Consider the following 117,032-nt stretch of genomic DNA (forward strand, 5'->3'; position numbering starts at 1 on the left):
TATTAGCAAAGTAGAACTAGTGTCAGTTACGTTGAGATACTATTACAGTTTGGACCTCCCAAAACCGGGACTCTCTGGTCCAGCAACATCTGTGGTCTGGCAGGACAATGGATATTGCTGGACCAGGGAGTCCTGGCTAGGAGCCCTAGTGACAAAGGTCTGGCAGTGTTCTTAAGAGAGCGGTTGGGTTTATATCCATGCGTCAAATATTGCCAAATGAAATCTATGGCAAAGGATGCCAGATTCTGACAGCATGAAAACAGACTCAGAATCACAGGAACTGTCAAGAATTGTGGGCTTTAGTCACAGCTATTCAGTCAAAAGGAATTGGTCTTTCAGTCCGGTAATAAATTATGGATGCATATTTTGCTTTTGGGCATGAAAACCGCATGAATAGCCAGAGAACAGTGGGGCTGAGGCTGAAGACCAGGGCAGCAGCCCCAGTAGAGGAGCTGAGGCCAGAAATGCAGCAGCGATAGCAGTCCTGGTAGTAGAGCTGGGGCCAGGAGCTGGTGATGAGGCCAGGGACACAGAAACCCTAGGATCAGAGCCAGGCCAGGGACATGGTAGCCCCAACAGTGGGGTTGGGGTCGGGGTCAGGGCCAGGGCATTCTGGGCTGCCAGGCCTGCAGCAGCACGGCAGCCTGGCAGGTGGGGCGGCTAGGACTGGCCGCAGGGAGGGCAGGTGGTAGCAGGGGACTGCCCCATGTCCGGCAAATTCCCTCATTCAGATCGCTCATGTCCCCAGGGTACCGGACCAGAGAGGTCCAGCTTATAGCATGAAATTAGTATATGAAATATTTCTTGGTTTACATTCTGCTGAGCCAATTAACACAAAACCCAGTGCAGTCTTTTATAGACGGAACTGTATTGTCCAGATAATGATGGTGCCAGTAGTTATGAGTGAAAATCTTAATAGTGATCAAGCCCTCTTACGGAAAGAAGTACCTCAAGCATTGTATGTTTGCTATTTTAACCACAGGCTGAATGTAGTTAATATTGATGTAGGTAAAAGGGGGAAAAAACCATTAACTGATTTTTTTTTGTTATTCTGGAAAAACTGTAGTTTTCTCTCTGAATCAGCAATACACTCTAACCTGAGAGGCCTGTGTATATTACAATAACCTTTCTAGTATGTGCTGTGTGCTGCAGCACAGTCCAAAATTTTCAGAACTGCCTGCTTGCAGCCCTGCCTGTGACACTTCTACTCTTGCACATCCCCTACATCAGGATTTGCAAGGGGCTCCTTGAAAGCCAACCTTACGTATATCTTCAAACAGTGCACGCACCAGTTCCTCCCTCGGCCAGAACTGGGATTTATAGGGCCTCTTTTTGCAGCTCTGCCCCCCTTCCCTGTTTTAAAAGGACTGGAGCAAGTGGAAAGGAGTTAGGGAATTTCATCGTTAGCTCCTGTAATAAGGACAGCTCCATGACCATACCACTTCATAGGGATGGCTGGTCAATCAATATTGCTATTGTTCAAAATAAATGATCTGTCCACAATAACCACTAAGGTATTTACCACCATAGTGCTCCATCTCAGCACTTACCAACTGTTAAAGAAGGAACAAAACAATCAGCTTGTCTTCCTTTCCCAGCCAGTGGAATTAAAATGAACAATAATTAGATTTTAAAAAAATGTTTTTGAATTATGTAAAGCAATGGTTCTCGACATTTCCAGACTGCTATGCCCTTTTCAGAAGTCTGTTTTGTCTTGTGTACCCTCAAGTTTCATATCACCTAAAAACTGCTTGTTTATAAAATCAAATGTAAAAATACCATAATGTCACAGCAACAGGCTTCTTTCAGAAGAAGCTTCTCCGGAAGAGATCTTTCGAAAAAACTTCTTCCGAAAGAGAGCGTCCACACTGAACGGACGCTATCTCGCATTTAAGCTGTGATTACTATGGACAGAGTGGTCACCAGGGCACCTGTGCTTTTTTCTTTTTCCTCTTCTTTCGAAAGAACTCCCTCTTCCCCGTCCACACACGCCTTTTTCTGAAGAGCTCTTTTGCAAAAAGGCTTCTTCCTTGTAGAAAGGGGTTTACCAATGCAAGAAAAACCGCTCTGTTGTTTCGATCCCCACCCCAAAAAAAGAACGCGATAGTAGTGTGGATGTAAGTGAAGTTGTTTAGGAAAAACAGCCGTTTTTCTGAAAAAACTCTGTAGTGTAGACATAGCCTTACTGAAAAATTGTTGACTTTCTCATTTTGTCTGTATGAAATTTTAGTTTGCACTGACTTTGTTAGTGCTTTTTATGTAACCTGTTGTAAAACTAGACCTCTGCATATCATTGAGAACCACTGACGTAAAGAAATTCCCAAAGATAAAGCTACTAGCAAGAAAAAGAACAAAGCTCACACAAGCTTGATCAGTGATGCTACCATCCCTCACATAGTTGTCTCTCCCTGTTCCCTCCATCCTGCACTGAGTGGTATTTTCAAAATACTCCAAAAAGTTGTCTTCACAAACCATCAAAGAAATAAAGGGGCAATTGTCCACTCCAACCATTTTAACTCTTTTTGACCCAAACCAACTGAAACGTTCCCTTGAGAAGAAAGCAGAATCTCAAGAAGAAAGCATCAGAGAGCCAGAGACATCCATTTTGGAAACAAATAAAACCTTCTAACAACTAAAGGTGAATGATAAGGGGAGTGTGTAGAAATCAATACAATTTCTGCTGCTTTTACTTTGCTTGTCTTAGAAACAAACAAAACCCTTTCACTTCCCTGGCTGTCCAACCTGCACACACTACATTCATTTTACTCGGAGATTTTCTGAAAAGTGGCTGTCTGGACATGACATATTTGCATTCTCTCAGGGTATGTCTAGACTACATGGCTCCGTCGACAGAGCCATGTAAAATAGTTTACTTGGCATAGTCAAAGAAGCAGGGATTTAAATAATCCCCACTTCATTAAAATAAAAATGGCTGCCGTGTTGTGCTGACTATCAGCTGATCCGGCACAGCGCAGCAGTCTAGATACAGCGCGGTCGACAAGGGAAGCCTTTGTCGACCGCTCCGGTATGCCTCGTGAAACTATGAGTTTGACTATGCTGAGTAAACTATTTTACATGGCTCAGTCGACGGAGTCATGTAGTCTAGACGTACCCTCAGTGACTGCACATCAGGTTTGTTCAGTTTATAAGACAAAAGGTGATTTTCTCCCCCTCCACAACTCCCAGGGATCCAAACTCCAACTAAGATCAGAAAAATCCAGCAGAGTTCTCTCTGCCTTTTACTCCATCACAGGTAGCAAAGATTCTGTAATCAAGACTTAAGCTGGCATGTTTTGTTCATGATGCACAAGGCAGAGATTAATCCAGTTCTCTTTTATAGGCTGTATTGACTCTCCAGTGCTAATAGTCGTGCACTTTTATAGTTCCCTCAATAAAAATAGCTTCATTTTGCAGAGCATGTTCATGCAAACAGTATTCCAGAATGTGCTTAATAAAGCTAATAAATAATGTGATTACATGCCTGAAATAACAAATTATAGCAGAGCAGTAGAGATAAATTAAGAGGCACAGGCTCAGAAAATAAAATGTGCTAGTTGATGTTCAAGATGAAATGAACTGCAGAGGAGATAGCATTTGCAAGAAAAGTAGGAGAGTTGAGGAGTTAAAAAGTGTCATTTTTAGACCTGTTTCTTTCTGGCTAAAGCTGGACATCATAATTTTTTTAAAAAAAGGAAAGTTCCCAAGTATAATAGTTGTATTCTATACAGGTTTTAATCACAACTGTATCACCATGGTGACTGAGTGCAACCTTCTCCAGAGTGGAGTGGTTTGGTAGGGGCTAGGGGTTTTTTGGCGTGTGGGGGGAAGGAAGCAGATGGGAAGCATTTTTTTTAAATGTATATACTCTTTTGTGTTAGAGAAGGCAGGTCAAAGACATACGCCTTGCATTTGGAAAGGAAAGTGGTGAAGTTTGTTAATTATACAGAGAAAGTCAACATTACAAGGCATGTACTACTTCTATTGTGCAGCAATATGAAAGGAAGTTCAATCCATGATGTCAGGAGGGCTCAGTGCTGCTGCTTTTCTTCACTGTCCAATGATTTCATTGAGGGGCAGAACTGGGTGGATTCAAAATCTGCTGGCAATAGAGTACTTCTATTTGTTTCCATCCATGGGCAGGATAAATTTTGTTATGTGCACAGAGGCATGTTCAGATGTGCACCACCAGTAGAGGGCACTAGCTGAGTGGCATCTGAATCTCTCCTGGAAGGCCTCCCAAGCACTCAGTTTGCAGGGAACACTGCCTGCTGGTGCATGGCTTAGTGAAGCAAAGGAGAGCTGTGATGGGACATGCAGGGCCAAAATATCATAGCAACCTTTAAACCCGGGCAGGAACATTCATTAGAAGGCAATAGCTTACATGAGCAAATAAAACGTAGCCAACATGAGCATATTTTTGGAGGCAGTTTTTCTAATGGTTAGAGCACATAACTGGCAGACAGAGTCTATTGCCAGTTTGGCCTCTAGGCAAGTCATTTAACCCCTCTGTGATTGAGTTTCCCATCTGTAAAACAGAGATAATAGCAACAATTACCCACCTTTGCAAAACAGTTGAAATCTTCACATTAAAACACCACAATGACAGACCTTCGAGGACCTTTCCCAAACTAGGTGTCTGCAGCAGGGGTGTGAGGTATTATTAATAATTCCAAGGTCACTTGTGAGATGTTTGTGGGCTATGCTCAACACTGTACAAAGCATGCTCACACCATTTACCCAAAGAGCTTATAGTCTGAGATATGCATGTGGCCCCATTACAAGTGTGTGAACACCTCCAAATTTCCATTATAGTTAACCTTACCAAACCCCTGAGAGGTAAAGCAGTCCATAATCTCCATTACAGATGGAGATCTGAGGCACGGAGAAGGGACTTGCCAAAGATCACGCAGAAAATCAAGGGCAAAGCAGGGCTTAAACCCTGGTCTTCCAAGCCTGAGACTAGCATACTAACCAGTGGACTACCCGTTTACCAATGAGGATAGCTGCTGTCTTCCTTTTGCCATATAATCAATTTAAGTTTCCAAAAGGATATTGTGAGTCTTTGATTACAAAGTGCTTTAAGATCCTTGACGGGAAGGTGCTAGAGTTATATAATAATTATAATAAACAGAGATTGCTGTGGATGTACCAAGACATCAGAGTGTAAATTAATATGGGAAAGTGCAGGGAATGCAACACATGGCCTGGGCTAAGGCAGTACAGACTTTGGTGATACACATCATCTCCCATGAGAATCACAATGGACTTTTCTGCTCACTACCTCCACAGTGCCTCTGCCCTCTTGGGCGTTTTCCTAGTCTAAGTGAAGTGTCTAGCAGGAAGCTCTGGGTGAATGGTGCTCGGCCGAGCTGGGAAGCTACTGAGGAAGTGCAGGGGTACCAGCAGTGGGGGCCAACAGACTTGCCAGACCCATTGGCAAGGTCGGGGAGGAGCAGCTCCGGGCTCATGGAAGGGGCAGGGCCTTGGGCAGAAGAAGAGGGGGCTGAGCAGCCAGCCAGTGCTCAGTGTCACCTATAGCATGTCACACTGCGCCCTCTCCCCTCTCAGCTAGCCCATAAGTGCTGGCCAGATTGTACCACACAGCACTCCAGCAGTGATTTAAAGGCCTGGGGCTCTGGCTGCCACCGCCATAGCAGTAGCAGTTGAGAGTCCAAAGCCCTTTTGAATTATCAAGGCTGGAGCCAAGTGTCCCCTTTGCCAGCCCCACCCCTCGCCCCCGGTCAACAGGCCCGGGCACAAGGCCCCAATGCAAATAGTTCTGACCCCTGGGTGAGTCTCATGTTTTGGGGCTGAACAGACCAAAGCAAAACAACAGATTGATATGCTCTGGGTCAGGACCAGCATCACTTGAACTATGAATGCACCATGGTGGAGACTTGGGAGGCAAGAGAAACACAAGGGATGCCAGACTGTTATATAGTTAAAGCCAAAGGACTGCAACTCCCCACCCCCACCCCGTCTTTTTGGTGTTCAACAGCACACACAGGAGCTGCCTTCACTTTGGCTCTACCCATCACTTTGGGTTGGGATCTTTTAATTCGTGGCATCCATGAACCCCTTTAGTGTCTATCCAGCTTCCAGAGCATTTGAGCCAATTTCCAGGAGTCACACCTGCTTGATAAAGCAGCAGCTGCCACTTCTGCTCCCATAATACACTGTCAGGTTAAGCACAGGGCTCACACTCCCTGAGCTGCAACAGCCCTGTCTTATATTTGATTAACCAACTGCAGGTCCCTCTGAAGTCTCCAGGATCAGTCTGAGTGCCTCAGCTGCCTAGTTCAGGACTCAGAAGCCTGTATATACACACACACACACACACACATTTATATACACAAAGCTCTTGCCTGATGTGTGGCCATGGGCTTCCTTTAGCAATAAGAAAGACTCCCTCTGAAGATAATTGTTCTTTCAGCAGTTCTGTTGCCACTAGAAGGTCTGCTTAAATGTCAGCCCCATAGGGCCATCATTTAACTACCATATTATTCACACTCCACATAACTGAACAAAAGCACCAGTTAATAGTCTAAAGTCATCAAAGGGAAAATGGCATATTTTTTCCATTCATAGAATTTTAATAACTCTCTGACATTGCTATTCCTCTCATTTATTATCCATTTATCAAGTTAGGAAAGAAAATCCTGAAGAGTGTCTAGCAATTTCTTCATTTTACCTGACTAGAAAAAAAACAAACATGAAGGAGTGTTGAAATGTTTAAAGGTGGGGGGGAACACATACATATTGTTACGAACATTTATGCCCCAGACAGTGGATACACTAATTACTTGTTTAACACGTACCCGCTTAACATGTTTTCACGATAGCACAATTTTTTTTTATATGGAATATTTTTTGAATAACACGACCGTCCCCGAAATAACAGGAAAAAAATCAAGTGGCAGACTACTTCGTGTGGCGGTATAAGTTGTGAAAACAGCGGTAATACGATACTGTACTCATGAGCAGATGAATACTGAACCTATGGGCATAGCGCTCCTCTGCTCACTTGCGTGTTTATCCTGTGTTAAACTGCGGTGACTTGCATTGCTAGATACTGTATCTTGCTGTGTATTACTGTATCCCTTATGAGTGGAAAGCGTAAGGAAAGTGATACATCTGCTTCTGCAAGGAAGAAGCATAGAAAATCATTTACATTAGAAGAGAAATTTGAAGTGATTATGCAAATTGAAAAAGGTGAACACAATTGTGATATCTCCCACGCTTTGAATATGGATGAGTCTAGTGTGTGCACAAATCCATGCCCAAGCTGAGAAAATTAAGGAAAGTTGCAAAAATGCAACACCAGTGAGTGTGAAGAAGGTTGTTCGTACACGATCTAACCTAATGGAAAATATGGAGAGGCGAATGTCTATGTAAATTGAAGACCAAACAACGAAAGATGCCAGTGAGTTTGGCTGTTATTCAGGAAACAGCCAAAGCTTTATATGATGCTGTTAAACTAGAATTGAATGAAACTGATGCCAAGCCATTTAATGCAAGTCATGGTTGGTTCGAACGCTTTAAAAAGCATTAAAACTTACATAATATAAAAATAACTGGAGAGGCTGCTGCTGCTGACATGGAGGCTACTGAATCATTCCCAGCAATATTTGAAGCTATTATAAAGGAAGGTGGCTATTCATCTAAACAGGTGTTTAACCTGGACAAGACAGGACTCTAATGGAAGCGCATACCAGCACGCACATATATCTCTCGTGATGAGGCTTATGCACCTGGTTTTAAGGCTGCAAAGGATCATATGACTGTGATGCTATGCACCAATGCCAACGGGGATTGCAAGCGCAAACCAGTAGGGCTACATCTACACTGGCCCCTTTTCCGAAAGGGGCATGCTAATTTGACAGGTCGTAATAGGGAAATCCGCGGGGGATTTAAATATCCCCCGCGGCATTTAAATAAAAATGTCCGCCGCTTTTTTCCGGCTTTTAGAAAAGCCGGAAAAGAGCGTCTACACTGGCCCCGATCCTCCGGAAAAAAGCCCTTTTCCGGAGGATCTCTTATTCCTACTTTGAAAGTAGGAATAAAGAGATCCTCCGGAAAAGGGCTTTTTTCCGGAGGATCGGGGCCAGTGTAGACGCTCTTTTCCGGCTTTTCTAAAAGCCGGAAAAAAGCGGCGGACATTTTTATTTAAATGCCGAGGGGGATTTTTAAATCCCCCGCGGATTTCCCTATTACGACCTGTCAAATTAGCATGCCCCTTTCGGAAAAGGGGCCAGTGTAAACATAGCCTAGTAGTGTACCGTTCTGCCAAACCTAGAGCTTTAGCTGGATATTCAAAGGATCGTCTTCCTGTTGTTTGGAGATCTAATGCGAAACCATGGGTAACGGCAAGCATCTTCACAGACTACTTCTGCAATCAAGTAACTGCTGAGTTGAAAGACTACTGTTTGCAAGAAAATCTTGCTTTCAAAATGTTACTTCTTCGAGATAATGCACCAGGGCATCCTCCTTGCCTTACTGATCTGTCAGAAAACATTTGAGTGTTTTTACCCCCCAATACAACCTCGTTAATTCAACCTCTTGATCAAGGCGCAATAGCTGCTTTCAAGGCATATTACTTGTGCCGTACGTTTGCTAGGCTTATAAGGGAGACAGATGGTGAGAATAAGCCTACAATCAAGGAGTTCTGGAGAAAATTTAACATTAAAGATGCTATAGATATTATAGCAGAGGCTTGGGCAGCAATTTGCCTTAACGCAGTTTGGAGCCGTATATGGCCTGCATGTGTTCACGAGTTCAGGGAGTTGGACACTGAAATTGCTGAAGCTAAAAAACAGATTGTAGCCCTAGCCCATGAAGCAGGATTAGAGGAGGTGGATGCAACTGATGTGCAAGACTTGCTCAACTCTCATGGGGAGGAGTGGTCTACTGATGAGTTGAAGCTGCTGGATGAGCAGTGGCTGGAAAATGAGCCTGAACATGCTAAGCCAGTTATTCGAACATTATCAATGAAAGTTATGGCTGAAGCATTTAAGCTTATAAGTGATGCAATAAACACTTTTGATGAGAATGATCCTGATCATGAACAGAGCTCAAAAGTAGCAAAAAACTTAAGTACCATATCTTGCTACCAGCAACTTTACAGTGAAAAACAAAGAGCAGCAAAGCAGCTCTCTATCAAAAGTTTTTTTCATGTTCAACCTAAAAAAAAGGATCATCTGATGAACAAGATAGCCTGTTCCATCTACATCGTCTAATGTTGATGTTGACAACTCAGCACCAACAGAAAATTGACTTCGACAGCACCACTTGAAATGGAACCCCCACCTTTTCCATTATTTTCAATGGGAAAATTGACCCCGCATAGCATGTTTTTGCTTAGCACAATCATTTTCTAAAACACATCTACTGTGTTAAATGAGGAATTCCTGTCCTTTGCAACCCCTGCCTGCTAGGGTTGCAAGGTGTCCAGTATTGAACCAGACAGCCCAGTATTTACACCTTCTGTCCGGTAAAAAAAATTCAGAAAATACCGGACATCTAAATTGTTCAGTATTTTTTGTTGTTTCCGAGGCTTGGCTAAGGCACCTGACAGAAGGCCGCTTGTGACATGAGGCGCAGCTTTCGCTGGCTGGCGTGGGGGGAGCAGCCCAAGAATGAAAGAGGCCGCGACAGCATTTCAGCCCTGATACTTTTTTTTTTTTTGGCTCAACTTTTTCTGTCCTTATCCCCCCCCCCCCCAGAATTTTTTCCCGTTTTTTTTGGGGGGGGGGGAATAGTTTCGGTTCAGTATTTTTTGTGAAACCATCTGGCAACCCTACTGCCTGCTCTGGAAGCTTGGCTCACATGCTAAACTCTAACCTACCAGAGGCTGTGTGCTCATTAGGTGCAAGAGTATTTGTGTTGTTGCAATAATGATGCTGTCATGCAACACGCAAACATTTTTACTGCAATATTTTCCAATTTACAGGAACTTGAAAATCCAATTGGTGCTGCCTGGAGGGCTTATGTGGATGGGTGGTGTAGAACAGAGGCAAAAGGTTGAAGCAGTGCAACCTAGTGGATAGATTAGTATTGAATTGGGATTCAGGAGAGGTAGGTTCTATTTCCAGTCTGGCCACTGGGTGAACATGAGTCATTTCACGGCTCCATGCCTCAAGTTCCCAGTGTGTGAATTGGAGCTAATACTGCTGACCTCCTTTGTAAAATGTTTTGAGCTCTACTGGTAAAAAGTGTTGTAAGAGCTCAGCTGTGTTCACTGTAAGCTGTACACATGGGCAGCCATCCAGGAGAGATTCAGGGGCTGCCCTGCTGATTAGCAGAGTACTCACAGACACCAGCATATGTTTCTACTGGTAGTGCACATCCACACATGCCTCGATAGAGATGACATTTTTTTCCCCACACATGAATGGAAAAAATTGAGAGGATATTGGAAGTAGATATGGTTAATTGTGATTTTATTTGATGGCCAACTGAATCCTGAATGCTTCTCAAAAGTGTTGAGAGTCCCTCGTCCCAGAGCACCAACAAAACCAGGCCACATTTCCCCATATTGTAGTCTGTACATGCCATTTATTGTAGAGAGTGTCTATTTTTAGGATTGTTTAAGGATTGTTTAAATATTGAAAATATTTTTACTGGGACTATTTTTGAATGCCTCCATCTGAAAAGCCAGTTATCATAGATGCTATCATAGAATAATAGGACTGGAAGGGACCTCGAGAGGTCATCGAGTCCAGCCCCCCGCCCTCAAGGCAGGACCAAGCTCCGTCTACACCATCCCTGACAGATGTCTATCTAACCTGTTCTTAAATATCCCCAGAGAGGGAGATTCCACCACCTCCCTTGGCAATTTATTCCAATATTTGACCACCCTGACAGTTAGGAATTTTTTCCTAATGTCCAATCTAAACCTCCCCTGCTGCACTTTAAGCCCATTACTCCTTGTCCTGTCCTCAGAAACCAAGAGGAACAAATTTTCTCCTTCCTCCTTGTGACACCCTTTTAGATATTTGAAAACCGCTATCATGTCCCCCCTTAATCTTCTTTTTTCCAAACTAAACAAGCCCAGTTCATGAAGCCTGGCTTCATAGGTCATGTTCTCTAAACCTTTAATCATTCTTGTCGCTCTTCTCTGTACCCTTTCCAATTTCTCCACATCTTTCTTGAAATGTGGCGCCCAGAACTGGACACAGTACTCCAGCTGAGGCCTAACTAGTGCAGAGTAGAGCGGCAGAATGACTTCACGAGTTTTGCTTACAACACATCTGTTGATACAACCTAGAATCATATTTGCTTTTTTTGCAACAGCATCACACTGTTGACTCATATTCAACTTGTGGTCCACTATGACCCCTAGATCCCTTTCCGCCATGCTCCTTCCTAGACAGTCGCTTCCCATCTTGTATGTATGGAACTGATTGTTCCTTCCTAAGTGGAGCACTTTGCATTTCTCTTTATTAAACCTCATCCTGTTTACCTCTGACCATTTCTCTAACTTGCTAAGGTCATTTTGAATTATGTCCCTATCCTCCAAAGAAGTCGCAACCCCATCCAGTTTGGTATCATCTGCAAACTTAGTTGTTGTTTTATTTCATTAACACAAGTCTAGAGCTGCTTAAAGTTTAACACATTCTACAAAGCAGATAAATAGGAGCTATGCCAGCTTGTTGTAACAAACTTTAAAATCAAGTCTCAGTATCCAAATATGATGCTAGTCAATAATGGGAGTAGAGAAGAGTTTACTCCTTAAACTCATTACCCCAAAATTACTCAAAGGGAAAAAAGGAGCAGAGCAAGTGAAAGAAAACCATACTAGAGCAGGAGAAACTAAACATAGGACAATAAATATATTTCCAACTTGCAACAGGCTCAGCATTATTTAATTATTTAACATAAAAAGCCTTATTAAGATCACCGTCGTTTCCCGGGGGTGGGGGGAATATTTAAATTGCTTAAGCAGCTTACCCTTTGCAGCAACAGCTATAATCCAAACAAGTTCTGTCCCAGGCACCAAGATCAACTGAGAGTAATGATAGGATTAATATTTCTGAATGATACTCCTCCCATGAAACCAGCTTATGGGGTCACCGAGCAATCTAGACAACACGCAGCTTTTAATTATCCTAGCAGGTTGAACAATTTCACAGTCTATAGCCTATTTACTCAGACATGTTTAAATAACTAGCTCCAGCAATATATTTACTGGGTGGGAGGGGGAAGAGAGCATTAAGTATTACATACTGCAAATCTAGAAAATTGAGTTAGCAAATTATAAAAAATCAATTTGATTTTAATTATGTCTGATGCTATGAAATGCTAGAATGAAAATATAAATTTTGATTGTATATATGTGGCTAAATTTAATATCTATCTTTGTTTTTTAAAGATTCATGGGACACAAGGGAATGAGTTTATAAAAGCTATGAAGACAAGGTAACTGCTCAAGTTTGAATTTAAAACCCCATTGCTTTTCTCTTCTGTTCATTTCATAACCTATATTTGTTACCTGATTTTAAAGAAAGGAAATGCCATCTATTGCATAGCATAGAAATGGCTGAAGTTGTCTTGGATTGAAGTTGTCTGGAGAGATGTGTGCTTACCTGTAATTGGAACAGATAGTCTGGTGGACTGAGCTCGGAGTCAGTAGACCTGTCTTTTCACAACTCTGCCAGTGATTCACTGTGACACCACAGAAAAGTCATTCAGCCTTGCTATGCTTTACTCTGTCTGTACAATGGAGACAATGCATATCAACTTTGACTTGCACTTTGAAGTCTATGAATAAAGGCTCCATAAGAATGCAAATTATTACTACTCATTTGCAAAACGTGATACTTATGGGGGATCCACATCTTTAGTTTGCTTTGAAATTCACAGATTCCAAGTACAGAAGTCATAGAATTTCCCCAAAATAATTCTGAGTAGATCTTTTAGAAAAACATCAATCTTGATTTAAATCATGGCAAAGATGGAGAATCTGCCATGGTGGTCCTTGGAAAGTTATTCCAATGATTACTTACTCTCACTGTTAAAAATGCATGCCTTATTTCCAGTATGATGTTATCTAGGGATGTTAAGTATCAGTTAACTGAACAGGCAAGTAACCCCATGAATTCTTATCCGTTTGTCGACTATTCTATAGTCCCTGGGGGCCGGACCGGCAGCCACTGTATCAGAAGCAGCAGTGCAGGGCGTTAGGCAAGGGGTGATCCACGAGGGGAGCCAGTTTAAACACCAGCTCTCCTTGTGGACTAGCTGCGTATTGCCCAGTGCTGCTGCCACTGATAAAGAGGCAGAACAGGATGACAGCAGCCCCTAAGGTGGGTCTGAGCTCCTGGACCCAGCATGAGTTGGAACTGAGCCTGCCTGCCAGGTTCCTAACACTTTAAACGCAGAGCTGTAGCAGAAGTAGGTTATGGACCCAGTGCGAGCCAGAACTGAGCTGGGCTGAGGGCCAGCCTGATAAAAAATGTACTGGCAAGGGTGGGAGGAGGGAAGTATGTGTAGTCTATAGAATTAACCTACAAGCTTTTGCTTACCAGTTAATCGGTTAATCAACTATACTATTATATCCCTAATTTTATGTAGCTTCATCTTCCAGTCTTTGGACGATGTTACAGCTTTTTCTGCTAGGTTAAAGAGTCCATTATTAAATATTTGTTCCCTCTTTGGATACACAGACTATGATCGAGTCACTTCTAAGCTTTGGGATAAATGGCATGTAACTGGGATGAATTTCAAAGGGATTTTGAATGAGATGCATTAACAATAATTCTCCCCTCTTGTTTTTTGATCTTACCTTACAATATAAAATTCTGGTGGAAGAGAACTGGAATTTTCCTCTCAGTAAATACCCAGGATGCAGGAACTGAAACAATGTGTTGTAGATAGTTTGATCTGCACTTACCCAGTCTTTCTCCAGGCTAATCCCTTCATCCTACCTCAACACTGACCCAGAGTGATCTTCAGTTTCAAGTGTCCCTTCCATTCAGTCCTGGTCGCTAAGGCTGCCAGCAATTATTCCAGTTAAAAGTGGTGATCTTAAAATCCTGTTAACTAGAAATTGAACTGAGTTGACAATCTCAGCAGTAGTCTGCCCACCAAAACAAAAGCTGAGGCTACCGGACAGTGTAGATTGACTACCAGCCTTCCAGCCTTATCATGACCATACTTGGCTGGATCTGAAAGGCATCTGATGAAAATGACTGAAAAGAAAGAGACATAGTTGAGGACTTATATTCCAAGCCTCAGTCCCAAGCTCTACTCAGATAGCTGGGGAAGAGAGAGAGAGAAAGGGAAGGGAAAAATAATACCCAGCTCTTCTACAGTGCTTTTTATTCATAGATCTCAAAGTCAGGATCATCATCCCCTTTTACAAATGAGGAAACTGAGGCAAAGAGCAAGAGGTGACTTGCCTAAGGTCACTCAGCAGGTCAGTGGCAGAGCTTGGAACAGAACCAAGGTCTTCTGAGCGTCACTTCTTGCTCTATTCACAAGGCAACACTGCCTAAAGGCAACACAAAGACTGCAGAAACCAATCCTGGATTGTCATCACTTAGGATGTGTATGCTTAGTTCAGGTCTAAATGGAGCTTAAAGGGCTTCAGATCCACCACAACCACACACACAAAATTATTCAACAGCCACCGTTGTTGTTCAAAATGACCTAATAATGGCAACAGACTCTAATGAGCCTGCCCCAGCTCTGGCAGACAGAGAACAACTATGTTCAACCAACCTGCTTCATTTAAATAAAGGCCTTTGATAACAAGAGGGAGGAAGTGAAATGAACAACCCAAGAGCGATCCCAGCCGCCTCAGGAAAGGCTGTGAGGTGTTATTAACCCAAGCTAATCTACTTTCTCTGTATATATCTTTCCCTTCTCCTTTTATTCCCCTTCTATCGTTTGAAGGGGGTTTGGACTTGGAGGTGAATATTTAAATAATGCTTCCTGAAAGGCTCTCCCTAAATCAAGTTCTGGCTGTTGATACTAGACTGTGTAACTCTGGCAGTCAAAACACCATTCATCTGCTGCCAATCACACACCATGGGCCCTTGATACAAACGAAATGTGTAAGCAAGCATCCCCTCCAGCCATGAATTTCCAACACTGGATATATGCAACTTGCACTGGGCTTTTTTACTCACCCCATTTCATTTACCAATAAGACACTGCAGCTGCTACAACTCAAAAGACCATCTGCAAACCAAGAAAGCAGACTTGAATTAAACGCAAGACACTAATGAGCTTTGTTGGCTCAGTATTCTGAAAAACTTGCACATGGTGCCATACCATCTAGTTAGGGATGTAAGCAAATAGTTGAGATGAGTACTCAACTACTCGTCCCCACAGCCTTGCTGCCACTATATGAGAGGCAGCAAGAGGGTGGGGGGACAAGAGCCAGTGCTGGGGGGAACCAGCTTAAAAGGCAGCAGCAGGTGGATGGCAGTGTGGGAGGTTGCCATGAAGCAGCCTCTGCCCACGGTCCACCAAGGCTGCTGTGAACAGGGTCTGTTGGACAAGCCAGAAACAAGCAGTCCTGGCTTGCACCGGTCTGGGACTGCTGCGCCTCTGCATTTAAATGTAGTAAGAGCCAGGTCCGTGAGCTACCCCTCCTGTGCCTGGCTCTTACTATATTTAAAAGGCAGAGGTCCCAGGTGACTCTTATTACATTTAAAATGCAGAGCTGCAACGGTCCCAGCTCTGTCCCAGCTTGTGCAGGTCTGGGACCTACCCACTACCTGTGCACCCAGCTCCTACTACAATTCAAGTGCAGAGCTGCAGTGGGGATAGCTCCTGGACCAACGTGAGCTGGTACAAGCCACCTTCCCTTATCAACTAATGGTGTAGTCGCTACAATTTGTATTGACTACACGATTAGTCAATTACCCTTCTCTTAACATCCTTATATAGTCATACCCAGTACAACCCAGTGTTTTATCTTGGTGTGTCTCATACAAACTGTATTCCTGAACTCCTTATGGAATTAAATAGTGTACATTACAATGTTCATAGGAAAAACTTAAAAAGCAACAAATAGCCTAGCAGCACCTTAAAGACTAACAAAACATGTATGGTATCATGAGCTTTCATAGGCACAATCCACTTCTCCAGATGGAGTTATTAAAGGTCCAATTCCAAAATAAATGGGGGGGAGGGGCGGAAAAAAAAAGGGGGAAAAAGTCAATTAGAGTGTTCATGCTATATGAAGCTGATAGAGACGGTGCAAATTGTTCTTAAGTAATGTGTTAGCTAGGTAAAGACATTACATATCATCTACATGTTTTGTTAGTCTTTAAGGTGCTGCTAGACTCATTTGTTGTTTAAGTTTTTCCAATCACAGACTAACTTGGCTACCCCCTAAAGCTTTTGAAAATGTTAATAGGGACAGAGAAAGAGGGAGACATTATTTCAGAGCAATAAGCAAAGGAGAAATACATCCCCAGTTAAATAAATGAAAGATGGAGCATCAATGAGATACAAGGTTGTCCCACTTGGCAGGGGGTGCAAAAGAGAAGGGTCTTACATCAACAGTACTTAGGAAACATGGGAGAAGGAAGATCAGGGCCTCATTGTGCTAGGCAGTGTGCACACAGAGCAGGATATAACCTGTGCCCCATGCAGCTTACAATTAGAAAAGACAACCAAAGTTTAGAAAGGTGAAGTGACTTGCCCATTCGAAAGACAAGGTCAGTGGCAGAGTCTGGAATTGAAGCCAGGTATCTTGAGTGCTAATTCAGTGCCCTTTCCACCAACTTCAAGGGAAAAGAGACAAATCTATGGCCTTATTCTTGCACCAATGCAGTTAATGAGGTTTATCAGTGATTTCAGTGGTGCAAGATTGGGCCCCAGGAGACGAAGGCATACTTAGTCCAGAAGGGCTTTGAAAGGAGGCTATGGGTACACTACAATGCTTACAGTGGTGCTGGTGTAGTGCTACTAGTGTAATAGTCTACTAGGGAGGCCAGCAACTTCTACCATTACTTGAATAATATTTATCTATCACCTTCTGGTGACCTGTCTTAAATACCTTAAGAACATAGTTTTAGTATAAATACATAACTCCTTCATTATCATCTGTACATACACCTTGCACTGATTGGGACAGCCAATGGATGTTAGTAGACACCTCATATCACCCTTAAGTGCACTGTTACATAGACATAACATCCATGTGGGGATGTAAAAACTTGTTTAATTGGTTAACTGGTTAAACAAAGGGAGGGATAAGGGGGCCTTCTCCAGCCCCCTTCCACTGCAAGACACCAGAGCAGTCCCTGCCTGTGGGGTGCCCGGGCCTGCCACAGGCAAGGGCTGCTCTGACCAACCATTTAACTGTTCACATCCCTGAACCCAGGGGATCACTCTCAATCCCTCTGCACTCCACAGGTAGGCGGGGTCTCTGAGGTCAGGTCCACACTATGGGGAAAGGTCGGCTTAAAGTACACAATTCCAGCTACATAAAAATCATAGCTGGTGTCAACATACCCTCAAGCTGAGTTTCAGCACTGTCCTCACAGTGGGAGGTTGACAGGAGAAATATTCCCATCGACTTCCTTTACTTCTCGCGAGGAGTAGGAGCACCGGAGCTGACGGGGGCACCCTCAGTGTTCAATTTAGGTCTTTACTGGACCCACTAAATTGAACGCTGGAAGATTGACCACCAAAATGTCAATCTTCATGCAAGTGAAGACATGGCTTCAGTCACAGACACAGAAACAAAACTCCCCTTTCATGCCTAACAGTAATCTCTCCAGGTCTCGTGGTACTCTGGCTAAATTGCAAACAGCCTATCCGGCTCTGAACATTCCCCCTTAAGTGTTTGGAACCCAAACACTGCACCATTGTGCTGGTGCAGGAGAGCCAGAAAATGAAACTAACTTATTTCTGTTGTCTAGAAATGAATTTTTACTCTCTGCTTTCTATTCTGCATTGGTAGTGAAAAGTAAATTTGATTTTTAAAATTGCGCTAAACAACCTGAGACAGTTGTTAATGCAGTTAAGGAAACTGGTTTTAAAATCATGCTTAAACATGATAGTGTCTTTAAAGTACCACCTAACAGGTCTGTTTCACTAGTCCCAACATCTTAGTGTCATTTCACTCCTTTGTAACTAGAAGTTTTGCAGGATAAAAACATCAGTGCATTTCCAAAGGTTAATCTCATTTGCAGAGCCTCCACTGCACTATTAATGATTAGCACTGTGGTTTCTATTATGGAAATGCACAGCTAGCAACTGCTATGCCAACAAATCTTTTAAACTGGAACAGCTCATGTTTACAAAGCAGCCCATCTGACACCTACGTGTTCTGCTTAGACCACAGGGAAATTTAATTATTTAGGTGTCTCAGTTGCTGCAAAGATACCAAATATAAAATATTAGTCTGCAATTGTAATGCAGCTGTTCAGCACATAGTGAGAGACACTTTCACCAGCAATGATGAGTCAGTCTGAGATAGCCAGTGTAAACTATGTAGCACTTTAAAGACTAACAAGATGGTTTATTAGGTGATGAGCTTTCGAGGGCCAGACCCACTTCCTCAGATCAAATAGTGGAAGAAAATTGTCACAACCCTATATACCAAAGGATACAGTTAAAAAAATGAACACATATGAAAAGGACAAATCACATTTCAGAACAGAAGGGGGATGGGGGGGAGGTAAATGTCTGTGAGCTAATGATATTAGAGGTGATAATTGGGGAAGCTATCTTTGTAATTATCACCTCTAATATCATTACCTCACATACATTTACCTCCCCCCCATCTCCCTTCTGTTCTGAAATTTGATTTGTCCTTTTCATGTGTGTTCATTTTTTTAACTGTATCCTTTGGTATATAGGGTTGTGACAATTTTCTTCCACTATTTGATCTGAGGAAGTGGGTCTGGCCCACGAAAGCTCATCATCTAATAAACCATCTTGTTAGTCTTTAAAGTGCTACATAGTCCTGTTTTTTGTTTCAGCTACACCAAACTAACACGGCTACATTTCTATCACATTATATCAGTGTAAACTATGTAATCATGACGTTGCCTTCATTTTTCGGGTTCTTAGAGGACTGTCACTACAGAACAAATTTCAACTCTTATACTGATCAGTTCACAAGAAGGTCTATTGAACACAAAATAGGTTTCTTCAAGGATTAGCAGTGCAGGGTAGTCTCAGTGACCTAAACCCATTTCAGCTTTAAGAGACAAAATGGGCCAATCTCCCAACCCTTACTCAAAGGTTATAGTGACGAGGAGTCCTGTGGCACCTTATAGACTAACAGATTTATTGGTCTATAAGGTTCCACAAGACTCCTAGTCGCTTTTGCAGATCCAGACTAACATGGCTACCCCTCTGATACTCAAAAGTTATAGTTGTAGGTCTTCCCTCTTCTCTACAACCCAGAGGATAATTATGTCAGCTCTCTCAGAATTGCATACTGAGTCACAGGAGTGACTAAAGCATCAGTGGAAAGGGCCAAATTCTATTTTAATTATGTTTCATGGGCTGCAACACTAATTTAGGACTCGATATCCTCCCCCATCCCCAAGCTATAGCACAACTCCCACAGATATCAAGGAGGGGATTTGCAGAAAGATCAAGAGTAGAATCCGATTTTTATGTAATTATAGCAATGCACAAGCAAAATAGGGAGCTATGGCTCCCAAGAGCTTACAGGAGACAAAGTAGGCACAAGCAAGATGGGACACGTTGAAAAACAGGAAGGCTTTTTTGTGTTCCTACAATTAACAGACGTTCCAGTCTCTGATATTCAGTCCGCAGTGCCAGTGACCAGGACATGGGCAATCTTTCCCAGGGGTTGGAGCAGAAGTACGTAGCCAGGGGTTGGAGCTGAAGGTCAGGTCTGAGTTACCTGGAATGAGGCAAAGCAAGGGTAGGATAGGGCAAAGGCAAGAACAGGGGTAGGAACAAGCAGACTGAAGAGCTCTCACAATGGTGGGTGAATGCTTTGAGGAACCAGTGAACTGTTGCAGGCTTAAAAACTGCTCTGCTGACTCTTCCAGCCAATCAAGCAGACTATTACAAACCAACTGTGCTCATTAACCCAGAGACTGACTCTGGTGTAGGCCCAGCTTCCTGACTGGTTTTATTGCTAGCCGATTACTGACAGTCTCTCAAGAATATCAGCAATACTGTCTGTGTGTTTTAGTGGAACCTTTTGTGCTGTAGATGCTTGTCCCCTGGGTACTGAGCTGAGATTATCAAACTTGTTTCACATAGTCCACCAACCAGTAACAAATTTTTGTCACCACTGACTTAAAATGGATTTTAACTAGAAAGCTAGAGTTAAAAAGGCTTTACATACCATTATCACTCCAAGAACCACGCAATCCTCTGTTGATTGAACAGTGTATTTCTAAAAAGTAAGAGCCTGAAGAAAAATCCACAGCTTCTAGCGTTGACATCCCTTGTGAAGTTACAAAGGTGATGGGAATTTAAGAAAAAAGTCTACAGTAAATCAAGCAAAAAGGTCAGTAGTTGGGGAAACCTGGAGATTTTTGAAAGTTAGCATGAATGCTACCAACTGGGAGTGGTCCTCCTGGCAGGATTTATCTTTATATGCCTGAACAGTTTTGTGATTTGGTTTAAAAAGTAAATAAAAGAATGGTAGAGAGAATAAAGGGAAAAAACTTTTTGGAAAAATTGTAGTTTCTCCCCTATATTCATCTCTGACCACCTGATCCTGCAAATACTTACACTTAATATCCAGTGTGAGTAGTCGCATGTGAGATGTTAAATGTATGGCCAATCTTGCGGCGAGCTGTATAACATGAAGCCCTCTGCATCGTTCAAAACTCTACTTCATGTGTTTACTTGCTTGTTAAAAATTAGAGCAAAAATCTTTACTCTTAGCCCAGAAAAGGTGGGGATTTTCATTTTTCAAGGTCTCTCATAGGTTTCTGTATTTATCTATTGGTATGAATGATGAGGGATTTATGATATCCAGTGTTAATGCAAATTAAATACTCACTTTATTTCCTCCCACTGTCCCCACAAAAAGACAAAGCAAAAACTAAAACCCACTGGGGACATTCCTAGATACTCAAGGAGCTGACTGAGGAGATATCTGAACCATTCATTATCTATCATCTTTGAAAGGTCATGGAAGATGGGAGAGAGTCCAGAAGACTAGAAAAGGGCAAATATAGTGCCTATGTATAAAAAAGGAAATAAGAACTGTGTAGATGATTAGTTTTTTTATGTACAGCAGTTGAGAGAAGTCACTCTTCAGCTTTTGAAAGATTATAATCCTGAATTTGTCTATTTATGAAATACTACTGTAAAGAAACCATTTAAGGTAGACCATCATAAATCTCATACAGGCAGTGGGATTAGGTTTTTTTGCTTTCTGAGCACCTGAAATGTTAATTAGGTACAGGTTGGACCTCCCTGGTCCAGCACCCTCAGGACCTGACTAGTTCCAGATGAGGGATTTTTCTAAACCAGGGGTGGTCATTTCAGGCCCCCTTCTGCTTCCTGGCTCCCCTCGCAGCCCAGCTGAGCTGTGCACCAGCTCCCAGGCCCTCCCTAGCTCAGTTGAGCCATATGCTGGCTCCCTGGCCCCCCCCTGCAGCCCAGATGAGCCACGCATCAGCTCCTGTCTCCCCTCACAGCCCAGATGAGCTACATGCCAGCTCCCTCTCCCCCCCCAGTCCAAATGAGCCACATGCCAGCTCCCACCGCCTAACTGAGCTGCATGCCGGCTCCTGGGTCTCCACCCCCTTGTAGCGCATCGGGACTCTCTGATCCTGGAACATCTATGGTTACGTTGGATCATAGATGTTGCCAGACCAAAGAATCCCAGATTTTAGAGGTGCAACCTGTACCTTAATCTGAATGGGTCAGACACAGGAGAGCAATATTCCTATAACAGAATCGGGTGTTTTAACCTTTGTTCTCTCCACATAGTGCTCCGTGTGATATAAAAGTGCTATTAAGTATGTCAGGGTGGGCTGGATGTCACTCAAAAGGGAGAAAGGTAAGTTAGTGTGGTTGGGCTGATGTGTATTGTAACTCTGTTTCCCAGTACAGGGATTTAAGTTCTTGTTACCTCAACTGTGTTGTTTCCTGATTTTCAGATGTCTAAGGGCAAGTCTACACTACAAGGACAGGTCAATCTAAGCTAAGCAGTTTGAGTAATGTTAGTAACACAACTCAACTCAATGTAGCTCAGACCTATTTACTGTGGGGTCCACACTGCAAGGGATCAACAGAAAAGCGTAACAGTTACGTTAGTGGGTCTTTACTAGATTTCCTAATTTGACTGCTGGTGGATCGACTGCTGAAAGGTGGATCCACCCCATAGTGAGACGAGCCCATAGTATCAAAGAACTTGACATTATGGAAAAACACAAGTTAGCAACAGGTAACATTAACTCTGCATTAAATAAAGTTTTTGGAAGATCTAACCCATCTGCTAGCATTACTATACAGTGATTCTCACTGTAACATTTAATGTTGCTTCCAAATGGAAGGAAATAAGAGGAAAGATATAGTGAGTGCTAGTCAACAAAGAAAGGGGTAAATACATATAAACTGGCAGCTCAACTTCAGGACAACAGATTTTAAAATAATGAGGAAATGTTAGAATTAGCTTAGGGGAAAATAACATAAGAAATTAAAAACCTAAAGTAATAGAATGAAGGCTTCTCACTAATATCCTGTTAATTACAGAAGGCATGCATTCACCAAAATAAGAGTGTTAAAAGGATTAGAGGCAAGAAAAAAAGCTAGTGTGGTAAGGTAACTAGGCTTACTCCGTTCAAAACAAATACCTATTAAAAGGTAATGCAGCCAAAGTGATGATGACTGAACAGAACAAACTTTGTATGCAGTGTTGGGATAGCCATGCTGGTCAGGATATTAGTGCCCACCTGAGCTAGCCATATAATGTCACAATGACTACAAATTCTCAAGTGTAGAGACTGTTTATAAAAAATTCAGAAGATCCTAGAAATTCAGAGAAAAAAAATCATTAAAGCTTTTGAAAACTGGTAAGAATTAAACCAATGCTCCACCAAGCCAGATCTCCCGGGTCTCTTCACATACTCCGTACTTTTCAGAAGATAAAAGATGGATCCAATTTACAGCTCCTCAAACTGAAGTTCAGATTGTGCACTCTTTCCACGTATAGAATTTGTGCTGAATGACACAACATTATGCAGAATGGAGACTACAGCTGGCTTGCATCACATGTTAGTATCAGCGCCTCAGACAGTGAAAGACAAACAAATCCAACCATTTACCTAGCCTTCTTTATTGGCTTTTCAATAGTTCAAGTTTCAGTCAATCTTCCGCTCATTCAACTGTCATAGTATTACTGGGAAAATACAAAAAAAGCTACTTTAGACTACTTGGTTAAGTGCAGGCCTTCAAGGAGGGAAAATAACCTGTGTCAAAACTTTTGTCAACCAAAAACATCTTTAACAGCCTGCAACATTGGAATTTATTGCAAAAAAAATAATTCTATTCTAAGATGGATTATATAGCAGGCAGCAGATAAGTGTTCTATAAGAGCTGCCAGTCCTTAAATATTTTCAAAAATGAAAGTCAAAATAGAAGCATGATAATGTGTTTTGATAAAATGGGTTGGATTGAAGAATAAATCTGACCAATGAAATGTGAAAAACAGAACCATCATCATCAAGTTTGGAAGTTTTTATCCCCCTCAGAGCTGCATACCTGTCTCATTCTGGAAAACCAAAAAACAACTTCAACAACTAAACTGTTGTTTAGAAAATCAATTAGCTGAGCAGGAAATTTCAGTGTATAGTGTCTTTGACTTTCTGAAAGCAACCAAATCTTTATGCCTAACAAAAAATATTTGTGCTCTTCACCCTGGGCAAAATCAAGTCCAAAACCATATTAGCAGATAACATAACGGACAAGTCGTGAGCCACGGACTTCCCGCACTCTCTGGCAATGCCGAAGGACGTTCAGAATGCAGTGAAAGCGCTTATCCACCTTCAGTTGTGTGAACTCTTTTATATCAGCCTCGACGATAAAAAATTCGCCTGGAGGATAAAAACATACCACTGTGAGATGGAAACAATTATTTATCAGGATTCATTTAACATTTCAAAATATAATCTTTTTCCACCATCACTTCACTTTGGTGATGAAATATACATTCAGGCCACTCCCAAGTGGTGAGATGGCATCACACTTTGTCACAAGAATTTCGTTCCTGGCCTTTTTCTAATATTAAATGTTATAGGTAAATATGATCACTGACACTGTTCGGCTGCTGCATTTTGAAATTATTTATCAATCAGAAAAGATGAATAAGGCCTCACATTTTGAAAAATCTGTGGCTACAGTTAAGACCATAGTATAAACTATGTAGAGATTTTGCTTCATTTTAGTTCTATACTGAACTCAATAGAATAGAAGGATGTATTTTATAAGGTTCACACGACAGCTCAATCTCTTCCATAAAGCCATTAGATTCTTAATACTGACTTTCCCCAACTGAAGACCCAGATCTCTGTTTTGTGGTTCAAACTCACTTCTACCTTAAATCTACTTTTTATAGATTGAGGACAGAATTTAAATAAAGTTACTTCAGCTGCAAAAGCTATTAATAATTACAAACAAATTCAGTTTATATATCAAATTCTAAATTAAACTGTGGTATGAAGCAAGATGAATATCTGCTGCTGTAACTATTTGCACTCGAAGCTAGTTATAGGGAAACTGAAATGTGAAACTATCCACTTAGACCACACATCCTTTATCCTAAAGTATACTTCTGGATAAAGTAGTCCACCAGGCAGTGCAAATGCAAATAGGATCCAAAAGAGTTTACAGTCTAAGGACTTGATTCTGCAAATACATCCACATGGGTTTTTGCCAGATTGGGCTACATTTATATGATGATCCAACCAAGGGGAAAGGCAGGTAAAGGCAATGAGATTACATTCTTACTCAGCAAAGTATACTGCACAGCATGCTGGGACAAAAGGCCTATGGTTTGGTTGGGTATTTTTAGAAAAACAAAACCACACAAACTGTACAAGTGTCTGAATCCTGCTAGCACTAAGGATGTTAAATATCAACTGACTAACTGAATAGTTCATGCATTTGCAACGACTATTTGATTAGTCGATAGTGTGCCTCCGCCTCTGAAGTGTAGCCCTACGGCTGTTGCTACACTTCAAAGGCGAAAGCATTGTGTGGAGCCTGGGGTCAGTGGGGGGAGTCCCCAGCTGATCCTGGACTCCACACAGCGCTGCCACTTTGAAACGCTGCATGCAGCCTGGGGACACCCCAGGCTTCAAGTGGTGATGCCATTTTGAAGTATTCCTTCCTCTTTCCTCCTCACCTGTTGCTGCCTCTTTCTGATACAGGCAGTAAAGGGGAGGAAGCAACTAGTCAACTAGTACTTCACATCCCTAGCTGGCACGCACTGAAGCAAACATTTAGTCCTTATCCAAGTCTAGATGCCCAGATACTCTATCTGCAGCAACTAGTAAGGCCTGTTTTCATTTAAGATTATCCAATGAAAGAATTCCTGTCTTCTCAGAAGCAGACCTCACCATGGCCTTTGTCAACTCCAGGTCAACTGAGGACTCTGGCAATTCTGCTGGTAAAGACTGAAGGGGGGCTACTAGGACAATGGGTGACTACCCTGGGCTGCAACAACCTCACTACCACTTCCACTTAGTGGAACTAAGCCCTATTCTGGACTAGGGTCTGCTCTTTAACTTCACTGGCTACAGACAACACAAGCACTCCCCCTCAAGGCCTCGCAGGGAGTATGGAAAGGCTGCGCACCATGAGCAGAAATTAACAACAGAAATTAACGACTTTTCAGCTTGGAAAGGAGGTGTCTAAGGGGGGGGACATGATAGAGATCTATAAAATCATGATTGATGTGAAGAAAGTAAAGAAGAACTAGGGGGACACCAAATGAAATTAATAGGCAACAGTTTTAAAACAAACGAACTAAAGTATTCCTTCACACAACACAATGTCAACCTGTAGAACTCCTTGCCAGAGGATGTTGTGAAGGCCAGTACTGTACCAGGATTCAAAAAGAACTAGATACATTGATGGAAAATAGATCCATCCTACTGGCTATTAGCCAGGATAAGCAGGGACAGTATCCCTAACCTCTGTTTGCTGGAAGCTGAAAGTGGGTGACAGGATGGATCACTGGATGATTACCTGTTCTGTTCATTCCCCCTGGGGCACCTAGCATTAGCCACTGCTGGATGACAGGATTTTGGGCTAGATGGACCTTTCGTCTGAACCAATATGGCCATTCTTATGTTCTTGCTCACGTTCATTCCATGCTAGGTGATTGACAAGCACTATCATTAAGATAAACTTGGAATTTAAAGACATGCTGATTACTATACCAGCCTTCTGAAAGAGGCATTGTCATAGGATTGATGAGTGATAGCATAATGAGACTTAAAGGTATAAACCAGAAGTGGGGAACCTCAGGTGCAGAGGCCAGATGCAGCCCCCAGCTTGCCTGGATCCAGCTCCCAAGGCTCAGGACTCCTCCAGCACTGGGGAGCCTGTACTAATGCTCCAGCCTTTCCACTGCCCCACTGTGGGGCTTGAGCACACAAGATTTACTAGGCTGGGCCCCCACTAGGCTCTGGTGTGCAACAGGAATGTGGAGAGCGTCTGTCTCCTCAGGGTACATCTACAGAGCAGGGCTTAACACAAAATAACCTATACAAATTGAGTTATGTCAACTGCGTAGCTTATTTCAAAATAGCTGATTTTGAAATTGGGAGCATCTACACAGCACTTATTTTGAAATAGATCACTCTTCCTCCGACTTCCCTTACTCCTCGTACAATGAGGGTTACAGGAGTCGGATTAAGAAGTCCTCCAACTTGACAGTATTTCAACATTATTTTGAAATAACTGCCTGCTGTGTAGACATGGACTAAGTTATTCTGAAATAACAGTAGTATTTCAAAATAATATTGCTGTGTAGATGTACCCTCACAGACCACATCAGCAAGGGTGGGGTTTTTTGTGGACCCAACCGATTTTTCTTTGGGTCAATGGCCCCTGACTCAAAAATGGTTTCCCATCCCAAATATAAACCAATTACCATGTTTCAGCTCTGCAGATGTCCTGGATTGATATTTGTGCAAGAAATACTACTGATTAAGCCTGGGCTCTCATGGAATCAGCAGTCACAATGGCTAGAGGCAGAATCTTTGCTTACTTGTAGCTAGCCTCGATAGAAGCAGTTGTACAAGATGAGATTCTTTGAAATGACACCGTCAACCCCCTGATCCTCTCTGCTATTTCCATAAAGAGCTGTGCAGACTTTCAGAAGGGCTTAGTCCTTTCAATATAGAAAGCCAGAGTCTACCTAATGTATGGAGCCAACATCCCGCAGCAGTCTGCGAGGTTTTGGAAAGAATACAGGCAGAAAAAGGTCCTAGTTGTGTAACTGCAACACAACCTTTAGTAGGAAGGCTGGTTGGGGGCACACAGTTGGACCTGGTCCTTCAAGAACACCATATAAAAGGATTCTAATGACAGGACTTTGGTCCCACAAAGCAACCATCACAGGGCAGTAAGAAGGAACAGAGGGTATGGAGCAAGCAGCAACCCTTATGCTAGTAGAGCCAGTACTATGAATAAAACTAAGAGAAAAATCTTCAGCAACCATGCATACCTAGCATACAATGGATATGAACAAGTGAAGAAGAATAAAGTTTCACAAATACATATATACATTTAAAAAGAGTACCTTTAGTATCCTTGGTTTCTTCTTCCAAGAATCTGTGGTACAGATTTCTGACAGCAAAGCTCATAGATTTCATTGGCTGATGTAAGATCTTATACTTGCTAACCACTGCCTTGTTCAAATCTTGAACAACTCCATTAATTTGATCATATGTTAAACGACCCCGCATGTACCTACAAAAAATAAAAGTTAAGAACTGGTAACAAGGAAATCACAGATTTGGAGTACCAAAAGTCTATCTGCCTTTCTTTCTCTCTAATGAGTCCTAATTCCTAAAAGTTACACCCAATAAAGAATTTCCTCCTGCTTTTGTATTTATAAATACATACAGTAGTTCATTTTGATCAATTTCTTTGATCCCTTTAATAGCTATGATGAAAAAACTTGGCATACACCAAAAGAGAAAGTCCAAACAAGATTTAAAAATTGTTACATTGAGAACTGAAAATATTCAGTGCCTAAAGACTTCAAGCAAAATGCAGGACAATGTAGCACTTTAAAGACTAACAAGATGGTTTATTAGATGATGAGCTTTCGTGGGCCAGACCCACTTCCTCAGATCAAATAGTGGAAGAAAATAGTCACAACCATATATACCAAAGGATACAATTAAAAAAAATGAACACATATGAAAAGGACAAATCACATTTCAGAACAGGAGGAGGATGCGGGGGGGGGGGGGGGAAGGAAGGTAAGTGTCTGTGAATTGATGATATTAGAGGTGGGGAGAGTGGGATGTTTGTGAGTTAATGGTATTAGAGGTGATAATTGGGGAAGCTATCTTGGTAATGGGTAAGATAGCCTGAGTGTTTGTTCATTCCTTTTTGGAGAGTGTCGAATTTTAACATGAATGACAGTTCAGAGGATTAAAGACTTCAAGACATCACACTTGAAAAGTGACAGCCAACGTTAAAGTTAACAGAAAATAAGTCAAAATTATTCTGTTAATGGGATTTAGCTATATTAGATGACAAGTTTCCAGAATTAGGACAGATATTCTAATTCCAAATTACAAGTACCTTGTTCCTAAATTACCTGTAGCCAGTTATGCATCAATCAGTGACATTGTATTTATAGAAAAATGAAAACAGATGCATATCAAAATTCTATGGTGATAAGATAATATGCAAATAAATAATGAAATACATAAAGCAATTGTGTTCTATAAAAATTACACACAGGTTGTATAACTAAAACCATCTATTTTACTATCATACAATTATTTTCCATTAAAAAAACATAGCACATCACTTGGAACTATATGTTCATACACTCCACTGAAATGCAACCACATTTGATGTGGAGAGGTGTAAATAACAGTTAACACAGAGGACAGTTGTGGAAGGATTATGTACTCTATATTTTCTATTATGTGATTGTAAACAATACTTTCCTTATGTTCACTGATTGTATACTTATTACTATACATCCAATTTGCTATTTTCTTTACTTGTGAGGGAGAATTTCTCAAGTTGCTAGAGTAACTCTGAGTTTTTCTCTGCCTTACCCTCCGAACTGCATGTAGGAACAAGCTATCCCCTAATCCTACATGTTCCCATCTGACCACTGCTAAAATCCAGACACAGCAGGAACCTAAATGAATCAAGGTAACTATTATACTTTTAAGAACAGATTAACTGAAATTCTTCCATTGACTTTAATCAAGTTAAACCTACTAGAATCCAACAAAAGTAGTTATGTATACTGTATTACATTATACCTAATTAGTTCCCTTTTAACATCAAGAAAGCATCAGGCTTAACAGTCTCATTTAAAAACAAAACCACCGTTTATAACTAGGAGATTTACCCAGAGTTGCTTGGGTCCTTAACTCAATTTTGTTTTATTTCATTTAAATCACTGCTCTGGGATGGGGATTAGGGGTTCAGTATGCAGGCTGCCCCTGGGAGACAGGACTTCCCCAGGAGTTTGGGGCCAAGTGAGAAGCACATCTCAATGGCCATGGCAATTCCAGCAGCACAGCCAAAAGAGGGGTTCATGTCCCCCACCTAGGGCAGGTCCATGTTCCTATACAAATGGAAGGGGGAAGCTTCAGCTCCCCCTCCCCCGCCCAAAAGGCTCCTATGGGTGAGAGCTTTGGGTCTGGGGTAGTCCCAGACAGGGGAAGAGGGTAAAAGTGCTTCCACCCAGTCCCTTTCACCTGCCTGGTGATTCTGTCTTTTCTGTATGGTTTTATGAGACGCAATCCCATGCTACACATATCCCATTTTCCTGGAACAACTAAACCCTTACCTTGCTTTAAGTTATGATGAGAGGAAACTATATATTGAATTTGGTAGTCCTAGATCTTACCATTTAGGAAGAGTTCTTGAACAGACTGACTGACTCAGAAAAACTCTCTCCAATATATAATAGACAACTCCATTTTTCCTTTAAAGCACAATTTATCATGAACAGCAGTAAACTCCACATAACTACTTTTCTCAAAGGAAAGCAACTAATCTATCATTTATATCAGAGGAGCAAATTCTTCCAACAGAAAGTTATCAAAAACAAAGTTTGAGAGTGGAAAATAGTTTTCTTTGGTTACCAAGCTCTGAAAATTAGGACTTACAATACAAGAACCTAAAAATGTTTAAGAAGCTTGAGAAAGAAACCAAGGAACCACTTAATCCACATTGAATTTAAAAGTATATAGAAACAATTTCGCTGAAAAAGTGCCAGGACCTAGCTTTCAAGTCTATTCTAGAATTTTTAGTATTACACATACATTTCTCATTGAAAGTAGGGATATTAGCGAGTAGTCGACTAGTCAACTACCTGATAAGCCTAGGCTCATCGGGTAGTCGAGTCAACTACTTCAATCCCCACCCCCTTGCTGCCTCTGTATCAGCAAAGGATGGGGGGTAGGAGCCAGTGTTGCAGGGAGCCTACTTAAAAGCTGGTTCTCCCCAGCACTGTCTCTGTGGTGCCACCTGCTCCCCCACTCGCTACTGCCGTGGGGCAGAGGAATCAGAGCAGTGGGCCCAGGCTCGCCACAGGCAGAAGCTGCTCCAGCAGCAGCCCCTGTCTGCAGGAGGTCCCAACTCTCTGCTGGGACCCTCCATGGACATGGGCTGCTGCTGGCTGGGCAGGCAGTCCGGCTCAAGCGAGGGGACCCCTGTCCCCCAGCTCCTACTACATTTTAAATTGCAGAGCTGCAGGAGGGTTTGGTCCTGGACTCAGTGCGAGCCGGGACTGATCCAGGCTGCCTTCCCCTGTCAACTAATTGAGTAGTAGTAAATTAACCTCATTTTAACATTTCTAATTGAAAGAAGATATTCTTAACTGATCCATGTACTTTTATATGTGTGCCCAAATGCATCCCATATCTTCAATATATGCTATTCCAAAAATATCATGGCGGTTCAATTTATAGTAAGACAATTAGTTTCCCGAAAAATATCTCCTGCATAACAGCACATAACAGGACTGGAAAGGAGTTGGATCTTGTCAGCAGGATAATTCCCACAGCCTGCACGAGTTCTCAGCGGTCACAGAACCAGAAATCCTCTACTGGCTTAGTTTCTGAGGTCCATTCTAGTTGGTGTATATTAGAGCAGATAATAAATTACTCAATTATATATTAGAACTGAGGCAGATTGACTCAGAATCAGTAATCTCAGATTGCTAGTCTATAGGAGTACTCAAGCCACCTCTCCAGTTGCTGTGCTGGAGATCAACCTTCTGATGTTCACTATTGCAGGTCTAGTTAAGACCCACTAAATTGAACAATGATGGTGGCTCTGGTCAGCACCGGTACTCCTCATAGTCATGAGGAGTAAGGGAAGCCGATAGAAGTGTTTGATCCCATCATCCTCCAATGTGAAGAGGATGCCAAGCTCGACTTAAGGTAAGTCAACTCCACCTACGTATTTTACATAGCTGGCGTTGTGTACTTTAACCCAATCTTCCAGGTCTAATGTAGAGCCTGCCTTAGTTTGCAGCAACTGTAGATGTAACCCTACCTTGCATTAGCCAAACACTAGGGCTATGTCTACACTGCCCCACAGTTAGGACTATGAGGATGCAAATAGCAATATGCATAATGTTGCGCTATATGTGGATGCTATGGGAACAAACTAAAAGGTTTTTAATGCACACTAATTTAGACCAATTTGACAAAGACTTATGTGAACTAGACACTTCAGTTTTGTACCTGCAGTGTCTACATAGTGGAGCTACTGCACTTTGGCATATGAATAATCAGTGAGCACCATAGTCAGAACTACAGAGCACAGACAAGCCTGAAGTGTCTGTATGGATCCTGTTAATGTGTACCAAAGTTTCATTAATGTGGTTTGATCTATCCTGCTATGAAATGGAAGTAGATCAATACACACTAGGGAACTTTTAGCATGTAGCCGCAGAGCCCATGTAGACAGTTGGGAGCATGGCATGCTAATGCAATGTAGACTTTCACCCAGCTTGCTCCAAAATAAGTGTTCATGTAAATATACCACATCCTCTCACCTCTGTGTTGAGTATGTCCCAAGTGCAAGAAAGCATTTGGGCTTTAATTTATTAATTAGAATACATTTCTAAACCTATAAAGTTAGGATATACAGAGTCCCAAAACTAATTCACAGAATTTCATTGTAACAATTTGAGAGTTCAGTTTAAATGGCATTGTGGCTAAGGTGCCTGCCACGTTTTTAATAATGATGGTTTTCTTCTGAGAGGCCTAAATTAAAAGCAATTAAAGAGTTTTAGAGGAAAAGCATATATTCATACAAGCATATATTCATTTTATGCTCTTATCTGCAATATAAAGGCTGACATTTTAATTGCAGAGGAAGCATAAACCTGAAGTTTGTCCTCTGTACATATAACTAGATCTTTCAGACCATGATCTCAAAACATACACAGCCATGCAGAATTTTACATGTTTATTTCAGACTGTAAAAAATTTACAATTTAAAAACACCAGTCCAAAATTCTATTTACTTATGCTGTCTTGCTGTAGAAGTGGTACAGTAAAAAGTCAGCTTCATTCTAGTAGAGGTGAAACTTGTACCAAGATTTGCCTGCAACATGCAATCCTCTGAGCAGTGGCTTCAAACAAGTTTCATAGTATTTTGTTATTTACTTCCCATGTCATGTGATCTTGTAATGAATGAATGCTATAGTGCCCACACAGAGAAGAACAAAGGTTGGTTAAGCCTACCTTACACATTGAAATATCCCGAATCATGTCTGTGTATATATACTTAAAGTAAGTGGATAAAAATGCTGTATACTAAGACTGAGCCAACATCCACAGAGAACACCCAAATATGGGCCCAAATTTCAAGTATACTGAACACACACAGTGCCCCGATCTCATATAACCACAAATGAAGGAATGAAGTCACTTCAGAATGTGACCATGGAAACATCATATCTTCCTCTCAGGAGAGGAAGAGAAGACTATAAGGCTTCAGCACAGTGTGAAGTGATAGCAAGTATACTGATGTCAGCAAGATTCAATAAATATTATATTCTCCCACAAAATTTGTTATATAATGTAACAGCAGTCACTCGCATGAAAAACTATTATATTATAACTGGACAACTCTACAGAGCTGGCCTCTTGAATCTGGCACAGTTAAAGATTCCTTATTCGAGGAGTTGATGTATTTATACGTCATGTGTTCATTCTTGGCAATTCTATACAATAGTCAGAAACACGCCCTCTCCCTGATAAATGAATGGCCTGGTTTAGCTATAATAGATATTGACACAGAATTAAAGTTACGTCTCCTCTCTCTCCCTCCTACCTTGAAAGTACTGTTAATAGAGAGATTACTAGCTATTTTTATCTGGAAATGAAACATATACCTACCTTTATACAAGTCTCTCATCCTAACACATCAGCCACAAATAAACACATATCCACATATGCATCCCTCTGAGCTGAGACCAAGCACAATACATTACAGTCCCCTGAAAGTTACAATGATCAAACCATAACGACTGCATCATTCCCGTAACACAGAATCATAGGGCTGGAAGAGACCTTCAGAGGTCATCAAGTCCAGCCCCCTGTCCAAAGTATGATCAACCACAACTAAATCATCCCAGCCAGAACTGTGTCAAGCTGGGACTTAAAAACCTCTACGCATGGAGATTCTACCACCTCTCTAGATAACCCATTTCAGTGCTTCATCACCCTGCTAGTGAAATAGTTTTTCCTAATATCCAATCTAGACCTCCCGCACTGTAACTAGAGACCATTGCTCCTTGTTCTGCCATCTGTCACTACTGAGAACAGCCTCTCTCCACCCTCTTTGGAACCTCCCTTCAGGAAGTTGAAGGCTGCTATCAAATCCCCCCTCACTCTTCTCTTCTGCAGACTAAATAAGCCCAAATCCCTCAGCCTCTCTTCGTAGGTCAAGTGCTTCAGCCCCCTAATCATTTTGGTTGCCCTCTGCTGGACCATCTCCAACGAGTCCACATCCTTTCTGTAGTGGAGGGCCCAGAATCGGATGCAATATTCCAGATGTGGCCTCCTAGTGCTGAATAAAGGGGAATAATCACTTCTCTAGATCTGCTGGAAATGCTCTTCCTAATTCATCCTAATATGCCAGTAACCTTCTTGGCTACAACGGCACACTCTTGACTCGTATCCAGCTTCTCATCCACTGTAATCCAGCTGAACTGCTGCTTAGCCAGTTGGTCCCCAGCCTGTAACAGTGCTAGGGATTCTGTCGTCCCAAATGCAGGACTCTGCATTTGTCATTGTTGAACCTCATCAGATTTCTTTTGGCTCAAACCTCCAATTTGTCAAGTCACTCTGGACCCTATCCCTATCCTCCAATGTATCTCTCTCTCCCCCTAGCTTAGTGTCATCCACAAATTTACTGAGGGTTCAATCCATCCCATCATCCAGGTCATTAATAAATATGTTGAACAAAACCAGCCCTATAACCAATCCTTGGAGCATTCGCTTGAAACCGACCACCAACCAGACATTGAGCCATTGATCACTACCCATTGAGCCCGACGATCCAGCCAGCTTTCTCTCCACCTTACAAGTCCATTTATCTAATCCATACTTCCTTAACTTGATGGCAAGAATATTGTGAAAGACCGTATCAAAAGCTTTGCTAAAGTCAAGGTATATCATATCGTCTGGACCTCCCCATGTCCGCAAAGCCAGTTACCTTGTCATAGAAGGCAATCAAGTTGGTTAGGCATGACTTGTCCTTGGTGAATCTATATTGACTATTCCAGATCACTTTCCTCTCTTCTAAGTGTTTTAAAATGGATTCCTTGAGAATCCCCCTCCGTGATTTTTCCAGGGACTGAAGTGAGGCTAACCAGTCTGTAGTTCCCTGAATTGTCCTCCTTCCTTTTTTAAAGATAGGTACTACAATTTTCCAATTGTTCAGGTCCCCGCCCCCAAATCTCCATGAGTTTTCAAAGATACTGGCCAAAGGCCCTGCAATGACATCTGCCAATTCTCTCAGCACCCTCAGATGCATTAAATCCGGACCCATGGATTTGTGTATGTCTAACTTTTCTAAATAGTTCTTACCCTGTTCTTTCTCTACCAAGAGCTGTCTACCTCCTTTCCATACTGTGTTGCCTAATGCAGTAGTCTGGGAGTTGACCTTGTCTGTGAATACAGAGGCAAATAAAAGCATTGAGTACTTCAGCTTTTCCCACATCATCTGTCACTAGGTGACCTCCCTCATATAGTAAGGGTCTCATGCCCTCCCTAATTACCCTCTTATTGCTAACATGCCTATAGAAATCTTTCTTGTTACCCTTCACATCCCTTGCTAGCTGCAATTCCAATTGCGCTTTGGCCTTCCTGATTACACACCTGCATTCTTGAGCAATATATTTATACTCCTCCCTAGACCTCATCCACTTCTTGTAAGCTTCCTTTTTGTGTTTAAGCTTGCCAAGGATTTCACTGCCGAACCAAGCTGGTCGCCTACCATATTTGCTTTTCTTTTGCCTTCAAGAGGGCTTCTTTAAAACACTGCCAGCTCTCCTGGACTCCTTTCCCCTTCATGGTAGCATCCCAGGAGATCCTACCCATTAGTTCCCTGAGAGAGTCAAAGTCTGCTTTTCTGAAGTCCAGGGTGTGTATTTTACTGCTCCCCTTTCTTCCTTTCATCAGGATTCTGAAATCGACCATTTCATGGTCACTGCTTCCATGTTACCACCCTCATCTACTTCACCTACTAGTTCCTCCCTATTTGTGAGCAGCAGGTCAAGCTGTGCATGGCCCCTGGTTGGTTCCTTCATCACTTGTATCAATAAGTTATCCCCAACATTCTCCAAAAACTTCCTGGACTGTCTGTCTACTGCTGTATTGGACTTCCAACAGATGTCAGGGTGATTAAAGTCTGCCATGAGAACTAGGGCCTATGATCTGGAAGCTTCTCTTAATTGTCTGAAGAAAGCCTAGGCTACCTCAACCATCCCATCTGGTGGTCTATAGCAGACAACAACCACAACATCACCGCTCTTGTTCCCGACTTTAAGCTTAATCCAAAGACTCTCAACAGGCTTTTCTCCCTCTATATACTGGAGCTTTGAGCAATCATACTGCTTTCTTAATACAGTGCAACTCCTCCTCCTCTTCTCCCATGCCTGTTCTTCTCGAACAGTTTATACCTTTCTATGACAGTGCTCCAATCATGTTAGTCATCCCACCAAGTTTCCGTTATTCAAATCAAATCATAGCTCTTCCCTCTCTTTATTAGGTGTATCCCATCTCTTCCTAACAATCCTTGTGTCTGAAACAGCATCCCATGGTCAAAGAAACGAAAGCCTTCTCTCTGACACCACCTGCACAACCACGCATGTACTTCCAAAGTTGGTTGATCCCTACCTGGTCCTTTTCCTTCAACAGGGAGGATGGATGAGAACACCACTTGTGCCTCAAACTCTTTGATCCTTCTTCCCAGTTCTACATAATCTGCAGTGATCCAATCAAGGTTATTTTTGGTAGTACACATCCTAAATTCTAGCTCCAGGTAAGCAGTACACTTATCAAGATTCCTGATCCGGATGGCATATGGATGTCTCTGTCCCGCTTAGAAGTAACACCATTTTATTCTTTCCAGATCACTAATTTTCAATAGAGATGGTGGAAACTTTACTGTAAGTGAAAGATGTGATGTGACTTTGAACCCTGAATCACTTTTATATCTACTATTATTTGATCAAGACATCATAATTAAAACTCTATAAAGTTGCAGAATAGATTAGCTTCTATAAGTTCTTACAACCACCACATGCACAGACTTAACCTAAATTCTGCTTAAATTTGTCTGAGACATTTAATTTGGTCTATGACCCTTTGAAGTACTTTTTGATCACAATAGGGCTTGACACAGGAAAGCCTGATATGCATGCTGATATTTCAAAGTGCTAAGACAAACCAGGAACTTCCAATTCAATGGTGATCATGTGCTTTTAAGTTATGTGGGTAGGGAAATGCTCAGTGTGTATAGCTCTCATCTGAGATGCCAGTCCAAATCATTAGTTACCAAATGAAATAGTGAGTTTGGTGGTTTCGGCAGCTTCACATTGTAAACGTATTGAACAGAGAATGTTTTTGTATTAATAGGAACTGTTCACAGTGATCCAAATCACCGCTCATGAACTGCCGCACATCCATTGTGCTATATAAATAGCCTTGGAAAGGTTAGATTTTAATTGGTAAACATCAGTTTCACCATACAAACTATCCTAAAAATATTTCCATTAATAATAATAAAAATTTACAGATAGGCAAAAAGAGAAAAATGCTGCTTGAGAACTTATTTAATTTAATTTGATTTAAAGATATTTATATATTTTGACATGATGTTGAAAATCTGTGTTTTAACTTTTATAAGCCAGTGATCACCAACCAGTAGATCAGGATCTACTGGTAGATTTTTGGAGCCTTTGACAGATTTGGCCAAGAGGCTATCACATGCTGGCACTTCAGCGACGCCTCTCCCCTCTGCTGCACACTTTGCCTTGGAGCTGCCCCATGTTCAGAGCCTCCTGCTTGCTATGCAAAGCAGGGAAGGGGGGGCATTGATGTCAGGGTGCCCTGTATTCTATCTCCACAAAATGGGGGGGTGCACAACAGGGCTTGGAGAGAGTTTGCTGGCTGCTTTGGGAGTGATGCAGGGCCAGGGAAAGGATGAGTTTGCCTTAGCCCCACTGCACCACTAACCAGAGGTAAGCAATGCCCAGCTGGAGCCAGCTCCAAACCCCTGCCCCAGTCATGAACCCCCTCCTAAGACCCAAGCCCCTACCCCAACCCTGAGCCCAAACTCCCTTACAGAGACTATACCCTCAACCCCATCCTGCACCCCAACTCCCTGCCCCAGGCTCAGCTCAGAGCCCTGCTATCACTCCAAATCCCTTAGCTCAAGACCAGAGTCTGTGTCCCAACCCTCCTTCCCCTCCCTGGTAAAAGGGAGAGAGAAAGGAGGACAGAGGATTAAGTGAGCAGGAGCGGGGCCTGGGAGAAGAGGCATGAAGGAGGCAGGGGCAAGGGTATCTGGGTTTGCGATAGATCCTGGATTGCACTTACATTTGAAAAGTGATCTTGTGCTTTACAAGGTTGGAGACCACTATTATAAGTTTTAACTTTTTGAATCTATGTTTACAATCATTAAATAATTATCTGACCCCCATAATTTTTCACAAATCTGAAAATTAAAAACAAAACATTTCTTAAAACCCATAATTTTGTACAACTGAAAACTGTAATTGATAAAAATAGAAACATTTCTATTAATATCAAACATTTATATTGTACTGCATACAGTACTTTAGATACGTGCACAAACACTCTCTGCCCTGACCAATGGTGCATTTATTCTGCTCTTTCTATTTTCAAAACAGTTTACAATCATCTTCATCTAATCCAATGAGGTGAAGATTTATTATCCCCATTTTATAGAGTGGATAATATGAGCAAGCACTTGAAGAAGAAAAGACAGTCACCTGTTTCCAAAATTGGTATTCAAGATATGTTGCTCATGTCCATTCAATTTAGCTGTGTGTACTCACTATGTGCACTGGTGCCAGAAGTTTTCTCTCTCCACAGTACCGGCAGGGGATTGGCTCTAGTGTCATGTGAAGTAGCATACACAAGCCACAGTTATACAGCAATATTAGCCCTCATCACATTTTCAGTTCCTTCTTGCCAGAAACTCTGACAGTGGGGAAGCCGAGTGAAATGTTGAATGGACATGAGCAACACATCTCAAAGAACACCAGTTAGAGAAAAAAGTAATTTTTTCTTCTTCAAATATGTTTATGTCCCCTGAAGGCAGGTAGGAGTTTATGGACATGCAGATGACAAAACAGCTCTGCCAAACTCAGCACCTTCCCAGGCCTACTGAGTGACAGTATAGTGGGCTGTGAACATGTGCTGATGACCATGCAGCACCCTTACAGATGTCCTGGCTTGGAATGTAAGTCAGGCGGCCGCCAAAGATGCCTGAGCTCTGCTTGAGCATACCCTCATGTCGGTGACAATGGGACCCCTGCCAGTTCATAACAAGTCCATATGTTAAGAGATTATCCAGGTCAAAATCCTCTGCTTGAACACCAGGAGGCACCTCGTCATGTCAGCCAACGAGATGAAGAACTGGGATGACTTGCAAAAGGCTGTGTCCAGTCCAAATAAAACACCAGGGTCCTCCTCACACCGAGGGCATGTAAGCACTTGTCTTTCTGGTCTTTTGAGGCTTACAACAGAAGACCAATAGGAAGATATCCTGGCTCACTTTGGGCTGGAAGGCTGGGAGGGGTCAATGCTGTACTTGATGCTTATGGAAGACTATATGAGTCAGTTCTGACATTAAGGCACACAACTCTGAGACCTACCATGACGAAGTTACCACCACCAGGAAAGCTACCTTCCACAACTGGCCTTGTGCTCTTTGTTGCTATGTCTGGGTCGAGGGCTTCTGACTTTTGAGAAGGACTTTTCACTTCCCTTCCGAGCAGGACCGCTCCTCCATCTTAAATCATGCAGCACCCATGCTGTGAGACAAAGCAACAGGAGCTCACAGTGTAACAGCAGCTTGTAACCCTGAAATAGCAGGTCTGGACTATAAGGCAAGGTCCATGGAGGAGGCAAGGGGTTGGGGAATGCTAGGGCAATCAGGATGACCTGAGCTTCATCTTTTTTGATCTTGAGCAGGGCCTTGTGGATGAGAGGGACTGGCAAGAATGCACACAGAAGGCCCTCGTTCAGGGCAGGAGGAAAGTATTGGAAGAGGAATCTTTGCCCAAGCCCCTCTTGGAACAGAACTTACAACAATTCCTGTTCAGTCTGGTGGCAAACAGATCCACTTGGGCAGTTTCTTACTTCCAGAAGATAGCAGAAGCCACCTCCAGGAGGAGTGTCCACTTGTGGTGAGATGAAAAGTCTCTGCTTGATCCATCAGCTGTTCCTAGCCCACAGAATCTATTCTCCATTAATTTAGTTAGCCTTTTTTGAACCCTGTTATAGTACTGGCCTTCACAATATCCTCTGGAAAGGAGATCCACAGGTTGACGGTGCATTGTGTGAAGAAATATTTGTTTTTGATGGTTTTAAATTTGCTGCCTATTAATTTCATTTAGTGAAGGAGTAAATAATATTGCATTACTTACTTTTTCCACATCAGTCATGATTTTACAGACCTCTAACTTCATTCCAAGCTGAAAAGTCCCAGTATTATTAATCTCTTTATAAAGCAGCCATTCTGTGCCCCAATCATGTTTCTTGCCTTTCTGAACCTTTTCCAATTCCAATATTTTTTTTTTTTGTAGATGAGGTGACAACATCTGCACGCTGTATTGAAGATGCATCTGTACCACGGATTTCTAAAGAGGCAACAGGATATTTTCTGTCTTATTATGTATCCCTTTCTTAATGGTTGCCAACATTCCATTTGCATTTTTGACTGCCGCTGCACATTGTGTGGATGTTTTCAGAAAACTATCCACAATGACTCCATGATCTCTCTCTTCAGAGATAATAGCTAATTTAGACACAATCATTCTGAATACATAGTTGATGCTGACTAATCAACGACTGGTGTCAAGACAGCAAACAAGACTGGGAGGAGTGGGAGGCTTGGTGCCGGAGACTCTCAGAGCAGCTTAGTCAATTTGGGAAATTGACACTGGTCCAGGAAACAGTACTAGTGTCCACTTGATTTGTCCCGTGACAGTTAGCAGGGTCACAGAAAATCTCTACGTTGATTCTGGTACTCTTGCCGGAGGATATGCCTCACAAGGTCTGCATTCAGAAACCAGAAAATCTCACTTAGAGCTTCTCCGCCCTGTTCCCAGGTCCAGGGACTCCACCAGGCTGAAGAACTTCTGCCTGTCCTGAGAAGTGCACCTGCTATGAGGGGGTCGATCATTGGCGTAAGGTTGATGTGGAATGCTGCCTTGGCAGGGATCATAGTGATCGAAGAGTGGGTTTATCCCGGGACGGGGAATCTACAGAGACCAGTGTGGATAGTATCAATAGGGACATATGTCCTATGCTGCTTGCAGGGCCTCCCATGTGGAAAGCACATGAAGCTGACGAGAACACTCACCACTGTCTGGTGTGGGGTAAGCTGGGCTGCTCTGCTTGGCTTGCGCTCGGGCTCTCAAGCCCAGCTCAAATAAAGAACTGCCTGGTACAGGGCCTTGGTCTATCATAGGTTTGTCCTTTCCCTTTTGGGAAATAGGAGATCTTTCTCTCCCCATCTTCTTAGGCTTCTTCATTGGAGCCACAGAAGGAGACAGGTGTCATTGGTAGATGGCATTGGTGGGGCGCTGTGCACCGCCAAATCGGAACACTTCTCCAGCATCAGCGCGAGGGCAGACTCCATAAGGAGGGCTTTGAGCAGAACATCTCTCTCCCTCTTTGCCCTGAAGAACTTGCAAATTCCACATTAATTAGCCATGTGTTTTTTGCCCAAGCACCGTAAACTATTATTATGTGGATTGCTAATGGGCACTGGCCTCCTGGGGACCAGGACATTCCCTGCCCCAAGGCAAAGTCCCACCAAAGCCAAAGTCCCACCAGAGGACCTAACAAATCTAAGTACTATGGGGATTTATAACACTGGGGAAATTAACTACAAACTAAAAGAACAAGTGCAACAAGAAGCAACAGCATAGTTCTAAGCACCATCACTAGTGACAAGAAGGAATGGTAGAGATGGGGGTTTGGCAGGGCTCTATATACCACAGTATGCACACACCACTCCAGAAAGCACCAGAGCCTATCTCCTATGGATACTAAGGATGTTAAGTAATGGCTAATTGATTAGTCGAGTAGGTTGATGGAATTTCCATTGACTACTTGACTAGTCAATAGGCACTTCTGCATTCCTCCTTGAAACGTACAAGAGGCCCTGCTGGGGCTCTTGTACATTTCAAAGGAGGAATGCGGAACTCTGTGTGCAGCCCGGGGCCAATAGGAAGTCCCGCTGACTCCGAGCTGCACATGGCGTGCCAGTTTTGAAATTCACAAGAGTCCCCAGTGGGGGCTCTTATGCATTTCAAAGTGGCAGTGCAGCATGGAACCCAGGGTCAGTGGGGGACTCAGAGTCCCCCACTGACCCTGGGCTCCATGCTATGCTGCCAATTTGAAATGCTAAGGCGGTGTTCAAAGGGGCAGCGTCGCACAGCTAAGCCGGGGATCAGCTGAGCAGCGCTGCCACATATGGAGCCCAGGATCAGCTGGGGACTCCCCAGCTGATCCCAGGCTCCAGTGCAGCGTTTCCGCAGAACCTAGGATCAGCTGGGGTGTCCCCAGCTGACCCCGGGTTCTGAGTAACTGCCACATGGAACCCACTGTCAGCTTGGGAGTCTTTGAAGTACCCCTGCCGCTTTGAAGTACCTCTTTCCCCCCCACTTTTCTGCCTCTATCTGATAGAGGCAACAAGAGGGAGAAATTGACTAGTTGACTGACTATTCAATAAGCATTTGCTTATCAGATAGTCGACTAATCCTTAACATCCCTAATGGATACTGCAGAGAGAAAAAACTTCTGGTAACAGTGCACACACAACTAAGTTGAAGGGACATGAGCAAGCACTCGAAGAACTATTGAATCTGTGCCTTTTTAAAAAATAATGTTTAGAAAAAGCTACTGCTTAATAATTCAAAACCTGAAATTTCAACCTAGTGGGGAAGGGAGAGAAGGAAATAAACACAGTGTTTTTCCTCTCAGCATACTCATTACCTTTAGTTTTTTTGTCTCGGGCGTGTGTGCGTGCACGTGCATGCTTAGGAGATGCTGAGTCCAGTCCTATGCTCAGGTCACATTTCAAGTAATCAAGTATCTCATTACCAAGACCAAAAATCAGAAACAAGAGAACAAAGCACCATAAGAAACTACAGAAACCACATGGCAATCAAATTAATATCTGAAGATGAAGAAAAACAGCAGTCAGCCTTCGGAACACCAGAGGGTGCTATTGTATAGTTAGTGAATAGGGGGAAATATCAGCAATAACACTCCATGAATAAAAAGTCTCACAGGGGTAGCCATGTTAGTTGTGTTAGTCTGTAACTGTAAAAACAAGCAGTCCTTTCTTGCATTTAACAGAACAATGGTTCCAAGTTCAGGACAGATGTAGATGAGTGGAAAAAGGTTTCCACAAATTGTTCAGTATGTGGACTGGGCTCCATTTCAGACCTCGGATGTGAAAATAACACTGCAGTTCCCCAGCAGAATCCCTCTATGACAGGAAAAGTTGTGTCTTTTTGAAATATGCTTTAGCAAAATCATGTGGTCTCAGGGAAGCTTTGCAATCCTTGGAAGAGAGCCTTGTGACCTAGGCTGAAGCGCAGTGGGGGGTACCTAGCATGAACTGAGAATCAGCTGGCCCAGCTTGCGCTGAATCCCGCCCCCTGCTGCACTTCTGATTTTTAAATGTATTAGGAGCTGGCAGGCTTGCACCTGATCCCCGCTGATTCCTGGCTTGCACCTGATCTCTGCTACCCCCTGCCTCCCATGGAGATGGTGCTGGGGGGAACCAGCTTTTAATTCAAAGTTGTCTGTTTTGCAGTTTGAAATGGACCCTTTTCTACAAAACTTTTTATGTAGCTTTTAAATTGAAAAAAATCATTTTCGTAATCATTATTTTAAAATGATTTACCAAGGACATTTTGTGTCATTTATACCAACACCACAGAACCACTTTAGCAGGTGGTTCTGAAAAGTTATAGGACTGTGATACAGGAATCCAGAAACCACTGAGATGCTTATATTAAGTAGAGTAAATGATGCCAAGTTCTCAGCACTGGACTTGGTCAAGTCAGATGGATCTAAAGACCTCCCAGCCATTTTGGCTGATATGGCACTCAGGCACTAGTCTTGATTGAACTGGTAGATCCAGGAATTTTCATCTACATATGGTGGTCACAGAGCCAAGTTGGGTGTCTAAAGATGATAGTGCTGGATCCTTGCTATCAAATTCAGCTGACCCAGATGGATCTAGAGACCTCCATGCATACCAGAGTGAACACAGAACCACTTCTGGCAAGCAGTTCTCCAGAGTCCTTGGTGCTTGGGCCACAATATTGGACTTGGATCAATCCAAATAGACCTGGTAGCTAGGACCACTTTCGCCAGTGGGTCTCTGAAGTCAAGAAGTGCCTCTCTGGCACAAACCTACTCAATCAGGACAGATACAGGGACTTCATTGCCACTGAAACCAAGAAGAATCTGAATTTACAGTGTTAGATTCACTTTATCAGGTCTCAAGAGCTTCCCTTGAAAGCTGAAACTTGAAGTGATTTTCCTGCCTTCCCACCACCAGATTACTCTCATGGTATACGGGCATCTCCTTTTTATCTGTCTTGAGAAAAGCTGATTGTCAATTAATCGAATAATAAAACAAAAATTGCCTTCAATGAACTAAAGGAGAAATCATCACATAAGAGTTGAGGATACCTAGTTAGAGCTATACTCACTATTCTTTGATGCCTAGAAGAAACTGAAAGGCATTTGGAGCTACCCCCCATTTTAAACTTTTGGAATCATCTATAAAGGATCAGTAAGGAGTGAGTGGCCCCAATGCATGCAGCTCACCAGGGGTGGGTCTACACTGCACCCATAGCTTGAAATAAGCTATGCAATTTGAGCTACGCAAATTGCGTAGCTTATTTAGCGTGTATTTCAAAATAGATTATTTTGAAATTTGGCACTGTCTATATAGTTCCAGATTTCAAAATTGAGCGCTATTTCAAAACATCCCTTAATCCTCATGAAACAAGATTTACTGGGACGTCAGAATAGCGCACCCGTTACTTTGAAAGCTATTTTGAAATAATGGGCACACTGCCAAGATATGGAAAATGTTATTTTGGGATACAAGAAGTATCCTGAAATAGCACCACTGTCTAGAGATACCCCTTGAAGATTCTGAAAACTCACAGTGCCAGCAACCTGAACCCCAAAAAATATGACACTCAAAAATTAACTGAGTTTTCTTATTGAATCCCATCATTTTTAAGAAACTAAGGGCTTGTCTAATCAAACAATTAGTGCACAGCAAGCTGTGCTGCAAATCTACAGTGCACTACCACGCCATATGCTAGCTGTCCAAGTGGACCCTGGACCTGTGCACAATAGTGCCCGTAGTATTCCACTGACTTACTTCAATTTCAAAGCAAAGATCAAAGCACGCTAAGAAACTCTTAGTGTATGGTAGTAGGTTCATGTGGATAGTGAGTACATGGCCTATGAATGCACTGTAGATTTACATCCCAAGCTTGTCATGCACTAAGTGCTTGTTTAAACAAGTCCAAATAGTTTCTATAATGAATTGAAACACTATTTTAATAAAATGTTAATTAAAGTGTGATGGAATATTTCACAAAAACAAAATTATTAATCAACATATTTATGATTCTCAAATACTTCAGGATTGTGCTAATTAGAATGAACACCATTTCCACTGCAACCATAAACATTTCATAAAACATTCCTGTCAGTCATTGATTATGAAAAGCTAATTTTTCCAAAATCTAAATTTGGCCCCCATTTATACCTAACATCAACTAGGAAAACGCTCATTTACTTACGCTGGAACATCTTCAAATTCCTGTGTCGTTATTAAGGGTGCTTCTTTAATAAACTTTGGCTCTCTTGTGGGTTTCTTTGCATGTTCAGTAACTTTACTTTGTTCTTCAGATTTCACAGTTAGTCCCACAGTGCTGTAAAATGAATGAGAGTTAAGTATAAAAATAGTGGATAATTGGTAGTTATGAACATACCAGTAAGTTACCAGATTTCTGTTCACATAAATCTACAATTCCTTTTCTTCCACTGATTTTCAGGACAAAATGACTATAATTTGCAATAATATATATATTAATTGACTGTTCATTATACCTCTACATTTTTTAGGTTGGAGAGGTTGCTATCAGTTTCAGTTAAAAGTTCAATATACCACTGTATTTCACAGAATGTGAGAAGCTTACTTTTCATCCTTTGCTTGTGGCTCAGAAACATGAGCCAGATTTTATGCTTATTGGTCTCATCATGAGATTTGAAATACCTCAGACTCCTTTAAAACACAGGTTCAAATCTTCGTAAGGCTGACTCTCCATCAGTTTATCCTATCCTACAAATAAAATGAACCTCATGCAGCCTGATGTGTAGTTCTTTTGAAACAGCCAGTCTTTTCTACTCTGAATGAACATTACAAATCCCATGGCACTTTTTAAAAAATCTGTGCCACCAAGCTCCACAGATCAATATCCTTAGGCAAAATCTGTTTCCTTTCTCCCCAGGGTTGTACTACTTGCCAGTTGTCCACTTGACTGTCTCCGTTCTACACATTCTAGGCAGCAATATGAGGAGAAGGCTATATTTCACTGATTTGTGTATCATTTGCTAAGTGCTATGGTATTCTGTGGAATGAACGTTGTCATGTAAACATAAAAAAAAAATTAAACTAAAGTTGAAATGCTATCTAATCAAAGACTGTTTTGCAACTTTGGCCCAAATTTAAGCATGAATGACAGTTCTGGGGCTTCTCTTTGAAGTCTGGGGTTAAAATCTCTTTGAAGCAATATGCATGTTTTAAGGCAGTGGTACCCAGCGCGGTGTCTGCGGGCACCATGGCGCCCGCGGAGTGATCTGGGCCAGCCCCGCCCCCGGACAGGTGGTGCATGGGCGCTGCCGGCCCCTGGGTGCGCAGCGTATGGGTGGCCCCGCCCCCGGGAGCATGGTGCAAGGGCTATGCCAGCCCTGGGAATGCAGCGTATGGGCAGTGATGGCGCTTGGGCGCGCGGCACAGGCATGGTGCTGGCCCCAGGTGCACAGCACAGGGGCAGCGCCATCCCCGGACGCAAAGCACATGGGCGGCCCCGCCCCTGGGTGCGCGGTACATGCGCTGTGCCGGCCCTGGGCTCATGGTGTATAAGCGTCCTTGCCCCTGGGCACGTGGAATAGGAGTGGCACCAGCCCCAGACGCACAGTACATGGGCGACCCTGCCCCCGGGCGCGTAGTGCATGGGCTGTGCTGTACCCGAGCGTGCGGCATATGGGCGTCCCCGCCCCGAGCACACAGCACAGGAGCAGCGCCGGCCCTGGGAGTGCGGCGCATGGGTGGCGCTGGCACTGCACACGAGGCGCATGGGTGGCCCCGCCCCCGGTGCGTGCGCAGCCCCGTCTCCGGTCACGTGTGCGGCCCCGCCCCCGGGTGCCTGGTGCATGAGTGGCCCCGCTCCGGGCGCCCGGCAGCCCCAAAAGGTTGGGGACCACTTGTTTTAAGGTCATTGAGAGACCACACTAATACCAACCCTGGAACTTTCCCTTGCAACAAACCCCGGTGCCAGCTTTGTCTACATATTTACTTGGACCTTACCATGCCAGTTACAACATCAAGAACACATATTCCTGTTCATCCAGAAATATAATTTATTCCATCATGTGCCTGAAGTGTCAGTCTGCTATGTACATTGGACAAACTTCTCAGACACTTCGCCAAAGAATCAATGCACATAAAACAGACATCAGGCTCTCTCGCAGAGAGAAAACTGTTGCATGCCATTTTAACCAGACTGACCATTCTCTCAATGACCTTAAAACATGCATACTGCTTCAAAGAGATTTTAACTCCAGACTTCAAAGAGAAGCCTCAGAACTGTCATTCCTGCTTAAATTTGACACTTTATGTATGGGCCTTAACAAAGATGCTAATTATCTCACCCATTACAAAGATAGCTTCCCCAGTTATCATCCCTAATATCATGATCTCACAGACACTAACTTCCCCCCCTCACCCCATCCTCTGTTCTAATGATTTGTCAATTTTATATGTGTTTACTTTTTTTTTTTAATTGTATCACTTTGGTATATATGGTCGTGCCAATTTTCTTCCACAAATTGATTTGAGGAAGTGGGTCTGGCCCAAGAAAGCTTATCATCTAATAAACCATCTTGTTAGTCTTTAAAGTGCTGAATAGTCCTGTATTTTGTTTCAGCTACACCAGACTAACACGGCTACATCTCTATCACTATTCTAGAAGTGAAAAAGCCTTCCAGACCTATTAGCAGAACATCAAACAGGTGAAAAAGCCATTCAAATGATAATGAAGCCATGTAACATGCCTTTGCCAATCCCCGGGTTATAAGGTCAGTTTCTGAATTTACCATGTTAGTCAACAGAACCTTAGTTTAAAATTTGCTTTAAAAATATTCGTGTGTTGCTGAAAATTATAAAATCACATCTCTAAAAAAATCACTGTCATCCCCTCCCCTGGGCTACTATTGGGCATAAGGACACCAGTGTAATAGTACTATGTAGAGCCCCATAAATCCAAAGAACATCACTGCCTTATCTAGGCAGGTAAGCTTTTGTTTTGTATGTGTGAATATTTCTAACACTGTACAGTACTTGTCTGAATCCCAAAGATTTGCAGCTAATATCTAATACTAGGAGCTAAGATTTTTACACTGCAAATGGAACCAGAACATCTGCCTAGGAGAGTAATACATACCACTTTGGGACTGCTTTGGGCAGATGAGGAGGAATATTTTCACGAAGGTGCTGTGCTTCATTATAGTCCCTCTCAATACACTTCTGCATCTCCTGAAATGAATGATATTGGACTCTATCAGTAGTCTGAAGTTACTGAAAATGGTGCTATCAAGACTGTTCCCTACTCTGGCATGACGATTGCAGGAGTTGGGGGCCTGCAAGAGCACTCCAAAACCTTGCTTCTACAGGCTCTGGTACAACAACTTCCCCACACAAAATCCTAATACCCAGATTTTGGGGGACCCGCTGCCACCACCCAAGTAATTCCAAGAAAATCAGTGAAGAGATCACTTGGGAAATCCCCTCCCTAAGGTAAAACAATCCTCCCTGCCCCAACCTCCGTTTTGCTTGGAGTTGGGAAAAACAGAGGGAATCCACAGACAACAATGGACTCTGCCCTTCTAACTAGGCTCTTAGTCCTACAGACACAACAATCAACCAATACCAGTTAATGAGAAAAAAAAACAATTTTTTATTATAAAAACAAAACTACAGTTGCAAGCATAGTAAATTGGCTAGATGGAAAGAGACACCATTTGATACAGATAGTCAGGGAAAACACCTGGCTGTAAGGCTTAGTTACAAAAGAGAAAAAAATTAACAAGCTCAGACATGGTTTCCAAACCCCAATAAGGAAAACAATAAACCCTGACGGTCTAGCTAAACTTTTCCCTACTTACACATTTTAAGAAGTCCGTTGTTGGAGAGAGAAGCATCTCCCATCTCTCTCAACACCTGGGAGAAATTGCTCTGATCTCAAACAAAGAAGAGAGAGAGAAAAAAACCCTCTATTCCGGTTTGAAATTCCTACCTGCATTGTTATTGGCTGACTGCCCGACACCTTGATTATGACAGGTACAATGGAGATGGTTCCATTTACTGCATAGATGTGAAGAATGACCCTTTACAAATATGTCCTATTGTGATTAATGAACTTTATTATTTCTTCAATAGAGATCCTCTTTCCTTATTCCTCAGAAACAATCAGTGGAACTTAGAGATTCAACTGCTTTTCATTCTAAATAACCTGAGCCAGTGAAGCTAACAGTGAGCCAGTTATAGTGGGAATAAAATCTAAAAAGAAGGTGGCCACTATAGAGAATAAAATTCTGCTTGCTACTAGCCAGAGGGAGAAAACAGGAAGAATAAAACTGCCTGCAATTAAGAGTTAACAAAGGAGTGCCAAGTACTTCCCATTAGCATGCAAAAGAAGCCAAACTTCTGAGGGGAAGGGACCAATGAGGTTATACTCCAATCTAACAGCTGTGAAATTTAAGATAAATTCTGCTTGTATGTCATAATTTCATTATTGTTTCTAACTTTTTATTACTAAGGACAGTTTTATGAAAACAGGAACTTTGTTTCTGAAGCTTTGCCTCTTCCTGTTTTTCTCTTAACCTGATGTTATAATTGTGTGTGACATGATTATTTCCACAGCAACTAATTGCTTTTAGAGAATCATTTTCCTACCAACACTGCCAGAAACCATCTTGTAATAAGATTTCAGTTTCAATAACTTGATTGACATGACAAGATACTCAAGTTGCCAGACTTACTAAACCAATCTCAAGGCATGGGGAAGAATGACAGTAAGTACAGAAGTTTTATACAATGGATCTATTTTACATTACAATCTAGTTCTGATCAGGTGGCAGGATGCCTTGTCTCTGCATCATAAAGCTTTTTTTCCTTGCATGATTTTACCATTTCCTTGTAATAGTCCTGTAATTAAGTTTGACTATAACTGCAATTTAAGAAAAACAGAATGTGACAGTATTTTCATAATAGAACTATATTCATTAGAGAAGATAAATAATAAGAGCAAAACCTTGAAAAGGTCACATATAGGCGACTATTCCTGTATGAACTGTGGGACCCAAAGTATGTACAAATCATTTTATTGTCAGAACCCAGATGAGAATGCTAGAAAATAGCGGTAAAATAAAAAAATATTCTAGGCAGTGACATACAAACAAGCACATAGCTTGCTTCACTGCCTTAAAAAATCCTGACTTCAGTAATGATTTGAGCAGATAAAGTAGACAATTATAGACATACATTTCAACTTGGGTGCAGAATAAGACTACGTGGGGCTAGCTCCACCAGGGCGAAAGATGAGTCCATTCATAGGCAATTTTCCTAGTCTGAAGAGGGAAGACTTGATCCAAATCTCATTTGCTTGGTCCCAAAATGCACGAACGAGTGATGAATATTTTGTTGATGCAACAAATGCATTATACTTCTCTACTGAACTCACTTGCTATAACATTCTCATACTTCAAAGACATACCACTTAAGGACCAAGAAAGGGATCATTACAGTGATCACAGGGTTCATGATTCTAAAGAATGGTAAATGAGAAAACAGCAAAATAAAAATGTATTTCAAGAAGGCAGACTTGAGTAACTCAGAGCTGGTAGGTAAGGTCCCAAAACTAAGAGGTAAAACAATTGAAGACAGCAGTTTTTCAAAAGGACTGTGACGGGCCCGCTGGGACCCGCACTGCCCTGGGGGGACCTCACCCGCTCGCCCTGCAGAGGAGCAGAGCAGGGCAGGGAGGAGCAGCGGCACGCCCAGCTCCCAGCCCGCCGCATCCGGGGTTGGGCACGGTGAGATACTGAGAGCCCGGCCAGGGAGAAGGCAGGGTGGAACAACGCCAGTCCGCTCCAGCGACCGCCGTGTCACCAGGTGGCCCCGAAAGGCCCTCAGGGCAGAGTCCCGTAATCACCGACAGACATCCCAGGGCGTGAGGATGCCCAGGGGGCAAGCTAACGCGGCGTCTCAGCCGCGTCCGGGACATTCGAAAAGCAGAGACAGAGGGGGGGCTCCGGGACATTCGAAAAGCAGATACAGAGGGGGGGCTACGGAGACAGGAGCCGCGGGCCAGCATAACAGAGGGGGACCGTCCCCCCTCAGGGGAGAAGCGTGCAGGGGAACGCCTGTACAAGGCGGAACCCAGCCGAGCCGGAGGAGGAGGACGGCGGACGGATAAGTCCCTGGGACCAACCGGCGGGGCTTTTAGCCAGAGAGGGGGTTAGGAAGCAGCCCAGGGCAGAGCGTTTCTGGTGCCTGTGGGCTGACAAGCTTCAGGATGGAACCCCGTCAGCTGGAGAAGGGATTTACCTCTCCAACCCTTAGGGCCCCAGGCTGGGACCCGGTGGAGAGGGCGGGCCTGGGTCCCCCTACCCAGCCCACACACACACACACACTCCGCCTTCACCCATGTGACTCTAGGCGAGGAGCCTCGGTGAACACAGGATCTCAGGTCACTCGAACCCGGACCCCGGGGAGGAGCCAGGGAGAAGAGGCAAGGGACCCCGTAACATTTACAAAGACCAGACGGGTCCGCTGGGCCCCTCTCTCGTGGTTGGGAGAGGATGCTTGTACCCTTAAAATCCATTACAAATTTAGACCCCTAACAAAGACTAGACGGTGGGTCTGCTGGGTCTTACCCCTTCCCCTCGCCCCAGACAGGGGAGGAGGGTGGTGCTCTCACCCTTAAAATCCATCACAAGGACATTATTAAAAGTGCAAGACTAAACAATTCCACTGCATAGAAAAGATAGGAAGTATGGCAAGAAACCACACTGGCTTCAACGGGAGATGTTGAATTATCTAAAAATCAAAAACACTTAACATCTATGCCAGGAAAGATAATGGAGCAAATAATTAAGGAGTTCATCTGCAAACATCTGCACGATAATATGGCAATAAATAACAGTCAGCATGGATTTGTCAAGAACAAATCATGTCAAACTAATCTGACAGCTTTCTTTGATAGGATAACAAGTCTTATGAATAAGGGGGAAGCAGCAGATATGGTATACCTAGACTTTAGTAAAGCATTTGATACAGTCTCACATGACCATCTTATGAATAGATTAAGAAAACACAACCTAGATGGAGCTACTATAAGGAAGGTGCATAACTGATTGGATAACTGCTCTCAGAGAGTAGTTATTAATGGCTCATAGTTATGCTAGAAGGGGATAACAAACGGGTTCCACAGTGGTCTGTTTCGGGATTTGTTTCTGTTCAGTATCCTCATTGACGATTTAGATATTGGCATAGAAAGTATGCTTATAAAGTTTGCAGATGATACCAAGCTGGGAAGGATTGCAAGTGCTTTGAAAGATAGGGTCATAATTCAAAATGATCTGAACAAACTGGAGAAATGGTCTGAGGTAAATAGGATGAAGTTTAATAAGGACAAATGCAAAGTACTCCACTTACGAAGGAATAATCAGTTTCATACATACAGAAAGGGAAATGACTATCTAGGAAGGAGTACTATAGAAAGGGATCTAGGGGTTATAGCGGCCCACTAATTAAATACGAGTCAACAGTGTGACCTGTTACAAAAAAGCAAACATGATTCTGGAATGCATTAACAGGAGTATTGTGAGCAAGACACAAGTCGTCATTCTTCTACTCTACACTGCGCTGATTAGGCCTCAGTTGGAGTATTGTGTCCAATTCTGGGCACCACATTTCAGGAGAAATTGGAGACGGTCCAGAGAACAAAAAAATGATTAAAGGTCTAGAAAACATGACCCCTGAGGAAAGACTGAAAGAACTGGGTTTGTTTAGTTTGGAAAAGAGAAGACTGAAAGGGGACATGATAGCAACTTTTAAGTACCTAAAAGGTTGTCACAAAGAGGAGGGAGAAAAAATATTCTTAACCTCTGATGATCGGACAAGAAGCAATGGGCTCAAATTGGAGTAAGGGAGAATTAGGTTGCACATTAGGAAAAACTTCCTAACTGTCAGGGTGGTTAAACACTAGAATACATGGTCTAGGGATGTCGTGGAATCTCCACACAGGAGATATTTAAAACCAGGTTTGATAGACATCTATCAGGGACTATCTAGATCAGGGCTACTCAACACATGGCCTATTTGTTTGCAGCCTGCGGTGCAGTTTGGTTTTATGCAGGGCTCAACACATGGCCTGTGGGTGGGAGCCAAAACAAGAGTAGTCAATATAATGGTCTTTTGCTTATATGCATTTTAGTAGTTAAATTTTATCTCGTGTTAGTACTCTTCCTCTCTAATTGCCTACTAATGGTTCTTATCTGCCTTTTCTGACTATCCAGTCTTTCGGTGTTGTTTTTCCTGTTACATTCCAGCTCGGCTTCCCCTTGATATTTTTTAATACTCACTGCCTCTTGTTTCCCCCCACTCCCATTTTTTTTCCTTCTTCCTCCATCCCTTGTCCTCTGTGTGAAATAAGCTATTCACATATATATTTGCATGTATATGCAACCACACTTAAATTGCAGTCCTCGGCATGTGCTGAATATCACTGGGGACCCTGGGGCTTCCAAAATTGAGTAGCCCTGATCTAGATGGTCCTTGGTCCTACTGTAAGAGCAGGGGACTAGACTCGATAATTTCTTGAGGTCCCTTCCAGTTCTAGTACTCTGTGATTCTGGACTGGTCTGAGGGATTCCTTTAAAGCAGTGGTTCTCAAAGTGCGGTCCACAACTGACTTGCAGGTGGGCCGAGGGCTCATGGCTCGCCCCTGCTCCTGCAGCCGGGAACCTACATTGGTGCTCCCAGGCACTGCCCCCCACTGCTATTTCTATTGGCCATATTTCCAGCAAATGGGAGCAGCGGGGAAAGCCTCCCAGCAAGCCATTTCCTGTATTACCACTGCCCTTGCCCCCAGCTGAGGGAGCCACTTCCTTCCCCCACAGCCTGCAAGGCTTCTTCCACAATGAGAAGCTGGTGATGGTGCTCCCACCTGGGAGGGGAAGAAAGTGGTTCCCCCAAAAGGGGGAAGGGGGAGCAGCAGCACAAGAAATCACTTGGAGGCTTTCCCCGCTGCTCCCATTGACTGGAATCATGTCAAATGGGAGCAGCAGGAGGCGGTACTTGGGAGTAGTGGGAGGCACGAAGGAAAGGAAGTGCTCCCCCTCCTCCTCCTACCAAGATCCCAAACCCCCAGCCTGCACCAACACCCTATCTCCCTGCCAGACCTCCTCATACTCTGCCTGTTCCTGCACCCAATCTCCACCCCCAGTCCGCTCCTCCACCCTACCTCTCAGCCAGATGCCCCCTCTACTCTCTCCAGCAGCCACTTTGTCATCATGGGTGGTTGGCTGGTGGTCCATGGAAAGGTCTGCGTTGAGCAGGATGGATCACAGGCCAGAATGTTTGAGAACCACTGCTTTAAAGCTTTCCAGTTTTATATTAAGATGCTACAAACAAAACAAAATAAGATTACCTTAAGTGAATTCTTTAGTCTTTCTTGTTTCTCAACTTCTATTTCCATTTTATTTAGGAGTTCATTTGCGAGAAACATCTCATGCCCTATTTTGCAGAGCACAGATTTCAAGGATGGCTCCTGACCTGTCAAAGAGACAGAGATAGAGAGAGAGATAGAGAGAATGAGAATGCAAAATAAAAGAAAAAACAAAACACAAGTTCAATACCATCTTAGCAAGGAGATAAGAGCTGGAAATAAAACATTAATCTACAGTTAGATCTTAGCAAAACAGTAAAATATTAATCAAACTAAATCTATCTTACACATATATAAAAGTCTGGGTTAAAAAAAATACTATTAAAATTGCAAAGTCAAGCACTCAGAAGTTATGAAATACCAGAATTAGGGCTGCCTGAAACAACCTGAATGTTGCCGGGTCACTGAGCACAGCTGGCCCTCCTTACTCCTGCCTCTGCTAGGCTAAGATAAAATTGGAGACCCTGGGGTTCAGCAACCACTGTGTACAACTACTACCTTAAATTCCTCTCCTCCAACTCTATCCTCAGCCCTTTTGCATCTGGCTTCCGATGTCTCCCTCCAGTGAAAGTGCCTTCACTAAAGTTTCTAATGATCACTTCATGGCTATATTTCAACTCACCCCTAATATCGTATGGTGGAAAAACCAGTTCGACAGAGAGGGGTCAGATTTCTATCCATCTACCCATAGTGTTAAAGGAGATTAGGCTTTTTTCTTTTTTGCTTGCCATAACCATATGCGGTATTAACATTATTAAACGCTCTCCCTCCTGCCCAGCAGCAGAACTAACCCTTTTGTTAGAAGTTCGACACACACACCAAGAACTTATCATAATAGACACTAATCTACTCTCTTATGTTTACAAGTGATCCACTGGGCGTTAGAGTAGATACATTTTAGGTGGGGTAAGGGAGAACCTAGTGTACTGCTGGCCATGATGTATCTGTTCTGTAGATAAACCATCAGTCTAAGAGGCTATCAGAGAAGAACCATTCAGTTGCCCAGATCCTCTGATATCTCCTCTAACTCATTGTTACTGTTTCTTTAATCCCAAATCCTTGTCCCTACTTTTTTCAGGTTGTCCTCCATATTTTGTTGTCTTCTGTGTCTATTAAGCTCTCCTCTACTCAAGAAAGCCCCAGCTACTTCTGGTAGTTAAAATAGACTGGCATGTGACACAAACACCAAATCCATGGTCGGTGGTCTCAGATAAACACAGTACCTTTCCAAAAAAAAATAAATAAAAATAAAAGGATACAGCTATTCAAGAAGATCAGCATCAACAAAAATGATCCCAAAGCTGTACGTAAGTAAGAGGAAAATAGCATCTTGAAATGATCATCAGATGGTCAATTCTTGCAGGAAAGTCTTTTGCTGGTATAATTTATCTACCCAAACATACTATGGATGTTAGATAGTAATTAATTGAATAATTGTGTAACCACTTCAAATTTTAAAAGTTACACAATTATTCTATAGTCTCTGGGGCTAGGGGCTGGCAGCCAGTGCACTCTCATCTCCACTAACAGGGAGCCCCCTGCCATCCTGCACTGTATTAGAGGCAACAGCGCAGGGTTGTAGGCAGAGCTGGCCCACGAGGACAGCCAGTTTAAAAACTGGCTCCCCACGCAGACCAGCTCCCACCTGCTGCCCCACACCACTGCCTCTGATACAGAGGCAGCAGTGTGAGGCAGCAGCCTCTGTTCATGGGGAGTACACCAGCATCCCATAGAAAAGCCTCTGTCTGCAGCAAGTCTGGGACTACCACAGACAGAGGCAGTTCCACAGCAGCTTCCCCTGCCTCCTGTCCCATGCTGCTGCCTCTAATAGAAGCAGCAACATGGGGGGGGGGGGAGGGACCTGCTCCTGCCTCCCACCATTGCTACCTCTGATACAAAAGCAGCAAGGGTGACAGCAGGTATAGTTGATAGGATTAACCACTAAGCCTAGGCTTTCAGTTAATCGTGTAATCAATAACACATTAACTTCCCTAAAACACACTCCCCTGAATACGAAAACACCTACAGAACTCTCTTACCCATGTTTCTTAACTGAAGAGTCTTTTTGATTGTTAAAATCTTTGTGTTGATGTGAGAGCATAAATCTTCCAAATCTGAAGAGGCCATATTCCCACTACTGCCCTAGAAACAGAAAAATACATTGATACCTTTAAGATATCCACATTGTAAGCACAAGGTTTTTGCTACACTTTGTGCTGTGTATGGCCCCAAGTGCAATTGGATGACCCCGGTATGCACGATGACAATGGACAGCAATTGGCTCTTAAATGACAAAAAGTACATACTTCACCAGTGGATAGAACATTCCAGTAACTTCCTAATCACCTCCAATATTTCTGAAGAAGCAACTAATGCTCTTCCAGAATACCCACTTACAGAACTTGCACTAGCTCCTACCTTGTATGAGACCATAACAGCAGATGTCACAAGGAAAAACACCTGTCTTTTGATCCTTCCATGATGGGATGGCTAGAGATGTGGAAAATGGTGAGATATCAAATCCTTTCCCAACTCCAATGACACCAGACAAGGCTGAATGCTGACCCCACATTCTTTCTGAACCCTTTTTCCCCCACTGTATCTATGGATGTATTTCATGACTTTGACAGAGCATTTATATACTTCTACACCAATGGGAAGCTGTTCAATTTGCATTTTAGTTTCACAATCAGTTTCAGTTGAGAAAACTAAAGTACCATACCAATATATGCTAGGGTAGTGTTTCCCAATTTTATTTATCGAGGGGGGGAAAAAAACCCCACTACCGGGGAAAATTTGTCAAAAAAAGGAGACCTGTGGGCCAAAATGCGGTCACGCATGTCCCAAGCGGACTTTGGAAACGCAGAGTGGCAGCAGGGAAGGGGAGGTGAGATGTCTGAAAGCTGGCGGGAAACCAGAGAAGGGGCCGGCTCCTCTCTGTCTCTTTAAGGGGGGGCAGGGGGAGAGAAGTGATCAAGTTCGCATGAAACCCTTACTTTCACTTTGCGGAACCCTGGGGTTCTGCGAAGCACTATTTGGGAAACACTGTGCTAGGGGAATGCTCATACCTACCTTAGTATTAAATCAACTGAGCTCCTCAAGATCATGGAGAAGTTTTGCTACCAAGGGGAAACGGCATCACAGAAAGCCACAACTGAGGAGATTGCCCATCACTTATCCAAGGCCTGCTTCTCATCTGAAATGAATCACTCCCCCCACCTATGGAATGATAGGGGTGTCAAAATAAGCAATAAGCTAAATTTCTATTATTCTTCCAACCCTTCTATGTGGTTGTTTAATGTGGACAACATATCACAGGTTCATAGATGCTTTCTTTAGTCTGTTTGCAGGGTCAATTTGTGGGACATAATGAAATTCTTAATTGTTGTTGGATATCTAACATTCAAAGAAAGCTCATAAAAGTTCTGCTGTATTGGTCCGGGCATCTTGTTCATATGGTCAATTGATACAGATTCAAGGCCATACTTATGGTCAGCTAAAGCAAAGCACCCAGTTTCATGGTGGCCAATACAAAACAATAGTCAAACTTGAAAGCATGTCAGACTGACCCCAAGAACTAGGAAGCAACAGTCCATGACAGGGAAAGCTAGCAGAAGATACGTTATGTTGCCATTAACTGCTTTGAACAAAAACAAATTAACGCCATATATGAAAAATTTGAACAGCACAAAATAAAGTTGCTACATACTGCACTTATTATGGACAGACTTGTGTGCCCACATATAGCTGCATTCGTATGAATTCCCCTATATATATTCATCCATGGCATCTGCTGAATTCTTATACATTAACATCAATATGAACGCCATCATCACAGTCCTTTGTTTTGCAAAGAGAATTTAAAATATACATTACTTAGACAAAAAAGGAATTTCATCTAGCTTTTCCTGAAACAGCAGACATAGTAAACGCTATACAGGTAGTCCCCGACTTACGTCGGATCCGCACTTACAAACGGGACTTCTCTCGCCCCGGAGCTCACGGGCAGCGGATCGCCACCCGTGTCCTCCGGGGCGAGAAAAGCTTCTCCCGGTCTCCCTAGTCTGCTGGGGGGGTCCAGCAAAGCCGCTGGACCCGCCCCAGCAGACCAGAGACACCCGAGCAAAGCTGCCCAGGCGGCGGGAGTCCCGCTGCCTGGGCGGCTTTGCTTGTTTGCCCCGGAGCAAAGCCGCCCAGGCAGCGGGACTCCCCCCGCCGAGGCAGCTTTGCTCCTGTCCCCCTGGTCTACTGGGGGGAGTCCAGCAAAGCCGCTGGACCCCCCCAGCAGACCAGGGACACCCGAGCAAAGCCGCCCAGGCGGGGGGAGTCCCGCTGCCTGGGCGGCTTTGCTCGTTTGCCCCAGAGCAAAGCCGCCCAGGCAGCGGCTTTGCTTGGGTGTCCCTGGTCTGGGCTGTCCCGCTGCGGCGTGCTCAGCAGCTTTGCTCCCCGTCTCCCTGGTCTGCAGGGAGACAGGGAGCAAAGCCTTGGAGCACGCCCGCAGCGGGACAGCCCGGGTGCGCTTGGGCTGTCCCGTTGCGGGCGTGCTCCGCAGCTTTGCTCCTGTCCCCCTGGTCTGCTGGTGCCCCCCCCCCCCAGCAGACCAGGCTTTTCTTGCCTACCCCTGGGGTAGAGCAGCTGGGGGCTGCCGGGTTGGTCCCGCAGCACTGCTCTGGAGCAACCCAGCAGCACCCCAGCTGCTCTGCCCCAGGCGTCCTGATTCAGCTGCTGCTGGTCAGTTTCAGCAGCGGCTGAATCAGGACGCCTGGGGCAGAGCAGCTGGGGTGCTGCTGGGTTGCTCCAGTAGAGCCGAGGAGCCGCCTACTGGAGCAACCCAGCAGCACCCCACCTGCTCTGTCCCAGGCGTCCCCAAGTCAGCCACTGCTGAAACTGACCAGCGGCTGACTACAGGAAGCCCCTGCCCCAGGCTTCCTGGAATCAGCCGCTGATCAGTTTCAGCAGCAGCTGACTTGGGGACGCCTGGGTTTCTTAAGTTGAATGTGTATGTAAGTCAGAACTGGCATCCAGATTCAGCCGCGGTTGAAACTGATCAGTTTCAGCAGTGGCTGACGCCAGTTCCGACTTACATACAGATTCAACTTAAGAACAAACCTACAGTCCCTATCTTGTACGTAACCCGGGGACTGCCTGTATAGGATAGCAAAATTAAAACAGGGCAGAGAGCATAATGGAATAGACGGTAAACTAGAGAAGTGTGCTTGAACTCTAGACACAAAATGTTAATATTAGTCCTTGGATTTATGGGACTGTACTGGCTCCCTCTGGTGGTTTAGCGGTACCTGAAAACGAAGGGATTTGTTGTGTTTGTTTTTATAATGCAAATACTAACCCATGGTATAGCCAAATATGCCTGATAAAGCTCATACATTTGAGAAGTCTTTCACACATTGCCACAGAATTGGTAAAATGTCAGACTCATATAAGACACACTTATTTAAGAAAATTCAGAACAGAAAAATCTAGACTCTAAATATAGATTCCTAGTCAAAATACTAAAAAGAAATTTAACTTGGAAATACATATAGGGAAAAAATTAATAAAATGCTCTGAGGTTTAAGAAACAAATGCTTGAGACCCATGATTCATTGCATGAGGCTGGGGGCATTCTTAAAGCATAATGGATAGTATGAACACATTGAAACTCTATATTTTGAAGTATACATGACATAATTCTCCTACTTACCCTACAACTAGCCAAAGGCACTACTCCTCACCAACACGTGCACAAATTCAGAGTTTCTAAACTAAATTATTTTGTATATTACAAGTCAAAAATAATTTCTCCACAAATATTCATGTTTATAATCCCACGTCTCTCAAACGTATTTTTTTTTTTTTTTTGCTAATCATAACCAGAGAAAGAGAACTGTTAAAAGTGGCGGATAATTTGTACTGTAGATACAGCCTTTGGATTTATTGGCTCATAATTTTATGGTCAGTCTATTCAATCACAGTGACCTATTCTGACACAACAGTACCCTATTTAAAAGGACAAAAACAGCTGCCAGAGTATTTACAACCAGGGGCCCTGAACTTTGGATATCACATCTCCCCCTTTTTTGAAGCAGCACAATTCTGTTACTCGTCAGGGCAGACTACTATGCTCACTGTCTCCTCAAGGTGTTTAGGCCTGTGATACATTTCAAAAGCTGGCATTGTGGTTGGAGTGCTTTTTGTTTTCTCTCCTGGTGTTGAAGAACATCCTGGGATATATTTTCATTTGTGTTAGTATTTACACTTTTATTTTATGGTGGTCACCTAAAGTCATAGGGAATTTTTTAGGAAATAAAAGTCCATAGAATGCTAAAGGATAAAAACTCTGTAAATACAATGGTAAGTCAAAAAGTATCTGCAATGTATTTATTAAAATTAACACAACAGCAATACAGAACTCAGAAGTGTGTCATTTTTCAACATAGTTCCCCTGCTTTTCAACACACTTGGTCTAGCGTCGCACAAGTTTTTGTATGCCTTCAGAAAAATATGTTTCTGGCTGGGTGGCAAGCCATGTATGCACCACCTCCTGCAAATCATGGTCACTGGCAAAATGACAGCCTCTTAAAGCATCTTTGAGGGGGTCTCTCTGATGTTTGCTCTCCGGCTCATAGTGGTAGATCCATGTTTCATCACCAGTGACAATGAGACTCAAAAAAGCGTTACCTTCCTCGTGATACCGGTTCAAAAGGCAGTTACAGATGTCCAAACGATTACGTCTGTGCTGTTCCGTGAAGTGTTTGGGAACCCACCTTGCACAAACTTTACTGAAGCAAAGTTTGTGGTGGATGATTTCATAGGCAGAACCGTGACTAATCTGCAGTTGGTTTGCCACTTCATCGACAGTCACCCTGTTTGCGAGAATCTGCGAGCAGACGTGTTCAATGTTCCTTTCAGTAGTCGATGTTGAGGGGTGCCCTGATCGTTCTTTGTCAGTGACACCTGTTCGGCCATTTTTGAACATATCAATCCATTCGTACATGCTTCGCTGCGGCAAAACACTGTCACCGTATTTTGCTGATAGTCTTCAATGAATTTCCGCATTTTACACCTTCAGCCCACAAAAATCGAATCACTGCATGCTACTCTTCTTTGGTCCATGTGGTAAGTGGAGCGGCCATGTTGACCCCACTAGTGGTGAAGAACATCTGAACAGTCAAGGCCAAATATTTCACTACAATATAGGGAGGTTCCGTGCTTACGGTTGCGCACAAATTCAGCAGTTGGGATAATTGCAAAAAAAAGATATGAACACTTTGTGGATACTTTTTGACTTACCCTCATATATTCAGAAAAGAATTATAAGAGAGACCAAATGATTTACTACCAATATACAGACATTATGCAAGATATACAATAGTTTACTACTATGCAACTAAATCTTTCCCTATGATCTCTTTGCCAGAGGATGTGGTGAAGACTAGGACTTTAACAGGGTTCAAAAAAGATTCATGGAGGTTAGGTCCATCAATGGCTATTAGCCAGGATGGGTAGGAATGGTGTCCCTAGCCTCTGTTTTGTCTGGAGATGGATGACAGTAGAGGGATCACGTGATGATTACTGGCTGTGTTCCCTCCCTCTGGGGCATCTGGTATTGGCCACTGTCAGCAGACAGGATACTGGGCTAGATGGACCTTTGGTATAACCCAGTATGGCCATTCTTATGAGTATCTGGAGTGTACTTTACTGCTAATTACACCTAAGATGTTTATTCCTATCAAATTTGCTTCCTGTTTTCTTACAAAATCTTTTACTGTATATTCATTCTTGCTCACACTGAATAATCAATCACTTCTAGAAAATATATCTATTTGTAATTAATGCTGATATATTCTACTTCAAACCCCATATGCTCTCGCTAGCCTTTCAAATTCCACAGGTCAGAAGAGCTAACTTTTCACACACTGAAATGGTAAGTGGTGTTTGTGAATTAAGATTAGGGCCAATCAAACCATATTTGTTCAGGCTGAGCTTCTACTGAAGGCCCACCACAGCTCTTTCGAAGCAATCAAAGGTTGATTTTGCATACCTATATATTTACTATGGATGATGATAATCCTAATACCATTCAGAATGCACCTGGCTGCTCTGTCAATATTCCACATTTGCTCCCAGTTCTAGCAGCATTAAGCCCATTGATGTCACACTGTGCTAAGTCATATTTTTTTAAAAGGCTGTCAAAACAGTTAGGGCGCTCTCTCATCTTCTCAACCTAGTACAGAGCTCCCGAGTTAAGTCAGCCAAGTAACTCTGAAGTGGACATTCTTATTTAAATAGCAGAATACTTTCCTAAGTTAGTACATATACTTTGCCAACATACTACTTGTAGGAAAGTAGCATGACTATTTAGATTTAAGTTTTTTATTTTTCTGATGTATATAATGAGCTTTAGTTAAGTTTATCTGCCTGTCTGATACAAATAAAGTGTTTTCTTAACATTCAGGGTACATCAAAGTTTTGATGTGACATATTAGATAACTTGGATTACAAGAATAATTTTAACACAGATCATTCAGAACAGGAGAAAAACAGTCTAGATTAGATTTAGATTACAATCTAAAATATAATTGTACACAAAAAAAATCTAGGTAAAGTATTATCTGTTAACAGCTGCCTGGTGCATAAGAGGAGATGTATAAAACCAGTAAAGCCACCAGGCTCTTATTACATTTAAAATGCAGAGGTGCAGCAATCCCATATCAGCATAAGCTGGGAATGCTTGGCCCCAACTCGAGTCAGCTCCAGCAGCCCCTATTCACAATAGCCCAGGCTGGCCACTTCCCAAAACTACCACAGCCACAGGGTGGCCACCTGTCCACAGCAGCGTCCCCTAACACCCACCTGCTGCCTCGGATAGAGGCAGTGTGGGGGAGAAGAGAGGTGGCAACAAGGGAGGGGGGAAGGAAACAAGTAGTCAGGTACTCAACTCAACTGATAAGCTTAACCTTACATCCCTTACTTGCTTACATCTCTAGTTTGTACAATAATGAAAAGAAATTGGGGTAGGAGTAAGAAGGAACTGTGAACATCCCATTCCCCCTCTTTACATTATACCACCTACCTCTTAGCACGTGGATGCACACACGGATGTTGATACCAGTGTGTGACAGAACCTTTCTGGTCTTGTATTGCAGCTGCTCCTAGCCAGGCCTATCCCCTTCTCCTCAGCCTATCAAAAGAAAGGGTAGCACAGAGCCCAAAGGAAGGACCCTCCCTGGGACTGCAGAACAGGAAGGGACACAGCAGGGCAAGGGGCAGGGAGAAAAGTGCACAGAGCTACGCAGTGGCACAGTGTGTGCCTGGCAGAGGGGAGGGATCAGTTGTCCTATGCCCCTCCCCAAGCCAGATGGAGAAGAGAGGTAGGCTCCTCCATCCATAGCCATGTGGGGACCAGCCCCTTCCCGGCCTCCTTGCCAGTCCCTCTCACACACACATATGCCCAAGGCGCCCCCAAAGTCAAGTGGGGACCAAGCCCTCCCCCGCCTCCGCGCCAGCCCCTCACCCCCCCAGGCACCTCCATAGCCATGTGGGGACCGAGCCCTCCCCCGCCTCTTCGCCAGCCCCTCTCATCCCCCCAGGCACCTCCATAGCCATGTGGGGACCGAGCCCTCCCCCGCCTCCTCGCCAGCCCCTCACCCCCCCCCAGGCACCTCCATAGCCATGTGGGGACCGAGCCCTCCCCCGCCTCTTCGCCAGCCCCTCTCATCCCCCCAGGCACCTCCATAGCCATGTGGGGACCAAGCCCTCCCCCGCCTCCTCACCAGCCCCTCACCCCCCCAGGCACCTCCATAGCCATGTGGGGACCGAGCCCTCCCCCGCCTCCTCACCAGCCCCTCACCCCCCCCCAGGCACCTCCATAGCCATGTGGGGACCGAGCCCTCCCCCGCCTCTTCGCCAGCCCCTCTCATCCCCCCAGGCACCTCCATAGCCATGTGGGGACCGAGCCCTCCCCCGCCTCCTCACCAGCCCCTCACCCCCCCAGGCACCTCCATAGCCATGTGGGGACCGAGCCCTCCCCCGCCTCCTCACCAGCCCCTCACCCCCCCCAGGCACCTCCATAGCCATGTGGGGACCGAGCCCTCCCCCGCCTCCTCACCAGCCCCTCACCCCCCCCAGGCACCTCCATAGCCATGTGGGGACCGAGCCCTCCCCCGCCTCCTCACCAGCCCCTCACCCCCCCAGGCACCTCCATAGCCATGTGGGGACCGAGCCCTCCCCCGCCTCCTCACCAGCCCCTCACCCCCCCAGGCACCTCCATAGCCATGTGGGGACCGAGCCCTCCCCCGCCTCCTCACCAGCCCCTCACCCCCCCCAGGCACCTCCATAGCCATGTGGGGACCGAGCCCTCCCCCGCCTCCTCACCAGCCCCTCACCCCCCCAGGCACCTCCATAGCCATGTGGGGACCGAGCCCTCCCCCGCCTCCTCACCAGCCCCTCACCCCCCCCCAGGCACCTCCATAGCCATGTGGGGACCGAGCCCTCCCCCGCCTCCTCGCCAGCCCCTCTCACCCCCCCCCAGGCACCCCCATAGCCATGTGGGGACCGAGCCCTCCCCCGCCTCCTCGCCAGCCCCTCTCACCCCCCCCCAGGCACCCCCATAGCCATGTGGGGACCGAGCCCTCCCCCGCCTCCTCGCCAGCCCCTCTCACCCCCCCCCAGGCACCTCCATAGCCATGTGGGGACCGAGCCCTCCCCCGCCTCCTCGCCAGCCCCTCACCCCCCCCCCCAGGCACCTCCATAGCCATGTGGGGACCGAGCCCTCCCCCGCCTCCTCGCCAGCCCCTCACCCCCCCCCAGGCACCTCCATAGCCATGTGGGGACCGAGCCCTCCCCCTCCATGTCTAAGGGCCCCTCCCCTCAGACTCACCGCTGGAGTCTGGGCTCCGTCGGGGGCGGGGTCAGGCGCGCGCGCGCTGTACCCGTTCAAACCACCCGCGCCCGGCCCGGCCAGTAACAGCTAGCGCGAGAAGTCACGGGTACGCGCACCTCAGGCAGGCGCAGCCTCACGGGCATGCGCGAGGAGCTCGAGCACGCGCACTTCCAGCAGCAGTAGCGCTCCCCTCCCCTCTGCAGCTCTGCGCCGGGCGGGGCTGAGAGCTCGGGGCGGGCAGGTCGGAGCCCGGGTGGGGGCGAGGGCAGGAGGAGCCTGTTCGGACAGGGAGCGGCCCTGGAGCGGGGCTGAGCGGAAGGAAATTGAAGGGAAGCATCCTGTTGTTGGGGGAGGGGGGTACTGGATATTCCTGGAGCTGAGTTTGGGGCAAAGAACAGGAAGGGTCCTCAGAGCTGGGGGGGGGGGGGATGTGCAGATGCCCCCCCAGGGCAAGAACTGGGGCCTTGAGGCTGGGCTGTGGGGGAGGAGGGACCTATGCAAAGAACCGTGGGTCTTCCAAGGGCTGAATCCATCTGGAAATGAGTGGTTTCTATGAGATTTTTTAATGCGGGGGAGGGAGGGCAATAATTTTTGAAGGGAAGCCACTTGGGTAATTTATAAAGTGGTTGCAGGCTGGCCAGCAGGCGCAAGCCCTTTAAGTAACATGAATTGAAAGGGCTTCTGCCTGTCTCCCAGACAATGTGTTAGCAGCAGAACCAGGAGCTGTGAGCCATTTCATTTATTTCTATTTCAAAGGCTTGCACCTTAGCAGCTGTGAGGAAGGAACAAGCCCTTGGACTAGAAGCATTTGAAAGGGTTCAGCTTGTCGGGGACTTGAACCCAGATGGCTTAATTGTCTGACGGCAAAGAGACAGGCAACACCAGCAAGGTCCAATCACAAGCTCTTTATTGAAGAGTGCACATAACAATAGAGAGCTGCCTATCTCCAAAGAGAACCAGCCCCAATTTCAATAACAGGTACTGTATATTCCGGCGTACAAGACGACCTCTGATGTTAAAAAACATCCCCCAAAAATCGGGGGTCGTCTTGTACGCCGGGTATACATCCCAGGCGCGCCTGGGATGCCCCCCCGCCGGAGCCCCTCTGCGGCTTTGAAAGCCTCGGGGGAAGCCGGCGGCGGGGCATCCCAGGCGCGCCTGGGCTGCCCCCCCGCCGGAGCCCCTCCGCAGCTTTGAAAGCCTCGGGGGAAGCCGGCGGGGGGGCAGCCCAGTCTGGGATGCCCCGCCGCCGGCTTCCCCCGAGGCTTTCAAAGCTGCTGCAGCTTTGCTCCCTGTGCCTCTGGTCTGCTGGGGACCATCTCCAGCAGACCAGGGACACCGGGAGCAAAGGAGGCGGAGGGGTGCTGGGGTATAAGATGAAACCCTATCTTTGCTTTGCCAACCTCTAGCTCCTAGCTTTGCTCCTCTGACCCCATTGGCTCTGGTCACTGTAGGTCTGCCTCTCAGCACAGCTTGCACTCCTTGGGCAGTGTGTGTCTGGCTCTGTCACTGCAGGTCTGCTTCTTAGCACAGGGTCTGCGCTCTGTGGGTGTATGGGCCTCTGGCTCTGTCACTGCAGGTCTGCCCCTCGGTACAGCCTGGACCCCTTGCTACTCTTCTTAGCTCTCCCGCTTTGACTCAGACCCAGAAAATCCCAGCACACACAGAGGATGGGACCTGGCCTCCTAATTCCCCCATTGGCCTGTCCAACCTGTCAATCAGGGTGACCTGGAGTGTTGGCTTCTTCCCATTGTCCCTGGGGTCTGTCAATCTCAGGGCCCTGATTTCTCGTAGACCCTTCCCCTTTTGGTACTGGGAGCTGGCCAACCAAAAACTCCCATTGAGTTTTAGTAAGGGGCTAACAATCCCCTTACTTCAGCTTAGGAATGCTGTTGGGTGCTACCTAAAGTTCCCCTTGTGTTTGGGGACAAATACCAGCAAACACGCTCTGGCTGTGCCTACATTGGCGCGATCTTGCGCAAAAGCGAATGCCTACACTGGCCACGAGTTCTTGCGCAAGTACACTGACGTTCTAATGTATGAAATCAGGGCTTCTTGCGCAAGGACTCTGATGCTCCCGCTCAGGAATAAGCCCTCTTGCGCAAGTGTTCTTGCACAAGAGGCCAGTGTAGACAGGCAACATGAATTTCTTGTGCAAGAAAGCCCTATGGTTAAAATGGCCATCAGAGCTTTCTTGCGCAAGAGAGTGTCTACACTGGCATGGATGCTCTTGTGCAAAAGCACATCTCTTGCGCAAACGCACATGCCAGTGTAGATGCTCTCTTCTGGAAGAGTATTTGCACAAGAACTCTTCCGCAAAAGAGTTCTTGTGCAAGAGCATGCCAGTGTAGAGGTGGCCTCTGTGTATGTGGGCTAGTTCCTTCTCATAGCCATGATCTCTGGTGGGGTGCCTTCCTAATCACTCTCTCTAGGACGGGAGGCCCCCTCAGACACCTCTATTTTTTGGGGGGGGCCTCTGCACAATGGAACTAACCACCACCCTCTCTGACTATAATTGGCTAGAACAGATGCCAAAGACCTTCCCTTATTCACTTCTTGAGTAGCCAGGCAAAAACTCAAGCTCCATCCTCTTATCTATTCCTTGGGCTCCCAGAGCTTGGCGTGGGGAATTGGTACAGGAGAGGGTCAGGAAGAGAGCTTGATTGAAGGAGGGGATTGTGACCTGGGATAGGGGATTAGGCTGTAGGAGGAGGGAGGGGGTATGGTGCAGGAGAGGATTCTGGCCTGGGGGAAAGATGTAAGAGGTAATGCAGGGTCTCGCAAGGAATTGTGACCTGAAAGGTTTCACATGGTGACATGGGCCAGGAGGGGTGGTAACCTGGGATAGAGACTTGAGGGAAGAGGTGCCAAGACTCTGGCTGGAAGGTCCTTACCTTAGGCAACTCCCGGCCAGCAATCCAGCAGGGACCCCAAGGCAGGCTCCCTGCCTCCTACAGCCTCAGGCTACTCAAAACAGCTGGAGGGTCCCTCCATATGCAGGCCCCTAGCAGGAGGGAGTACTTTTCCAGTCAATGGGAGCTGCGATGATTGGCCTGGGGGCGGGGCAGTGCACAAATTTTCCATCCCTGCGCCTGCCAGATATGTGCTGTGCTAGCCATTTTGAGCAGCCTTGGGGTCTTGGTGGGGTGCGCTGTGAGCTGGATCAAAAGGCTTGGTGGGGCAGATTTGGCCCACGTGCTGTATCTTGCCTGCTCATATTTGCTTCTCCCATAGTCACTTGGGCTGCACTTACCACCCATCCCTCTGACCCTGGAGAAAGCACCAAGAACCCACAATTGCAGAGTCCTGCCCTGTGCACCAGCAGATCAGCTCCCAACCTTTACCTTGCTACCAACCTCTCTTATGCTTGTGTTTCATCCAGACTTCATCCCAGGGCCAATCTGATCCTAGCAGATTGTGTGACGAGACTGCCTCTTTCATTGCTCTAGCCTGAGTGCTTTTGGAAAGGAAATATTTTCTCTCATTGGAATGTTTTGATATTAACAGATGAAAAGCCCATGATACCCAAATAGTTAAATAAAAACAAAAAAATCCTAGCACACACTTCTGTACAGCAATATACTTCATACTAATTCCTACATTATCAGGTCTTTTTTCCATCTCTCGAGAAAAAGCAATCAGACTAAAAGCTGCCATTCAGATCATACTCAATTATTATATAGCTAAGTTAGAGAAACAAGCTCTATTTTATTCTAATAGCAAATTTTTGCCTCTGTTGAGGATTTCTGGTGTTTCTTTTTTGACATTCTGTATCATCCAGACTAATCCATCACCTTGGTTTAAAAAGCAAAGAAACAAGGAAGGGAATAATTTTGTGGTTGACATTTAAATCTGTTAAGATGGATTTTTGTTGTTGTATATCCAAAAGGTGATCATTATTCAGCAGACCTTCAAAAAACTAAAGGACAACTACTAGAAAGCTAATGATTAAGAAAGAGTGCTATACAGAGTTGTTTGCCACAACGTACTAGGTTTTTGAAATTGTTTGGTCACCCAGAGAAGCATGAAGAAAAGTGCATTATCTAACAGTAAGAAATCCTCTGTGGAATGGAGATATTTTGTGCGGCCACTTCCATTAGGCCACACCGCTTTAAATGACAGTTCTAACATCCCAAGCAATGTTCCGTCTAATTTTTTTGGTCCACATACAGAATAAATTATGTACACCGAGGTGTGTGGAGATGTGCACCACCACTAGAAACACATGCTGTGGGCGCTCTGCTAATTGGCTGGGCGGCACATGAATCTCTCCTGGGTGGCCACCTACGTGCCCAGCTTACAGGCAACACTGATGTCCATAGCCTCAATTCTAATGAGGGCAATTCTGCAGCCATTGATGTAAATTGTCCCCCTGACTTCAAAATTAACTGCAAGAGACAAATACAAAACCATCGATGCAAATAACATTTTAGAACCTGGTATCAAAATGGGAAAAATTAAATTCCATGCCTCATAAATTCTTGTTTTCAAATTAAAAGAACCAGAGATTGGCCTAAGTGATAAACTTCTAATTCAGACTTTCACAGAGTCTGGAGATATTTAGATGAGTAGTGCCATGGCACCTCAGAGACTAACACAAATATATGTATCATGAGCTTTCATGGGCGAAACCCAGTTCTTCAAATGAGATGATTACAGCTGTTACTAATAGAAGAAAGAAAAAAAACCATGCCAGCCACTGTGAAATGTACCCTTGAACAACAATGCTTATAAAACATGAATATTCAGACCTTTATACAGATTTCTTTTGCTGCTTGAGCATTTGTCATGGGATTGGTTTCTTGTTGGAAATACTGAAATGAACGTAGAATGTACCACATCTGTATTATTTTATTGAGTAAAAACAATTTATTTTGCTTCAGGGGTTAGCCAAGTTAGTCTGTACAGGATAAACTTAAAAAAAAACAAATAGCACTTAAAGACTTAACAAAACATGTAGATGGTTTTATAAGTTCTTATTTCTTTTATAATTTTAAGGTTACAAATAGGTCTGACATATGTGAAACTTGCAAGAAGTAGGGTTTCTTTTTGGAGCCTATCACACCATCTGCTGTCATGTTAGGGAATGTCACACATGCAAGTGTGAAACAACCCTAAAGAAAGTCAAGTTACCAAGGGACACCACACTCTGAAGCTGTTGTTTCACGAATACACTAAAAATATTTGCAAATCTTAACAGTGTTCTTTCTGTTCATGCAAATAAAATACAGTATTTAACAAAAGGGTAACAACACATTGTCCATTCAGGGCATCTATGCAGCTCCATTTTATCATTAAGAAGCGGATGAAAAATCATCTTTCCATCTTTTTATCAAGCAAATACCCCTGTATATAGGGGTTGGTAGCCATTGTCTTCCCTCTTGCATGTGATCACGCAGACACTCAGCATTCCAAAGAACTGAAAAGACAAAAAAGGGATCCTTAGCTTTTCTGTTGCCTTTGGAGGTTGAATTTATCGTATTTTTGATCTATAATTGAATTAAATTTAATCTCTTTTTGGCAAGGATGTTGTCTTCTACATATTTGTTTTAAGTGTATTTTACAATAGCACTTTAAACAACATAAAGAATATATGCATTTATTTTCTTAGTGTTAACGGTGTTTTTAACTGGTCACTTAAATAGTGATATGGACTCTGGATTTTCTCCCACTTTTTCCCATACATTTATTCCAGAAACATTAATTTTTAGGTAGCGTCTGCTGTAAATATGGCTGTGCTGGGTTTCGACTGTAGATCTCTAATATGTTTAAGCATCTTCAGGTATCCAATAAAAGAAAAAATCATAATATGGTAGTACAATCAGAAGACATGAGAAGTGGTGATTGAGGGAAGAACTGACCAAAGTCAGTAACAAAGAAATAATAGCAATAAGATGGTGGTATTGATCAGACTATTGAATAATCAGAAGGAAGTGGTACAAGCTCCTTCTCTAAAGTAATATATTCCAGGTGCCAATCTTGCCCTGACAGGAAAAGAAAACTTTTGACTTAATTCACTAAATCAGGGCCCTCCTTCTACATTTATATCAGCATCTACAGAGTTTGCGCCCTCAATGCCAAGTACAGAACTTGGGTATGAAATAGTAAAAACTATTACTTTGATACAACTCTTTGACAACATGTATATAATTTAAGAGGATATTTTGTTGCCACTGGTTTTAACCTGACCTCCCCAGTCAATGTGGGAAGACTATATGAATCTCAGGGAAAAATGATAAAAGGAACAATGATAAAAGGAGATATTATTTTAATACGAGAGTTTTTTAGAAAATCAGTTTTCACTATGCAATTTCATTCTTTTTTATGAAGCAAAATGCAGGACTATGTAGCACTTTAAAGACTAACAAGATAGTTTATTAGATGATGAGCTTTCATGGGCCAGACCCACTTCCTCAGCTACACCAGACTAACACGGCTACATTTCTATTACTATTCTTTTTTCTGTTTCTCTCAGTTTGAATAATAAAAAGCTAGTCAGTTTCATGCTTGCTTGTATTCAATTTGCTGTCAATTTCATTCTTAGGTTCCCACACAAAGGACTGTTTTTTTAAAGAAAATCTTTAGGGGGGTTTTCCTCCATTGGGACATTTGGTCATTAATTACAGAAAATCTTGTGTTTAACAAAGCTACATCTGGGCCAGAGCAACCATTTTACAAATGTAAATGTAAAAATTGCACCTCTTAGCAAATGGCTAAAACAGTTCAGCATTTCACTTAATACAAGTCTTTTTCTAGTTTTGGGCAGAATCCTCTCATCCCCTCATGCAAGCAGAAAAGAGAAAACTTGTAGAAAACTAAAAATGAGGCACAAAGTTAGAAGTAGGGGTACAGAAACTCCTTGGAATGCTTCCTCTTCCTCTCCCTCAGCCTGTCAAAGTCCCACCATTATGGGTGGTGGATGAAGCTGGTGATTAAGAAGGTGAGCTCCCCAGCCTGTGGGCCCACCCATACTCTACCCTGTCTGGCCCCCACTATGCCCAGGCTCCACCCTCTCCCCCAATATCCCTCTTCCCTCATCTCTGATCACCAAGTACAGCCAAATCCCTGAACTCAGATGTAGGTAATGACATTTGGAAAAAAAAAACCCTCTTCTAAAATGTATATCTAAAGAAGATGGAGCATGTTCCCCACTGCATGCCAGATTGTCAAGACTGGATATGCAGAAGGTACTTAATTAAAAGCAGTACATCTGGGAATAACAAATGTCAGTCCCAGGTTTTCTGATACACGCTAAAGTTTGTCAGATTTATTTGCAAAAACTTTGTAAGTAAGAGCAAGTCAGCCATCTTGCTGAATACAATATTAAATATGGAACACACAATGTAGCTCTTCTCTGTTTTACATTTTCTTAATACATATTTCTAAGCTGATATTATATTTTAAATGTACTCTTCAGCCTTCATAAAGTAATCATTCCAGATTACTACATATTTAACACACTGAAATAAAGACATTATTTTAAAATTACCCCAAGTGATTTAGTGTGTTCATAACAAAGTTTATTGTTTTTTAAAAAAGGGAACACATTTTGTGTGATCTCCTTAACAATAGGCATTTTTATGAAATTTCATCATCTCTTTATGTTAAAAATATGGTTCCAGAGATTTTAGGCATAACAATGGATTTTATTTGTTACTAAGACAGTGATTTTGGTGAAGGGTTCTCTTAGAACTAGTTCATGAAAAAGTCAGAATTAAAGGGAAACCCATTTGTTCAGTTATCTGGAAGAAAAGAGGTGTTATCCCTTTAAAGACTCTCTTCATCTAAAAATCTCTGCAAGGTGTTTTTTTTAGAGATGTGATTTTTATAATCTTCAGCAACCAACTAATGAAATACTTGAAGCAAAATTTAAACTATTACAGTAATGCACAACTGTTTTTGTCAGTAAATTCAGAAACTGAGGCTGCATCTAGATTGGCATGACTTTCCGGAAATGCTTTTAATGGAAAAGTTTTCCATTAAAAGCATTTTTGGAACAGAGCGAATAGATTGGCACGGACGCTTTTCTACAAAAGCACTTTTTGCGGAAAAGCGTCCGTGCCAATCTAGACGTGCTTTTCCGCAAAAATCCCCGATCGCCATTTTCACGATCGGGGCTTTTTTGCAGAAAACAAATCTGAGCTGTGTACACTGGCCCTTTTGCAAAAACTTCGCGCAAAAGGGACTTTTGCCTGAACGGGAGCAGAATAGTATTTCCGCAAGAAGCACTGATTTCTTACAGTAGGAAGTCAGTGCTTTTGCCGAAATTCAAGCGGCCAGTGTAGACAGCTGGCAAGTTTTTCTGGAAAAGCGGCTGATTTTCTGGAAAAACTGGCCAGTCTAGACACAGCCTGACAGTATATAACTCCAGATTGACACATGCCTGTTAAATAGTTTCATTATCATTTAATGTCTGTTTCACGGGTTGAATATTATGCTAATAGGTCTGGCAAGCTTGTAGGCTTTTCACTTTAAAGTTAACTAGATCCACTCTGGGGGAAGACTTACAAGGCATCAGCCTGTTGTGGGAGACTGCAGGAACAGGCAAAATAGGGATAGGAAGAGGGGAATGGTTGAGCACTAAGACCCAGGAAAAGCATTGCCTTCCCTTGCTTCTTATACTCAGGGCACATGCCCACCATTCAAAGACTGGAGTGCAGTGAATTTGGTGTGTGTGTCACTGGGGGCTAGAACCAAGGAACAAGAGTTTTCTGTTGTAGCCTCTTTTTTGGATTCAAACGATTTCCAAGCAGAAATCCTCAGGAAAATTCCTGTTAGCAGTAGCATTATCCCCTTCCCCTCTACCCAGCTTTTGCTTCCCTGGAAAGGGGTGTCATGCAAAGCCACAGAAAGAGTAACCAATTGCAGAAAAGTTGTTTAAATAATTGTGGGAGTGAGAGCCCCAGTAGAGCATCAAGGAGATGAAAATGGCTCTCTTTTTTGTAGGGGAAGAAATGTACATTGTTATAAGTAAATACCTTTATGATGGCAAATCCTAGGATCACGAGCATAGCGTAAGTCAATACATTCTGTAGCCCGTATTCCACTTTCCCTGCACAGCCCTGCAGGAATGGAGAGAAGGAATGTTAGCTGCCATTTGATCACACTATCATATGCAATATAGTAGGGCAGATTTGGCCCACAGTCTCATGGAGGCAAGACCTTGTATAGCCCTGTTGTGCCCACGTGGCCTACTGCAGCAGCTTTGATGGCCTTGAAACAAGTTGCTGCTCCTGCACTGCTCAGAAGATGCACTAGACAACCTAATTACTTTGCCACCTGTAGTTTCTATTAGTCTTATATGGCTTGGTTCAGTTACTGTAAAAAAGGAAATTGCCACATACAGAGCCGCCATGGAAAATGGGTGCAATTTTTAAAAATAAAACCACATGAATATTGAATGAATGTCATCATTTATTCTAGAATTTGATTTCAAAGCTAGTGTAGGTAGCACAGTGCTCCTCAGTTGAAGGACTGATTCAGCTACCAAATCCCAAGCATACTTCCCAGGATAGGAGCATATTTTCCTCCTATCCAGCACTGACCAGGCATAGATTATGAAGTTATTTTTACTCATATCATAGTGGTGCTAAGGGCCAACCAGGTTTACAAGGTAAACAGTAAAGACAGACAAAGAGTAAGGGAAAGGGATACCCCATACAGAGTGAACATAAGAACGGCCATACTGGGTCAGGCCAAAGGTTCATCTAGCCCAGTTTCCTGTCTTTCAACAGTGGCCACTGCAAGGATGCTTCACAGGGAATGAATAGAACAAGGCAATTCTGAGTGACCCATCCATCGCTGTCGTCCAGTCCCAGCTTTTGGCAATATGCCTTGGAGATGCAAATGTGAGAACAACGTGATGGCTACAAATATTGGTTCCTGTGATTTTTAGTGCTTCTATTATTTAAATCCTTTCAGTGGGGTTATGATAATGTTGTGTCTACAGTACAAGCTTTTGCTGACACAAGTTACATCAGCATACAGCCACCGCAGTTAATATACTGCTTGTGTGCATGCATACTTAGTTCCTTGCTCTATGCTCCAGGTGTGCTTGTACAGAGGCACAGTGCAATGCACCATTGCCAATGTGCAACCACCACAATCCAGCTCATGGCCTTTTAGGAAACGCTGATAATGCCCAATGGAGCAGAAATTAGGTGTGCAGGGATGAGTGGAAAGAAGAGGTCACCTGCCCAAGATTTAATAGTCTCCATCCCATAAAAGTCATCTATATCCCATAATTTTCAGACCTTTTTTAAAAATCCCATATTCCTTCCTGGTCCTCCTTGCTCTCCACCATCCAGCCTGCATAGCTCTGGACTATTGTCCTAAGTGTTGCAAGCACAGAACACATGATCCTCTGGTATTTGCAGAGCCCCAAGAAGAACGGAATCAGCAAGTCTATCAAGGTCAATTTGCGGTGGGACATAGCACAAACTGATTCATGACTTTTGGTGACGTTCACTGACCAGCTACAGTGAGCGGAGCGCTGCTGCTGATCCTGAGAAAGGGGCACTGTCTGGTGGGATTGCATCATAATGTAGCTTGGGATGATGAACAGTGGCTGTAGAACTTTTGGACCACATTCCTGCATCTGTGTGTCATCGCTCCAGCCTTCCAGCACAAGGACACCAGAATGAGAGCTGCACTGACAGCAGAGAAGCAGGCAAGTGGAGTGGAGATCACGCTGTGGAAACCTGCAATGCCCGATTGCTGCCAGTCAGTGGGAAATAATTTTGGAAAATCCACTGTGGGGGACCAGAGTAATGCAAGTGTGCAGGATCATTCATCTCCTGCTCTACAGGACTGTGACTCTTGGTGATGTTCAGGACAACGTGAATGGATTTGGGACAATGGGTTATCTGCTTTCCATTCCCCTCTAGACATAGGCAGGTCGGACTTGTGGCACCATATATTTATGTATTATGGGATGTCCCTTGAATATTCTAGAGAGCTCTTAATGAAACGCACATGGAAATACTCAACATAAGGGTTGGGGTGGCTATGAGACACGAGCAGCACCCGTGCTCTTGCCACCCAAGTGAGATATCAGTTAAAAATCACCACTTCTTGGGGGAAATAGTGCCAGTACTTAGTGCCAGAGCTCTATATTCATTTTCATGCAAGCAAGCAATTCCTTCCTCATTTCCTTTTCCCTGCTTGGCTGTTCTGACCATGGGTGGAGCTGTGGGTGGTACCATGCACAAGCACTCCTAAGCAGACATGTCAATAAGCATGCATAGTTTAAAACTTAGAGAAGGCCAGGGAAGAGAGTTTTGAATCTTAATGTTTGCTTTCCATTGTGACTAAACCAACAGTGGTTCCTCTGTGTTTGTCCATAGCTGTTGCCATTGCAGCCTTGAAAGGTTCCCCTTCTGCACCTAAAGAACATCTGAGCAGGATAAGGAGGACAAAGAAGAGGACTCTGATGATATAATATGATCCCTGAAAGCCAGTGCTGCCTTGGACTGTGAGAAGGGGGCCTAGAGGATGAACGCTGCAGAAAGTATGAAGAAGAAAAGAACCAACGGTAGAAAGGCCCAGTTATACACAACAGAGGAGAGCTGTTAGATGTGCTTACTGCTCAGAGAGGCGAGTTATTGTTACAAGGTACTTACATCAGTGGGAGACAAATTTAAGTGGAGAGAAACACCCAACCATATCAATGTAAGGCAGTGAAACCTAACTTTGTAGAGTAGACTAAGTCTAAGGAAGGGATCAGCTAGATCAGGGGTTGGCAAGAGGCAGTTAGCGGGCTGGATCCGGCACTCAGCCACCTCGCCAGCATCCTAACTACACAGCAGCTCATGCTGTTTTTAACAACTGGCTGCTAATTGCTCTGCAAGCTGGGGAGGAATGGGAGAGTCTGTGCACTGACCCTGCCTCCAGCAAAATCCCTCAGCCCCCATTGGCCAATTTCCAGCCAATAAGAGCTGAGAAATTTTGCTGGAGGCAGGGGAAGAGTGAAGCCTCCTTCCTCCCCGCAATCCCCCTCCCAGTCCTGGAGCAGAGCCACATGGAGCAGCCAGCTCAGCAGACAGGGCTGTTTCAGGTTCCAGCTGGGCTTCTGGCTGGGAGCTGCCTAGGTAACATCTCCCAGCCACAGCCTGCCTCTGGCACACCACCTCTTCTTCCCCACTCCCCACCCCCAACTACCTGCCCCAGGTCACGAGCCTCTCCTACCCCAGGTCACCACCCAAGCCCTCTGTGTCCCCCTCTCTCTCCCTTCTCCAGGTCACAGCTCCCTCCCAGATTCTGCACCCCCTTGCACCCACCTCCCCCAAGCCACAATCCTCTTCTGCATCCATACCCCCTCCTGGACTCTGCACCAGATCATAACCCCCTCCTACATCCAAACTCCCTCTCAGACATTACGCCCCCTCCTGCACTCCAGTCCTTATCCCAAAATCTCTTCTGCACCTAATCTCCATCCCAGACCCTGTGCCCCCTCCATAGAGGTGCGGTTCTTGACCACTTACCAAAATCTTGGAGTGTCCACCCATTAAAATGATTTCCCACCCCCTGAGCTAGATGGAAAAACAAAGGATGGGAGGGGGGCAGAGTGGGTTGGAGATAAGAGCTAATCAGCACAAGAAAAAGAATGTTTAGAGTGAAATCTATAGAAAATAGTCTGAGGAGATCCTCAGTGTCTGAGAATCCCTGCTTGGACAGCTGCTTTCTACAGCTGCTCTGTTAGCTTCAGCCTCTGGCTGGTTTTGAGGAATCTAATGAGATCACAGAACTCAATGGCAGTTTCTAGGTTCATGGTAATGTACCCCTCACCTGTGCATTGAGAACCTGTGGCTCTTTCAGATCTCCTGTGCAGTTCTTAATATCTTGTTTGCAGCAGCTCAGAGGAACACTGTTATTGCCAGTCGTATTAAACCACTGGGTGGTTATCCAGTCGGTGTAGTTAGTTACTCCACAACACTGAAGCTGTGAAACAAACAGTAATTAAGTTAATGCAGACATTAGCGTTAAGTTCTACCCTTCTTCGGCATGTCATGCAAGTAGGTCTACAGTACTCTAAAGTAATCCATCAAAACACCATAGTCACTTTGTTGTAAGGGGTAGTAAATTAAACCAGTACAGTAGTTCACTTTGTTTTGTTTTTTAAAGGTAAATGTCCTCATGTATCTTTAAAATCAGAGTTCAAAGGTCTCAGCTCCATACAGGATTGGCCCACACAGCTCTTTCTGCTGCCACTGTATACAGTCTAAAAATAATGGAAGGAGGAAAAGGGAAGTTGCTTCATCAGCATATGAACTACAGATGGAACAAAAACAAGTTCAGAATCATCTTTTTCCTTTGTTAGTAATATTATTTGTGTGGCTCCAATCAGAATAGAAGATGGAGCTGTACAAAATTCTCAGTAAAACAAGATACAGGTAGATAAAACATCAAATTTCCTCAGTATGATAAAAATTCCTAATATTTATTTATTAGGAAAGTTTAAATACGATGGTGATAGTTAGCAACAGAATAAATTCCTGTGGACAACCATTTAAGCACACTCATTTAGGGGCTGATCTAAAGCCTATTTAGGTCAATAGAATCTTTCTTAAGTCCATTCACTTAAATAGATTTTGGGTCAAGGCCCTGTGGTCCAAACCTGCAGGGAGCTGAGTACCCTCAATTGCCACAGAAGTGAATGAGAACTGACAATGCTGAACATTGTGAAGAACAGTTTTTAGAAAATAGCAGGCTGATTTTCCCCCCTAAAGACTGCATGCATAATTTAATATCTACTGGATATTTTGAAATAATTCTCAGCAGCAGATCAGAAGTTTTCCTACCTGTTCTTGCAAGTAATCCACAACACCAGATTCTGAACTTTTCCCATCATATTTCTGGAACACTGTACGCATTGTGCCTTGAACATCTGTTTTTACCTGGAATGAGAAAACACACGGCATATTCTGTGTAAAGACAACAACCCAGAAGCTTTTAAAATGGAAACTTTGGAAGATTCCAAGCCCCATCAAAATGGAGTGCATTGAAAAGTGAAGTAATTCCTTTTGGTAAAATACTGCTGCCACTTAACCCTGCTGGGATTCTTGGACATTAAATAATTCTCCTACTGATTTTAAGAACCCTCTTCTGTGAACATGACCGCAAACTGATTAAAAGGTTGCTTTGATATCTCCTAAGCTAAGATCTACTTGTCTTCATCCAGAAAAAGCCACTAATATTTTAGGATTTCATTCTACACAGCACGGCTGTGTCTACACTGCACCCCTTTTCCTGAAAAGGGATGCAGATTAGACACTTTGGAATAGCAAAATCCGCGGGGGATTTAAATATCCCCCGCGGTATTTGCATTAACATGGCTGCCGCTTTTTTCCGGCTTGGGGATAAGCCGGAGAAAAGCGCCAGTCTAGACGTGATTCTCCAGAAAATAAACCCTTTTCCGGAGGATCTTTTATTCCTACTTTCAAGTCTCTTTGCGCCCTGCCAGGGGCATGATTGCTTAGTGGGAAGGGGGGGCAAAACGGCTCCCCCACCCCCAGACCAGTCATGGTCTGGGGGTGGGGAAGCCCAGAAGCATTCTGGGCCCCACCCCTTCCATTTTAGGCCCTGCCCCTTCTAGGGTGGCCCGGGGCCACTTCAAAAACTTTTTCCCACCCCTGGTCTACACCCTATTACTCTGACACTCACAGAAGTTAGGTTTGCAGCCCCCAAAAGGCAGGGTACACATTGCCCTGTTAATTTAGTCGAGGACTCACGCTCACTAAGAATAAGTTTATTAACAAACAGAGATTTAACTCATAATAAGCAAGAGAAAAAGAGAGGCCTGGTTACAAACAAAACACTCTTTCTAACGTCTAAAACACAATTTTAGCGAGTTACAATCTTTGCCTAGCAGTTTTCTTACATCAATTTGCCAGCATCTCTAGCCCTCCAGAATAGAGGATCTGACTTCCACAGGATCAGAGGGTGCTGTATTCCATATCCCATACGTGACAGATCAATCAAATCTAGTTTTGCTCCCATTGTATTACCCAAAGTCCATTGACTCTGCCTCAAGAGACAGGAGGGCTTCCTGAGATGTAGATTCTGTCAACTGGTGAGCTCACTGTGCTCCTTCTGCCACTGCTTGTTAGTTTGTTTATCTTAGATGTAAATGTATGTTCATTGTCCTCTGCCTGTAATCAAACAAGTCAGGCAGGGGAATCCACTTCCTTTGTCCAGGACAGGCTTAATGTATGCCTCCCAAACACATTTTAAAAACTTATTTCCAGCACACACATACAATATTTTATACATCATCCATCCATCCATCACACAATGATATTCATGACCAGTGTGTCACCAACTTTTATAGTATACCTTGCTCAACGCACTTTTATAGTACAATAAAGTTTTATACAATCATTTGATTTAGCTGTTTTTTCTAGACCCTGTAAGGGAGCCTTTCTTTTTCTTAGCATTAGAACAGATGTACTCATTTTTAATCTTACCTTTTCTCTGTAAATGAATCCCATAACAAAAGCTACCACTTCTGCAATAAAGATAATCAGGATAATGGCCAGGAACTGAAATCGGAAGAGAGATAAGGTAAGGAGGATGGCCAGAGTGTGTGGCTCAAAATGCAAATTTATCACCACATTGATTACAGTGCTAAAAAAGCCAGGCGAAGTGTGTTGTCGTTATCCAGCATTGTCTCTCCAAACAGAAGCACCAGGAACTTCTGTGAACCTTAGTAGAATATCACACCGGGAAGGGTTAATAATCAGGGCTTCATAGGATCTCAAAGGCTTATTTCAAAGAGTAAGTACCTCACAAAAACTAGGAGGCTGTGTCTAGACTGGGAAGTTTTTCCAGAAAATCAGCAGCTTTTCCGGAAAAACTTGCCAGCTGTCTACACTGGCCACTTGAATTTCCGGAAAAGCACTGACGATCTCATGTAAAATCATCAGTGCTTTTCCGGAAAAACTATGCTGCTCCCATTCGGGCAAAAATCTTTTTCCGAAAGACTTTTGTGCAAAAGGGCCAGTGTAGACAGCATAGTATTGTTTTCCACAAAAAAGCCCCGACTGTGAAAAAAGCGATCGGGCCTTTTTTGTGGAAAACCGTGTCTAGATTGGCCATGGACGCTTTTCCGCAAAAAGTGCTTTTGCGGAAAAGCATCCTGCCAATCTAGACGCGCTTTTCCAAAAATGCTTTTAACGGAAAACGTTTCTGTTAAAAGCATTTTCGGAAATTCATGCCAGTATAGAAATAGCCGGAATGTGTTAACCATGGCTTACTGTGACAGGCTGCATTAGCTCCACAGTGGCCAGTAAGGAGTTTACTAGTGCCTGACATCTCTATTAGCCCCACTCTGCTAGAGGGTTTGTCAAGCTCAGGGAAGACTAAAAGGAAAGAACCCAGTGAAGCTGGGAAAGAGATCTAGCACAAAGGTGGTCTTGAGTCCCCCTCTGTGGAAAGTGGCTGGTAAGAACCATGCAGAGGGAGAACTGTGAGAACTACAGGAGGAGAGAGGGGCAGATTTGCCATAATACTGAATCATGCACAGCACAAGAGGGTCCTCAAAGATGATCATGTCCTTGACTCTCTGGAGTTCGAAACAGTTTGGCCAAGAGGGAAGATGAGAGAAACGGTTTTCAGCACCCATTCTGAAAAGCACGTTCCATCCCTGGTGGGAAGTAAGGATGTAAAATCCTGTTTAATTAATTAACTGGTTAAACGTAATGTTTAAACTTAGCAATTAAATGGGGCAAGTGTGAGGGGGTCACTACAGCACAGGCTGGAACAGTCCCCCTGCCCACCACAGACGGGCTGGAGCACCCTCCTAGCCCCACAGATGGGGACTGCTCCAACCAGGCTGGAGAACCTCCCTGCCTCTGGTGGGCCCTGCAGGGCTGATGCAGCCTCCTGCCCATGGCAGGCTGCTCCAGCAACCTGCCAGTTAAGCATCACTGGTAAGCCTGGCCATTAAGAGTGAGGCTTTCCAGTTAACCATTCACATCCCCAGTGGGAAGATTCTGGTCTGTGACCACCCAAGAGGGTGTCTGGCAAGAGGAGCTGTGGCATACTTTCTGTGAAGGATTCATTCCTGGTTCCACTATGCAAGAAACCTTTTCCCTTTTGAGGAGGCAGGAGGGACCTGTGGAGAACATCTGTTGACAATGCCAAATGCTCTCTATCTGCAGAAAACGCCAAACTGTTCTTGATTTTTTCAAAAGCAAAGGGCCAGATCCTCAACTGGTGAAAACAGGTGAGGTTCCACGGAAATCAATGGAGTTGTGACGATTGATACCAGCTAGCCTGCTGGCCCTGACAGTGCCAAGCTCCCTTTGGACTGAAGAGCAGGCAAATTAATTGAAAATGGCTGATGAGCAGCTACCTTTCCAGTGGTCTGAGAAGACACAACAGCTGTATTGCTGCAGTTTATTTTGTACCGTAGATCAGCAGATCTGAATGGGCTAGGCAGCTACCTTTTTCGTTTTTTAACAGGAAGATGTAGCCTGATGCAAACAGCCATTTGCAATGGCCTGAGCAGGAGCACGACAACAGAACAGCTTTTCTTTCGGAAGAGGCTTTTCCGAAATTTGGCCCGTCTACACGGGGCCAAATTTCGGACAAACCTCATCTTTCGACACATCCCTTCTTCCTCATACAATGAGGATTACAGGGATGGCAAAAGAACACATCCGCTTTTTCAGAAATTGTTCCGAAAATGTGGACACGTTCCTTGGATGTAGTATAGCTTTTCCGGGATGCCGGAGGTATCTCGGAAAAGCTCTGCAGTGTAGACATAGCCTAATAGAGGGGGCTGTAAGTGCCCGATACTTTGCTTCTGATGCCAGTTTGGGTGTTGAATATAACACCCCATCCAGTTCAAGTTTTTGTTCAAACCTTAGTCAAATGTGTCCAATTTGCATATGAAGGCAAGTTCCACAGCTTCTCTCTCCAGCTGTTTTTTTAAGTTGCTTTGTAAGAGTATAATCACTTTTAGATCCATTAATGAGTTCCCCGGGCAAGTTAAAATGTTCCCCAACAGGTTTCTGTGTGTTTACACTTCAAATATCTAATTTGTGTCCTACTTGAAGCTATTGACAGGTTCACCTTCCTGTTAATCAACAAGTACTGGGCACTACCAGAGATAAGACACTGGATTTAGTGACATATTGGTCTCATCAGATGTCCTCTGGGGCTAGTATATAACTTGTCAGTTTTGTGAGACCATTGAACTTGTTACAGAGGAACTGAAAGCTAAGTAACCATTACTATTTCCTCTTTACAAGTACAGGCACTTCTATGTAACTTTCAAGTAATCTTACACCACAGCTCATGTTCGCAAACTTTACTGAGAGTGCTGCTCACATGCTTGAATTTGAGGTAGTTTTGTTTTCACTCACACAGGAAAAGCTTATGAACGAAGAGTCCATAAAGCAAAAAAGAAACTAGGCACATCTTGGTGATCACATCCTCTGCCTTGCAACATGACTGCTAGAACGGTCAGGGCACTGAACTAGGGGATGGGGAAGATACCTGTATATCCTACACCTGGCTCTGCTATTGATTTGCTTTGTCACTTTGAGCAAGTCACTTCACAACTCTGGGATTCAATCTCCCCTTTGTAATATGGGGACAACAATACATACACACTTTTGCAAAATGCTTCAGGATCTACGGGAAAAAAGTGGTAAGTACTATTACTAGTGCATTGTGTACACCATCATAAGAGGAGTGGCAGGATGGTGGAAAGATTATGAACTAAAGCGATCCATTTTATCACAACTGTCAGTCATAAGATGAGGCTCAATTTAGGTCTACTCCTAAAAAATGAGGCATGAATTAGCAGGTGGAAAAAACAACTTCAGGAAGCAGGTTACAGGCCCTTTGGGCATCCAAGAACCACAGTCCCCATGAAAGTTTGTATGCGGATCCAGTTTGAAAATTAATAATAGAGTTGTCTCTCCTCCCCAAATCTTGAAGACAGCCCCAGCTTCTGTGAGTCTGTCCCATGTCTTCCAAACAAATATTACTGAGTGTGAGGGAATGAGAAGAGGGCCTATCAGTGCAGGGGCTGAACAAGGCCTTTTTGCCCAATAAGCCCCACCCCGTTTTACCTGCAGCCAATGCCAGGCCTGGAGGGAGAATAAAAGAAGGAAACCTGGCTCAGTTAGGGGCTGACCAGCGAAGAGGCAGGAGCTGGTTCTGCCGTCCGCAGGACCTGTGCCAGAACTATCTGCTGGGTCGGCTGCACCCCCTCCCCCTGGTGCAAAGGGGGAAAACCAGAAAGAAACCCCACTGAGAAGGGGGAAATTGGACTCTTGGGGCCATGCCCCAAACTGAAGGAACAGACGCTGATAAGCGGCTGGAAGTCCTACACCCCAGGCCACCAGCTAACACCGGGACCTAACCACTAGGCCACCCTGCTGCCCGGGGGACCCGGCCACACTGAGTGTTTAATGAGCCTCTGATTTGTTATATTAGACAGAATATCAACATCTTGTGATGCATTAATGTTGCAAGACAACAAAGATGTTTTAGTGCACTGTGATGTCACAGAGATTGGGCTACACAGCTGCATTAGTGACCTATGCCTTAAACTTAAATACGCCAAGCTCTTGCAAACCAGAGGTTCAGATCCTAGTAGGGTTCTTTCAAAAATAGAACAAAATTCCACATCATTTACTCTGAGAAACTCTCTGATGCCTTAAAAAAACCCCTCCAAGTTCTTCCTTTGTGTTGTGTGGACAATGAGGATCCCATTGCATTTTTAATACGAATGGAGGTTTGTTCTCTGTGCCTTTGTCCAATATTAACCAATCCCTCATCCTCGATGTCGTGCCGGGCTCTGTATCCCAGCAGGGTCTTTAGCAGTGCAGCAGGTATTTATGACGTCAGATTGGTTCTTAGCTTCAGAAATTAGCACCAGACCTGTGGAAATCATTTACACAAAAACTCCAAACCATCTAAAAAGTGCCTGGTTCCAGGTTTTATTACAAGCTCAGAATAAAGATCTCGTCTGCACAAGCTCAGAATAAAGATCTCGTCTGCACTAGATCTTGTCCATCAAACCACTACTATCCAGCCTACCCAAAGAATGCTTTTACAGTGCAGCTCTTCAGTCAAAATAAGCAAGACTGGCTGGTTTAACGATGTCTATGCTAAGATTGTTCCTGGTGTAAAAATGTTATTAAAAATTACACTCCAAACCAATATCACGAACCATTTAAGTGTAGACTTGGACAACAATTAGGTTCTTAAAAGCTGCTTTGCTGAAGCAGAGCAAATGGACTAAAACCCAATAGCTGTGAAATAAAAGGCTATCTATATTCCATGCAGCACTGCTCTGGGCTCCCCCAACTTACCACGTTCCAAGCTTTCTTTCTGTGCCTGCAAAGTGGCTATCAGCCTATTTAGGTTTTATACAGCCCTGTCATTGTAGTACAGGCCTGCACACAGGAATTTCTGTGAGGGAGGTGCATTTTTTGTAAATGTGGCCTGCTAGGGTGCAAACGCACCCCCCCTTCATGATCCCCCAAGTAAGCATGCTCCGGACGACTGGAGGAAGGCAGGAGCGGTACACTGCCCAAGCATCCCTCCCCCATGCTCCAGCTGGCTGGGGGAAGGCTGGGGCTGATTCCCATCCATCCCAGCAATGAGGCCCATCTTCGTCCTCGGCTCCTGGGTGAGGGGGAAATCAGGCCCAGCCTTCTCCCGGCTGACCAGAGCACAGGGTGAGGGAGGCTGGGGCTATGTGCCGCCTCTGCTTTCCCCTGGCAGGCTGGAATCAGCCCCATGGCAGACCATGAGGGATCGTGGGGGGAGGGAGGTTTATTTGCACCATTTACACCCCCCACTGTGTACGGGCTGTAGTTCCTACCTTAGGCTGCTTAATGAAGTGTTGCGTCATCTGCAGTAGAACTAGTGCACTGCAGTGGAGCTTGCCTGTTCCCAGCACCGCATTTAGCTGCTTTAGGGACATGATCTGAATTGCATCCTGCCTGAATGCGCAATACTTACAAGTCCAAGCCCGACACGTGACTCCCGGAGAGTGGCACAGCAGCCAATCAGCCCAATGATAAACATCACGAGAGCCACACAGATGATGATCACTGCTGGAAGCATGGTGTACTTGTCCTGCACGAAGCTGTCATAATTCTTGTAGGTGCTAATAACATATCCCCCAACATAGCCAAGGCCAGCCGCTGCACCCTGAAATGCAAAAATAAAATACGAAAGGGTAGTTTGTTAAATGTCTTTCTGGGATATTAAATGGGAGACATAATGGCCTTTTTCATTGCAGTCACTATGGGTATGTCTACACTACCCCGCTAGTTCGAACTAGCGGGGTAATGTATGCATACCGCACTTGCTAATGAAGCCCGGGATTTGAATTTCCCGGGCTTCATTAGCATAAGTGGGGAGCCGCCATTTTTAAATCCCCGCTGCTTCGAACCCCGTGCAGCGCGGCTACACGGGGCTCGAACTAGGTAGTTCGGACTAGGGTGCCTATTCCGAACTACCGGTACACCTCGTTTCACGAGGAGTAACGGTAGTTCGGAATAAGAATCCTAGTCCGAACTACCTAGTTCGAGCCCCGTGTAGCCGCACTGCACGGGGTTCGAAGCAGCGGGGATTTAAAAATGGCGGCTCCCCGCTTATGCTAATGAAGCCCGGGAAATTCAAATCCCGGGCTTCATTAGCAAGTGCGGTATGCATACATTACCCCGCTAGTTCGAACTAGCGGAGTAGTGTAGACATACCCTATGAAATGAAAAGACTTGGAAAAACACAGAGGTCTGAAAGTAGCAAATAAACTAAACTCTCTCACATTAAAGATGAAATTCTGTTCTGGTGTCAGCAGATGCAACAACTAGGATCGTTGTGGGAGCTGTGTACCTTTTTGCATCAGTTCTGAATTTGCCTTAAAGGTATCAGATCTAATTTTCTTGAGGATCATTGAAGAGTACATGATAAACAAGAACAAAAGGTCTTGAATATCTTCCATAGGGACTCGCCTATTTCAACTGCCTGTATTATTAAAAAGCCCTAAACTTATAATAATAAATAATGCTAGAAATAAATACAAATAACCTTTTTTGGCTGAGCCGACCTCTCTGGAGCCCACAAAATCAGTTGGAATGTATAGGTGTGTGTGATGGGGCATCACCGCCCCGCACTCCAAACCCCTTAGCAGCTGTCCTGTTCACAGCACTAGGGTTTAAGTACCAGCCTTGCGCCTGGTGCTCACGCGCCACGCGAACAGCCTCACGCCGCGGGAGCCGCGGTGAGCGCAAGCCGCGGCATGCGAAAGCAGGGGAGAGAGGGAGCTGGAACAGCATAGACCCGTGCTGTTAGAACTGCAGCGCAGACGAGCTGGGGCATGCCGGGAGGAGGAGAGGCGAGGAGTATGGGGGGATGCGCGGCATGACGTCAGGGGTGAGAAGAGGAGCGGGGGATTTAAAAAGTGGATGGGGAGATGTCACAAGGAAAGGAGAGTGAGAGGGACCAGGAGAGAGGCAGGAGCAAGATGAGAAGAATGGGAGGAAGATAGAATGGCAACAGCGAGTAAGCCAACGAGGTGCCTTAACGTGGCCGGAGAGTTAAGCTGTGCCACCAGAGTTCTTGGTGGAGGACCGAGTGACGCCGAGAGGCTGAGAGAGTGGGGACAGGAAGCAGCCCAGGGCAGGACAACTGGTTGAAATCCGCGGGCTGATGTATTTTGGATAGGAGCCCCATCAGCCGGACACGACCGAAAGCAGTCCCTGTTCTTAGGGCCCTGGGCTGGAGCTCCTGAGTGAGGATGGGCCCAGGGCCCCCCTCTCCCGATCGCCAACAGCTGCCAATACTGGCAACAGGGAATTCAGGAACTGATGCTCCGTGAGTGGGGCAGTTGACGATAGCGGCGATCGCCACGACAGGAGTGATTGCAAGAGCTCCGTGAATAGGACCCAGAAGGGAAAGCTGACCAGACGGGAGGACTGAAGAGTGGTCTTTCTAAGGCCAATAGAGGGTGCCACAGCAGGGCATGGTCACAGTGTGCTATGGAAATATGTAAGAATTTCCAAAAGTTTGTATTTATTAACTGTGCATGTTGTGCTGATGTGATGAAGTGGGGGATTTTCTTATTTTTCTAATGGTTTACACAAAGAGTGTGAGTAACTCAGTTTCCCTGTGTGCTGGTGATTTAACGAGGTTGATAGGAGAGGGTGTTTACTGTTACAGGGGACTGGGGGAGGGGGACACTTGCCTAGCAGCTGGACCACAGACAACAGTCTGGATGCTGTGGAACTTGGCAACCAGTGACCCAGAGGCAAACCAACCAATTCTGGTCAGAGGGAGGACAAAGGAACTGAGGAGAGAGTGCCCAGTGATCAGGAAGGCAGCTGCAGCCAGTTCTGACCAGTGAGGCACAAAGGATGGGAGAGAGAGGGCCCAAATGATGTCTTTACTGAGGAAAGAAGACAAGGACAGAATAGTAGTTCTGGAGATAGGTGATAACACACGGTTGGCTGGAAGGAGGGGACTTCTGGAGTAAGAATGTAAATGAGTAGTCAACGATCCAATTAACCGATAAGCCTAGACTCATCAGTTAATCTAGGTGACTACTCCCCGTATCAGAGGCAGCAAGGTGAGGAGAAGCAGGACCCGGTACTGGAGGGAGCACCGACTCCACAGTTCTGCCTGTCCCCTGCCCGCACTGCTGTCTCTGTCAGGGAGCTCCAAGCTCCCCACAGACAGGGCCTTCATGGCAGCCTCCCCTGTCTCCTCCTCTCTCCCCCCAGCAGCCTCTGTCTGTGAGGAACTCAGACTACTGCAGACAGGGGTTGTTGCCACCCCACACTGCTGCCTCTGTATCAGAGGCAGCAGTGCAGGGCAGCAGGCAGCTGGTCTGCAAGGGGAGCTGTTTTTTAAACTGGCTCCCCTCGCAGACTGGCTCCTGCCTGAGACCCCGCGCTTCTGCTTCTGATACGGAGGCAACAGCGTGGGGTGAAAGGGGGTTCTCCAGGAGTGAAGCCAGAGCGCACTGGCTGCCAGCTTCGCCCCTGAGGACTAAAGAATAGTCAACTAACTGCTAAGAATTCATGTGGTTAGTCGACTATTCTATTACTGGCTATCTAACATCCCTATTCTGGACTGGAGACAAAGAACAGCCAGAGCCCATTACGACTGAGACTTGCCAGGCTTGAGAGCCCTAATAATTTTCCTGTGCTATGTTTAGACCTTCCATAAATCCTTCTGTTTTACACAGGCTGACAGTCACTGCAGGCTGCAAATTGGGGTTTCATTGTCCCCTCTGGACATGCAGGCCCTTGAGGTCCAGAACATGTGGACTCTTGAGGGAGCCATGGTAAGAGACTAGGGTTGCCAGGTGTCCGGTTTTGAACCAGTCTAATATTTTAGCTTTCTGTTCGGGAAACAAATTGAGAAAATATAAACGAGAAAATATAAATGTCCGGTATTTTCTAAATCAGATGTAAAGTAGATTGTGATGTCATGTCAAGTGTGTCTGGTATTTTTGTTGAAACCATCTGGCAACCCTATAAGAGACACTCATGCTGAAGGCTCAGAGAGGTACAGTTCCAGGAAGTGCTGGGGCACAGGGCTTAACTCCAAGGAGACTGTGACTCCCAAGAAGGGGTGTCACGATGAAGAGGGCTCCTCCCAGGGACCATACAGAGACAAGAGAGCATGGGGCCTGCGAGTCTGTGTCATAGCATTTTCATGGTGCGGTGTAACGGTTCGGCTGTATCAGTGCTCAAGGCATTATTGTGTTAAAGAAAGAGAAACCCAACAACCCTACATATACTCATTGAACAATTTTTACATAATTAACCAGCACCTCAAGGAGCTCCAAGTCTAGATTACATGAAAACTGTGACAAAGAAAACACTTCTCATTCCAAAGCTGGTGTCTTGTATTTTTATCAAGGAGAAAGCACCTTGAGAACTGTGTGTGTCATCTTTGTCATGTGTTTGCTTTCATCTCCACCTTAAGCTCCCGGAGGCACTTTTATTTACTTGATAATTGCTATATAGACCTAGGGCCCAGTCTTGCAGGATGCTGAGCTTTCTCAGCGTCCGTTGCTTTTAATAGATCAGTCCTTTGCCTGTGTATTATAATACCATAGGCATAAGATCCATTAATGGGAGTTGCAGGTACTCTGCGCTACCAGGAATTGTTCAGCACCCTTGCACGATGAGGTCGTAGGTCAGCCTGGTGACTTTCAAGTGAACAATAGATGCCTTGAGAAGCTTAAAGGCTAGAATAAATAAAAAATGACATTTCCTCATTCTTAACCACAGATGACTCCATAAATATTATGGGGATATTTATCTGTTTTACTGCATTGAGAATTCAGCCTAGCACAGCAAAGCCTTGTATTGTGACTCTGGTCCCATATTAAACAGCTCTTCTTCTGTGCTAAAGTGTCAGTGGTGTTAGTGCATCCCTCATCACAAACTATTCCAAAGCACTTTACAAAGGGTTGGTCTGTTCATAATCAGGCCGAGCACCCTCAACTTTGGGCATTATGCTGCTCACATAAAAGTCAATGAGAGTTTTACCATTGATCTCAATGGGCACAGGATTGGGCTCATGGAGTGGATCATGCGCAGAGCCTTGTACAAAGTACTTATCACTTCACAGAACTGGGTCCAGGGCCATCTCTAGATTTACACAAAATATGCATTGCAGAGGGCACCAGAAAATGTGGGGCCCCAGTTCCTCCTGCCCCATTCTACCTCCCATCAGTATCATTGGGGGAACCCAGTTCCCTCTGCCGTGTTTCACCTCTAGCATCCTTAGGCTACGTTTACACTGCACAATTATTTCGGAATAAGCTATTCCGGAATAGTTATTCTGAAATAGCTTATTTCAAAATAGCACATCTACACTGCAGGGAAGCCTCAAAATTAGTCCGAGGCAGGTTTCCCTAATGTAGACGTGCTATCTCGATTTAGCATCCCAGGAGGAATAACAGAACTGCCTGAGTGTACCACCTGGGGCTCTAGTGGCAATTTAAAAGCCTCGGAGCTCTGACTGCCCAGCTGCTGGCATAACAGGGATGGTGGTCTGGGAGCCTTGGACCCTCTTGAATCACCAGGTCCCAGGGAAATTGCCCCTCCTCCCTCATTGGTGGGCCTACCTACATTCATTTTAAATGCACTCAGAAGGACTTCACTTTTAAAGGAGACAGTCACGATCGCAGGAATGCCGTTGTCTAAGAAACAATCTTGTCCCTTCTGCGCCCCCACAAATATTGCCCTTCGCTGTGGGAGAGCTCTGAAAGCCTGTGGGGGTGGGTAGCCACCACCTTGGGCATTATTTTTAAAGATGGTTGTTTTTTCTTCTGGAACTGCTGCATTATTTAACCCTGTAGGGTCTTCACAGCTTAGTTCATTCTTTTCTGAAAGGGGAAAAGCTGCTACTCACGCAAGTTTAAAAGCATTTAAAGACATCCTCCTGGAGAGTAATTTCCCCCTGCCCTCTCCCCTCCCCTCCTGCCAGGCTAGGCAATGTGCAGCAGTTAAAGCCAATGTAAGAACCATTCCTCAGAAGAGCGAGGCTGCTTTAAAAGCCATGATCAGCCTCACTCACACACATGAAGAGTGCACGCTCAGTGAAAAAAGGTATTTGCTTTTCAGGAGGAAGCAGACTGATGCTGCTGTCCACACAAAGTAGTGCTTGTAAAGAATAAATGAAAGACATGTCATGTGAATTTAGTACCGATGAAAGAGACCAGATTAGCCACCTTAGAGACTGAACTCCATTACCCACAGCAGGGGGAATAACCCCAAAGCTTCCCCACAATATCCTGTCAGTGTCTCAGAACTGATGTGGAAAGACCATCTTTCAGCATAAGGGGAGAGTGCATGCTCCATGCCCCCATTCAATCATTGGCCTCTTCACTGAGACCACTATTACGGTGCCAATGGTTTCTGTGTGGCTGACACTTGTACAGTGGATGCTAGATGGAATCTATGGGCATTTCACATAGGCCAGACCTGGATTGGACTGTGCAACCTAGAGACAAAAGACCTCCCACGGTTCTTTAGGTTTGCCAGCTGGCATTAAGTTAAGGTCCTTGGCACTTAGTGCTAAAACATATTGATAATTTCCAATATGTTGCCATCCCTTCCCCCAGTCTGCTGCATGTCCCTCCTTTATTTTCAAGTGCAAGATGCATTACTGGTTTTAGACCTAAAGCTACCTTCATCCTACACAACTCTGGTGTTGTAACTCATTGCTCAGACTTATACATTACTGAGATCAAATCTGTTGAGTCATGATGCTGGGATTGAACTAAACTATATGGGTGTGTCTACACATGCCCCCTAGTTCGGACTAGGGAGGCAAATGAAGCATACCGAAGTTGCTAACGAAGCACGGGATTTAAATATCCCACGCTTGATTAGCATATTCGCAGCCGGTCGCCATTTTAAAATGCCGGTCGCCCGATTTAACTTGCCGCGTGTAGACACGGTAGTCCGTCGTGCAATGAGGAGTAACAGTTAATTCGAGGGAAGGGTCTACACGCGGCAAGTTAAATCGGGCGACCAGCATTTTAAAATGGCGACCAGCCGTGAATATGCTAATCAAGCACGGGATATTTAAATCCCGCACTTCATTAGCAACTTCGGTATGCTTCATTTGCCTCCCTAGTCCGAACTAGGGGGCAAGTGTAGACATACCCTATGTGTATTAAAAAGATTGCTCCCATGTCATTCCAAAATCCCTGCTCTTTGGGAGCTGAATTCTGGCAGTCTCTTCTAATAGTTTGATGGTGAAGGAACTGAGAGAGGAACCATAGGTTCACTGTTGTTGCACCTCCATCCTGGCTCCTCCAGAACCCTATTCATCGAGATTTGCAGCCCCTCTGTGCACTAAGCCAGGTGGGCAATAAAACAGCAGAGGTTCACCAGGAGTTAGCCCCTGGTGGGCCGCTGCCCCTATACAGGCAGTCCCCAGGTTACGCGGATCCGACTTACGTGGGATCTGTACTTACGAACGGGGCTTTTCTCGCCCTGGAGGACGCGGGCGGCATCCTCAGGGGCGAGAAAAGCTGCTCCGCGTCTCCCTGGTCTGCTGGGGGGGGGGAACCCAGCAGACCAGGGAGACGCGGAGCAAAGCCGCGGAGGATGTGGGCGGCGGGACGGCCCAGACGCGCCGCAGTCCCGCTGCCCAGGTCCTCCGCGGCTTTACTCCGCGTCTCCCTAGTCTGCTGGGCCTCCCGCCCCCAGCAGACCAGGGAGACGCAGAGCAAAGCTGCGGAGGATGCGGGTAGCGGGACCGCGGCGTGTCTCGGTTCCACCGCCCGCGTCTCCCTGGTCTGCTGGGGGGGGAGGGTGCAGCTAGTGCGCCCCCACCCCCCAGAAGACCAGGCTTTTTTCGTGGACGTCTGTGGTAGAGCAGCTGGGGCGCTGCTGGTTGATCCCGCAGCGCTGCTCCTCGGCGCTACTGGACCAACCCGGCAGCACCCCAGCTGCTCTGCCCCAGGCATCCTGATTCAGCCGCTGCTGGTCAGTTTCAGCTGCTCTGCCCCAGGCATCCCCACGTCAGCCGCTGCTGAAACTGACCAGCGGCTGACTACAGGAAGCCCGAGGCAGAGTTGCTCTGCCCGGGGCTTCCTGGAATCAGCCGCTGATCAGTTTCAGCAGCGGCTGATTTGGGGACACCTGGGGTAGAGCAGCTGGGGTGCTGCCAGGTTGGTCCCTGCAGCGCCGAGGTGCGGCGCTGCAGGGACCTACCCGGCAGCACCCCAGCTGCTCTGTCCCAGGCGTCCAGATTCAGCCTGTTGAAACTGATCAGCGGCTGATTCCAGGAAGCCCCGGGGCAGAGCAACTCTGCCTCGGGCTTCCTGTAGTCAGCCGCTGGTCAGTTTCAGCAGCGGCTGAATCTGGACGCCAGTTCCGACTTACGTACAAATTCAACTTAAGAACAAACCTACAGTCCCTATCTTGTACGTAACCTGGGGACTGCCTGTATGTACCTGCACCTCCACAGGTACAGAAGATCACAGCTCTCCTTGGCAGCCATCCCCGGTACCTGCAAAGGCACAGTTAAATATGGTGGGTTGGGGCCCATCAGGGGCTAACCTTGGTGCACTAGATCTGGCCCACAGGCTGGTATTTGCCCACCTCTGCATTAGGCAGTGTTTCATTTCTAGTAAATTACTCCAGCTTTCTTCGTGTCATTTCCCTACTCTCCCTTCCTGGAATAATTGTGGTCCTGGCGTGAGAAATTTGTATGGGAAGCTATGAAATGTGTTGTGCAAGTTCAGCTGGGCTAAGATAAAATATAAGCTCAGCAGAGCCTGATGCTGTGCAGAGGAAGTGATGAAAGTCAGAAGTTGACACTTGGTGTTTCTTTAGAGTCTTTAGCATGGGTTTGATTATTAATGTTTCCTGGAACTATCAAATAACACGAGAGGCCCAAAAGGCCAATGCTACACATTAGTGGCTTTGAGGGGTACAGCACCTAAGGCTTTTCCCCCGTCAGTGTAAATATCTCATTAACCTGAAGGGAATTTGGATCAGCCACTAAATACTGGTAGTAGATCTGATCAAAGTTGAGTGAAAAAACTTGTCATGAAAGAGGCAGTTGTTTGTTTTTAAATCCAATTTCAGGTTTATTTTAAAACATGAGATTTTATATTGCAATGGTCCCAGTTGGGAAGAGAGAAAAACTCTCTCCTCCAATTGTTATACTAGAACTAGACTTCATTGAAGAAATATGTCATAAGCTCAGTGTGCAGAAAAGTTAAAAGCTACCCAGGCATTAGCTCATCCAAGTGAAATAATTCCTTTAAGAATATCCAGCATTTTGTGTTCTTGAACATGTCAGATTTAGCAAAGTTGCTGCTTTTCTAATTCACTTTCAGATAAATCAAGGGTGCAAAGCAAACTGCAAATTCAGAAACTGAAAAACCTTCAGGGAAACTGTACTTTTCCACAGTCTTCACTATAATTTTTGCTGCAACAGATAAGGCAAACTACAACCACATTGGTATCAGCATAGCTAGACACTGCTTAAGTGATGAAGACCACTTTTGCTATGGGGTATTTTGAGGGGAAAGGGAGACGGGAAGTGGCCTGTGGAAGATTTTAATTCATTCTCTGCTTACTTTCTCTTTAAAAAATCCCACAGCTGTGTGTGAATTTGGTGCTTGCTGTGTTATAGTTCTTGTACAATATTACAAGAGGGATTCCGAGTACTTTGGAGGATAGGGTCATAATTAAAAATGATCTGGTCACACTGGAGAAATAGTCAGAGGTAAATGGAATGAAATTTAATAAGGACAAATGCAAAGTACTCCACTTAGGGAGGAACCATTAGTTTCACACTTACAAAATGAGAAGTGACTGCCTAGGAAGGAGTATTGCTAAAAGGAATCTAGGGGTCACAGTGGACCACAAGCTAAATAGGGGTCAACAGTATGGCATTGTTGCAAAACACAAACAAGAACAAAAGCATCATTCTGAATTCATTAATAGGAGTAAGCAAGCCACAAAAAGTAATTCTTCTGCTCTATTCTGCTTATTAGGCCTCAGATGGAGTAGTGTCCAGTTCTGGGCACCACATTTCAGGAAAGATGTGGAGAAATCAGAAAAGGTCCAGAAGAGCAACAAAAAATATTAAAAATCTAGAAAACGTCACCAGTGAGGGAAGATGGAAGGAACTGGGTTTGTTTAGTCTGGAGAAGAGAAGACTGAGAGGGGACAAAATATCAGCTTTCAAGTACCTTAAAGTTTGTTACAAGGAGAAGGGAGAAAAATGATTCTCCTTCCCTCTGATGATAAGACAAGAAGTAATGGGCTCAAATTGTGGCAAGAGAAATTTAGATTGTACATTAGGAAAATCTTCCTAATTGTCATGGTGGTTATGCACAGGAATAATTGCCTAGAGAAGTTGTGGAATCTCCATCTACTGGAGATTTTTAAGAGCAAGTTAGACAGACATCTGTCATTGATGGTAGATGGTGCTTGGTCCTGCCCTAAGTACAACGTATCAGACTTGATGATCTCTCAACAGTCCTTCCAGTTTATATTATCCTATGATTCTATTATTATAATCCAGAATTTAATTATTACACTTAATTCTGAACTGCCTTAATCAGTAGGTGGAAGCTGGGCAAGAAAGTGCAGCAGTTTTTGTTAACTATAAGATCATTTATCTCAGTCTGACTCTGTAAACACGGAGGCTAGGATTTTCAAATGCTCTCAGATTTACATAAGAACAGCCATACTGGGTCAGACCAACCGTCCATCTAGCCTAGTATCCTGTCTGCCGACAGTGGCCAATGCCAGATGCCCCAGAAGGAGGAAACACAACAAGTAATCCTCACGTGATTCCTCCCTGTCACCCATTTTCAGACAAACAGAGGCTAGGGACACCATTCCTACCCATCCCGGCTAATAGCCATTGATGGACCTAACCTCCATGAATCTATCTAGCTCTTTTTTGAACCCTGTTGAAGTCCTAACTTTCACCATATCCTCTGGCAAGGAGTTCCACAGATTGACTGCGTGCTGAGTGAAGAAAAACTTCCTTCTGTTTGTTTTAAACCTACGGCCTATTAATTTCATTTGGTGACCCCTAGTTCTTATATGGTAGGAATGTGTAAATAACTTTTCCTTATTCACTTTTTCCACACCAGTCATGATTTTATAGACCTCTATCATATCCCCCTTTAGTCTCCTCTTTTCTAAGTTGAAAGGTCCAAATCTTTTTAATCTCTCTTCATATGGGACCTGTTCCAAACCCCTAATCATTTTTTTTTGCCCTTTTCTGAACCTTTTCTAATGCCAATATATCTTTTTTTGAGATGAGGCAACCACATCTCTATGCAGTATTCAAGATGTGGGTGTACCATGGTTTTATACAGAGGCAATAAGATATTTTCTGTCTTATTCTCTATCCCTTTAGCTACTCTCTGCTCCCACTGAAGTCTGGGTGAAAAATCCATCCACTTCCACAAGGGCAAAGTTAGGCTTGAGACCTCCCTCCAATACATCATTCCACTGATAGCTGCTCTTTGTTTGCAGTTGTTTAACCAATTATGTATCCACTTAATGGCAGTTCTGCTAAGTCTGCATTTCTCCAGCTTATCTGAATGTCATGTGGGACTGTGCCAAAAGCCCTGCTAAAGTCCAGGGATACCACCACATTCCTCCTACCCACCAAACCAGTTATCTTGTCAAAGGAGCTACTTTGGCATGATTTGTTCTTATTAAATCCTCACTAGCTATTAGTAGTTACTCCATCATCCTCCAGATAATCACAAATTGAATTATTTATACATTGCTGTGGAAGCTTCCTAGGTATCAAAGTCAAGCTCAATGGTCTATAGTTGCCTGGCTCCTCCCCTCCCTCAAGATGGGCAATACGTTAGCCCTTCTCCAATCTTCTGGTACCTGTCCTGTCATCATAAATTGTAAATATTATTATCAGGAGCTCAGATTCCTTCATACTTCTTTCAAACTTGAAGAGCATATCCCTGAATGATCATTCCCCACAAAAGAAGCCCAAGAGAGGAATGAAAGAAATCTCTGTATCTGATGCTTTTTTCCACAGCTGATCAGAGAGACAACAAAGCTGCGATTATTACTGCCTCCCCAGTCATAATGGCTTGGATTGTTCACACAGCTAAAGCCAGCAGTATTTGTTTGTCTTACCCCCTGCCTGCATTATTCTGACTGAAAGGAGAGATTGTAAATGATTTGAGAACCAGAAAAAATACTTGGAGCTGAGGGTGAACCAAAGGTAACCTAATTTTCCTAAACTGATCGGCTACGTCTACATTGGCACCCTTTTCCGGAAATGCTTAAAACGGAACAGTTTTCCGTTATAAGTATTTCCAGAAAAAGCGCGTCTACATCAGCAGGTTGCTTTTCCGGAAAAGCCCTTTTTCCGAAAAAGCGTCCGTGCCAATGTAGACGCGCTTTTCCGCAAAAAAAGCCCCGATCGTCATTTTCGCGATCAGGGCTTTTTTGCGGAAAAGACTACTGGGCTGTCTATACTGGCCCTTTTCCGGAACAGTTTTTCCGGAAAAGGACTTTTGCCCGAACGGGAGCAGCATAGTTTTTCTGGAAAAACTGATGATTTTACATTAGATCGTCATTGCTTTTCCTGAAAAGCAAGTGGCCAGTGTAGATAGCTGGCAAGTTATTCCGGAAAAGTGGCTGCTTTTCCTGAATAAGTGACCAGTGTAGACACAGCCATCATGAGTGAGGCAGGTTCTAGTCTGACTCATTGAGCCTGATTCTCCAATGTCTTGCCCCTTGTGTAGTTATGGTCATTTGCATTAATGTAAAGGGGAGAGGGTAAATGTTGCCATTCTGATATGGCATAAAGGACCACACTAGGTGCAGCAGGGCAATGATGAACTGGAATAGTTACCCGCTCCCTCCAAAATAGTATGACCAGCCTCTCTTTATAACTCTGCAATACACACAGTACATTGTGTACAAAGATAACAAATATTCCCTGCTGAGCCATGGGGAGAAGTAGATGGGAGAATAGACAAAGCAGAGCCCGCAGAGTGGAACATCTCTGAGCCAACCTGCAGGTGAAGATGGCTCTGGGAGTTCTAGGAAGAGTGGGCTCTGTAGTTTACCTTACTGCTCCTTTAAGAAAGAAAACCATGTGTTCCACCATCTCCCAGGGAAACTACAGTGCAGGAGACAGGTAACCAAGGGCGAGATACCAGCCAGCAGAAGGCACTCGGAGGCTGAAGAGCAGATTCCCTGAATGACCAGCAAGAGGAGTCTTGGCAGTGAGTCACGGCTCTATTGCACACCACGGCTACGGCTACACTGGCACCCTTTTCCGGAAATGCTTAAAATGGAACAGTTTTCCGTTATAAGTATTTCCGGAAAAAGCACGTCTACATTGGCAGGATGCTTTTCCGGAAAAGCACTTTTTCCGGAAAAGCATCCATGGCCAATGTAGACGCGCTTTCCCGGAAAAAAGCCCCGATCGTCATTTTCGCGATCGGGGCTTTTTTGCGGAAAAGACTACTGGCTGTCTACACTGGCCCTTTTCCAGAACAGTTTTTCTGGAAAAGGACTTTTGCCCGAATGGGAGCAGCATAGTTTTTCCGGAAAAACACTGACAATTTTACAGTAGATCGTCATTGCTTTTCCGGAAAAGCAAGCGGCCAGTGTAGACAGCTGGCAAGTTATTCTGGAAAAGCAGATGCTTTTCCGGAATAAGTGGCCAGTGTAGACACAGCCCACCTTTACTCATCTGGCAGTAGCAGCAACACATGGGGAGGAGTGGACACACACACTGATCAACAAGAAGGGATAGACCCTTCTATGAGTAGCATCAAGAAATCTGTCCAGAGATCTTTTACTGTTATCAGACTTGTTAGCAGTTGGCAGTCTCATGAAAAACATGTGGGTTTTTTTGTCACCTCTCAATGACCCACCACAGAAGAGAGGAAACATTGGTCTTCCTGGTTCTGTCTGTGCTCTGCTGTACTGGCAATACAAATGTGTGTTCCAGCTGCAGTTTTATTGTTCCTTAATCTGTTTGCCACAGCACTTTTTGCTTGCACTCCAAAGTCTGGATTCGCAGAACTTCAGTGATGGCCTCTCTCTATTCTCGTTGCAGTCAACAGCAGTTGTACCTCTGATGTCCACAGTAGCAGAGCTGGGCCTGAATTCTGTACTTTTGAAAATCCTTCTCTCATTCCCAGTCTATTTTAACCTCTTTTTACTTGTGCTTAAAAATCTACCCATTTTCTCTTGTGCTATCTTGAGCTTGTTCCTCAAGCTTTTTCTTTGTAATCTATGGCTACCGGAATTGCTGATTCTGTGTCAGAATGCCTTCTGGTTTCTTCATTTTTGGCTGCCTATCCTTTCTTAGAAGCTTCACTTTTTGGGAATTATGTTCACCCATGCATATTCCTCTGAAGTCTGCAGGCATAGCTTCATAAACCTCGGCCAGGACATGCCAGTCCTGATAGGTATAAGCTCCCCGCAACACACACACACACACACACACACACACACACACACACACACACACGACTAGCTGTACACACACACGACTAGCTGTGTCTGAGTCAGTGTTACCCTCGCCAATAGCTACTGAAGGAACACCTGGCATTCTCAAATCTTGACAGTACACCACCCTTATAAGAAGCAAATTGCTTTCCCTTTTCCTGTCTTGAATTTGAATTTTGCCATTGGAGATGGGTATGGCACCATAAAGTGCTTGTCCCTGCCACATCTGTGGAATTCCTTCACAAACGCTGAATTGAGCATTCTCCAGGATGGGGTGTGATCGACCCACCATACTCCCTGCAAGTGATTCGAGTCTGGATCTGCTGGAAGTACAAGCTCGTTTGCCTACAGTGCGCCAATCAAACAGCTGTACTGGATTACTGCTCTTTAGAATGGAGCCGATTTAACCATGGTTTGGAACCACCTTGGAGAAGCGGATGATGCATAGCTGCAGGATGGAAAGAGTTGCTAATGACAACACAACTTTCAGGAAGGGGGAACCCAGGCCTGCAAATGGAGAGTGGGGGAGGAAAAGGGTGTAGTTGCTCCAGGGCCCAATGATTCAAAAGGGCCCAGGGCTCCCGGCCGCTGCTACTTCAGGACTGGTAGCAGCTGGTGCCCTGGGCGCTTTAAAATCATCATCAGAGCACCATGAGGCCAAGCGGCACTGAGGGTTGGCTGCCCCACCTCTGACTCTTCCAAGAGCTCAGAACTGCCACCCCACCTTGCCCTGGAGCCCAACAAGATTGTCAGCTCCTCTGGGGGAGGAGAGCAGCATGGGGAAGGTCCCAGGGGTTTGCTCAGGAGGCACATGGCTTTGTTCTGCTTTTGTTGCAGATGCTTAAGATTCACAAGTTTACAAACTGTCAGACATGGCTCCAGCTTTTTTCATCAACTTTTCCTTTGGCTTTTCCACAGGATGGGGTAATCCAGGCCTAAGACTCTAATTTAGTTTCTCCACTACTTTCTGTATGGGGAGGGAAGAAATTAGGGTGTACAAAATGAAGCTCAAACATTTAGCAATGGTTGATTTGGGACTTGCACAGTAGGGATCAAAGTTACAGAGGCCTAATTTTGCACTGGTTTTGCACTAGCAGCTTCAGCAGAGATTTACCTTTGATGTTATGCAAATAATCAACAAGAGCAAACACCGCCGAAACCTTCATTAAATCCGAGTCCCCTCATTTAAAATGTATAGTAGGAAAGTAACCGAAAAAAATCTTATTGAGCCTATTTATACAAAAGTATGAAGGACTCTTCAAAGCTTATTTCTTAATGTATCAGTCATTTTGTGCAAATAAGGCAAATGTTTCAATTGACCTGAAGAAATATACCTTAGCAAGTAGGAGGCTAATTCTCTTTTCTTCCCCAGCCCCAAAACCAATGGAGCATAGCTACAGAGTTGTGGGAAATCCAAGTTTATATTCAAGAACAAATTCAGCCCAATCTGGGTTTTATCAGGCATTTTCATTATTTTGTAACTTCTGTGGCAGAGATATTTACATGAACGTAATACCGGAAACCTGCTTTGACACTAGAAACACTAAACTCTAAATTCACTATGTAAACCCCTTTTTCCTCTCTGGGTTTCTTGGGAGCAGATCACACTCACATGTGTGCTTGGGTACCTGATGTTTTTAACATAAAAGGAGATCCTGAGTACCCCAGTGGTGATGTTGTTTAGTTGGGGATTCCCTATCCACCCCCTTGCTGCTGTCCCTTGCTCCTAACGAATATACAGTGGCAGTGCTGCCTTCTGACTGGCCCTGTACACACTCAATGGTGTGCCTTGGGAGCCTCCAGGAATAAAATTATTCCAACAATAATCTGGATCTAACTCCAGGACAACAATTATAAATAATATATATCTAATTGATTAAATCAGAATTAACACACCTTTACTTAAAGAAACAAGTTTTAACAGATTAACAGTGAATAAAACCAATTAAAGTACACAGCAATAAGAGGAACTTATCTATCTGGCATTTGCACTGCCACCATTTATCCCACCCAGTGTGCTCTCCTCTGGAGTCAGAGTCCCAGACACTTGCTTGCATGGACACGCTTGAAGGTCTTCAACTGAAGCGGAGACAGTACTATGTAATGTCCAAGCTGAGCAGCCAGCTGCAAAATCTCTCTGCCACTGGAGTAGGCTCCACCAAATGCCAGCAGCTCTGGCACTCTGCCTCTCTTTGGACCCAGAGTTAGTCTATATCTCTCAGGTCTGTTCCAGGCATCACTTTCCCAAAGAGCCCAGTTATCCACAGTTTCCTCCTTTGTGCAGGTTTATGTAGTCCTTCTTAGCCACAGGCACAGCTGGAGTCTCTCGCCTCTAAGGGCAATCAGCAGCCTCTGAAGCAGCCTGCTAGATCCAAGCCCTGCAGGCTCTCAGTCCCAGGCTCTAGCTGCAACACAACAGCTCCTGGACTGGACAAAGGCTCCTCCACAAAATGGAGAGCATCTCTCTCCCCCAAAATACACCAACAAGCCCCCACTTCCTCCTTTTTTCCCCAAGGGCTCATGGGAGTTGTAGTCTCTAGGGCTTCTGTTAAGGTCTGATCCCAACCACAGGCTCAATGGGAGCCTTTCCATTGACTTCACTGATCAGGACTCTGGTGTATGATTTGACAAAGAGTATGCTGCAGAAGTGAGCTGGAGACAACTAAGGATATCAAGCTGCCTGTGTAATACTGTCAGCACAACACCTCGTTGTTGGATCATACCATCAGGGCAGCTTGCTAGCTGTGAAATCAGTAGCCTTATCATACAAACAACATGCACCACGGTTCAGGTCTGCTACACATACTTCCCTAAAAGTCAGTTATGTCCTGCTCCTGGTTCATTTCCAATTCTAAATTTCACACAAAGCAAAGCACAAACTTTGACATATACATTTGATTCAAGGAGTTCGAGGCACTTTACAAAAGGTATTGTCAACTTCATTTTATTGATAGAGGAAATGAAGTGCAGAAAAGCCTGGAGCAAACTATGAAAATGTAGGGAGCTTCCGCTTCTAGTATGGACAACTTGAGGTATCTGGAGTCTCATTTTCATAAATACTGAACTCCTGTGTCAATGTTTAATTCAAGTGAAGCTGCAGACACTCACCATGTCAGAAATAAGACCCCAGGTGTCTCAAATCTGGCATTCAAACAAAGCTACCGGCATTCACATTTAGTAACCACCCTGACTTTATGTGACTTGCTGAAAGTCATGCAGTGAATCAAATAAAATCCAGTTCTTTAGACTGCTAGTTCAATGCCTTTGCACTAAAGTGAATTATCTGCCAAACCACTGCCTCATTAGCTTTAGCATCCTCTTGGCAAAGCCACCAAGCAGACCCTGGAGTTCTATATTCAAATGCTGTCTAAAATCAAGTGCAATCGATCACAGAAGTGCCCTTAGTTCGAAAAGGCCACTCCAAGTCAAAATTTTAAGGTGTTTCACGGGAACAGTTTGCATATCCCTATAGAACATTTACTCAACCTCACCTGGGCCTAAGGTACACAAAACACTTTTTGATCTCAGGCAGACATGAATGAATGAAACATTGTTACCTTACAACTGAAAGGGGAACAAAAAAAAGTATCACTATTTTATTCATTGTTCTTTTAGATAAAGTTAGATAAAATTCTCAGTGTGTGCTAATCTTGAAAAGGTAAATAGACTTGTCTCCATTAAATACCCCATTAGCAAGTGTTGAAATCAAAACATCAAAGAATTAACCATAACTCCAGCTGTGACAAGGAGCTTGTCACATTCCCATCCACAGTTTGCCCCAAATTTTCTTTTTACTCTTTTGCTCTACTGGTACGTTTGAGGGTCAGAGAAAAGCAAACACAGTACTTACCATTAAAAAGAGAACAAAGATGAACCAGGGAATTATAGACCAACCAGTCTTACTACTAAAAAAACCAACAAATAGTCTGGTAGCATTTTATAGTCTCATGATACCATGTATATGTTTTGTTAGTCTATAAAGCGCTACTGTAACCACCACCAGGTGGATTTGAACCTGAGACTTCTGAAACACAGTATAGAAGCCACTACCCTCTGAGCTAGAAGCCAACTTCCTCCCAGCCCTTGCTGTAGAGGTGTCTTGATCTTAACTGTTGCTGTGGTCTAGGTACCACTTGTATTGCTCAGTAACTACACTAGGTGTGTGGATTACATAACCAGATCATTTGTTGTTGTTTTTTCTGTAACAGACTAACTTGGCTATCCTCTGAGTCTTACTACTGTATCTTTCCAAATATAGAAGTATAAAATCAATCAATCAAATTGTAAGCACGTAGGGCATGTCTACACAGAAAGGCTAAAGCTAAAATAAGCTATACAACTTGAACTATGTCAATTGTGTAGCTTAAATAGAAATAGCTTATTTTAGCTTTTGTCGCTATGTACACAGCAGGAAGTCTAAGAAAGAGCACTCTTCCTCCGACTTCCCTGACTTCTCTTAAAATTAGGATTACAGGAGTAGGAATAATAAATCTTCCGGCTCAATATTATTTTGACATTATTTGTTGAAATAACTGCTTGTAGTGTAGACACAGACTATGTTATTTCAGAATAATGGCAGTTATTGTGAAATAACACTGCTGTGTAGATGTACCCATAGGGATTATAAGGAATAGCCATGATGGATTTATCAAAAAACAAATCATGCCAAACCAACCTAATTTCCTTCTTTGCGAGTGTTACTGGCCTATTGGAACCAACAGATCTGATATATCTTCATTTTAGTAAGGCTTTTGACATGGCCCCGTGTGCTATTCTCATAAGCCAACTAGGGAAATGCAGTCTAGATTAAATTACTACACTGTAAATTAGGTACACAAGACCATACTGAAAACATAGTTATCAGTGGTTTGCTGCCCATCCAGAAAGGCAGATTTATTGGGGTCCCACAGGAGTCAGTCCTTGGACTGATACCATTCAATATTTTCATTAATGACTTGGTTAATGAAGTGAAGAGTGTGCTTATAAAGTTTCCAGATGATACCAAACTGGGAGCAGCTTCAAGAATTTAAAATGACTTTTGGTAACTTGGAGAACTGGTTTGAAACAAACATGATGAAATTCAATAAAGACAAGTGCAAAAGTACTATGCTTAGGAAGGAAAAATCGATGCACAGTATAAAATGGGGAATAATTGGTTAGGTGGGAATACTGCTATAAGGATCTTCTGGGAGTAGGACAGATCACAAACTGAATGAATCAACATTGTGATGAAGCTGAAGGCTCATTTCATTTAGGGGATCTATTAACAGGACAGCTGTATGTGAGACATGGAACGTAATTGTTCTGCTTATTCAGCACTTGTGAGCCTAAGCTGGAGTATTGTGTCCAATTCTGGGCACCACACTTTAAGAAAGATGTGCATAAATTGGAAAGAGGCCAGAGAATAGCAACAAAAATGAGAAAATTGCTGGAAAAGTGCTGCCTGGGACAGAGCTGCTGTTTAGCCTGGACCAAAATCTTCACTACAGCACACCTGTGAGTGTGACCTTGCTCCCCAGTAGCCCGGGAAGGAAAAAGGGGGTTACATATGTAATCTAAGGATGTTAAATTTCAATTATGCGGCTAATCCTGTAGTCGATACAATTAGTAGCAATTTGAGGCAGCAAGGGGTGGGGGAAAGTGAGTAGTCGAGTACTCCATTCAGCTACCCGATGAGCCTATGCTCACTGACATCCCTAATGTAATCTAAATCTCCCTTGCTGCAGATTAAGCCCATTACTTCTTCTCCTATCTTTTGGGGACATGGAAAACAGTTGATAAATACTGTCCTCTCCCTTGCTGCAGATATGGAAAGACATATTACATATCAAACCCCCCTTCAGTCTTCTTTGCTCAAGACTAAATATTCTCAGTTGTTTTCTCATTGAAAAGTATTACTGACACTCAGACCCATACATAGAGGTGAATACCGTATATACTCGAGTATACCCCGAGTTTTTCAGCACAGTTTTTGTGCTGAAAGATGCCCCCCCTCGGCTTATACTCGAGTGAGCATCTCGAGAACTGAGGCGGGCAAAGCCTCAGAGGCGGGGGACCCCCCCGCGGCTGCGGCTTCAGTCAGGGAGCCTGTGGTGTGCTGGGGACAGTCCCCAGCAGACCACAGGCACCCAGATTGAAGCGGCAGCAGCGGCGGTTCCCCGCGCCTCTGAGGCTTTGCCAGAGCCCCCCCCCCCCAGCAGACCAGGGAGACGCGGAGCAAAGCCGCGGAGCACACGGGCAGCGGGACAGCACAGACGCGCTGCGCCTGTCCCGCTGCCAGCGTCCTCTGAGGCTTTGCTCCCCGTCTCCCTGGTCTGCTGGGGGGAGCCCCCCAGCAGACCAGGGAGACGGGGAGCAAAGCCGCAGAGCTACCCAGCAGCACCCCACCTGCTCTGTCCCAGGCGTCCAAATTCAGCCGCTGTTGAAACTGATCAGCGGCTGATTCCAGGAAGCCCAGGGCAGAGCACTCTGCCTTGCGCTTCCTGTAGTCAGCCGCTGATCAGTTTCAGCAGTGGCTGAATCTGGACGCCAGTTCCGACTTACATACAAATTCAACTTAAGAACAAACCTACAGTCTCTATCTTGTACATAACCCGGGGACTACCTGTACTTTGCCCTATTACAGCACCTTTCATGAGAAGATTCCAAAGTGTTTTAAAGACACTGAACTTCACCAGCCCCTCAGTGAGGTGAATCCACATTTCTGTTTACAAATGGGCATCTGAAATAGAATTAATATTAACATTTTAAAATTTGGAGCTATGTTCACAGGTGCTAAAATTACAGGTGTTGGGGCATCCCCTGGCTTGAAGTGGTTTCCATCATGTAAAGGGTTTACATTTTGATTCAGTGGTTCTCAGCGCTCTCCTATGCACATTAGTCCAGCCCCCTGGCTGCATTAGGCTACTAGGGTGTGTCTAAACTACAGGGTTTTGTCGACAAAAGTGGACTTTTGTCAACAAAATTATATCTGCCTCTACACTGCCGCTTTGTTCTGTCAACATAACGTAGACAGAACTCAGCAGTTTTGTCGACGGCTGTAAATCTCATTCTACGAGGAATGAGTTCTGTCAACAGAAGGCGCTATTGCATCTACGCTGTCTTTTGCATCTACGCTGTCATGTCGACAAAGCAGCTTGCTTTGTCGACAGAGCTGGATGTAGTCTAGATGCTCTTTGTTGACAGAAACTTTGTCGACAGTATCTGTCGACAAAACTTCTGTCGACAAAAGCCTGTAGTCTAGACGTAGCCCTAAAGTTAGACATTTCAGTCTATGGTTAGACCCATAAATAAGCGATCTGCTTTTTAGAGGCTCTGAGCACACACAACTTTTAACTCCCCTTTCACAGTAGCAATACCTGTAATGGTTATGATTTAACCATCTTCTGCAGGGGAGTCACTTAATGCTATATTATTAGCAGGCAAGTAACAGAGAAACTACTCTGCAATCTCTTTATTTGCAACAGTCTCATGTAGACAGGCTTTACGATAAGGATCTTGGATCTCATATGGGGTTACCTCATTTTCTAAGCAGCATTTCAGTTCCCTTCTAAGCAGTATTTCCTATCAATAATTGTCAAGCTGGGTAAGATGTATAGTTTTTTAGTACTTGGGCAAGAGGTGTTGCTTGGAAGTGAATTGAAAACTATTTATAAATCCTGTATGAGTTCTTAGATCATTATCAGAGATAGGTGTAAAAACCAAACTACCACAAATTAACATATTCTAAAAGATTAAAAATCAGGTCCTCCTTCACTTATCTGCCAAAACATGATTTCAAAGCTCTGCATTTCCCCTGCTGGGGATGAAGTCACTAACAAGATAGCAAGTTAATTAAGTTACCCAAGCCTACTTTCCATATGCAACAGGTTGTTGTGTTCTAAGGCTGTGCCTAGGAATGGAGAGCTTCTCTGTAGCACCATAAGCTCACATGCTAAAAACCAGCATTAGGTGCAAGGAAACCCTAAGAACAGCCAAAATGAGACTGAAGCTTATGCTGTTGGTGGTTACTTGAGTTCAAATAAAGACTAACAGCAGTGAAGGAGTAAGTTTGAGATAGCTACCTATCTACAGTGCCACCAATGGGAGGGGGCAGTTGCCCTGGGCCCCAGTGATTTAAAAGAGTTTGGGGTGATTACCACCACAGCGGTGGCAGCGGCCAGCACCCTGGGTCCTTTACATTGCTGGTGGTACTGAGTCTGTTGCCAGCCCTGTAAATATATATATATATAGTGTGTAGTTTCTCTCAAAGCAGGGCTCATTTCCACCTGCTTACAATTAAGTACTGAAGCATTTCCCTAGGCTTCCAACAGCAAACAGCACACAGGAGTCATAATTAACTGCAAGGCTCATCAGTAAATGGTTCACCACTTCAATGGGTGCTACCTTTTGCATTGTATGAAAGCACGACTGTAAAACTAGACACCAGCTTTTGTGGCTCTTTTCTTTCAAGGGCTGAACTGCTTGTTGGATCAGTCTCAATCTGTGTACTTTGTCTTGCACATGCTGAATACTTCAGTAAACACTTGCCATTTCAAAGCGTGAGTCCCGTTTTCATACATCATGCTTCATTCTGCCCTTTCTCTGGTATTTGCACACCAATCCCACTGCTGATAATGCAAAACTATCTCCAGAAGAATCCAACAGGAAGAAAATTGCTTCACATTACAAATGCTGAGGAGCTGAAGTCAGGCAATGGGGGAATTTCGTGCATGGCTCTGAGGGGGACACGTTGGCCTGTCAAATCCAAGCTATAGTTTCCAGTGATTAGAACAACAAAGGTATGAAGGTTAAGAACTCAATAAGGAGAATTCTCCGTCTGTTCTGTCCTCTCCTAATGTTCATTCATCAACAGATTATTTCATTTTAACAAGGGGAATTCAGTTCCTTCTGATTTTGCCACATTTCAACTCTCAGTAGAGCTCACCACAAAGTGGTTTATTTCTGAAAAGCTTACTTCTGCAAATCAAGTGAGTTATCTGTTTAGTTTCTTTCAGTCTATTACGGAATTGCTCAAACTTTACCATGTGGCAGGAAAGTCCCAAAATGCTGACTGGAATCTTTATTTCCATTAAATTATATTACTATAGTCACACTCACATGAGTCTTATCCCTAAAAATAGCAGCGAATCATGGCTAAAAGCTATGTGGACTTGCTGGTCACTATTAACAGTGACAGTATCTGGAAAAGGGACGTACCCAGAGGTGAAAGTAAGGTGTGCCCCGGTGCTCCACTCTGGAAAGAGCAGCAGGGGCGTTCTGCTGAGAGACTGCTGGGACACGCTGCTGCAGGTGCGTGTAGCGTGGCTTGCAGTGCACCCTGCCAGCTGGGCTCCTGGGGCTCCTGCTGCAGGCTGGCACTGGCAGCTGGGCGCACGCAGCCAGGTGAGGTAAACAAACTGAAAAGAGCCAGAGGGGAGGATGCGCTGTAGGGGAGGTGGGTGTGCTCCCAGACTAGCTTCTGGTGCATGCAAGTCTGTCCTGCTGCCCCTCTCTCTCGCTGGACACATGTGCAGTCCCCAGCATGTGCAGCCCCCAGCATGTACTGCTACCGGTGGCCCCAGAGAAGAAGTCATGGGAAGGGAACGGCAGGCTGGGGAGGAGGGGGTGTCTCTTGCATTGCGGCCTGTTTCTCTGCAGTAGTGCCCCCACACAGCTGGCCCACAGCTCCCTTATGGCAGCGCAGCAAACAGAATGTGTGGGGCAGAGACCTGTCCACCAGCCAGGTAAAAGTAACCCAGCAGCAATTAGGACTGCCCCCAGCTCATCCCTTCCTCTCATATACCTCAGATCCCTGCCCTCAGCCTTCCTAAACACTCCCAGCCCCTGCCCTGGACTTCTACACGCACCACTATCCCCCAATCCTCTGCCCTGAAACTTCCCACACACTCCCAGCCCCATGCCCTGAACCTCTCCCCACAAACCAGCTCTTTGCCCTGACTCCTGCATCTACCACGCACCAATTCCCCAACCTGGACTCCTGCACCCCCCATATTCCAACCCCTGCCCTGATCCTACACCCCTCCACACATCCTGCTCTGAGCTTTCTCCCCACACTCCCAGCCCTCTGTCCTGACTCCTGCACCTCCCCACCACCTCTGCCCTGAGCCCCTTACATCTCCCAACCCTGCCTCCTGTACCCTCCACACCCCAGCCTTCTACCCTGAGCCCCCTGCAGGGGGAGTTGCGATTGGCCGGTATCTGTCAGAAACGTTATTTCACCCCTGAGTGTACCTGTCATAAATTTTACACCAAGGTCTTCTTGACATTCCCACAACCTGAACCATGTCCCTCCCCAAACCTGTTATTTTCCTCACTAATACTTTCACAAATATGTCACGTACTGTTTGTAAGGCAAACACTAGCAGCTGTGCTCTGTCAGTTCAAAATAATTTATACATTATAAGAACATTTTAAACCTGACAATTCTTATAGAAAATGAGGGGTGAAGCACCTCTAGAACTCGTATACCCACTGAAGAGTCCAGTACTCAAGCTGCCATGAGCTCAGTCTTATAACAAATCCAGCTATACTTTTACTTCTTAGTTTTTAGCAGCAATTTTACCTGAATACATGAACAAAGGTTTTGTTTTCTATTGAAATACCCTTCAACTATTTCACAAATACTCATTAACCAAACAATCATTTTAAATAAAAGACAAACTATTCTATGATTCTGAAGTAAAAGCAATTTTCCCTCCTATATCTACTAAATTTATAAACTAAAATATATGATTCTAAGAAAGTACTTCAGCAAAGAGATTGTACCCAAGAACAGCCTATTTAACCACAGTCTGGCTAACCAAATGTTACTTTTACTGGTTGGCTGAAAGAAACAGGGTTAACCAAAACATGGTCATGTCCCCTAACACAACATTCACAATTCATTGCACCATCATTCAGCCAGACCCCAGGTTAGTTCAATAGTTTTGATTCTGCAACCTGCATAGTTCATTGATATGTATCCATTAACCATTTAAAAGCTGGAAGGCAAAGAAAGCTGACAATGCACTGTTTCTATTTGAGCATATTCACACACTTCAGAAAGTGACACACACTTATTGGATCTTTTCATTATCACATATTTGTCCGGAATTAAATGATCTCCATACAAAGTTAAAAAAGCACCCTAGTAATATGCCTGAGATATTACATTTGTAACTAGATCTGAACTGCGTTCCCAAATCTTGGCTTTTAGTTCAGGCTTGTCTTCACAAAATAAGTCAGTCTTGTATGAAACAGAGAAATAATTAAGTGTGCTACACTTAAGCTTCTAAGTTTCATATTGAAACTAAATTAAGAAAGTGCAAAAATCAATCAATACAAGAAGCTGTAACGGCAATGGTGCTAGACACATCCCAGGTTCAGCAGATTCCCAAAACCAATGTCTAATGAACAGTGAAACTTGAGTTTTTACATTACAGCAAACATTACAAAACATTACTAATGCATCTGAACAGCTTCACTGCTGGAGCAGGAATGAAGTGCAGCAACCAGACCAATAAAGTGGCATATGAAGATTTTTGTCTGCTTTCCCTGAGTGGTACAGTATGCGGCAGGGGTTCCTTCAGCCATTTCATTCTACTCACCACATTGTAAAAATGAAATCCTCTCATAGATCTACTATCCCTTCCATCATCCCATTATGTTTATTGCTTGGTTCTCAAAACATGTCATTTTGCAGACCACGGGAAAAATTTCATCGACCACAGTTGGAAAACCGGGCACACTTTGGATCCAATTCTCCTAGTAAACACCATTAACTTTTAATGTTATAGGGTCTATGGCACAGAAAATCAATTCTCTATATATACTAATGTCCTTGCAACAGTAATTGATAAAATAATGTATGCAATGATAAAATATCCTCCCCATTTAAATGTTTCTTCTCGAAAACTTGTCAGTCAAGATCTTTCTTCTCTGAGTTTAGAATAAATTAAAATTCAGTTAAATGTGAATTGCATAAATGAGTAAATGTTTTGTTTTCTATTAAAAACCATTTTACAAATTCTCGCAAGTGAAATATTCAGTTGTAATCGTGTTTAAAGCAAGAAATTAATAAATGTGTTAACTATAATTCAGATAAAGTCATGAACAACAAATATTTTTCAAAGCACATCTGCTCTTTGATCTTTACTTACCAAAAGATTTTAAAAGAACAAGAAACTTCGGACCCAGTTTTCCTTTACACTGAAATAAATACAGTGTAGCTAACACTAATGAAGTTACACCATGGGACAACAAGCATTCATTGGAGAAAGCCCTATATATAGATAACATCCCATGGAAGAAAGTCTGCCTCATTCCAGCTTCTAATAGCACAGAATATTCAGCTGAAACTATTATGGCCGTTTTATACCAGATGGAGATCTGGCCCTCTAACTTTCTGGTGTCCTCACTTACTGTCTTTTATAAAATCTCACTTTGTTATCAACAACTCCAAGATGGACTCTCTACTTACTACTCTGGGGCAACTGGTTCCTGGCTGATGCAGAAACTATCTGCCTTCAGTTAGTGTTTTTCATTCAGTCTTTACATAACCTCTTATGTTTTCCTTCATTAATAAACGTGCTTCTAAAAGTTTAGTTGAAAAAAATTATCTGTACAAAATTACACTAGCAGGTTTACTTCCTTTCTGTGAGACAAAAGTAGATCAATGGGGTGAAATGTACATTTCTAAACCAAATCTGCCTTCAGTTCCTCTTTAGGGCACATCTGTTTGGTACTGAGCCTCACTCACTGCTCTCTGATCTTTTCTCAATTTCCTTAGTAAAAACAGACAGTTATGATCATATTAGCACTAACTTTCTCCTAGGCAATAATAATAATAATAATAAGTAAAAATTCACAACCATTAATGTTATTTATAGAGCACCTAACATACTCAGTTCTTTACTGTAAACAAAGTAGTTACTGACCCCAGTCCTACAGTTTGTACTCAGACCAATCTCCTCGTCAGCTTTAGTGGGGAGTTTTGCCTGGGTAAGAACTGCAGGGTCAGTCCCCGAATCTCTGCAGTTAAATCAGTTCAGTAAAGAGAGAAAGGGGTGAGGACTGTCACAGGAAGCTAGTAGTGGCAGCAGTCAGAGGACTGTGAAGGAAAGTTATCAAACTAGAAGTTGTTCTATCCAATTACCCAAAAGATGAGGCTGAGCAGCAGCAGCACGGTCTTGGAGGTGATCACGCCACAGTCCATGTTTTCTGCTGGCCTCGCAGTCGAGCTGTGTGAAGAAAGGTCTGGTGGCTGCTGCTGCCTATTCAGCAGAGTCTGTATGTGTCAGGTTTCCGTATGCTTCTCTCCCACGCCTCTCAGCTTCTTGTCTGAGCCTGCTCAGCCATCACATGGTCTGCAACTCGCTGGACCAGTCACATGCTCCTTAGTGTACTGAGCAAACAACATCCTACTGTAATCTTCTGTCCGGACCCCTTCCTTTTTATTCTGTAGTCTGTCTAAAAGAGATTACCGTAAACTCACTAACGTAGTTCTGCAACCACAACCAAGTGGTTTACCATATAGACACTAATAGCAGTCCCACCACAACCTGACCTTCCTCAGCATTATCACACTTGCAGGGATGGACCAAGAATAAACAAGACCCAAAGGTAACAGAACTTTTAAGGCCAGCCTGAAAGCTTCTCCCTCTTAGCCAAGCTTAGACACGACTAACCATATCGATTGTTGTCTGTTGCCCATTATTGAGCCTTTGACCTTTCTGGGCAAGGCACAGATGCAGCTGCCTGGACCCCTTACCTTTAAAAGAGTCCAGTCACCTGGCACAGGTAATAACTCTTTAAATAGTTCACGATCTCTGAAGTTCTCTTCACTGCAGGTTTTATAAGTTGCCAGAAACCAGTCGCAACTGCAGCATCTATTAACTAGACTTTTTTGCTTTTGTATAGAAACCACGGTTGTTTGGGATCAGGGATGAAAATAAATTTTTTACAGGTACTGTTGAATTGCAGTCTTCCTTGAGGGGGGTCAAGGCAGAGGGTTGGGAGGTGTGTGGGTGTAGGGGAGCTCAGGACAGGGATGTGGGGTGGTGGTGCAGGAGTTAGGGCAAGATTAGGAGGTGTGGGGGCTCAGGGTGGGGGAGTGCAGGAGTCAAGGCAGGGGTACGGATGCCCAGGGCAGGGGTGTGCAATATAGGAGTCAGGGCAGGAGGTTGTGGAGGGGTTCATGGCAGAGGAGTGCGGTGTAGGGAGGGTTCAGGGCAGGAGGTTGTTGGGGTGTGCAGGGAGCTGGGAATATAGCTACCATGCTGCTCCATCACTGGATCCGTGAGGCTGCCAGTAACCGTGCTGCCTGACTGCTGGATCCCTTCTGTCCCTCCTCATTTTATGGCACTTCTTCCTTTTCCATCCATTTCTCTTCCCATAATACTCCAATCTCTCAGGCTATGTCTAGACTGCCCCCTCTTGTGTAAAAAAATATTCAAATGAGGTGAAGCATGAATATCGCCATGCCTCATTTGCATAATTAATTAGGCTCCATTTTTACACAAAACCCCCCTCTTGCATAAGAGCCGTTCTTCCTCTTTTTTCAGGAAGAATGGCTCTTGCGCAAGAGGGGGCTTTTGTGCAAAAAGGAGCCGTCTACACAGGTCCTTTTTGCGCAAAAGCCTCTTGCACAAAAACAGAGCCTCATTAATTATGGAAATGAGGCACGGCAATATTCCACGCTTTGCCTCGTTTGTATTTTTTTGTGCAAGAGGGGGCACTCTCGACATAACCTCAAGGTCTTGATAGGGTTAAAAAAACTCTTTCCGCAAAAAATCATAGAAACAAAGGGCAGGAAGAGATTTTAAGAAGTCACTTGGGCTACATTTAGACTGCATCCTTCTGTCAACAGAGAGATGCAAATCAAGCATGTCAAAATTGCTAATGAAGCAGGGATTTAAATATCCTGCACTTCATTAGCATAAACATGGCCACTGCTTTTTTCGAAACGGAGCTTTTTTGAAAAAAACGGCAGTCTAGACATGGACCTGTCGAAAATAAACCATTTTTTCAACAGATCCTGTATTCCTCAAAAAATGAGATGTACAGGATCTGTTGAAAAAGGCTTTAGTTTCGACAGATTCGCATCTAGACTGCCGTTTTTTTTCCGAAAAAGCTCCGTTTTGGAAAAAAGTGGTGGCCATGTTTATGCTAATGAAATGTCGGATATTTAAATCCCTGCTTCATTAGCAATTTCAACATGCCTAATCTACATTTCTCTGTCGACAGAGAGGTGTAGTCTAGACACAGCCTAAGTTCAGTCCTCTGTGATTTTTCCTTCTCACATGTAGTATTTTGTACTTGCCTTGACTGAATTTTATCATCTTGATTTTTGTCCAGTTTGTCCAAGTCATTTCAAAAGCTTGTCACCTGAGATCTCAGTGCATCCTCCTCATGTTCTTGACAATACCTGCTGACAGTTGTAAAGCTGATTCAGCTAGTTCATTAAGCACCCCAGGCTTAATTTCATCTAGGGGTAGAATGAAGAAACCTGAGCTGAAGCAACTGCCAAGCAAAGAATTCCTCTTCTGCAGCCAGTGTCATGTTCCAATCCGAGACAAAACACTTGGATGCCCCCAGCCAGCACTATTCCAATGTAAAATTGCCTCCCTTGTCATATCAGTTGATTTCAGCATTGGTTTGTTTGAGAGCACATTCCCCATATCCAGCACTTTCTGTATGGACATTTTCACTGCACTCCATTGTAGCAGATCCTCCATCAATAGCAATTTTTAAATCAAGATGGGATCTTCTTATACAAGTTGTATTCTAGCTCAAACAGGAATTATTTTAATGTCCCGTGTTACGCAGGCAGTTAGAGCAGATGATCAGAAAGTAGTCCCTTCTGGCTTTATAATCTGTTAATTATGAACCATCGCCGTGACTAGGTGAAATTACCTCATCATGCTAATTATCCAGTGTCCAGTAACTTTTTGTGCATCGTTACAGACATCTCTAAGGCATCAGGAAGCTGGACTTCAATGGTCTGAACTGCAGTAGAGAGTCAGTTGCATCCAGTTGTGATGGATTTAGCACTGCTCTGCAATAATGTTTTGAATACTGCATGTTGACCTGGTGACTGGGATTTTTCCTGTATAAATATACTAGAAGCTTTATCCAGAGTTACTCTGGTCCTTAATTCATTTTTCTTCATTTAAATCATTGTTCTGGGGGCAGAGCTGGGTGTGAGGGATTCAATATG

The 117,032-nt window shown here is 44.2% G+C and overlaps 2 protein-coding genes and 1 long non-coding RNA gene across 12 annotated transcripts; 1 reads left to right on the plus strand and 2 right to left on the minus strand.

Annotated features, from left to right (window-relative positions):
- Positions 1–23,231: 23,231 nt before the first annotated feature.
- Positions 23,232–66,001, minus strand: SKA1 (spindle and kinetochore associated complex subunit 1). Of its 9 annotated transcripts, XM_075932674.2 has the most exons (10): positions 65,853–66,001; positions 64,047–64,154; positions 58,046–58,192; positions 57,392–57,463; positions 57,013–57,115; positions 54,956–55,080; positions 48,686–48,777; positions 45,761–45,892; positions 27,725–27,894; positions 23,232–24,008 (listed from the first exon to the last, which is right to left on the minus strand). In XM_075932674.2, the coding sequence occupies exons 4-10, from the start codon at positions 57,404–57,406 to the stop codon at positions 23,860–23,862; spliced, it is 786 nt and encodes a 261-aa protein (XP_075788789.1). In that variant the 5' UTR covers positions 57,407–57,463; positions 58,046–58,192; positions 64,047–64,154; positions 65,853–66,001; the 3' UTR covers positions 23,232–23,859. The 9 variants fall into 9 exon arrangements, with proteins under 9 accessions (XP_075788789.1, XP_075788787.1, XP_075788790.1 ...); XM_075932672.2 differs by lacking the exon at positions 57,392–57,463 and having other exon boundaries at positions 57,013–57,110; XM_075932675.2 differs by lacking the exon at positions 57,392–57,463.
- A 4,687-nt stretch (positions 66,002–70,688) lies between these two features.
- Positions 70,689–114,236, minus strand: LOC102454270 (tetraspanin-36-like). Its single transcript, XM_006136732.5, has 7 exons — positions 113,970–114,236; positions 86,841–87,032; positions 81,320–81,394; positions 79,655–79,750; positions 78,642–78,794; positions 74,834–74,917; positions 70,689–71,274 (listed from the first exon to the last, which is right to left on the minus strand). Exons 1-7 carry the CDS (start codon positions 114,027–114,029, stop codon positions 71,188–71,190), a joined length of 747 nt encoding a protein of 248 aa, XP_006136794.2. The 5' UTR covers positions 114,030–114,236; the 3' UTR covers positions 70,689–71,187.
- Positions 75,796–79,661, plus strand: LOC142829988 (uncharacterized). 2 transcript variants are annotated; one of them, XR_012904984.2, is made up of 3 exons: positions 75,796–76,751; positions 77,201–77,468; positions 78,978–79,661. It is a non-coding gene; the product is annotated as an uncharacterized LOC142829988 (long non-coding RNA). The 2 variants fall into 2 exon arrangements; XR_012904983.2 differs by having other exon boundaries at positions 75,796–76,577.
- Positions 114,237–117,032: the final 2,796 nt, after the last annotated feature.

Source organism: Pelodiscus sinensis, chromosome 6 (genome assembly GCF_052426305.1).
Source record: "Pelodiscus sinensis isolate ZL-2025 chromosome 6, ASM5242630v1, whole genome shotgun sequence".
Taxonomy (NCBI): domain Eukaryota; kingdom Metazoa; phylum Chordata; order Testudines; family Trionychidae; genus Pelodiscus; species Pelodiscus sinensis.

Bases quoted from the DNA above. Each gene is read 5' to 3' on its own strand.
- SKA1 (XM_075932672.2), bottom strand. From the start codon at position 58,080: ATGATCTTGAGGAGCTCAGTTGATTTAATACTAAG. The intron at 48,778-54,955 runs GTAATCTTATTT...CATTCATTTCAG, and splicing joins GACTAAAGAATTCACTTAAG to GAGATGCAGAAGTGTATTGA. The intron at 27,895-45,760 runs GTAAGTAAATGA...TATTTTTTGTAG, and splicing joins GAATTTGAAGATGTTCCAGC to GTACATGCGGGGTCGTTTAA.
- LOC102454270 (XM_006136732.5), bottom strand. From the start codon at position 114,029: ATGGACTGTGGCGTGATCACCTCCAAGACCGTGCTGCTGCTGCTCAGC. The intron at 79,751-81,319 runs GTAAGATTAAAA...TTCTCATTCCAG, and splicing joins GATTCATTTACAGAGAAAAG to GTAAAAACAGATGTTCAAGG. The intron at 78,795-79,654 runs GTAGGAAAACTT...TTTGTTTCACAG, and splicing joins TGGATTACTTGCAAGAACAG to CTTCAGTGTTGTGGAGTAAC.